The sequence below is a fragment of the Pinus tabuliformis genome, chromosome 7, assembly GCF_031772625.1.
Source record: "Pinus tabuliformis cultivar Carrire ecotype Pingquan chromosome 7, CPIR1, whole genome shotgun sequence".
Taxonomy (NCBI): domain Eukaryota; kingdom Viridiplantae; phylum Streptophyta; class Pinopsida; order Pinales; family Pinaceae; genus Pinus; species Pinus tabuliformis.
The window spans coordinates 779,806,605-779,950,783 of record NC_142293.1 but is presented as its reverse complement, the minus strand read 5'-3'; the positions used below and the strand labels follow the sequence as shown (position 1 = coordinate 779,950,783).

At 36.2% G+C, this 144,179-nt stretch overlaps 1 pseudogene; it reads left to right on the top strand.

Moving 5' to 3' along the window:
- Positions 1-21,083: 21,083 nt before the first annotated feature.
- LOC149249899 (glucose-1-phosphate adenylyltransferase large subunit, chloroplastic/amyloplastic pseudogene) lies at positions 21,084-22,071 on the top strand (annotated as a pseudogene).
- The last annotated feature ends 122,108 nt before the right edge of the window (positions 22,072-144,179 follow it).

The window sequence follows — 144,179 nt, the reverse complement described above, 5'->3', positions numbered from 1 at the left end:
GAAACTGACTCTTAGCTTGTCCAAATACAACAAAAAGAAGAAGCACAGAAAGCCCTAAGGATGGGTGATAAGATTAAGGTCCTAGAGAAGGATCTAACATTGCAAAAGCCACTAGGACATACTAAGGAGATGCTCTGGGCCAATATCATTGACTCTGTCATTGATATTTGGCAATCAATTCAAGTAATATTTGAGTAAACGAAACTGGTGAAAGTGTCCACCAAAGCAATACAAAAGGTAAAGGAAGACCTAGGGGACTAGCCTGAGGAATCTAATCAACACATCCATTTCTTGAATAGAAATAACATGCATGAGCTAAATGAGCTTGGTGTGGAGGACAGAACAAAAACCATTATTAAAATAAAAAAGGTTCTCTCTAAAAGAAACCTTATCCTTAACTTTGAGAAAAAATGCCATGACTTGTAGGTTGGTATTGATAGATTCATGGCAAAGCTTCAAATTTTGATAAGTAAAGACCTTCCCAATCCCATGGTAATCAATGAAAAACTTATGACCCAATTGGACTATGTCGATAGATTATAGAAATTTTCCAGGGAATAGGCAAGCACTTCAGGAGTCAAAGCATTGCCGACAGGGAATGTATTATATGATACTTTAGAAAATCTATTCTTCCTAGATCATGAGGTGAAGCATCTATTTGTCACCAAGCCAAATTTTGCCAAATACGCTGAGGTAGACAAGATATATAGAAGGATTCTCAAGGTAAAGTTGCCTAAAAAAGAATGGTGGGTAACAATGACAGATTCCCTATAAGTTACCATAGTAAATCTGAAAGCAGGTGAAAGGACAGATAAATGGGGTCAAAGAGTAATAGGTTAAAGAGTATCAGTAAAAGATTAAAGACAAAGGTGATTCCAGCATACAAATATGAGCCAGCTTAAAGAACTCAAATTCAAACTGCAAATAGCCAGCACAACCACAATAAAAGGGACAACTTGATGCAGTTTTCCATCTGTCTCTATCTTCATGCTTGAAGATATTTTGATTTCCTAGATTAATTATCATATTGTTTAAAGATATTTTGTAATTTTTTTTTGTATAAATACTTCACCTTTCGAAGTAATTAGTGTGGATTCAAACACATTTCTATAGACATTATCCTCTCAAGTTAAAGTGCTATTGTATCAAGACTGGATTGGCTTGCTAGATCAGGGAATAAAGAAAAAACATTTCATAGGATTCTTGTGTAAAGAAGAAATCAAATAAGTATTCTATCTCTCATGTGTATTATCATTTTTCTTTACGTTTATTAATAATTGTATGTGTTTCTATGAAATTTGAATGGTAAACTAGGAATGATATTTCAAAACTAGCTTTAATGCTCTCTGTCTTGACTGTTTACATTCTTAATGTTTTCTGCTAAACTATCTTAGTTAGGGAATTCTTAACTACTCCCTTAATTCCATAGTTTGCCCCTTGGTCTATAGTAAAGGATTCTTAGTTGCCCTTTGCTCGTGACCACCTCCTACTCTTCACCTTGATCCTGGTCTAAGGATTCTTCATTACCCTCCCTTTCACCCTGGTTAGGACTACCTCATCCATATGAACTTGAATATTTGCCTTTTGCTTTTCTAGCCTACCCTGTGAACTCTCCCTTTAGTGATTGATCTGATCTAGTTAAGCCATTCCTTGATTGACTCCATAGCCCAATGGCTTGAAGGCCTTGTTCTATCCATCTGTTCCCAGAATTCCACCACCCAACCAAAATAAAAACCTTATGAGAACTAAGAACTACCCTAAAATCCCAACAAAAAAAAAGTTAAATTATAAAGAGAGAGCCCTCTCTGGACATAGGTTGGCTAAAACCCGAGTCTAAAATATTAGGTTTGTGGTTAGCTTGGATTATTCCTTCTTTTGATAACTTCTAGGGAAGACTTTTGAGTGATAACATAGTGGTGACCATACTGGGGAACTCAAATCCTCAGTCTTAATAAACCTTTGAGAAATTTCAAAATTTTATTTCGATCCTCTTGAACGATTTATTAGAAGTTGTTTATAAGAATCTCACAAAAAAAAAATATTTAGAAAAAGCTTGAAATCTGGCTTCTAGGAGAACTCACTATACTACGGCCAACCCTGATCCAAACCCTCCCCAAGTATTTAATAATCCTAATCTGATTTCAAGAATATCTAGAAGAGAAGAGATTTTAGTCTATCATACGCCTTCAATTAAAGCAGATTCCTACCTGGATGAGTGGTTGTTTTTGGAAGACCTACCCTTTGACGAGTATTTTAACCTTTCCCTATTTAGAACCAGGTCTGAAAGTGCACTTGATGACCTAGTTCTAGATCCAGAATTTACGGCTGAACTCGAAGTCCAAAGGGAAAACTTGTCAATTCTTTAGTACATTCTAAATTCCCCTCAGTCATCCCTTACTACTGTTAGGATCCCTGAGCTTTCTAAAATAGATTTAGCTTCCTTTAGTTCACCATTATTCCCTTCCATCTCTGAAGCTCATTCCTCACCTCCATTTATACCTTCACTTCCCCACCAACCTACCATTACACATCAGTCACCCATTACTCCCAGTTCCTCATTACCCCTTGTATCATCCTCGGGAACCCAAACTCCCCTTCTTAGTCCTGCCCAACTTAGAGCCATGGCAAACATATATTCTCCTCTTGTGTTGCCTACTCCACTAGGTGCCATGCCACAAGACTACCAAAAAAAATCATCCAATTTGATGGCATAGGACACTATACAACACAACAACACACAAAAAATATGATAGATCATTTCAAATTACATGAAATTGATATTGAAGATGTCCAAATGAGACTGTTTGCTTAGACTTTAGCTGGTGATGTAAGAACATGGTTTAGATATTTACATGCTAACATCATAAACACTTTAGAAGTATTTTATAGGAATTTTTTAAATAGATGGGAAAAGAAAAAGAACCCTCTGCATATCCTTTCAGAACATGAAAACATCATGAAAGGACCAAATGAAATAGTCCAGGATTACCAGCAATAACAGTTGACCTTAAACCCCCACTTGGATTAGCTTTGATAAAGTTTCCTGATAGGTTTGACACTGATATGGCATTCCAACTTAGAGAGAGAAACCCTCTAGCTCTAGAAGATATGCAGAGTGTAGCAGTTAGTGTAGAAGCTGATTTGCTGGCAAAAAGAACTACGGTTAGGAATGAAAGGAGAGCTCCCTTGAAAGATGAAGCCTCACCCTTTGACCTTAAAATGGATGCCATAGCCAAAGGAATGGAAAATTGATGGATAGGATGGAGAACATTGAAAGCAAACCTCACTGGGATAATCAACAGGCACCTCCAATGAGAAATCCAAAATTTAGAGAGAATCAAAATCAGAATATTGGAAAAAAATGGACCTGATCAGAATATTAGGCCTCCTTTTCAAGAAAAATACACTGAAACTTCCCATTCAAAAGTCCCTGAACAAGACACACAAATTAACTTAATGGGGTTAGATGATGATGAAACCGTCTTTTTGACTCAAGATGATCAGGAATTACACATGTTTCAACAGTTCCAGACCCAATCTGGAGAATCATTCGAATACAAGCAAGGGTATGATTCTATTATCTTCGAAGTGCATAAACAATACAATTTGAGGAGTAAAAAGAACACTGATGCTCCAGACCAAAACAAGAAAGTAGTACCAAATCAACCTAAGAAAATTAAAGCAGTTCCAGTTACAAAAGCTCTCCAAATCCTCTCTAGACCAAATCAGAACCCTCCTAGTCCCACCATTGTAGATGTAACCAATGACAAACCTTCTAATAAGCAACCCACTACTTCAGTTCCCTCCAAGGAAACAGTGGAATAGTCTCCAAAAGTTATATTAGAAAATCCACTAAAAAAGACTTTGAACACTGAAAAAGAAGAACAAGCTACTCCAAACCCTACTGTTAAAATTCCAAACATTCAAATAGAGAAATCCCCTTTGCCTTTCAATTTTGGGGCAGAGGTAGTGAAATTGAAAATCTCAGTTCCCTTAACAGAGCTTATTAAACATGAAACTTATAAATCTCAAATAAGCAAATCCTTAAACTTCGTTGAGAATGAAGACTCTGTTAACCTATTTGATGATCAGCCTGAGCTTATTTTTGGTCCTGATGTTAATGGAAAACTAGTAGAAGGAGGGATACCACCCTTTTACATTAGCCTTAACATTCACGATAAAATCCTACCCAACGTTATGCTAGACTCTGGGGTTTCACACAATCTAATGCCTAAATCTGTTATGGAGAAATTGAACTTGGATATAACTAGGCCTTACAAGGACCTGTTTTCATTTTATTCAAGTCATGTTAAGTGCCTAGGACTAATTAAAGACCTGTGTGTTTCCCTAGTACAATACCTTGCTAAGACCATTCTTATGGACATAGTTGTTGCTGATATACCACCTAAATATGGCATGCTGTTGTCTAGATCATGGGGGGCCAAACTCCAAGGATATTTACAACTTGACATGTCATAAGCCACAATTTTAGTCTTTGGACATCCTAAAAAACTGTATAGGGAGACCCTAATCAAATATGTAGTGAGTAGCTAGGCTAGGCCTCAAAAATTTCCTATATATTCCATGCATTCTGATATCGATTCTTTTATTATATACAATTCTGAAACAAACCAAGAAAATACTTCAAACAACATTATTTTAGAACCAAAAGAAAATGTAGTTACAGTTGAAAATCAAATTGTCCAAATTCAAGATCTTTTAAATGAAAAATATGATCAAGATACCTTAGTCAAAGAAGATTTAGTTCCCCCAGACAATAATAATTTTGAACATGAAATAATATGTCATCTTGAATTCGATGGGTCAATGAACAAACTAGGTGCAGGAGTAGGAGTGTGGATTTACAATTTAGAGAATTATAACTTAGAGGATCATGCCCACAGGTTAAACCTCAAATGCACTAACAATAAGGCCGACTACGAAGCAATTCTTTTAGGCCTCAAATTGGTTAAAAGGTTAGAAGCCATAAGAGTCTCTATTATGGGAGATTATAAGTTGGTTATAAAACAAATCAACGCTATTTATATGACTAGAGATCCTAGGTTAGGTTTTTATAGATGAACAATTGTAGAAATATTAAATACTTTTTTAGAAGCTAAGCTTGCAGTCATCCCAGTAGAACACAATATGCAAGCTCATAGTTTAGATATGTTTTCCAGCACTTGTAAGTTACCATTTCAACCTAACCATCAGTACACTATTGAGGTTAAGCACAAGCCTGCTATCCCTAACATCTTGAAAAACTGGCAAGTATTCACTAATGACCAACAAATAAAGAATTTTCTAACTTTAGATGAAGAATTTGTAAATAGCAACATAGATATTGACATAACATTAGATCTTGATTTTACAGATAAAATAGAAATTAACAAATTAGAAGAGGAAGATATAGATAGATTCCATCCCACAAAGTTTACAAAATCAGATATTTGAAACCTAAAGCAAATTGAAATTGATGAGATAATTGATGAAGACTCTGAAATCATCAATCTCAAAGAAATTTTTTACCCAAAGGATTAACTTCTTTGGAGGATTTGTTTGATTCAAACGATGTCCCTAGAAAGCCAAAAATGGAACCCTTAAAATCAGACATAGAGGAATGTAACATAAGCTCTGAGAAAGATCCTAAATTGATAAAACTTTCAAAGTCTTCACCTCCTAATGAAAAAGGGAAATACATAGAACTGTTAAAAGAATTCCAAGATGTTTTTGCTTGGAGTTATGAGGACCTCAAGTCTTATGACACCAGCATAATACAACACACTATCCCCCTAAAATAAAACCAAAAACCTTTTAAACAGAATCTTAGAAGGACTAATCCTGTTCTATTGCCTTCTATTGAAAAGGAAATCAAAAGAATGTACGAATCCAAGATCATAGCACCAATTAGATTCTCTAATTGGGTTTCTAATTTGGTACCCACAAGAAAGAAAACTGGTAAACTTAGGCTGTGTGTTGACCTTAGGAATCTCAATTAAGTTTCACTCAAGGATAACTTCCCTCTTCCCAAAATGGATCACATATTACAGAGGGTAGTAGGTTCAACCAACATCTCATTGTTAGATGGGTTTTCTGGTTATAACCAGATTTTAGTCCACCTAGACGATCAAGGAAAAACTGCATTTACCACTCGTTGGGGAACTTTCATGTATGTGAAGATGCCTTTTGTGTTAAAGAATGCAGGGGCCACCTTTCAAAGAGCTATGGATATAGCTTTTTCTAAGGAAATCCACGACTTCCTTGTAATATACTTAGATGATATCACAGTATTCTCTAAATCTGATGAACCACACCTAGATCATCTAAGGCAGGTCTTCACCAAGTGTAGGAAGTATGGAATTTCTTCGAATCCTAAAAATTATTTATTTGGGTTGGAAGAGGGAAAATTGTTAGGCCACATAATCTCTAAATATGGTATCCGAATAGATCCTACAAGAATTGAAGCCATCTTACAGATGCCACATCCTAGGAGCATAAGGGAACTACAAGCCTTTTTAGGTAAAATAAACTTTCTTAGAAGATTTATTTCTAACTTAGCAGAACTAGTTAGATTATTAAATAACATGCTGAAGAAATATTTGACTATTAAATGGACACTTGAGGCTAAGAGGTCTTTTGAAGATATTAAGCTAGCCTTGACACAAACACTAGTTCTAATCAGTCCAATGTTTGATAGGGATTTTGTTATATTTTCTTTCGCCTCAAAACACACAATTGTTGTAGTCCTACTGTAGAAGAATGATCAGGGTTTTGAACAACCCATTGCCTTCTTTATCAAAGCCCTGAGGGATGCACCTTTAAATTACAATATAATGGAAAAGCAAGTTTTTTCTCTAGTCAAAGCCATCAAAGATTTCAAAGTTTACATCCTATATTCTCATGTAATAGCTTATGTTCCCAATGCTGTAGTCAAAGGCATCCTAACATAGGATGGGCCACATGGGAAGAGAGGGAAATGGATAGCTACTATATTAGAATATGACTTAGAAATTAAACCTACAAAATTGATCAAAGGCCAAGGTTTAGCCAAGCTCATGGCTGAATCGAACTGTGAGGCCCTAGACATAAATTTTATTGCAGAATTGGATAAGGAAGAGGAGATGGCAACTCCACCGATCAACTAGGCATTTACTGACTCACCATGGTATGTTAACATTATATACATTGTACAAAATTTACAAGCTCCTCTTGAATTATCCAAGACTAAAAGTACGTTCTTAAAAATAAAAACTTTGAAGTTTTGCATATTTGACAATGCTTTATTTTGGAAAAATCACAAATGCATCCTTCTTAACTGTTTATTAAAAGAAAAAACTAACAAAATATTGTAGGAGTTTCATGCAGGTGACTGTGGGGGACATATTTACTGGAAAACCACAGCTAACAAGATCCTAAGAGCCGGTTTTTATTGGCCCTCTCTATTTTCTGATGTAAACAAATTTGTAACCTCATGTCATAAATGTAAGATTTTTGAAGGAAAGAAAAAACTTTTACCATTACCCTTGAAGCCAATATCTACTGAAGCACCATTTCAACAGTGGGGTCTTTACTTAATTGGTGAAATCCATCCACCTTCCTCTGCTTAGCATAAATGGATTCTCATTGCTACAGATTACTTTACCGAATGGATAGAAGCCATACGCTCAAGACAAGCCACTGATACTGTCATAATAAACATCCTTGAAGCCAACATTCTATCCAGATTCAAATGCCGAACCAAAATCATCACTGACAATGCAACAACTTTCAAATCTAAGAGAATGATTGATTTCTGTAACAAATATCATATAACCTTGGGTCACTCGACAACCTACTATCCCCAAGGAAATGGACTAGCAGAATCTTCCAACAAGAGCTTAGTGAATATCATCAAAAAATTGTTGGAGGATAACAAGAAAACCTGGAACAAGAAGCTAGCAAATGCCTTCTGGGCAGATAGGCTGACCACAAAGAAATCCATTGACGCTAGTCCTTATCACTTATTTTGTGGAATGGAGGTTGTTTTCCCATCTTCCTTGGGGACATCGGTGATGAAATCACTCCAAGAGGTTCAAGTTGAGCCAAATGATATTCAAAGGAGAATCAACCAGATAATTCACTTACAACAGACCAGGGAAGAAGTGTATATCAGATCCCAAGTTGTGCAGGAAAGGATCAAGACGTCTTTGGACAAAAGGACTAAGGCATAAGATTTTTACCTAGGAGATAAAGTTTTCAAATGGGACTCAAGAAGGGAGGATAAAGGTAAACATGGGAAGTTTGACTTCCTCTGGAAATTCCCTTATATCATTTATGCTTTTAGGGGCAATAATTCTTTTATCCTCAAAGAATTGGATGGCACAAAAGTAGAAGGAGGACTAGTTAATGATTGAATGCTTAAGCACTACATAGATCCTAGTTACTAATTTCACTAATCACTTGTACATATTCTATTTTTCAAAAAGTTTAGGGTTGATTTGATGGTAATTTTTGGAATTGAAGCCCGAACAGAAGGCCATAAGCTTCAAAAGTTTCACTATCATAAATCGCAATAATGTAGAAAAATGAAAAGGAAAAAGTTGCAGAGTAAGATCATAGTAATTTAGAATGCCATTGATCTACTAGTTCTTGACATTTCACCAGGAAATGCCATTCCCAAGTGGAGCCACTATTAGGTTCCTATACCAATAGGAGTCATAATTTTTGAATGGATAAGATTAGACCTATAATATGTACATACCTTTGCTTTTCGCAAATGTTTTCCATATTCAAAAAATTAGAAAATGTAAAGAGGGTATGTCCTAAAAGAAAAATCAAAGGACAAAAAGAATAAAAAAGGTAAAAAAAGATGAAAAAATGAACCCCAAGAAAAGAAAAGACCATGAAAGTGTGTAAGTCAAAATGCCACTCCTAGTTACTTTTGATGCAGAGTAAATGATTGTGTGTATCTTGTTACCTTTGCCACAATCCATGATAGTCAAAATGTTTAAACTTGACTATTTCATGCTTTCAATTTTATGCTTATAGATAGAGAATAAAATCTGACCAAACAGTTTAATCTTAGCAGATAATTAGATTAGGTAGAGTGAATAAAATGAGCTCAACTATTTAATCTAAGCCCTTGTATGTAATAAGGTTAGACTTAGTTAGATTACTATTGTAAAAGAAAAGAAAATGTTTTGATAATGGTTTGCCAACTTAAGTGCACCCAAATAAAGAGAAGTAAAAATGGTAGGATGAGTAGGTGGGTAAGTAGAAGAACGGTTGCATGATTGTGATGATTGTTAGATAAAGTCATATTATTCACCTTCATCATGAAATTTCTAAGTATGGATGAAAATTGGACATGCATCAAGTCCACAAAGTCAAATTGATTAACTTCCCTCACTCATTACACCTTTCACTTAACTAATTTCCAATAAAAAGTCTTAAGTACCCAAAATCTTAAGTCAAAGGGACTTAGAGCATTTCTCTGACTTCTGGAGGGACTGAACCCTTGGCCTAATGATTTATAGGTCCTAAGTACTCAAAACCACCCCTTAAATATCCACCCCCTTCAATTCACTCATATTCCCAAACAAATCCCTTTTGCTAAGAAAGAACATCATTTTCCTAAGGAAAAGTCATTTTCCCCTAATAAACCCCTTTTCCTAAGGATAAAACCTTGTTATCCTAGGAAAAGTGATCACCCCCATGAAAAGGACCCCTTTTCTCAAAAAGACCCAAAAATACTTTAAGCCTAAGTATAATGTGTTTATGACAATGGCAAATGAATGAAATACATTACACTTTAGCGCTTTTTCATTCTCACATTAACTTTTAACTATATATATATATATTAATTCCCTAAAGAAATAATCCTTCCTGTATAGTTATATAACAAATCCCTATGTATTAATACCTCACCCCCAAAAAAGTTTGAAACATAAACTTTATAAACACCCTAACCAGATAAACGAATTAATTAATCGACCAACAATTAATTAATAATCAAACCCTACTAATAAAAACACCCCCGACACCTAAATCCCACTATAATCCATTGATAATCAAATCTTGCCACTCTTAAACCTTCGCCGGACCCCTCCATTACCCTTCGTATGAACCCCCCACCCCGATCATCGAGCGATCGCTTCTCCTTTAATCTAATGACTGTTAAGCATATCGGGTGGCCTCTAACACCCGACCTTTACCGGCCTGATACGGGTTGTTTTCCTTTGGGCCCCGATGTTACGTGGCACCTTATGAGTGGGATCAGGTGGTATCCCCTCGAAACCACCCAGCACAAAAGTGGTGCGAGCAAACCTGCTTACCGCCTCCTGCTAAACGACAAAGCCATCACATTCCCTGCTAAAAGCCAAAAGTACTTTTACCATGTGCCCACCAAATCATTAACTTTGTGAATAAAACCAAAAAACCTCATTATTTTGTTTCATTGTGGGAAAGAATGCTCCAGACCTCCATGCACACGACTAACTACATTCAACTGCCAACCCTCCAACCGCCAACCTGCAGAAGCCACTAAACTTCCAGTCCACCCTCTAGTTTACTAAGGCTTCCAAACATGCATAGTCACCCGTCAACCAATTCAGAGCTGAAATTCCTTGAAATTCCAAGTATTTATCCAAATTCACCGTAAACCCTGTCTCATTCTTGAACCTGTTACTTTATTTCTTGGAAATTATTAAGGAATTAAGTAAAAAAACTGCCCTGCAACCACGAAACTACTCTGTGTTTGAACCAAATTTCCCCAATTTGACTGAAAAGCATTTTCCCCATTCTTAAATCCATGAGAACTAAGAATTGCCACTCCAGTTGCTATGGATGTTCGACTAGTTTCAACTCCCCATCTGGATTTAAACCATCTCCCTTTGGCAGACAAAGAATTCCAAATCAAGGACACCTCTGTCCATGAATCCCCACTGAAATTATGTTGCCAGTATAGAGGACAATACTTTAACCATACAGAAAAAATTGTTCTTTGGGAGTCTAATTTACCCAAGTGCCAATTCCCTCCAGTACATATCTTTCTTGAAATTGTCCATTATTGCCATACAAACTATAGTCCCAGCCAAAGAGAAGTGATGTCCCTTGACCATACTATACTTTTTACTATCACGATTGGTGTTAGGCCCCTATACTACTAGTGTAACCCCTTATTTTTATTAGTACAACCCACTTATTATATTGATGTACCCATGTAGTGCCCATATTGTTACAATTGTGCCCCATAGAAGCCCACTATTGTTATTATTGTGCCCTTACATTATTATTGTTATGTCGGCTCTGATTATGTTATGATAGCTTAGGCTCCTATATATAGAAAGGAGGTATTTTCATTTGTATCATCCAAGAATTGTTAATATATGTAATGTAAAGGAGGTTGCCCCCTCGAAGAGGCTGAATTCTAAGGCGTTGATCTATCTTTTCTATCTTTTCTTGATCTGGTTTCATAACAATTGAACCCATCAATGAAATGTTGCAGTTACAACTAGGACAAAATCTGAGCCCCATTTCAATTGGAGACCTGCTAGAAAAATTCCCCAAGATTATCCCTACCAGACTTGCTGAAATATTCCAAACCTTTATTGTGGAAGAGAAACATATTGCAAAGGATCCTCCCCATACATGTGGACCATATTTTCTAAACTTGGCCAGGACATTGTGTCAATGATATCTAGTGTCTTAGGCTATACTACCAGTGAGTAGCCTTCAAGTCCATCTTCACTCTAGGACAACCCGCTGCCATCATATATGATTATGCCAAATTCATAGCAGATTGTTTGGTCTAAACTGCAGATGCAAATTACAGTTTCATTTACTATCAACCCGGGTAAGTAAACTTCAAGGAACATCCAATATATATGGATTTAGAGACAAACTAAACTAATCTAGGTGAAGAAATGCCAAAGCTCCCTTACAGGAGGTCTTTCATTGGGATTTCCAACACCTATTTAGTCATTTAATCATAATGAAATCTAAATACATTGTGACAAGTGTAATAATTATTAAAGCTCCCTTACAGGAGACTGTCCATTAATATTTCTAACATCTTAATCAATTAACTAAGAAATAAAAGCATTTAAACATAATTCAAATTGATTAAAGGAAATATTAAAGCTCTCTTACAAGAGACTATTCATTTATATTTCTAGCATCAAGATATTTAAACTAATGAAATTAAAAACATAAATGAAAGAAATCTTACTATACCAAAACAAGTATGCAAGTGAGGCAATGGGGGCCCTCCATAGCTCCACAAGCACGCTTAGAAATAAGTCAAGTAGAACAAAATTGAATCCACTTTATTTACCCTCAATTGCAAATTGTAATTACAAGCTCCAAGTTCTACATTCCAAGAGGTCCTAAGCTCTACATTACAATGATTCTAAAATCTAAAATTACAAATGAAGGACTAAGTTTCTAAATTCTAAAAGTTAAGATTACAAATGAAGGAGATAACACTCCTATTTATACAACAAGATGGGATAACAAACTCATAATGATGATCCACTATTCCCTCTTCAAATCCACATATCTCTCAACCAATGGTGACACATAACCCTATCCTCCATGATCTTCTCCATGAGGTCCATGATCTTATCCATGAAGTCCATGATCTCCTCAAATTCGAATTTGAACATAGAGTGCCACATAAAGATGCCTTGGAAGCTTCCTTTGTACCTACACATGTCAAAAAACTCATTCTAATTATTAGGTATAAATATAAGCGTATTATTTTCTAAAGTTTAACCATAAATCCACTTAAAAATGTTAAGATTTAATAAACATTGGAAAAACATAGTTATAACCCAATGATGAGGTAAATGTAATGATGTGGAGGTGGAATGGAGGTGACATGAAGGTAATATGGAAGTAATGTGAAGGTATTGGTGAATAATGCAGTGATAATAGGGACTATTTTGAGGTCGAACATACCCCCAAACTGAAGGTATTGCATGTCTTCATGCAATCTATTACATTACTTTTTGATACTTGAGCTTTGGCTTAAACTCTACATGATATCATCTACTTAACTTTTGCTAATTGTTTTTGATGAACTACAACTCGGTTGGTTCTTGTGTTTCAACCATATTTTGTTTGTTGCAATCAATTTTAATGTATGGTCTTTGCCTATTGATAATGTGATTTTTATTGCAGAGTATTTTTTTTGGACTGCATCATGGTTGGTTCTTGTGTAACAACCATGATTGTACTGACATCCAACTAACTTTTAAATACTTTTGACAAAGCCATTTATATGCTCATGTAATAGTGAATATATTTTGAAGGTATGTGGGTTTCAAAATGTGATATATGAATATGGATGTTATATGAATGTGGAAACATATGAATGTGAATGTATTTCCCCCTTCAACTGATGGTTTTGGCAATTTGAAAAATATGACGAAAGGAAGTGAAGTTTTTCCAAAAATTATTATTCTAACTTTTCAAGGAATTAAATGGTTAAAAGTTATAAAATATCATACCTTAACTTACCCTTTCAAAAATGGATGAGAGTTGTGCACGTGTGGCTACAAAACTCGGTTCATAGTCTTCTTTACTTGGTTGTAAAAATGGTGGATGAAATCGAAAAAGTGAATATTTTATTGTTGCTACATCTGTTGCTAAATCTACTGTTGGATCTTCTACTGAATGTTCAGAATCTACTACTAAATGTGGATGAAAATGTATAAGGCTTGGAAGATATACAAAATTCAGAATTTACACTTCCCCCCCAGGTTTATTTATTGACTTGTCCTCAAGTCATCTACATCGAAAAAAATTGAAAAACAATGAAAGGAAATCTGCTTCATCTATTACAAAATATGGGTCTTCAAGTGTTCAATGTTCGATGGCACAAATCTTACTATGTGAATAAATGTTTTGGTGTTGAACATAGCAAGAAATTGTTAACTTAGTGGCCATTAATGAATGCCACTAGCCGACATGAGAGCTCCCACCATTAATTGCAATGGGAGTCAAGATGCCTAACACATCTTTGTAGGTACGAATAAATTTGTTGTGGTCGAGTCACCTACAATATCCAATGAACAAGGAATATTAATGTACTTCCATTGTTCATTAGCAAGAGCACTTGCCATTAAGGCATGCAAGTCTCTAGGTGTTTTCTTTTTTAAGATTACTAGACTCTAGGACTTTGACTCAATGATATGTAGAAGCAGGGTTTTATTGGTGGAAAATGAAAAATGGTAGGTAAAAGAAAATGGAAATGGAAAATGGCAAGAAGTTTGTAAGTAAACTTCTTTGCTTTTATTGGTGGGTTAGGAATGGATGAAAGGAAGTGCATGTTGAATGAATAAGAATTGTTGTTGTGAAAAATGGATATGTATTCAAAATCTTTTCCAGAAAGGGAGGTGCAAGGTAGTGGTTGTGGACATGGATTTGACTTTAGAAATTTTCATGTATTTATTCTTTAGAAGACCAATTTCCCTCACAATGTAATCTCCTTAATGATCACTTGATTATCCTGTAACCTGTAAAAAAACATGGCAGAAAGAAAACATAAGTGTGCTCAAGAAGAAATGGTCGGTTCCTTCATGATTCTTACGAAAAAATTTTGTACCAAATAAAACAAATTAAGGACAATCAAAGTGTTGAAATTGACTCAATCATGATATTAATATCAATCCATTCTTAAAGAAATAACCATGAAAAGTAAATTTACTCCCTGTTTGTGCATGGCAAAGAGCTCGACATTATAGATTTTTATGTCTTGCAGATTAGTATGTTATAAAGCATACAACAATATGAAGTTGCCATATAATTACCATTGAACTAAATAAATTGCATTTGCTCTACGTGAATTTTGTGCAATTTTTTTTTTTTTTTTTGCACCTGTACCAACTCTTGTAGTCTTAACCAATTCCTATAATTCTCATGATTCTCTCACTTTGCATACCACCAAAGTTTTGTTTTATAAAAAATGCCAGTATCCTTCACATGCCAATGTTCACCTTTTAAATCACAAAACACATAACAATTTATTTTTATTTTTATTATATATCTTTTTTCAAAATGATAACAATCATAACATAACAATAACAATCATAACCTAACATTATAAAACAATATATTAACATATTAATACAATCATATATTAATATATATCCTAACAACATAACAAACATTAAATAACAATTAAATAACATAACAAACATATACAACATATTACAATTAAAAATATAACAATTAATAACAAATTAAAATTATATTAATATAGTTATAACAACATAGCAAACATTAACTATAATAAGAAATTAGAACTAAAAGTATATAACTAAATCAAAACAAATTAAAACTAAATATATAACAAAAATAAAAATAAATACAAATCAAAATACATGCAAAACAAACACAAAAACAAACACAAAACAAAATACAAAACTTGTGAAATAGCAGGATTGAAGGCATATGGAGGGTTTTTGGGTGAGGCAGGATAGGAACGGCAATGCTGCAAGAAGGACCAGCCCTGTCGACGACCAGATTGCAGTGCAGAATATGCCAATCAGATTTGCTAGTCACCGATAGGTTCACGGAGGCAGGGATTACGTCTTGATTGCAGCAACTGAACACTTCCAGATCCAATGAATGAGATCGCAATCTCTTCATTCCCGAGCTTGATCCAACATTGTGGCATGGAATTGCGTGCAACAATTGTATGCTCACTGGAATTGGCCTCAACAATATGAATCTTTCTAGAGAGATTTAGCTAGGAATTTTATGTAATCTTAAAATGATTCAAAATATAAATCTCTTTAATAATTCTCTTACAGGGAAGTTGTCTGCAGAGTGGGGAACATTATCGTGTATTCATTATAATCATCTCTCAGACAATCTATTTCTTGGGACCGTTTCAGTGCAAATTTGCAGTATGCAATGTGCTCAGAATTTGTCATTTGCAGGTAACAAACTTACTGGAGTAATTCCTGATTCAATTGGTGGAATGAGCTCTCTTCAGAAGCTAGATTTGAGCTGAAATTTGTTTTCTAGACGGATGCCAAGTACTTTGAAAAATAAGGTAACGCTGCATCGAGGCAACTCAAAAATAGAAAAATTGAGTTTAAAGTGCACAACAGTGAGATGTTCATGGAGGTTTTGTGATGACACAGGTGTGATTTGAGAAACAAGTGAATGATGTCACATCAATATGCAAAACATTTTTCATCATAGAAGTTTGCCAGAAACACGTAGCAATCTTGACACATCATTTTAAAACTCAATCTAGACAAATAAAAACTAATTTCTAAAAAAATAAAATGTGGGTTTTTCTCAGAATAGGGGTAGCTGTAAAACCTAGAATGATTTGCTCCAATTCATAATCGATTGGGAGATATGCAGGGTTCTATGGAGCCTTATTTGGCAAGCTGCGTGAGAAAAAAATGGCTTTTAATGGAGAGGCAATTGCAGCCATTCAGTTTTCTCTTGCAAACAATCTGCCAAGAATTCATTCTCCCTAATCTATCGATCCAACTATGCCCCAAAATCTGCATGCTAAAATTGCTAAAATCGCTTAAATTGTGGCTGTCGGTTAGATGGATTAATGCCACTGGTGAACTTGTGCCACAAGCTGAGGAGGATAGAGATTCCTGATGAACAAAATGGCATCCAGTATGTCCAACCAGAACAACGAGAGGAAGGATCCCTCTATAGCAGGCCCAACATTTTCATCATTGGTTCCCCCAGTGTTGGCAAGCGTGCCATTCTCACAAGGTTGGTTTCTTTGGACGCAAAAGACAATAGTTTCTCATCATCTGAGATTACATGCCATGGTTGGACTATCGACACAAAGTATTATACAGCTGATGTTTGTGTTTGGATGGCACATCTTTGTAAAAAAAACTTCTGAGCATGCTCATTCACTATCTAAACATTGTGATGCACTTGTGATGGTATTTGATCTGAGCAATCCATCATCATTTGAGGTTCTCCAAGACTGGGTTTCTAAAGTGATCCTCACCCAGAGTTTTGGAATTATGGTATTGATCGAAGTGAAGGTTGTGGCTTGTTGAATGATGATGAAGAGACTTTGCAGGAGATACAGAGGTCTTGTCTTGAATGGTGCAATCAAAATAACATTGAATATATTGAAGCATGCACAATCAATGATGGCTTTGATGTGCCCGTATCCATCGGTCCATAGATTTAAATCAAGAGGCCAAAACTAGAGAATGTGAAAAAAGAAATAAAAAAATCTCAAAATCAAACAATCATATGTGCATTAATAATGCAAGTGATTTATTTTAATATGCTGTGAATCTAGTTTGAATAGAAAATTAAATTGTTGCAGCAGAACAATATTGGAATCTTGCAAATTTATTTTAATTGATAGAATGTGCAACTCAATTTTCCAATGAGAGTATTTTTATTTGAAATAAATCGATAGATTTTCTGACCTACCTGATCGCATGAAGCATAGAGTGGATGAAGTGGATCTAAATTTATTTATGAGAAATGTGGATGATTTATTTATTTATTTATTTTATCTTTTGAAAACAAAACTAAAAGAAAACTCTATGAGATCTCATTTTGTTTTTATTTTTTTTTAATCTAGTCTACCTTTAACTTGAAAGTTTTTTTCTATTTCCTAGGTAAAAGAATGCTTCCAGTGAAGCCACCTACAGACTAAGAATTCAAAAATGCTCACATCAAGATTTAAAATTTTTACCTTATGCTTTGCGAACATGTGAGTAACCTATATTTTTCTTGGAGTTGGCGCAAGGTTCTTTTGAAACTAATCTACAATATTGTTCTTGCTTTCCAAGAAGTACCTGTTTGACATCTTCAAATTCTCATCCGTAGATTGATTAGTAAGAAATGGGGGGTTTAAAATGACTAAATTTCAAACTAACTAAGTACGAAAATTAAAAAAAATGATCAAACTTGAACTCCGTTATGAAGATCTTGTTGTCACCAGGTTTCACAAGTTTAGTTCATCAAAGTAAATTGCAATAAAAATAACTTCCGAAGTCTATCTCTAAATCATTCTCCCTAGCAATGGCACCAAAATGTATGGTCTAAAATGCGGATGCAAATTAGAGTTTCATTTGCTATCAACCCAGGTAAGTGAACTTCAAGGATCATCCAATATATATGGACTTATAGACAAAATAAACTAATCTAAGTGAAGGAATTCCGAAGCTCCCTTACAGGAGGTCTTTCATTGGGATTTCCAACACCTATTTAGTCATTTAATCAGAATTAAATCTAAAGACATTGTGACAAGTGTAAGAAATATTAAAGCTCCCTTACAAGAGATTGTCCATTAATATTTCTAACATCTTAATCAATTAACTAAGAAATGAAGGCATTTAAACATAATTTAAATTGATAACAGGAAATATTAAAGCTCTCTTACAAGAGACTATTCATTTATATTTCCAGCATCAAGATATTTAAACTATTGAAATTAAAAACATAAATGAAAGAAATCTTACTATACCAAAACAAGTATGCAAGTGAGGCAATGGGGGCCCTCCATAGCTCCACAAGCACGCTTAGAAAGAAGTCAAATGTAGAAGAAAATCCAATCCACTTTATTTATCCTCAATTGAAAATTGCAATTACAAGCTCCAATTTCTACATTCCAAGAGGTCCTAAGCTCTACATTACAATGATTCTAAAATCTAAAATTACAAATGAAGGACTAAGTTTTTAAATTCTAAAATTTAATATTACAAATGAAGGAGATAACACTCCTATGTATACAATAAGATGGGATAACAAACTCATAATGATGATCCACTATTCCCTCTTCAAATCCACATATCTCTCAACCATAACCCTATCCTCCATGATCTTCTCCATGAGGTCCATGATCTTATCCATGAAGTCCATGATCTCCTCAAATTCGAATTTGAACATAGAGTGCCACATAAATATGCCTTGGAAGCTTCCTTTGTACCTACACATGTCAAGAAACTCATTCTAATTATTAGGTATAAGTATAAGCATATTATTTTCTAAAGTTTAACCATAAATCCACTTAAAAATGTTAAGAATTAATAAACTTTGGAAAAGCATAGTTATAACCCAATGATGAGGTAAATGTAATGATGTGGAGGTGGAATGGAGGTGACATGAGGGTTTATGGAAGTAATGTGAAGGTATTGCTGAATAATGGAGTGGGAATAGGGATTATTTTGAGGCCCAACATAGATAAAATGCATGATCAATTCTTAAGAATGAACAATGAAAGAGTATTCAAGTATTCCTCAGTTTTGTACCACCTTTTCCTATATTATAAAGCTGATAAATTCCCATTTACTCTTCAAAACTTGATACAAGAGGAAACCCTAGGTCAGTAGTCTTATGGACTCCTCTGATCCACAAATTTGAATCACCATATCCATACACATACTTCATAGATCATTTTATACATCCTGTAGTGACCATGCTACTAGGAAGTCCTCCTCCAAGAATCAGTTCAAATATCAGGAGGATCCTACGGCTTTCAAAACAACACAAAGTTGGAGATTGGTACTTGTACCAAAATCACAATGAAATTAGGATCTATGGCTGTGAGTTAGCACCATATAAGTTACCCAGATACCTCCTAATGAGGTTATTTTCTCTGGAGTACTACAAACAAATAATCAACTCAGATGAGATACATTTTGTGAAAGCCAGAAAGAAGGATCAACTCAGAATCAAAGATCAACTAGGCCCCTTTGTGTGCAATAGTTGTGTTATCACTCAAGAAAAAATATTTTAAATTCTGAACATCAATTTTTTAAATTTGTCAAGGGGTTGGTGTCAGTTTTGGGTCTAGTCTTTTCATCTTGTTTTAGAGTCTTGTTAAGAATCTTGTTAGTATGTCAATTGGGGTCAATTTTCTGTTTTAGTCTATCATTGGTCTCATATCTCACATGAATATCATATTTCGAAACTCATTTCAAAGTTCATATGTGCTACGAAACTGTCTAGGTGTTTTCGTAGTGCAGAAACCCAGTCTAGGTGATTTCGTAGCGCAAAACACCAATTTTGCACTGACTGCGTTACGAAATCAGGGATTCGTGTTGATCCATAACAAATCTCACCCAGTTGTCATATTTATCAGAATTCGCTGTGTTTACATCAACAGTTGTCAGCTTATAGACTTCGTCTATCATATCCAACCGCTTATCTTCATTATTAGGTCGTTAAGTGTCTTGGTACTGGCACATGTTTGCAGTTGTTACTTAGAAAGAGACAAAGGGTTTTGTTTAGAATCTGAATGCATTTAATGGAAAGTTGCTTGCTGGAATCAATCAAAAGATTCAGTTATACAAATGGGAGCTCCGTGATGATGGTTCAAGAGAGTTGTAGTCTGAATGTGGCCATCATGGTCATATTCTTGCACTATATGTTCAATATCGTGGAGATTTCATTGTAGTTGGTGATGAAATCAATCTCCTTATTCATATATGGCACTGGAATGGATTGTTTTAGGGTACACTGCAGTAGTAGAGGCCATAATATTATTAATGTTAACAATGCCCGGATTGGACCGCCTGGGAAAGGGCCCCAATGTGGTGGCCCGGAGCGCGTTGAAGCCATTGTTGACTGTGGTGCCCTTCTGCCTATTTCTGTTGATGGATATCTACTGGAAATTCAAGGTACGCCCTGTTTGTGATGGCCCCCTTTGCAATCCCACAGAACATCTTCGACACTAGAAATCAGTGATAAAAAACAAGAGGAATGCTCCGCTTATAGTCATGTCTCTGGTTCTCTATTGGCTTTTGTACCATGTTACAATTTTGCGCCTTCAGCTTCAGCGGATGGACGAGCAACTCCAGAGGCTTTCCGAAATGGTATCAGAGCAATCGGGGAAATAATAGATAAATGCCAGGTACTGGATTCAATAGTTTCACATGGATGTTTTCTTCAGAAATGCAATATAGAGCATTCCATTGTTGGAATTCATTCACGTCTGGAATCTGGAGTTGAATTAAAGGATACCATGATGATTGGCGCCGACTATTATGAAACAGAGGCTGAGATTGCAGCACTCCTAGCAGAAGGGAAAGTACCTATTGGAATTGGAAAGAACACAAAAATAAGGAATTGTATCATTGACAAAAATGCAAGGATTGGAAAGAATGTTACGATTTCAAACACTGGCAATGCCTGAGAAGCCTTCTGCAGACCCTAAAACAGTACTTGCTATCATACTAGGCGGTGGAGCAGGAACACGGCTTTTTCCTCTTACAGGAAGAAGAGCCAAACCGGCAGTACCAGTTGGAGGCGCATACAGACTCATTGATGCACCAATGAGCAATTGCATGAACAGTGGGATCAATAAGATATTCATCTTAACACAGTTTAATTCTCAGTCTCTAAATCGTCACATTTCCAAGGCATATGGTTTTGGAAATGGTGTGAACTTCGGTGATGGCTTTGTGGAGGTTCTAGCAGCCACTCAGACTCCAGGTGAAGATGGGATGAATTGGTTTCAGGGCACAGCAGATGCCGTGAGGCAATTTATGTGGTTTTTTTTTGGGGATCCGAGGAATAGGCATATAGAACATGTTATTATTTTGTCGGGTGACCATCTCTACCGTATGAACTATATGGACTTTGTACAGAAACACATTGATAAGGAGGCTGATATCACAATTTCATGTGTCTCGATGGATGACAGCCGTGCTTCTGATTTTGGTCTCATGAAAATTGATGATAGAGGTCGTGTGCTTTATTTTAGTGAGAAGCCAAAGGGGGCTGATCTAAAAGCTATGAAAGTGGACACAACAGTGCTTGGTTTGTCACCCAATGAGGCTGACAAAAAACCATACATTGCATCAATGGGTGTGTATGTCTTCAAGATAGACATTCTTCTCAAGCTTCTCAGGTTTAGATACCCAACTGCCAATGATTTTGGATCAGAAATTATTCCTACATCAACAAAAGAATGCAATGTACAGGCATATCTTTTTAATGATTACTGGGAGGACATAGGAACAATCAAATCATTTTTTGGCGCAAATTTGGCTCTTGGAGCTCAGGTTCCAAAGTTCTGTTTTTATGATGCCAAGAAGCCAATCTTCACATAACCCCGTTTTCTGCCACCAACTACAAATTTCTCGAAGTCTTGTTGCTTTGACATATCTCAACATAAAGTCATGTTGTATAACTGATGTTGAATGCTAAAAGCTTGAAGGACTTTTGAATTTAAAAACTGCTGAAGATGATGCCTAATGCACAACAGTTTTGTAGCACGCTAAGAAACTGCTGTAGCTGCATAATTAAAACTCAGTTGACAAATTTTGAGGGACCGAGGGGAAATTTTTTGAAAGGAAGTCTGAGAAAAAGATCATTTACAATGTGCAAGAAATCGACAAGGGCAAAAACAGTTGGAGGAAACATATATTTGAACTCTAAACTTTTTGTTATAAATTGATCATAGTTACTACAGTTCATGATATGTCAGGCAGCTTGAAGGAGGTCTTGTCTTCACACATGGGAAAGGTCGACAACACATAAAGAACGTGGCACTCTAACACATTGTGGGGTAATTAAAGAAGATCAACATTGTTAATTGGTTCCGAATGTCTTTGAAGAAACCAAAAGCATAAAAACAGGGGTAGTTTCCTACTTCTCGGCAGCAGTAAAGGATATGAGACATTAAGGGCCATCAAGGATTTTTAAAACATCCACCAAGCTAAACTGAAGGAGACCACTTGTTAGAGAACGAGTGTTGATTGTAATAAATGATATTACCAACGTGATGTGGAGTTAAACTCCTAATTGTCTTAGGTTTCTAGAGCTTTCAATTAGCAGTAAGTTGCTTTTAATAGTTAGTTAATGTTTGAATAGGTGTCAGAGGAAGTAGAATTCAAGTTCCCCTAATGCTAGAGGAGGAATCTCAGCCTTGTAAAGAATTCTATATATAGGAGAGAGGGCAATGTACCAGGGGTTGGAAAATTTCAGAGAAATTGGAACTATTGTGCTATGTATATGACTCCGTTTTAGTAATACAAGACTTGGCTTTACTTCTTAGGAATCAGAAGAAGTTTACTGTTCAGAATGTTGTGTATCATCCTCTCTTTAGTATTTGCAGTGGTATAGATGTGTGATTACTTAGAGAATACTATTTGTGCTCTAATTTCCTTCACATATTTATAAATTGTTTTGTCTTGTATGTTTCTGGTGTATTCTGAATGGTTAAATTACGTATGCCCTAACTTCTATGTAAGGTTGATATCATTTTTATACTGAAATGAATTTGACTCCATAAGCCCAATGGATACTTTCTGGTTATGTTTCCACTAGTCATATTTTTACATTCGTTTCACAAGAGTTAGCCATCTTAATCATAATCAAAAACATTAATCCTTTGAGAGAGCCCTCTTTGGTTGGGGAGGCTAAGCCTCAGGCTAAAGTAGGTTTGAAATAGTTACTTAAGGTCTTCCTGGTCAATAGCCTTCCAGGGTCTGATTTTGAGATAACAAGTTGAAAAGCTGGAAGAGAAGCAGAAGAAATCCTTCAAAGGCTCAAACTGAAACAAAGCTTCATATGGACATATGACCCCTTTGATTTCATCTACAATAGAAGACCGAAAAACAAGTTGCCTCCCTATATCCACCACAGAATCCCTGAGATAGAAAAACATCCAAATCAGTTGGAATGGGTGGAGAATACTCTAGTAGACAGAGATAGCACTGAAGTTTTTGTTGAAAATGCATTAATTGATCTAGACAGGAGGCTTGATGAAGGTTCTTTCGCACAAGTGCTAGGAGAATCTCAAGCACAAAGGGAATCATAGGCACACAGTGAACAAAAAGCAGAAGAAAGGCACCAGGTGCAAGAAGAGTGAGAACATCTAGACTTATCAGAAGAATTGACTCAAACAAGACTACCAGAGCTCGTCATGAGTACTCCCCCTATCATGCAGACTCCTCTCAATGAGGAGAGAAACCTCAAAAGAGACAAGGAGGAGGCCACTCCTTTAGGCAAAGCCATTTCACAAACATATGTCAAAAGGAAAAGGTTAAATACTTTCTCTGAGAAAGAATTCACAAAAGAAATAGTTGGAGCCACAAGCACAGAAACAGAAGGAAGTAGGCATGCTACTCCCTTTGGAGGAACACATGAACCTTCCACATCACATGCTCAGATGTTGGAAAAACATCAAAGTGTGGATGTGTCCTCATTAAGGATTCCAGCTGACCAAGATCGGTATATTAGAGGAAAGTACAAGGAAATAAAGGCCATGAATGAAAGGTTAAAAGACCAAAGCTATGCGCAGTACCTCAAAATGGCTCCCACCAACCAAACAACACTTATGTCAGCCTTTGATGTGAAATAAGGAAAAATGAAGATGACCTTCTTGAAGCCCACCACTCAGCAACCCAGATCAATAGCTAACTACCAGAAGATAGATTTTGAAGTGCTAGCAAAGGACATACATCATATTGACAAGATTGAATTGCATAAATAGAGAGGAGAGATGGTATATTCCACGTTGACAAGCAAAGCCATTGCAGCCCACCAGTTACAGAATTCGCTGAATAATATATCAACATAATTTCAACTAGAAAAGGCCTCCTCATAGGCCAAGGATACCAAAATCAAGTCCTTGGAGGACTTAATCATAGAGTTGGGACATGATCCCAAAGATGTGAAAGCTGCAGAAAGGTTAATTAAAAAGAATAATGATGACATAGCTGCTTTGAAAAAGCACCTCAAAATTCCACATATTAATCATCGATAAACATTAGAAGTCTTAAAAACCCAGAAGGAACAATAAGAGCTTATGGACTTGGTCCTTAAGCTAAATGATTAGCTGAAATAAACAAAGAAAGAATTGGACATAATGATTCAGTCCAAATAGAACGAATTTCCCACTACCTCCATAGTTTCCATTCCCACAGTAACAATTGGAGCCCCTTCATCATTGGCTGCCTCTTTAGCACCAACAAATCCACCTGCTACAACACTTCCAGTCACAACAGAGTTTACAACTATAGGTACTTCAACAAAGAAAACAATAGAGCTAGTGAAAGCCATGGAGGAAACGTCCATCCAAGCAACAGAGCTTAAGGGACTTAAGGAAAAAGTAGCAAGCTTAGAAACTGACTGTCATCTTGCCCAAATACAACAGAAAGAAGAACCATAGAAAGCCCTAAGGATGGGTGATAAGATTAAGGTCCTAGAGAAGGATCTAACCTTACAAAAGCCACTAGGACAAACTAAGGAGATGCTCTAGGCCAATATCATTGACTCTATCAATGATATTTGGCCATCAACTCATGTAATATTCGAGAAAATAGAACTAGTGAAAGTGGCCACGAAAGCAATACAAAAGGTAAAGGAAGACCTAGGGGACTAGCCTGAGGAAGCTAATCAACTCATCCATTTCTTGAACAATAAGAACAAACATGTACTAGATGAGATTGGTGTGGAGGACAGAACAAAAACCATCATTAAAATAAAAAAGGTTCTCTCTAAAAGAAACCTTATGCTTAACTTAGAGAAAAAATGTCATGACTTGCAGGTTGCTATTGATAGATTCATGGCAAAGCTTCAAATTTTGATAAGTAAAGTCCTTCCCAATCCCATGGTAATCAATGATAAGCTTATTACCCAATCAAACTATGTTGACAGGTTGGAGAAATTGTCCAAGCAACAATCAAGCACTTGAGAAGTCAAAGCATCGCCAACAGGGAAAGTATTATACGATACTTTAGAAAATATATTCTTCTTAGAGCATGAGGTGAAGCATCTATTTGTCACCAAGCTAAATTTTTCCAAATACACTAAGGCAGACAAGATATATAGAAGGATGCTCAAGGTAAAGTTGCCTGAAAGTGAATGGTGGGTAACAATGACAGATTTACTATAAGTTACCATAGTAAATCTCAATGTAGGTGAAAGGACAGATAAACAGGGTCAAAGAGTAACAAGTTAAAGACTATGAGTAAAAGATTAAAGACAAATGTGATTCCAACATACAAATATCGACCAACTTAAAGAACTAAAATTCGAACTACAAATAGCCAGCACAACCACAATAAAAGGGACAACATGATGTAGTTTTCCATCTGTCTCTAACTTCATGCTTGAAGATATTTGGATTTCCTAGATTAATTCTCATATTGCTTTAAGATATTTTGTAAATATTTTTTTTATAATATACTTCACCTTTAGAAGCATTTAGTGTGGATTCAAAGACATTTATATATACATTTTCATCTCAAGTTAAAGTGCTATTGTATCAAGACTAGATTGGCTTGCTGGATCAAGGAATAAAGTAAAGACATTTCAAAGAATTATTGTGTAAAGCGGCAATCAGATAAGTATTCTATCTCTCATCTGCATTATCATTTTTCTTTACGTTTATTAATAATCATTTGTGTTCTATGAAATCTGAATGGTAAACTAGGAATGATATTTTTAGAACTGGCTTTAATGCTCTCTGTCTTGACTATTTACGTTCTTAATGTTTTTTGCTAAATTATCTTAGTTAGGGAGTTTTTAACTACTCCCTTACTTTCGTAGTTTCCCCCTAGATCTATAGTAAAGGATTCTTAGTTGCCCTTTGCTCATGATCACCTCTTGCTCTTCATCTTGATCCCAGTCTAAGGATTCTTCATTCGCCTTTCACCCTGGTTAGGACTACCTCATCCATTTGAACTTGAAGAATTGTATTTTGCTTTGCTAGCCTACCTTGTGAACTCTCCCTTTAGTGATTGATCTGATCCAGTTAAGCCATCCTTTGATTGACTCCATAGCCCAATGGGCGGAAGGCATTGTTTTGTCCATATATTCCTAGAATTCCACCACCCAACCAAAATAAAAACTGTATGAGCACTAAGAACTAGCCTAAAATCCAACCCAAAACAAAGTTAAATTATAAAGAGAGAGCCCTCTCAAGACTTAGGTTGGTTAGAACCCGAGTCTAAAATATTATGTGTGTGGTTACCTCAGATTATTCCTTCTTTTGATAACTTATTCCTTCTTTTGATAACTTCTAAGAAAGACTTCTGAGTGATAACACAGGGGATCCAAGTTTTCTAAGTTTATATCTTCATGTTAATGAGTTGTTCGAGCCATTGAAATGGAGCTACGATAATTTTCCCAATCCTACATTGAAGAACTATTTTCTTTATCGTGCCATGTTTCCCAAAGATGCTGAAATCCATCTGTAGCTTCTTAATTTCAGCCTGTAGTACTTAAGTTAGAAGCTTCTTTGATTATCACTCTGCCTCAATTTCTTTTAATTATCGTTCCAGTTTATATCCATAAAAAAAAGAATAAATATGCAAATCTAAGCTAATTAAATTTACAAAAAAATATCTGAAGCAAACTAATTATTTTGCATAAGCGAATTTGGGCAGAAAAACCTCGATGTTCATCTCTTCTATCAGTGATTCATTTTCAAGCTCATTGTTGCATTGCATTATTTTTTGGCCTACCCCTAGTAAGTATTTTCCTCGAGTATGAAGAAAAAATGTCAAAACACATTAAATCCAATTTAAAATCTAGTGCTAGGATCTCATAACATACAATATCCATCTCACTTGTAGCACCCGAAATTGGTGAGAGCGCCAAATAACTTGATGGTATGGTGGCGATTGGGCCTAAAAGTGTCCTTTTGAGAGAAATCATGGACTCCCATAGCCTACATCAGCTTTTGAAATAGAATTAACATTGCCCACAGATTCTCTATGTGGCTCCTCATTTTGCAGCACCTCCAAATCACAGAAGACTAGTAATTTTGTCTTGTTCCTACATGTAGATTTGAAAAAATAAACCCTAACCTCTACAACATGCTCTCATTTTCATGAATTCAAGTCCAAATAGGTAGATGCATACATCCATAGAAGTTGTGTGCCTCGGTCATGTATTGAGTGAATCAATGGTAGATATGGGAGATCGTATCAGGGTTTTATTGCAGAAGCTAGTTGTGCATAATGAGTCAGACCAAAACTCTATTGAACTACCCACAACGTCTTTGAAATGAGTAAGAAGCCAAACCTCTCTGGCTTTCTTCTTTGTAGACTTTGAATCAATGGTCTGATAGAGAAGTCATGTTTTAAACTTGAAACCACTTTGTTTCCCACCCTTACTGATTGTGCACGGAGGTAATGCATGGTGAGGTAATTCTTTTCAAATGTTTTGTTTCCCGTTCTTGACGATTGTGCCTTGGTAACACATGGTTAGATAATGGTGGTGAAATTTTGTAAATAGGGGTAGAGTCAAGCAGTAAATCATTTTGACTTCTAATTTTTATCCTTATTTTTGGAGGGATAAAATTCTAATTTTTTAATTTTTTTTTGGAGGGGTAAATTATTTCTATATGATTAGTTATATATGATAATTTATTTCATTTTAAAATTTGTTTGGTGTAATTAATAATATGTGCGGATAAATTTAAGGATTTAATTTAAATCAAATTAGAATAATAATATATTTATATTGAGAATAATAAATGTTTATTTATTATTGTTTATAAAAGGTGTGTATTACATTATATATTAGAGTTTTCACAATTAATTTATCTCATTGTGTTTATGTCATCTTTACACTATTGCATATATCTCCCCCCAATGAGAATCTATTGAGCTCTCATACAAATGAGACTTGTAACATTGTATCCTAATGCCAAATATTGCCACAAGCATTGATTATCTTTCCTGTGATCAAAATATGGCCCTATAATGACAAGGAGTTTTGCTTATTCTCCACCAAGTTCCTATGTTTTTCCTTCAGCAATAGTCTTCCAACAAATTAGGTTGGGCCTTGTGTGACATAAATGATTGTGTCAATGGGGTGAAACCACAAGGAGAGCACCCACTTTATGTGTGGCCTTCTTTTATATATATATATATATATATATATATATATATATATATATATATATATATATATATATATATATGCATGGGAAAATTCCATAGACTTCACCATCTTTGATGGATGGTAATTTAGGTAGACCATCACTGCCCAACTTCCAAGCATCTTGCCCCTAGAGGACCAAGAGAATTGAACATCTAACCTCACCAAAATGGGGAGACAGATCTCACATCTTACTCATGGCTACTTAAACTAACCCTCAAGTCTACAAGATGCTTAGCCCATATTTGGAGAATAATCAATGGAATGGTAAATTAGTGATATTGGATTGATCCGCACTCACATCTAATATGGATTATGTCTAACCCTTTGCATTAGAGGCACCCAAGGGTGCTAATTACTTTCCCTCCCTCATGAAACTTAGCATGTGACCCTCATCCATGCATTTGATGAGCTTTGTAAACATAATCATTCTCAATGAAAGGGAAGCTCCTCACTCCAAGGTGTTCTTCTCAATGCCTATGTGGTTCATTTGTTGTTCAACCCTACTTATGTCCTCTCTCCTTTACTTTGTGTGATTTCCCTCACAAATTTTTTTTATTACATAAACATTCAAGATAAATGCAACATCTGCCCACTTGAGTTCCATTTGGCATTTCAAGCCTCCATGCATTCAACATGGCTCTCCATCCCAAACTTATTTTATATCATAAACACTAGGTTTTATCATTGTTTTATTAGATTGATGTTGGTGGAAAAAGAAATAAATGGGATTCGAGGATGTTCTTTTGAACTAGAGAATGTGGCTTATTGGCCAAGATACTACCCAAAGGCCACACTTTCTCACTATTATATTTCAAGAACTTGGAATTCATCTAAGACTAGTTGATTTCTACTTGGGATACTTCCTTCATCACACCACTCAGTTATTTTTCAAAGGAAACAATTAGAAATAGTTGCAATTGTCATTTTGAGGTCTTGGATTTCATTATCATGGGTTACCATTCATCAGGCCTAATTTTCCTTTCTTCACCTTTTTCTTATATCTAGGACTTAGGGAATGAGTTTTTCATTAGTTTGGAACAACTCATAGATATAAAATTTACATGCATTTGCACCTCAACCTTCGAGTTTAGACTTAGATACATCGTATTAATGATCTTTAATTATTTTGGCTTTCATTTTTTCTTTTCTTTCATCACAAATGACAAAAGGGGAAATAATTTGCCACAAATCGATGAATGCTTAATCATAAAGGTCTCACCCAAGGAAAATGAATGAATATCCTATAGAATGACATGGGATAAAATTTGACTAAGGGAAATAAGGGGTACAATAATATTGATGTGTAGCACCTACTCAAATCACCAAGTATATTCCCAAACCACCAATATGACACACTTATTTGAGTAAAATTATCAAACACCATGGGACAATCCAACTTAGAATTTATAGGCAAAGCATTAAGAGTTAGAATAGATTTCTTAAGTGATCACAATAAAAATAATACGCATTCAAGATAGCGTATACACATGGATCATACATATCAAGCTAAATGTGGTAGCTAAAGCATCCTCTTCCTACACCTAGGGTCCTAAATGGCCAAGGAAAGGTGTGATTGAGCTGATGATAAATCCATGAGTTACGTATATATGCATATACCTCAGCTAGAAAATGATCAATGTGAAAATAATTCTAGAGGCTAAGATGACAATGAAAATTTATAAATTTCCTCTAAAAACCCATATATAAATGGGGGTAATAGGTCCTATGACATCCAACCTACAATTTACAATGGGAAATCCTCATAAGTCTCTTTGAATAAATATGTCCCATTAAGGCCAGGATGAGGTATGAGGCCTCACCAATTTGATATTTGAAGAAGTTTTAATCTTGGTTTGTCAAGTTTGGCCCTAAGTAGGCAAGGCAAGATGGAAGGAGATTACCCCCTTAAAAGAGTTCAAATGGGGAAGGTCACATAAGGAATTATATAAATATCTAAATCCAAGAACCTCCCTCATAAAAAGAGCTAGACATGTATTGAAAGAATGTAGACAATGAACCATCCAAATCTTGATAGAGACAATATAATGTCCCTTGGATCACATAATAAATGAGGCTTCTACATATGAGGTGAACCTCTAACTCTATGTCATGTATATAGAAAAGCTAGAAGATTTTATTTAGAAGAGGAAGATCATGATGATTAGTTTCAACTTAATGCTAATGTAAGCCCACTTCGAACACAAGGGGAATCTAAGAGCAACATTGAATTCTTTGGTGCATATGTGGGTTAAACACTAGCACCCCATCTCATTTGCATGAAGTGTACCTAGTACAAATCCATCTTAGAGTCAAGGAAATGAAAAGATGAATTCCAAGTACAAATATATTATGTATAAATAACCTCTCTAATAACTTGACATAAGCATATAATAATGACATTTACATTGTAGGTGTATATCACTTGAACTGTGTTACAACTTTAATCGCTCCCCCACAAAAATGTGTCATGCTCCCTTGTGATGATGCATCAATCTTACTCGAGAAAAACCTCACGACGTAAAAGGAAATTAAACATGATGTAATTTTAATAGTTTCACACATTCACCCCTGGACTCACCACTCATGGCTAATGTGAGGTTATTTAAAGCATTTATGTGGATAAAGACAATAGAACATCCCTTAAATATCATTATAAATGGGGCATCTATAAATGAGGTGATAAACACATCCTGTCTTACGCTATTACAGAAATAAATGGATCTTGTTTGTTTTGATACGTGCCATTTAGTGTCATTGTGCAATATTTCATATAAGGTCTTGAAAAAAACAATTAGAAACCATTTGAAAGTTCACTCAAGAAAAATTAACATAGAAGAGAAAAGGGGGTTTTGTAAAGGGAAGTATAATACTATAAATCATTGTAATGGTCCAAGAATATAATCACAGTATCCTAACATGAGTTATATTCAGTTCTTAAGTGAACAAGTCATTGTCTACTTGTATTAGTCGTAACTTGGTCAAGTTGTTGTAGTCGAGGTAAGACTTGATTTGGTTCCCAAGTCCCAAAAAAAGTAAGGGTAGTTGTAAGCGAATGATAGCTAAGGAGTGTCAAGGCATGCGAAGGAATGAAAAGGAATTCTAATGCATGTGAGACAATGTTAATGCATGTTGAGGAGTGTTAGGGAGTGCCATAACATCACAAGGGATTATTAGGTCGAAATGCATGGAAATGAATGAATAAGAGTGTGTGCCAAGGAGTCTCAACAAATTCCAAGTGTCTCAAGGATAAAGTGTGTTAGGATAAGGTCAGAGTAATACTTGTAGGAGGAAGCCTATGGTTACAATAAGGGCCTAGAGAAGGAAGTTTTAGACAAACAAAGACTTTGGGTTGGGCACAACATTGTTTTTCCAATTACTTGGTTGGTTCCCAAGTCACAAGAGAAGTAAGGTTATCTATGAGGGCATGATAGCTAGGGAGTACCAAGGTGTTCCAGGGAAAGCTAGAAAGTACTAACACATGCCAGACAGTTCCAAGGCATGATAAGCATGCCAAGACAAGTCAAGTTCTAAGGCATGCCAAGATGTGTTAGGTGCTAGGGTGCGACGTGAATGCATGATAGGGGGTGTGAGGGCCAAGTATCAGGGAAACACAAGGGAGCACTAGTTTCAAATGCATGGAAATGAAGTGTCAACAAGTTCCATGTGTGCTAAGGAGGGAGTGAAAAGGTATGTTAGGTAGTGTCAAGGCATGCTAGAGTGATAGGGAATCATACCAAGATGTGCCAAGTGCTAGGGTGTGCCAATGTGTGCTAAGGAGTGTTAGGGAGTGTCAAGGAAACACAAGGGAGAACTAGGTCAAAATGCATGGAAATTAATGAATAAGAGTGTGTGATAGGGAGTGTTAGTGAGTTCCATGTGTGCTAAGGAGGGAGTGACATGGTATGCTAGGCAATGCTAAGTCATGCTAGAGTGTCAGGGTGGCATGCATCCAAGGTGTTCCAACATGTGCTAGGAAGTGTTAGTGGGTGATAGGGAAACACAAGGGAGCACTAGGTAAAAATGCATGGAAATCAATGAATAAGAGTGTGTGAGAGGGAGTTTTTAGTGAGTTCCAGGTGTGCTAAAGAGTGAGTGACATGGTATTTTAGGCATCGCTAAGTCATGCTAGAGTGGCAGGGTGACATACACCCAAGATGTGCTAGGTGCCAGAGTGTGCCAACATGTGCTAGGAAGTGTTAGGGAGTGCCAATGAAACACAAGAGAACACTAGGTCAAATTATTGCATGCAAATGAATGAATAAGAGTTTGTGATAGGAAGTTTGAATGAGGTCGAAGTGTGCTAAAAAGGGAGTGACAAGGTCTGTTAGGTAGTGTTAAGGCATGTTAGAGGTGAAATAAACATGCCAAGATGTGTTAGGTGATAGGGCATGTTAATGCATGCCAGGGAGTATTATGGAGTGCCAGGAAACATAAGGGAGCATTAGTTTCAAATGCATGGAAATGAATCAATAAGAGTGTGTGACAGGGAGTGTCAGTGAGTTCTAGGTGTGCTATGGAGGGAGTGACAAGGTATGTTAGAATTCCAAGGTGACATGCCAAGATGTTCTAGGTTCCATGGTGTTCCAATGCATGCCAGGGAGTCTTAGGGAGTGCTATGGAAAAATAAGAGAGAATTAGTTCAAAATGAATGGAAATGAACATATGAGAGTGTGTTACAGGGAGTGTTAGTGAGTTCCAAGTGTGTTAAGGAGGGAGTGACAAGGTCATATCCTAGGAAGTTCCAAGGCTTGGTAGAGTTCCAAGTCATGTCAAGGAGTGGTAGAGTGTGCTAGGATGTGCAAGATAATTCCAAGGAATGTATGGGATGCTAACATGTGCCACATATTTCCAAGGGATTTCTAGATGTACAAGGTTCTATGGCATGTCAAAACGTAAACTATGTTGCTTAGTTGTTTTATGGCCACGGTTGGACGTGAGCCTTGACATGGTAACTTGCTAAGTGTGGTGAGTCGAGATTGGACATGAGTAGCTTGAGATGAGTTATAGGTACTTCTTAGGTGAACATGACATAGTATAGTTGTAGTAATTGTAACTTGGTAAAGTTTTTGTAGTCGAGGCAGGACTTGGTTGGGTTCCCAAGTCTAAAATAAATTAAGGGTAGTGTGAGGGCATGATAGGTAGAGAGGGTCAGGACATGCCAAGGAATGAAAATGCATACTAACACATGTTGGAAAATGTCAATTCAAGTTGAGGAGTGTTAGGCAGTTCCAAGAGAACACAAGGGAGAACTAGGTAAAAATGCTTGGAAATGAACAAATAAGAGTGTGTGTCAAGGACTGTTAACGAATTCTAGGTTTACCAAGGATGAAGTGTTTTAGGAGAAGTTTGGAATAGGACTTGAAGGAGGCAAGCCTATGGTTGTGATAAGGTGTGGAAAAACAAATTACAGAGAAAGGGAGACTTTGGCCTGGGCACAACATTGCTTTTCTAATGATTTTGTTGGGTCCCAAGTCGCAAAAAAATGTAAGTCTATCTATGAGGACATGACAACTAGGTAGTGCCAAGGTGTTCTAGGGAATTCCATGAAGTACTAACACATGCTAAATAGTTCCAAGGAATGTTTTTCATGCCAATACATGCTAAGTTCTAAGGCATGCAAAGTTGTGTCAGGCATCAAGGTGTGGCGCCAACACATTCTAGCATTTGTTAGGGCCAAGTGTGAGGGAAACATAAGGGAGCACTAGTTTCAAATGCATGGAAATGAATGAATAAGAGTGTGATGGGGAGTGTCAGTGAGTTCTAGGTGTGATAGGTGTCAGGGAGTGCTAGGATGTGCTAGGGAGTGCCAAAGCATGTTGAGGAATGCAGGGAATGATACCATGTGTCACATAGTGCTAAGGGATTGCTAAACGTGCTAACATGTCAAAATGTAAACTATGTTGCTTAGTTGTTTTATGACCATGGTTGGATGTGAGTCTTGTCTTCATAACTTGTTAAGTTTTATGATTTTACATTCGACATTAGTATCGTAAGAGGAGTTATAGGAAGTTCTTAGGTGAACAAATAATAGTCTAGTTGTAGTAACTGTAACTTGGTCAAGTTGTTGTAGTTGAGGTAGGATTTGTTTGGGTTCTCAAGTTGCGAAATAAAGTAAAGTGTAGTTATGAGGGCATGATAGCTAAGGAGTGTTAGGGCATGCCAAAAAATGAAAAGGTGCGCTAAAAAATTCCAGAGAAAGCCAATGCATTTCGAGGAGTGTTGGGGTGTGGCAGGGAATCACAAGGGAGAACTAGGTAAAAATGCATGTAAATGAAAAAATAAGACTGTGTTCCAGTGAGTGTCGATGAATTCCAGGTATCCCAAGGACTAAGTGTGCTAGGAGAATTTTATAATAGGACTTGCAGGAGGTAATCCTACAATTGCGATAAGGGGCTGGACAAAGTAGTTTCATATAAAGGGAGACTTTGGACTAGAAAAAATAATATTTTTCAATGACTTGGTTGGGTTCCCTAGTCATAAACAAAGAAAGGCTATCTATAATGGCATGAAAACTAGGGAGTGACAAGGTATGCCAAGGAATGCAAAGAAATGCTAAGGCATGCTAGACAATTCCAAGGAATGTTAGGCATGCCAATACATGCCAATACATCCCAAGTGTTAAGGCATTCCAATATGTGTCAAGTGTTAGGGTGTGGCGTCAACACATGCTGGGGAGTGTTAGAGAGTACCAAGGAAACACAAGGGAGCAGCAGTTTCAATTGCATTGAAATGAATGAATAAGAGTGTGTGATAGGGAGTGTTAGCGAGTTCCAATTGTGCTAAGGATGGAGTGGCAAGATATGTTATGTAGTTCCAAGGCATGCTAGAGTACTAGGGAAACATGCCAAGATGTATGAAGTTCCAAGGTGTGCGTATGTGTGGTAAGGAGTGCTAGTGATTACTATGGAAACTCAATCGAGCACCAGGTCAAAATTCATGAAAACAAATGAATAAGAGTGAGTGACAGGGCGTGTCAGCGAGGTCAAGGTGTGGTAAGGATGAAGTGACATGGTATGCTAGGCAGTCCTAAGGCATGATAGAGTGTTCGGGTAGCATGTGTCCAATATGTGGTAGGTGTCAGGGTGTGCCAATATGTGCTAGGAAGTGTTAGGGAGTTCTCGGGAAACACAAGGGAGAACTAGGTCAAATTAATGCATGGAAATGAATGAATAAGATTTTGTGATAGGAAATGTCAATGCGTTTAGGGTGTGGTAAGGAGGGAGTGACAAGGTATGTTAGGTAGTGCTAAGGATTGCTAGAGTCTAGGGAAGCATGCCATGATGTGCCAGGTGCCAAGGTGTGCCAATGCATGCCAAAAAGTGTTTAGGAGTGTGAAGGAAACACAAGGGAGAACTAGTTTCAAATGCACAAAAAGCAATGAATAAGAGTGTGTGATAGTGACCAAGGGTTATTTCTTTCACACTCCTAGGCCTGTCCAAGCTTGTCTTGCTTGAGTTGTGGGTTTTTCAATTAGATATCTCCCTTCTAAATATTTGTGGGTCCCCCTCATTTTCAACCCCCTCCACATTTCCCCTTAGAAAGACCTCTGCAATAATCTCTCCAAAAAGTATCGACCTGGACCTTCCATGTTCTCAACCTGACAGGGAGGGCCACCCTGGTGAAATATGCTCTGCAAGCTAAGTCCTTATATCAACTATCTACCCTCCTGGCCCCTAAGAGCATCTATGTCATGTTGGCTATTGTGTTTAGAAGATTCCTTTGTCGTGGGCCAACCATGGAACGAAAGTGGCCATTAGTAGCCTCGCATAAACTTTATCTCCCAAAGACCATGGGAGGGCTTGGTTTACGTGATCTAGATGTCTTGAGTGACACCCTAAGAGCAAAGCCCTTGTGGTAGTGGATACAAGGATGGAATGAACTTTGGAAGACGATCGAGTCTCGAAAATATGGACAAGGAAAATTGCAGGAAGCCTGCCCTCACGAACCTTTTACAAGCACTGGATCTGCAATATGGAATCATGCTAATAATAACAATGATATAATTCGAGACTACTTCTTCTAGGAAGTAAGGAATTTGAAATCCTCCCCCTTCTGGAAGGACTCCTAGAAGCATCTCCCCAGACTTTCTCATGATTAATCACTTTCTAACCTGATACACCCCTTCCACTCAATCTCGGCCCTCTGCATATTGGATTACTAGATCGAATATGTGGAACACCACAGATGACGAAGATGGAAATACGGTGTTAATTGGCCAAGAGTGATCTCACGGGAGGTCATTGCATGCTTGGGGACTTATCTCTCTCAATGTTAGGTCCATATATCCCAGGAGATGGACAAACTAAGATGGGGTTGTTCTATGGCAAGAACCTTTTAAGTGAAAGAAGCCTATCTCATCTAGGTTGATGGTTAGGCTCAATCGAATCACCTCTTCTGGCAACACATCTAGAGAAGCAACCTATGGCCCAAGGTTGCTCACTTCCTCTAGCTAGTGGGCCACAAGTAGATTCTTACTTGGGATCGCCTCCAAAAAAGGGGTTTTGTTGGCCCATCAATATGTATCCTATGCAAGCAGGTGGAAGAATCCCTTTCCCATCTCTTTGGAGACTGCCTCATAACATGTGAAGTTTGGAATTATACCTCTGACCTATTTGGCCCAATAGATACCCACCTAGATGACATCCACAATCTCCTTGAGAACTGGCAAACTAACTAATTCTCCAATCTAGTGGTGAACTGGGCCTTGTGGTTAACCTTAGGTCTAATTCTGTGGAACACTTGGAAAAAAAGGAACTGGGTCCTGTTCAATGGACAAACTCTGTCTAGCATGCACATATGGAGCTTGATGATGTTGAATATTTGTGAATCCATCCTTTCTGAATCATGGTCCCCTGATGACTAGAACCCTGACCCATCGGAAGCCCAGATTATTGCCCATCTAAACCTCTTGTTTTCTTTGATCTACCCGAGCACGCCTATCTCACAACTTCCCTTGCCTGCTCCCCCTCTTCATTCCTCCCCCCATGATAGCTGCCTCTAGATTAATTTCAATGGGGCTTCCAAGGGTAATCCCAGACTGACAAGTTTCAGCGACATCATTCGTGACTCAGTAGGCTCCCCAAGGGCAGCTTACTCTGGCTTCTGTGGTATAACAACGAATAACATGGCTGAGCTGATAGGATTGGAAGTGGGTCTGAGCCTGGCCTCCAACCTTCAATATCGAAGAATCAAAATAGTGGGGGACTCACACCTCATCATAGATATGGTAAAAAGGATTATCAATAGATCTCCCCCCAGAAGGTGGCAAGGAGATGGAGACTGGAATCTCAACTTTCTCGCATCTATCAAGCCTTGACAAACTTCTAATACATCAGTACCAGTTATGTACTCCATGAAGGCAATAAATACGCTACTTGTTGGCCAAATGCACGGAGAACCCACCACATAAAAACTTTAGGGCAGCTTGGTCAAAGCTGCACACCAAAGCGGACCTAGACCCTCGGCAAATGTAAAGTATTCAGAAACTGATACATAAGGATCTAAAAGTCCCTGATGGGGGTGTCTAATCAAGGAGACAGGTGGCTACAGGTTAGAGCATGGAGCCAGTTGGTCCTCCATGTGCAGCATGCCCAACTTAATCGCTATTGGTAGTCTGGCTCTCCCACGAGTGTTACTTAATGTATGAAGGAGACAGTAGGGTGGTCATTTCCAGATGGTGGGTGATGAGGAGGGAGTGCTGGGTGAGGTAGAGAAGCGAGGTATTGGCATCTTGGCTCAAGAAGAGGCTTGGGACGATGGTGCAGGATGGGTTTGGGAGTGAAGGGTATGTGGGGGACTGGAACTCCCAAGCTCTTTGGCCGTGGGATCCAAGAGAGCACAAAACAAAATAAAACAATGAGAATTGTAGTCCTGGGGCTAATGTGAGTGGCTAGTGGGCTATTGTTGTCCCTACCTCACTCAGTTCTTCTTTTGGCAAGGAATTTCTCCTCTAGAGAGGCAGTTAGGCGAAGAACGCAGGGTGTGGCTCTTCCCTGGGAGTGGTTGGTCTACCTTCATGACCTGCAATACACCACCTAGCTCGCCGGTAGATAGTGGGGAGGTGCATGGGAATTGCACAGGGAAATATGAGAACTTCGATGCAGGGGAGGTAAGCCATGTTTTTCTATGTTTAGTTCATATTCGATTGTTGTGGTGGGTTGCTCTCGGCAGCCAGGTTCATGTAACGAGTGGAGGAGTAGTCAGCGGTATGTCGCGGTAGAAAGGTTGTGCCCGTAGTGGAGGAGTGAGTCACCATATGGAGAATCGTCCACCACAGGACATACCTAGCTTGGGCTCAGTGTCAATCGAGAGCCACCACTCTAATGCAAAGACATCCATATCTCTAGATCACTCCCAGGGCCACATAGAGGCCCCGACTACCTTGGACTCCATAGAGGCTCAACTGAACAATTGGGAATTCTTACTGAGGAGATCCCCTTGACATGCTGGTGGGTCCAGAACTATCAACGGATCCTCAAATGATCAGTTTTTTCCCTAAACTATAGGTTCCTTGTCCCTACACCTCTCTTTGCAGCTAATACACCATTTCCATCCATCACAAAACCTTATCCCCTCATTTTCTATCGTTTTCCTCTAAACCCTAATCTACCGTATCTCTTTCTACGATAGACCTGTGTTTTGGCATTTTCCACCCCCCCTCACTCATTTCCCAAAATTCATTTTCCCTTACTAACTGACATCGTCCCTTACCCTCCTAAATTTCCTTACAAATTTAGGCAACTCCTAAGTCCACCATACCACCTCATTCCCTCACAGTGGCAAATTTCATTGTTTTTTCTTGCCTTTCACATAGGGTTTGAAGTATGGAGCCTGAATCATCACCATCAAAGAAAAGGAAGTACAGCAAGGGGGGAAAGATACTGAGGTTTCAGCCCTCTAGTTGCAATGAAATCACCTACTCCCCATCTATCATGAAATGCTTTAAAGATGTCAATTGTTTAGGGTTTTGTCAAAGAGTGCAGGAAGTAAGCTACCATGAGCATCTCATAGGTATATTTTCCTTGACCTTGAACGAAGACAAGATCACCATTGTAGGGAATGATTTCATGTTTTCAGTGGATGCAATCTCTCAAGCTACATGCATACCAAACCATGGTGAAAACATGTTCAAAGGCATGAACCTAGACCTAGACAAGTACAAAACCTACTTGAAATCACAACACAAAGGAGCTCACTCATATGTTTTCTCATTTAGATACTTGTTGGAGAGATATGCACCATTGATGAAGGCTGTCATGAAGTCCTTCACATGTGAGGGCATATTTTCTAGGCTATATCAATACCACATAAGACTGCTCATGCACTTTACAATTGCCACTCCAAATTTGTCCAGCTACTTGTATAGGAGCCTAACCAAAATGTCTGAAAGGGAGAAATTTAAAGGCAAAGGGCATTATCCCAGCCTCTTTCACCATAGCCTGATAAAGGTTATAGTACTCTATTATTTGACATGGGACACCTTCATTGAGGTAGCCTTGAAAACACATATAACCACTTAACCAAGTTAGCACCAAACCATGTCAGTACAACCCCTGGAGGTGGGGTCATCAAGAAAAAATTATGAGGTTTCCAAGGCACCTAGGCCTGAGGTGACCAAGAAATATCATAGAGGAAGAAGCCCTATGTTTGTTCCTCAAATTGAGGAAGGGGCCAAACCTACTACATCAGCAGAACATGGATCACCATCACATCATGAGGCTTCTTTGCATGATGAGGATCCCACTGAGCATAACTTTGACCTACTTGAATTGGAGGAACATGATGAGAATTGAAACCTAAAACAAGTCATCAAAGAGAAGGATTTTTAGATCATGGAGCTCAAGGACAATTTGGAAAGGGCCAAATTCATCATTTCATTCCTTAAGCAAGAAAATAGTCAACTTAATGCAAAACAACTATTCATGGAGAAAGATCAATTCAAAGCCAAGAAACAAAAGATGAAAGGAAAGGTAGTGGTGTACCATGAGGACATGAGTAGCATGAAGGACATGTGGTGAGGAAGAGACCAAGGACAATGGGTCCTAGGAAGGCACTCTAGCGGGAAAGAGAACAAAATCCACCAATGGAAGAATTGACCTTTGAATAGAGGATTGCCATGGCAACAAATGAGGATAGGGAGCTTTGGCTTGAAAAAGTAAATTGCCACCATTAGAATTTCCTTGAGAAGGCAAACATGGGTAACAAGTTTCAAAAGAAAAATTCCATCCATTATTACACAAGGAATCAGGTTGCCAAGGTCAAAATCAAGTAGTTGAACGAAAATCTCAAGGAAACCCTAATCAGCCAAGAGGACAAGGGTAAATTATATTTTATTGCTGATGCATCCATTATTGCATAACATACCTCATCAGGAATCTCTAGATGAATTTTCGGAGGATTTGGAGAAAATTAAGCATTTTGGTCAAAACTCATACAGACTTGCAATTTTTTGGCAATTTTATGTCTAGGAGCGCAACGAGCTCATGTTGTGTTTCTTCCTTGGGGCTCCAAATGATGGAAAATAAAAATTTTCGGAAATATTATGACCCCCTCTAAAAATCCATTTTTCCACTTTCCTGGTCTGGGGCTCAGTTTTTGAGAAAATTGTAAAAAAGAGGCCAAAAATCACCTTTCTGCCCCTCTTTTTCCATTTCGTTGCGCACCTAGAGACACCTTGGGAGAATGGCCATATATTAGCCCAAAACGGGTCATTTTGAGTGAGAAAATACTATAAAGACATATAAAATCTTCCATATTTACATAAAAGGATTCATATCTGGATTTGAACTTTAGAAAGGCACTAAAAAATGGCCTCCAAAAACTTCCTACACACCTGGAAATTCCTGAGATTTCTGTAAAATTTTCACTGTGTAATTTTTTGTAATTCCTAGTTTGACTTTGGTAAAATTCAAAAGGGTGAAGTAGATGAATGTGAGGGGTAAAAGTAATTTTAAGTAATGGGTTGTTAGTATTTTTAAGTGGTTTTTATGTAAATTTGACCTCATTTATGAGAGAGGTTGGAGTCAAAGTCAATTGTAGAAGTTGTTTTTAACTTCCTTAGACATTAGGGTTTGCTTAGAAAACCCCATGGACTAGTTCCTATGGTCATAGATTCGACCCCTGAGAGCGGGGAGATTTTGTTTTGGTATTTATGTATCAATTTCTCGGTGATAAAACGGGTTGGACTTCAGAGGAGAGAACTATTGTAGCTTGTACTTCAACATTTTCTAGAAATCAAAGGACATAGTTCACCACTACTATCTAGGAATTCATGTGCAGTAAGTTTGTGATGTTATTTTTTCTTTATTATAGCTTTATATGAAATATATTCATATTCTCTTTCCATTCATCAAGTATTCAATGGTTTTCCTTACAGTTTATAAGCAAAACTCTTTGCATAAAGCTATGTTTTGATGGAAAACTCATTATGTGTTACTTTCTTTCTTGCTTACTGAATTCATGTTCCATGCTTATTAAGACCTCTTGCTTCTTATAAACACTACACTACACCAAAAATCCCTAATATCCATCACAAAAGTAATTCTACCTTTCTCTGTCATATCTTTTTTGTTGTAACCCTTTGATCCTCTGACCTAGCTACCTGGTTTTTCTCCCTTATCTAGCAACAAAACCCTAAATTTTCCAATACCCACCTGAGCCTAGCTATCTAGCCTAAAATCCTTTCCATTCCAATCATCTATTAGCTTTGAATTCATAGAGAGAGCCCTCTCTGGTTTGGCAAGGCTAGCTACCAAACTAAAATCTTGGTTTGTAGTTACCTCCGTTGATCTCCTCATCAGCCTGGGACATTATGCAGGATAACAGAGAGCATGACAACTAGGGAGTGCCAAGGTATTCTAGTTAATGTAATATTCCCATGTCATGGAAAAATGTAATGCTAGTTGTGAGGTCATGACTGCCAAGGTGTGTTAGGGAATGCTAGAGCATGCTAACATGTGTCAGATAATACGAATACATGTCAAACAAGATAAAATGTGACAAGTGCTAAGGCATGCCAAGATTTACAAGGGTGTGATAATGCATGCCAGGGACTATCAAAGGAAGAAAAAGGGAGGAATAAGTTAAACTACAAGGAAATGAGCACATAAAGGGTTAATAAGTCTTCCATTTACCTTTTCCATGAGGGGCATGCTAGGCACACCAACACTAGGTGCCAAGTGCCAAGTGTCAATGCATTCTAAGTGCCAAATATTCCTCCATTTCTTCTCATATAGTAGTTCCAATAAATGATCTCAAATAACTTTAATATCAAACCTTTCCAAAGCATACCAAGTCATCTCAACGCATCCCAAACATGGTAAGACTTTCCAAGTTCCAACACGTGCCAAGTGCCAATGTGCGTCAAGGAGTGTGATCCATGCTATGAAGTGGCAAAGCATATTGAGTGTGCTAGAGAGTGCCAATGCATGTTGAGGAGTGTTAGGGAGTACTAGGAAAACACAAGGGATCACTAGGTCAAAATGCATGGAAGTGAATGAATATGAGGGTGTGTTAGGGAGCGTCAATGAGTGCTAGTTGTCATGAAAATGAGGGAGTGACAATATATGCTAAGCATGAGTAAGTCATGCCAAGGAATATCAAGGAATGTCAAGAAGTGCTAGAGTTTTCTAGGTAGTTCCGGGGTGTGCTAACATGTGCCAAATAGTTCCAAGGCATGTTACGTGCTAAGACATGTTAGGATGTGCATAGTGCTAGAGTATGCCAATATGCATCAAGGAGTTTCAAGGAAACAAAAGGAAGAACCAAGCTAAAATGCAAGGAAATGAACACATAAGAGGGTTAATAAGTCGGGACTTTATCCTTTTCAAAAGGGGCATGCTAGGCACACTAATAATATTTTCCAATACATGCCAAGTGGCAATGTGTGCCAAATACTAATGTTTATCAATGCAATATTATGCCAAGGTGTTGCAGGGAATGTTAGGAACTATAGGGCATGCCAACACATGATAGGGGAGTTCTATGCTATGCTAGGGCATTCCAACATATGCTTGGGCATCCTACTCATGGCAAGATGTTCTAGGTACAAATATGTTCCAGGTACAAAGATGTTCCAAGACATGCAAGGTACCAAGGAATGTTAGTGTACTGTTCCAAAGCATGTTAAGGTGTGCCATGAGTGTTGAGGAGTGCTAGGTCTCTCTCATTAATAGAATTGACAGAGCTTGATTATGTATTAAATAATATAGTTCCTACACACACTAGTGGAACTTTATTTAAGTGAAATTTGCTAGATAATAAACCTAATTGAGATGAATCATGTGTTGACTCATACGAAAAGTATATTATTATGACTTGAGGGAAATGATACACACTAATTACTTCTTAGCAAACTGACTGACTATTATAACCACTATGACCTTGGACACATAATGAAAAAGACTCTACAACAATGGTCTTAAATCATTATCTTTTGACAAAAAATATAGTAACAGGTACATAGTGTCATCATAAACTCATTGGAATGATCAATGATGATGAACATTTTTTTATCGCCACCAAAAGTAACCAAAAAGAGCATTAGTGAGGTTCAATGAAAGATCATCACTAAAAGTGTCACCAAAAAGAGAATTAGTGATGGGCCTTTAACGACCCTCACTAAAAGTGTCACAAAAGAGAGAATTAGCAACAGAGCTTTAATGACCCTCACCAAAAGTGTAATTGAAAATGGCTTTGGTGACAAACCTTAAAGGACCATCACTATATACACTTACAAAAAGGATTTTTTAAAGACTGTCACCATATGCGACATTGGGGATAGACATTAAAGGTCTGTCACAGGCATGAAGTGTCATCAAAAACTCATTGGAATGATCAATGATGACAAACATTTATTGACCATCACCAAAAGTAACCAAAAATATCATTGGTGAAGGCCAATAAAATATTGTCACTAGAAGTGTCACCAAAGAGAGAATTAGTGATGGCCCTCTAACGACCCTCACCAAACGTGTCACCAAAGAGAGAATTAGTGATGGGCCTTTAACGACCCTCGCCAAAAGTATCATTGAAAATGGCTTTGGTGACAAACCTTAAAGTACCATCACTATATACACTTACAACAACACTTTTTTAAAGATCGTCACCATATGCGACATTGGTGATGGACCTTAAACGTCCATCATAGGCATGACCCTCACTAATGATCTTTTCTCTTGTAGTGATCCTTAATGAATCGTCATAACTGTTGTTGTATGCAAACTCTACCAAGGGGAGATACTCTTCCCACTTCCGCTACTGATGCATCACATACATCCTCAACATGTCCTTTAATATCCATTTGACCCTCTCTATCTATCCATCTGTCTGTGGATGATAAGCTATGTTGAAGACAAACTTTGTGCCCAAACCAATAAATAACTCCTTCTAAAACTTGGAACTGAAATTTGCATCCATGTCTAACACAATATTCTTTGGAATACCATTCAATCCAACCACATCTATGATGAATACATGTGCCACATTGCTAGCTGAGAATGTAGACTTCATTGGAATGAAGTGTGAAACCTTCATCAACCTGTCCCCAAAAACCATGATGGAATCATGTTGTGTCACTATCTTAGGAAATTCTACAATGAAATCCATGGAAATGACCTCTGATTTACACTTTGGAAATGCAATTGGATGTAGAAATCTACCTAGATGTTTGCACTCTTCCTTCAATCATTGACAATCAAAACACCTACCCACAAACTCTTCTACATCCTTCCTCAGATTCAACCAATAATAATATCTATTCAGTGAAGTTAATGTCTTTTAATAACTTGGGTGACCTCAATAAGATTTTTCATGAAACTCCCTCAAGATCACCTTTTTGAGCTCACTGCTATTTGACCCATATATCCTATCTATGAATCTGATCGATCCATCCACTATAATCCATACCCTATGCACCTACACCTATACCTGTGCATGTACCTGCACTACCACATGTACCTGTACATGTAATTTCACCTGTACTACCACATGTACCTGAACCTACACCTATACCTATAGTACCATCTGTACCTATACCAGTACCCTTCTACAACCTCTACACAATCTCCATATACTTGACATCCTGCTAACCTACTTGCAAGATCCTATCTTGTATATCTATTCCATAGGCTATCATAAATGCCAAGTGATTTACCTGTACCTGTCTAATGAGAGCATCTGCCACCCCATTCTCTTTACCTTTGATGTACTTGATCTCGAAATCAAACTCATTGATCATGTCCAACCATCTAACCCGCCTTGCCTTCAGATTCATCTAATCAAACAAATATCTCAACCCAATATGATCAGTCATAAGTGCAAGATTCCCATTAAGAATATAGTGTCTCCACATCTTAAATGCATGTATGATCACCACTAACTCAAGATCATGTGTCGGGTAATTCTACTTGTGCTCATCTATTTTCCATGACTCATAGCATAACACCTTTCCATCCTACATAAGAACTCCACCAAGTCCTCTCTTGCAAGCATCTGTGCACACTACAAACTCTTTCTCTAGATATGCAATATGTAGCACCCGTGCATGTGCCAACAACTACTTAAGCTACTTAAAGGTATCCTCACACTCCTCTGTCCATTCAAACTTCTTACCTTTCCTCTGCAATGATGTAATAGGATAAGAAATCTATGATAAGTTCTTGATGAACCTCTGATAATAGCCTACCATGATAAATTTTATAGAGAAGGAATTGGAGTCACCCACTCCATGATAGATCTTATCTTCTCCTGATCTACTACAATTCCTTCCTTGGAGACCACATGTCCCAAGATGTACCTTAGTATGAAAGAAAATACACTTGTTGAGCTTGGCATACAATTGATGCTCCCTCAACAACCTCAACACTGCTGCCAAATGCTCGACATGTTCTTCCTCATTTTTAGAATATACTAGTATATCATCAATGAACATAATAACAAACTTATCCAAATGCAGATCAACACACTATTCATCAAGCACATAAACATAGTTGGAGCATTAGTTAAGGCAAATGGAGCTACAACAAAATCATAATGCTCATACCTGGTCTTGAATGCAGTCTTGTAATTGTCCTACTCTTTTATGCCTACCTGATGGTATCCCGTTCTTGGAGAAAACTATTGCTCTCTTTAGCTGATCGAACAAGTCATAAATCCTCAGCAACAAGTACCTGTTCTTGACGGTCACATTCTTCAGCCACCTGTAGTCAATGCATAATCTGAGAGTTCTGCCTTTCTTCTTCACAAACAAGTCTTGTGCACCCTAAGGTGATACACTTGGCCTAATGTATCCCTTGTCCAACATTTCCGTCAACTACAACTTTAACTCAACCAACTCAAGTGTGCTCATATTGTAAGGTGATTTTGATGCTAGAGCTTCCCCTAGCACTAACTCAATGGAAAATTCTACCTCACTGTGAGGTGGAAACTCTATAATTTCCTTAGGAAATACATCCTGAAGCTGCTACAAAATTGAGTACCTGCTCAACACATTTGCATCCTCAACCTCCTTTCCTTTATCACTAGAAATGTGCAGTGTGAATAACATGCACCTTTTCCTATGGCTATGCTTTCCTTGCATAACTCTCCCAATCCTAACTGATGTGGATTTCTTCTTACCTTTCAAGACGCTTGATTCTCCATTGTCATCAACAAACTTAATGATTTTTCATAACAATCTACCGTGGTTGTATGAAGATACAACCAATCCATGCCCACAAGGGCTTCACTAAGTGAGAAATACCATACCACGAGGGTTCATATTGGGGGATATATATTGAGGAAAAAATGGCACAATATATTGGGGGATATATAGGGGGTAAAGGGTTTTTATATTGGTAGGTATAAAAAATGGACCTCAAAGTTAATGAAAAAATATAAAGGGGTATAAAAAATGTTTATAAAAAAATGGATACGTACAATATCTAGTGTAAATAGGGGTTTTTTAAATTGGGAAGGTGTATTGGGTTTGTATTGGTAGGGGGTTAAATAATGTGATTTTTAGGGGTATTTTCTAGTATGTAGTGAAATAAGGGTATTGTTTAATATGCCATGAATGCATGTGAGAGGTCAGAGGTTCATTGAGTAAAGCCCTCATGTCCATGCCCAACAACATATTTTATGATCCCATTAGTAATACCTTCAAATGTGTTGTAGTAGGCATACCATTTAAATCAAATGTACAAGCTCTTAACAAATGATGAACTCGCTTCTTTGTACCTATACCGAACTACACTAACCAAGACCCTACATGTAATTCCTTACTCAAAACACACTTGTCCACCAAGTTAGGACTAACATAGCTATAGTTGGATCTAAGGTCAATCAAAATAGAAATAAATTGATCACAAAGCTTACCATCCATCTCAATGATAGATGTATGGTGTTATTCCTTCCCGTTGTCCACTGCTACATAGATATGAGGAATGGGCTGCCAAATATACCCAACAGTCTATGCCTCCTGTGCACTATATTTTTGAGGCCTACCACCCTGAGTCTATGGAAAATCTCTCTTAAGGTGTTCCTTGCCACATGTCCAACACTCCAAACAAACTAGTACCAACACCTCTACATTGCTAATGCGACTCATGCCTCTTTCTAGATGCATTAAATATATTTTGTAGTGCCACATTCTCTTTCTCATCTGCATGCTAAGGCCTTGTCCACTTAAGCTACCATTTATCATTAACTTCATCTTTTCCCTTCCATCCTTGCTGAGATTCATTCTTATGCTTTGATTTTTCATAGAAATGCTTCAAATTCCCAATAACTTCCTCAAGTCACCAAGGCTTATCATACTCAATCCAATCTCTAAATGCTAATTGAAAACCATTGACAAATTGTTGAACTTTATCCTTCTCATCAGTAAGATATGGTACATACCTCAACAGCTATATAAAATTGGTCATGTAATCTTCATATGTTATTGATCCCATCTTTACCTCATAGGATTATTTGTCCTTACTGTCATAGTACCTTTATGACAAGTACTTCTTCCTGGAAACCCCATTGATCTCCTGCCAAATCAAATAATCTATCTTCATGTCTCTCACCCACTTAACATCTTCCCACTGAATATCTGCTTTACCTTTCAAGATGAAGATCATTAATCTGGCCTTCACGCTATCTGTGTACTCATGCAATTCAAATAATTTGTTCATTCCAAGTATCCAGGCCTCTTCATCTTCTGACTTCTTCACATCTCCATCAAAATTAGGTGGATTTCCTTTCTTAAAATCATATGGTAAGTATCCCTTATCATTCCTCCTCTAAGGATTATAGTGATGATGAGCATGATGTCTATCAGAACAAGAACTAGAATAGTACCAGTGCTTATTTCCCCTCCTATACGGAGTGTTAAACAACTTGCCATCTCTCACCATATCAAATCTATCTGACATGTGTCTACTAGGAGACCTACTTCCATATGCCACATTAGTTCTATGATCATGTTCATCGATGATCCAAAGTGGTCCTTGTTGTTGAAATTCTGACAAGATCTAAAGAAGTATAGCATTAACCTCTACTTCTTTCTCTTGTGCCTGTATGATCCGATCATTATCTGCCTTACAACTCCTTATCTCTTCCTTCAAGCTTTTCAATGTATCTTCTGAACCAGAAGAGTACCCCACACCACACTACTCATCTGATTCATAGGGGGATTCTATGTTGTCTACCACCTTACTAGCCATTTGATCTCTTTCCTGCAATGCATAATACATCAGTTAAACAAAACCACAATAAATAAATGTACCTTAGCATGATTTGGGGAGGATAATGCATCTACAAGATCATCAAATCAACATGATACATGTATAACATAATCATAACAGCATATAGACATATAACAAGTAAGTGCATCAACGCATAAAAAACATTCCAGCTAGGGTCTAGTCATCAATGCAAGGCCATAACAATAATGCATGTTATGACCTCATGCATGAAAACAACCATTACTCCATTTTACACATTTCCACATGCAACCATCAACATGCATAAGCAATGCCAAATCAACTACACATATGTGTAGATGCATCTAGTTGAGCATAAGTGATCAATTCTTGTAATTAACCTACAAGACTCATACATGTAATCAAACCTACAAGAATGTAGCCTAACATACAAGGATGTAAGTGACATGTAACAGTATGCATCTAGTCATATACTCATGATGATGCACTCAAAATCAACATCAAATTATCCATGACAACCTTACATCAACCATAATAAATCATCAAGAAAATGCAACAAGCACATGGGATGCAAGTGTAAAGGACACACATGCAACTGACATGAATGCATGAACAACACATAGCCCATCCAGTCCAAGGGGTGAATCATGCTCTGATACCACTTTGTAACACTGTCCTCCCATATATACCCATGTAAACATGCCAACTGGGTAAACATGTGACGGGAGGCTACTATGATTGGATTTGACCTCCCATGTGACCTTAAGGAAGTGGAATCGATAGAACACATCAACCAACCTATCCACATCAGTGAAAAAACCCTCAAGAGACATGTCATCCACTTAAGCATCCTTTCCCTAGGTCCCACTGATGTTTTGGACATCTTAAGCCTTAGTTTCTCCCATGCTATAAGCGAGAGAGTATCTAGAAACTCAAATTTTCTCTCACAGGCTTTCTTGCCAGTGACCAAAGACTAAATTTGTCAGTGCTATGCTAGCACCCCAGGGATTTGAGCCACTTTTCAGGCTGAGAAGCCAGGTCACTGACCAGAATGGAATGATAACTCATGAACAATAAAAGAACAGGGAAACAATGATGCAAACATAATAAGTTGAACAAGACTGTAATCAGACCCCTACTAGCCATGTGAGGCATTTCATCAAACATATCATCAACATGTAACCTAGAAGTGTCAACAATAGAATTAAGTGTATGGATCTCATACTTATCTGAGAATTTCTATGAACCATTGTTCCCTCATGTCATTTCTTGCATTATCATCTATTAGGCCATAGATACATTATCCATTCATTTACTAGTAAAAACATGGCGCGAACCATACATAGATCTTGTCATAAAACATACATACAACCAGCATAATAGGGACAAAAATATCATAATCATATCAGCCATAAAGTTCACATATAAATTAGTCCATTTACACATGAAAATAAAGGGAATGAATTTCTCATTAATGAATGCAATAAACCAACTGGAGATGGGACTACCATGTTCCACCCAACCATAGAATGGCTGAGCCAAATATCTCTTCAACCATTCACTGTTGTGCCATATTCCAAGCATGAATGTGGGACTCAAACCAAAAGAACCAACCTAGGCATACTGAGGCTAAACCACCTCACCCACATTAATAGAGACCAGGCTTTACCGTAATCCATCACGGATGACTAGGACAACACAATGAACACATCATAACAAACTTTATCATGATCTCCACCTTATCAATAGGCCAAACAATCATGGATGGCACTGGATTTCTCCACCTATATTGTGAGGAAATTTCTTGTCTCCTAGTCTCTCAGGCTTTATTGCAATCCAAAACTAGATCACTACGCCCTAAGCTGAGACCCACCCTCTAGGATTTATTGCATATCCCAAAACTAGGTCTACTAGGCCCAACAAAGAGAAAACCACCTCTTAGCTTTACTATATATCCTGCTGTTATTGGGAAAACTAGTGTCCATTCAAAGGTGCTAGTCCTACTAAGACGGGTAGATATCTTAGAAACAAAAAAGCTAAAGTTACTTGTGTTTTCCTTTATGAGAGATAGATGAGAGAGAAGCAAAGAGTACCAATGTCAGTCTTTCGCTAGTCTCCTTGCTTGTTTCCTCTCTTCCTTGATAGAGCTTTTGCCACTCCTTTCTCACTTGTCTCGCTTCCAAGAACACCTATAGATTCAAGGAAAAAAAATACCGTCAAAGCATAGAGATCTATAACCATAAACAATATAGGATAAGATGTATATTAGCCATACAAATGCATATACAAATACAAGCTTAAGAGATATACAAATATATGGGGGAAAACTAAAATAGCTTTATTGATATAAGTAGTAGAAGAGAGGATTACAACCAAGCTGTCTGATCCAACATCATCCTCCCAGCATGAAATCCCTCTTCACCTCATACAAAGCAGATCACCCAACAATACAATGTCTTCAAAGAGAAACCAACAACACTTCCTTACAAATTACAAAATTCCAGCCCCTTGGATCTCTACGATGAGGGATCCATATATAGATGTTTGTAGGAGAGTGAGTCAGCTTCTAGGATTTTGATTAGTGTCATTTCACTGATAGTTCTTAGTTCCACTTGGAGATTTCATGATCTCTTACTCATCCTTGGGCGAATTCAGAGAGGCAAGTGTCATATGAGCAACTTCTAGAATATTCTTTGAGTTTCCACCTAGCAAACTGCCCCTGCCATTTGTCTACTCTCACTCATCACACCCTACAGAAGGGATTTTTAGTATGCATCACACCCCCCATGTGTAATAGGTGAGATGCATCACACCCTTAGCATGGAGCAGTCTGTATGGTCCAGTTTTGACCAGTCCTGAGTAGTCTTTCATGGAGAACTTTTGGGAAATGATGTAATCAATTGACCTTGTTCCTTTAGTGTATGAAACAACACTCTTAGGGGTTTAGAAGCCCATGGTTTATGGACATATGTGATTGGGGTTGCAGTGCCCAAATATGTCTATAACACCTACCATTCACTAGCAAGGATTCCTAGGCCCACCAAGGCAACACAATCCTGATTTTACCACAATCCATAGTCTGGTTCAGGGGTCACTAGGCTAGTGGCTTTACCATGACCCATAGTCCAATTCAGGGACCACTAGGCCATGTGATCTATCATTCAGAGATCCACCCCACTCAACCTCAAATCCATTCGTGAATCAATCTCAACCAAAACATGATAACCCTATCACACCATGGCTATCCAGAAATGACAAGGCTAGGCTGAAAAAGTTGTTACATCTAGCCAAAAACCATGCCATAACAACAAAGGAATCACATGCAATACCATGTATGCCAAATCTAGAAAGGAAAATACACATGCAAGTTGATACCAACAATGAAGCCTATTGTAGCTTCTTGATCATGCCTTTCCCTGCTTTATCTTTGCTTCCCCTTGCCTTCTTGTGTCTAGGCAGTGGTCTTGTAAGCAATCCAAGGTTGTCTTTGGAAGCAATAATATCTTCTAGCACCATTGTGGGGAAACATATTGAAGGATTTTTCCCCTGGGATACGACAAGTTGACAACTCTTTGTGTAGGTGAGCAAAGACAGTTTTGATTACATCCACATCACCTTCGTGACTCCATAAACTCCATTATCATTCATCATCTTGGATTTTAAAAAGCCACACACTCTTTAAGATACCTCTCAGCAGAAAGCCCCATTGGTATCTGACCTAGAGAAGCTAATTTTTAGGAAAGTTTGGAAGGAGAAAACTCCTACTACCCACACTACATCCCATTAGTCTTTAAAGCTTCCTCATCCATTTCTCAACACGTTGTCACTCACTACTTAGGATTTACTCCTAAAATGCTTACATACCCTGCTTTCAATCTAGCCACTCCTACCATTGTGTCTTTGGCCCAAGTTCCTCAGGAAAATATTAATCTCCCTCCATTAATTTAAATGGTTGTTTCAGGTCTTTTGTTGAACAAATATGCCCCTCTTGATTTACCTCAACCCTTAGGTGCTATGCCCCAGGAATACCTAAAGCTTCTCCCTAGGTTCAATAGGGAGGATGAAAACACTACATAGAGACACATTGAAACCTCCTGTGCTTTTGCTAAGAATATAAACATATAACAAAAAGATGTGGTCTTGAGGCTTGTTTTTACAATCCCTTGATGGAGAAGCCAAAAAATGGTTTAAATCCTTACCCAATCCCTCCATCACTACCTTGGAGGAACTGAAAAAATCTTTCACACAAAAATGGGGTGAAAAGAGAAATAATGAGTACCTCCTCATAGAGTTTAATGGTATAAGGAAGAAGAAAAAATAGGATATCTCATAATTTATAAAAAGGTTCAATAAGCAGTATAATAACCTGCTGGGTGAGATAAAGCCAACTCTAGCTGCTGCTCGAGTAGATTATTTTTGAGCTTTCGAATTTGACTTTGGTTTTACTCTAAGGGAAAGGAAGCCTCTCACTCTAGATTAACTCCAAATCAATGTACTTGAGGTGGAAGCAAATTTAACCTCAGCAGGGAAGTCAAGATGAAATAAGTAACCTACTGAGAATAAAATAGGGAAATAAGAAGCAACCTCCTCTGGTTAAGAAAAATAATCACCAGACTTGAAGTGGGATGAACTCGATAAACTCACCAAGGGTTTATCACATAAGGTTGGAAAGCTTTAACTTTAGAACAAGAGTCTCTCCAAATAGAATTCTCAAGGCAACAACAGGTGTTATAACCATGGGAGATTCACTAAGTGAACCTCTGCTATACCATGTGCATTTGTGGAATATTAAACAATACCCTTAATTTGACTAGATATTGGAAAAACCCTCTAAAAATCATATTATTTAACCCCCTACCAATATGAACCTGATACAACTTCCCAATTTAAAAAACCCCTACTTTCCCTAGATATTGTAGGTATCTATTTTTTCATTAACATTTCTTAGACCCCTTTATATTTTTCATTAACTTTAAGCTGCAATTTTTATATTGTCCAATATAAAAACCCTTTACCTGCTATATATCCCCCAATATATTATGTCATTTTTTCCTCAATATATATCCACCAATATGAACCCACGTGGTATGATATTTCCACTCTACTGAAGCCCCTGTGGTTATAACCCACAGTATAGAAGGCCTCCATTGTAGATACTTTCAAGGGAAAGAAAGGAACAACTTGATCAGATCCCTCATCCTCTTTATTTAGAAGATGATCCCAATGAAAAATGTCAGATACACATGAGATTAAGGGAAACTTGTATTCTACTTTCTCTAAAGAAGAACATGGAAATATGGCTTACCAGGAGACCAGTCATGATAGATAAGTAGCAACAAATGAGGAGGATATAGATTATTATTGAAAATAATTTATGGATTCCATGCAGGAAAAAATACACGAAAAGTATGATCTAAGATTGTCAAGAAAGTGGTCAAGGAAACTAGAACAACAAGAGGAAATTTCTCCCCAAGTTATTCCCCCAGTACCAGATAGAGGGAAAGGTAAGTTGAATCCTAACTCTTCCAAGATAAAAGTCTCCTCAAATAAGGAAAGCAATAGTTCTGAGGGACACACTGAAAATGAGGCACCTGTTATGCTGAAGTCTGCCAGTGATAAGGAAGGAGAAGTAGAGCCAAGAGGTATAGAAAAAGTCCAACCTACATTCAATCTTCAGAAGGAACTTGAAAAGGTAATGATTAATTTTCCTCTAGTTGAGCTTCTAAAACAACCTACGTATAAAACTCAAGTTTCTCAATTCATGCTTCCATCCACCTCTTCACCCACCCATGACCTTTTATTGCATAATTACATGTTCGACTCTGGAGCCTCACACTACCTCATGCCATTAGTAGTGATGGAATAGGTGGGCTTGTAGATCACCAGGTCCTACAAGTACCTATACTCCTTTGACTCTAATAGGGTAAAATGCTTGGGAATGATAATGGATCTGGTGGAAAACATGGCTCAGTTCCCTATGAAGAGTGTGGTAATGGACATAGTAGTGGTAGACATTCCCCTTGGGTTCAACAAGCTCTTATCTAGATCTTAGGGTTACAAGGTGGGGGGCTCCATCAAGTTAGAACTAACTTATGCCACTATTTCGACTTTTGGAGGCACAAAGGAGGTTGTACAGAGAGTGCAGGTTTGTAAATACGGTGACCCCAGCTAAAGGCTCAAAAAAATCCCCATGCATGTGAAAGAAAGCGACTTATCCTGCTTGTTCCTAAAAGAAAATGAGACCATATTAGAGGAAACATCAGTACACCTAACAAGGAAGTTAGAACAACATCATGAAAATTAAAATAAAGCATGGAAATTATACTTTGACGGAGCAAATTACAAAGAGGGAAATGGAGCAAGAGTATTGTTGGTATCTCCTTAGGGCAGGTTGATACCCCTCTCATTCAAGATGGAGTTTGAGGCAACCCACAACATGTCAGAGTATGAAGAATTTCTCCTCAGCTTACAAATTACAAAGAATATGAATATTGAATTCCTAATAGTCTATGGAGACTCTGAGCTAGTCGTAAGACAGATTAGAAATCAGTTCAAGGCCAAACACCCTAGACTGAGGACTTACCAGAATGAAGTGTGGGATCTAATTGATAACTTCTTCCTCACCTTTAATATCCAATTTCTACCTAGAGAAGGAAACAAAATTGTTGAATCCCTTTTTGTAGCGGCAAGTAGTTTCAGCCCCCCTCAAAATCCGCTCCTTAGGTATGAGGTAGAAGTTAGATATGAACCCTATATAACTAATAATGTCAAGCACTAGCAGGTATTTGACGATGACGAGCACGCGAAACGATTCATATAATTAATTGGGGAGTTTGCTAACTCCACCATCAATCAATAAGAAGAAGAAGAAGACCAAGAAACTACCTTTTGGGAAGATAGAGTGGTTGGGCACAAAATTATGCAACTGAAAGGGAATACCATCCCTCACGGACTAGTCCCACTAGAAATAATTTTTAATAAGGATGAAATAGCCTCCAAACCAATGGCTTTAAAGATGGATGATCAATTAGAAGATTGCAATATCGACTCAGAGGAGGAACCCTAGATGATCAAGCTATCAAAAGGAATCCCCTTGCAATAGAAAAAAGGTATTTAAATCTAGTCAAAATCTACAACGATGTTTTTGCTTGGTCTTATGAGGATCTAAAAGAATTTTATACTAACATGATACAACATAAGGTTCCTTTAAAGGGTGGAATAAAACCATGCAAGTAGAAACTCGAGAAGGTAAATCCACTCTTACTCCCCTCCATTGAAAAATAAGTGAGGAAGTTGCTACAAGGAAAGTTCATAGTGCCTTTAAGGTACTTCGAGTGGGTGGCCAACTTAGTCCCTATCCGAAAAAAGAATAGAGAAATATGGCTATGTGTAGATTTTGAAAATCTAAATAGGATGTTGCTAAAAGACAACTACTCACTACATAAGATGGATTATATATTGTAGAAGGTGGTCGTCTCAGTCAAAATGTCCATCGTGGATAGGTTCTTTGGTTACAACCAACTGGTAGTCCACCCTGATGATCAGGAGAAGATTGCTTTCACTACCCTGTGGGGAACATTCATGTACAATCACATGCCTTTTGATCTTATTAATGCAGGGGTCACATTTCAGAAGGTTATGGACATAGCTTTCATATGGGAGCAAGACAAACTCATGGTGGTTTATTTAGACAATATCACAGTATTTTCTAAGACTAATGAAGAGCACATCCTCCACTTGAAGCTCACCTTGAGAAATGCAGGAGGTATGGCCTTTCTTTAAATCCTAAGAAATATCAGTTCTTCCTGAGTGAGGGGAAGCTTCTAGCACACATAGTAGCATAGGAAGGTGTGAAGATCGATCCTAAATGAGTGCAAAGACATTAATCATATTCCTCTACCCAGGAATAAGAAAGAGGTCCAAGCCTCTTTGGGGAGAATAAATTTATTGAGGAGGTTCATACCCAACTATGCAGAAATAGTCAAGGGTATTATAGACATGCTTAAGAAGGAAAGTGAAGTCAAGTGGAGCCTTGCCCCCCAAGATTATTTCATTAGAATTAAAGAATATTTGGCTAAAGCCCCAGTACTAGTCAGCCTTGACTATTCAGTGCCTTTCTATATCTTCTCTTTTTCTTATCCTCATACTATTCCTGCAGTTCTGTTATAGAAGAATAAATATGGTTATGAATAATCCATCGCCTTCTTCAACCAAGTCCTCAGAAATGCAGAGCTGAAATATAATATCTTGGAGAAACAAGCCTATGCCCTAGTCAAGGCTTTGAAGGAATTTCATATGTATGTGCTACAATCGTAAATCACAACATTCATCCCAAAGGTCAAGGACATCTTGATGTAAGGAGACAACGAAGGAAAAATGGATAGGTGGATAGCAAAGATACAAGAATATGAGCTAGACATAAAGCTTACTAATCTCATAAAAGGCCAAGGGTTGGCCAAGGTTTTATCTGAATCTAACTTCCAAGCTTAAGAGATAAACCTAATTACATAGGAAGGAATACCTGAGGGTCATCATAATGAGATTAAAGCATTCGAGCAGAAAATCTATGGTAAATATGAGGGATCACCCTAGTATAAGAACATCATTCATTATCTCTTATGCCCAAGGTGCCCGCTCGGGCTATATAAATCCAAATATTAAACTCTGAGATTTCAAGCATAAAAATATATCATATCCAATGGTCTACTCTACTGGAGGGACCTAGTCAGAACATTGGTGTTATGATTGGTAGTGGGCGAAAGCCATAAAGTGATTGAGGATTTTCATGGAGGAGTTTGTGGAGGTCACTACAACTGGAAGTACACATCACATAACATCCTCAAGGTAGGATTCTATCAGCCTACGCTATTTGGAAATATTTATTCCGAGGTCAGGTCATGCCAGAAGTGCCAAGTATTTGTTGAGAGGCAAAATATTTCTCCTCTCCCCTTGATTCCAGTACATGTGGAAGAACCTTTCAGACAATGGGGTCTAGATTCCATAGGAGAAATAAACCTATCATCCAGTGGCCAACACAAGTGGATATTGATGGCCATAGATTATTTCACCAAGTGGGTAGAGGTCATCCCAGCCAAAAATGCTACAGACTCAATGGTAATCAAGTTTATGGAGGAGAAGATATTATCTCGCTTTGGTTGTCCTATCAAAATTATCACTGAAAATGCTCAGGTATTCAAATCTACCAAATTCGTCACCTTCTACTAGAATTTGAATATCATCATTGGGCACTCCACTGCCTACTATTCTTAAGGTAATGGCTTTGTAGAGTCCTCAAAATAAATAGTGGTGAGGGTGTTGAAGAAGACCATCGTCAAGAATCAAAGGAACTGGGACTGCAAACTGAAGTTTTCCCTATGGGCCAACCAAGTATCTCCTAAATGATCCACGGGGAAATCAGCTTTTGAGCTAGCGTATGGGAAGGCTGCAGTCTTCCTAATCCAATTAGCGATGCCGATGGAGTTACGAGAAGAAGTTGAGGAAGAGCCAAGTGACTTGACACAAAGGATAAATTAGTTAGTTAAGCTTCCTGAAAATAGAGAATAGGTGGGGGCCAAAATGTCAAATTACCAATAGAAGACGAAATCCTTGTTTGAATAGAGGGCCAATGATCGACCTCCTCAACTAGGAGATTTAGTTCCCCGACGGGACGTCCAATGGGAAGACAAAGGCAAACATGAAAAATTCCATCTGCTATGGTTCAGCCCTTTCAAGATTGCAGAAGAGAGAGTAAATACCACGTACATGCTCGAAAATATGGGTAGTGAATCATTGGAATCACCAATAAATGGTCAATTCCTCAAACTCTATTTCTAAAACTAGAGGTACCCATCATGCAGTCATTGTAAATATCAGTGTGTCTATAGTAATTGTTATATGAAATTTCGAGTTTATGTTGAAAATTCCACTTTCAAAAAATTATTATTTGTTTAGAAAAGACTCCATGCCCAAAGGAGAAGTTCACATTTGCAGGTTCTCAGCACCTTTATAGCGAGGCACTGTCCCTAGGCGGAGCTAATGTTGTCACTCACTGCATTATGAGTTTTCAGTTGTCCCAAGTGACAAATCGTAGTGAAGTTTGAAACCATTTATCAAGCCACAGAAGCTCTAAAATAAGCTCTAAGAATAAGTGTTCCAATGGTAGGTGGAAGTCCAAAAATGAACTACTGGACCAAAAGTTAGAGTAGATTGAAGATACCCTCTCAAAGCCATAAAATAAAGGAAAAATGGCTAAGGGTCGGGCTCACTGTAAATCAAAATCAGGGCTTTACAAAAGTAGTGGTAAGAAAAGGCAGCAAAATCTATGATCAGCTAATTGCCAATATCGCAAATCACAAATTGGTGGTCCCAAGGCATGACGCATCGATATTGAAGGGCCCCAGGCACAGTCTATTGACATATTCATGGTTCACGATGCAAAGCAATGATATCACATGTCAACGACCGTAGGTGAAAAAGGGTACACACAAACACAGGGTCAAGAACATTGCTAAATGTTGATATCATGAAAATCACTGAAGATTGGGCTTTTAGTGTAAAGTCACTAGGAAGGGTTGATGGTGATTTACAAAGGAAATTATTTGCAAAACCAGAGGCAGGAAGGCATTTTCTGTCTCCTCCAGGGGCCCACGTAGTGGAATATCATTAGTCCCAATGAATACACATGGAAGCTCACATCAACGTGACGTGGCAGTATGGAGGACACGTGGCACTCAAATTTGGCATTTTCAGGAGTCCTATGGTGGCATATGTGGGTGACATGTGTCACCATTGAGGAAGTACCATGTGGCACTCATGACATTGTCAATCCTGTAGATCGGCAATTAGCAATCACACAAACCAAAGGTTCCTCGTCTGCCGAAGTCCCTCCTTGCTTGTGATTGCGATATGTGGGAACTTTCCCAGATGTCATATTTTATACAATACATTTGAAGGGTTTTTGGGTCTATCCCTTTTCAAAGGCCGCATATTAATTCAACACCCCCATCTCTGGATGACCTATATTGACTTCACCTAGATCGAAGACTCGCAGGCCGTTTCACCGCCCCCTCGGCCATGTTTCTCTTTATCGCCAAGGGGGGGTCCGAAAAAGAGGTTTCCCTGCCGCTATGTGTCCCTCTCATATTATTTCACACCCCCCTCTCCCACCACTTACCACTTACCACTCATGCCCACTTCCAAAAATCACTCATCCTCACACTCTCTCCCACAGTCTGATTGTGATATCCTAGGTGGGCGCAATCCCGCAGATTGGCGATTACAAGTGTCGTGGAGAGATAGCAAAGGTAAAGTGTTATAAATCCTTGGTATGTAGTATTCTAAGTAACAAAGGAAAAGTACCCCTGGAGGGAAGTCCAATGGCCCTAACACCCAAGGACTAAGAACCTAGTCATAGCCCCCGGTCACATGAAGTAAAAGGGACTAAAGTGGATCTGGAGGCCCTGTCCTGTAAAGGATTTTCAGTGAGAAATCCTGATATGAGAACTCCAAGACTAGGCAGTGTGGTACTTTAAAGGCGAGGTGGGTCATTAGTTGTGGCATTTAATAAGGAAGATGGAGCATTCAAACCCGACATGGGCTGATCCAAAAAGGCCCTTTGGGACATGGAACCAGGGTCGACGTTGACATAAGTAAACAAGGACTTAGTAGCTCCAGAGGACTTGATTATCCAACATGGTGCCCCCATATAGAGGGAAGATTAAGTACCGCTCAGGGGTCCTTTGCCTCAGTACTGCAACACGAAACTGGTGTTGCCCACTCCCACCTTTGAAGGATGAATGGTTCAAGTAGTAAATGAAGAAGCAAAAGGAGTCAGTTGCGTAACACAAGAGGCAAGACTATGAGAAAAAAATCATCCTGAAGAAGTAGAAATCAGAGGGATGGGAAATGAGATATTTTGTTAACATTCTTATCTGACTCTTGACATGTTTTGTCACCCTTTTATGTGTCGCCATTAAATGAGGCAATTAATATTTTGTAATTTTTTGGGCCACAGATCCATCCCTGGCCGAGACATCTAGTCGACCTGATAGCTAAGACTCGACCAAAGATATTTTGTTGTAATGAATGTTCAACGCTCCCCTCTATGGATAAATAAGGGAAATAAACACTTTACAAAGGTTTAGAAATCATAAAGAAAACAATACATGTTATTTTTAGACTGTATGACTTTATAATACAGACCTTTTAGAATATCAAGTAAATGGTGGTGATTCCCCTTTACGATATTACAATATGTTATCCCTGTGTTAAAACCCATTATGTTCATGTTTCTTCTCTAAACTCATCTAATCATAGTTTCTAGAAATATTTCATACCTCCTCACATATTCATTTGTATTGACTTATTAATGCATGTGCCTGTATGTATTATTGATATTATATCTTTAAAATTGTGCTACATGAATCATACCATTGAGTCTCTCTTTTGTCCACTATATCTAGCCGTAACTCAAATAAGTGTAGAAATTCTTAATGCTTCAAGCTCTATGTGTTAAGTGTATAATTCTTGATGCTATAAGCTTTATGTGATGAGTTTCTCTTTCTTCTCATCCTCTCTCTTTACTCTATAAAATCTTTTGAAACTATAAGTCCTTGAACTACTCAGCCTCCATCATTTTATGAACATATTTCTGTGAACTACATATGTGAATAAGTACCAGAAATGCATGACTTATACCTTTCGATGAATGAACCAACCAATGACTTTTAATATATATATATATATATATATATATATATATATATATATATATATATATATATATATATATATATATATATATATATATATATATATATATATATATATATGTTGTCTCCATTTTCCTCAGAATCACTTGAAACACAAAATCTGGATGTACCCAGGCACTGGTCATTTAAGAAATCCAAGGTTGTCTATGGGAGCAAAAAAACCTACAAGAATGATACATGTAACCAAGCATGCAATAATGTAACCAACCAAATGAGAATGTAATCAAGCATACAAACTGACACATGTAAGCGACCTATAACAACATGTAACCAATCATACACTCATAAAACATGCTTCACATAATGACATCCTTATCCACATGGAGACATCACTACAACCATGACCAACACCATGCATATGCAACAAGCACATAGGCCACAAGGATGAATGGGACATGTATAACTAACATGAATGCATGGAAAACACATTCACCCAAGGAGATCATAACCACGCTCTGATACTAATATGTAACCACACCTCCCACATCTACCCAAGTAACCATCCAACTAGGATAAACATGCAATGAGAGATGCCACTATGAAGGGATTCAACCTCCTTGGTGACCGTAAGGAAATGGAATTGACGAAACACAACTAGAACTTACACATCAGTAAGAACACCCCTAAGAGGCATCTCAAAAACTCAGACATCTTATCCTTAGGTCCCTCTGATATTTTAAGCCTCTTAACCTCTAAATGCTCTCATGTTATAGGAATTCCAATGTCTAGGGACCTTTGGATGCTCTCACAAGGTTGCAAGCTAGCATCCAGGGACCTTTCACTACAAACTTGTTCCAATGTCCGCAAAATTCAAGGCAATTTTCTAGCCCAAAATTTTGGCCACTTCCTAGAACTTGTTATAAATTTCAAAATCCATTAGCGATATGATGAAAAGACTAATAAACCAAAATTCAACATTAGGACTAGGGTTGACCATCCCCAACTAGGACATACATTCTATCAAACACTTGACATCAATGCATCCTAGAGGTCTAGGATACAAGGCAAAGAATGAATGATTGAAAAATCTTAAGAAACATGACAAGAAGGATCACAAAATTCTCCCTTGAACTTTCATAACATAAATTAGGTCTTGCATCCATCATTTTAACAGTTACAAATAAACACGTGAAATAACCATGACATGAACAAGTCAATTAACCATGCTTATAAGCATCATAAAATGACGTAAATAACAGAGGTATAAAAACCATTAAATCCACATATAAACAAGTGAAAAAGAAATAGAACATAGATTTCATTAATCATAGGAAAATCCAATGAGGTTCGGGACTTCCACATACCACTCGACCGTAGAGATGGCTGAACCAAACCTTTCTTTCAGTAAGTCAAATGTGTGCCATATTCCAAGAATCAATGTAGGATATCATGGATAAACCAATCCAAAAAAAGCCAAGGGAATCCAAAGGTTAAACCACCTCCACCCTCACCAAACTGTGATCAAACCAAAACCGATGCTCTAGTCACAAAACCAAACCAAACATGGAATTCCATTCGAAATCCATCACTATCCTTAAGGAATTTTTTGTCTCCTTCTCTCTCAGGATTTACCATAATCCAATCCCAGATCACTAGGCCCTAAAATTAGACCAGTCTCTCAGGCTTTACCTCTATCCAAACCTGAATCACTAGGCCCTAAATCGAGACTCCTCCCTGAGGCTTTGCTGTGTATCCCGCCAAAATCAGTAAAGGGATTCCTAGGCCTTTGGGGATGAACCTTGAGACCACCTCTGCCCCAAAGTTTGAAATCCATTCAGAAAACCAAAGCTTAAAACTGATATAAACATTGCAATATACCATGGCATCCAAAGAAAGGCAAGGCTAGGATGAAAACCACTATCATAACCCAACAACAACATTCTACCAACAACGAGATAACCATACACCAAGATACATAACCATGCATGTCAAAACCAGTTAGGAAATCAAACATGTAATATGTTACCTGTAAGTATTCCTGCTGAAGTTGTCTGATCCTGCTCTTCCTTCCTTGATCCTCGCTTTCCTTCCTTTCCCTTTTCTTGATTTTCCTTCCTTGATTCAATGATAGATTACTCCAAGAAAACTCTAAGTGACCAAAAGTGAGAGAGAGAGAGAGAATAATGAGACAACTCCAAAACTTGAACTGAAAAAGGTTACGAATTTATCCTCAAAATCCCTTTTATTAATGCGGCCTCTATTTTCATCATTTTCCATTATTTTCCTTCATTTTCCTTCTCACATGTGACATGTGACCTTTCACCTTAATTTTCTCCTAATTTACTTTATTTTCATAAATAAATATGCCAAAAATGCATTTTTTTCCTTTTAATGCATTTGCCTTAGCCTTTTCCAATTTCCTTTAGCCATAAACACGTCCAGTGATTCCCACTAGGATATGTTTGCCTAGTATTCAGCTTCAAATAAGTGTCTCTGAATCATGGTCTTATTTTTCCATTATTAAATTTTATTACATGAACTTTTTACTAGGGTTGTTACAATTTTAACCATAGTGCAAGAATTGTTATATCTAGGGTTTCATTATTAGGCCCTAAAATTATAAATCTCGACTAGGATTCTGTCATAAGCCCTAGACACAAACATCAAAATTTTAATGTTAGATATACAACAACTCAACCAAGATATGTTTTTAATCAAATAGAAGCATATTCACCTAAGGTTTCACTCCTTAGATTTTACATCATTAGGGGATTTTTTAGTTCTAAAATGGACCTCCTAACGAAATTGTAAAATAATAGTGGAAATAGTAAAATAAGATTAGATTACATTATCAAATTTTAGAGGGAAAAAAAATATATATTTTTTCAACTCATATTTTCAGCTTATCTCCCTATGGGTTTACTCAAATTTCCAGAGGAAACACTTGTTGGATGCAAAATTTGTTTCCTCATCCAAGGAGTACCCATTTTTCATACTTTTGATGGACCCTACTACATGAGAAATGAGCAATACATGAAAATCGTGATGGCAATCACATGTTTTAATGTATTTCTCATTTTTCGTGTACTAAGGTTCATCGAAAGTATGCAACATGGGTACTCCTGGGATGAAGAATCAAAATTTTCATCCAACAAGTACTCCAACTCGAAATTTGAGTAAAACCTTAGGGAGATAAGTTACAAATATGAGTTGAAAAAGTAGTTTTATTATTCTATTATTTTTTAATATTTTTACATTTTTACTCCAAAGTGGTGAATCGTCCCCCATGGTTGACATCATCATCTTGAATCCTATTATTTCTTATAAATTTTATTTTCCCTGTACATTTTTCTTAGGAGGCCCATTTTAAACCTCAAAAGGCCCCTAATGTGACTATTTCAAAGGTTTTGTCATAGACCGTAATTCATCAAACTCTTAAAGTCTAGGGTTTCATCGTATATCCTAGATATCAACAGCAAACCCTAAGAGGCTAGGATTTCATCATAACATCAATAAACCTTAAACATGAAAAGGATTAAGGTTTTTATAATGAACCCTAAAGGTTAGGGTTTTACAAAAGTGAATCAAAAGATAGACAATATTGCAAGGGTGGATTTAATCTAGAGTTTAATCACCCTAAATAATAATCTTGATGATTCAAAACCCTAGACATGAGAGAGTTAGTAATATAATGGAAATTTTAAAGGAAAAATCATTGTACCTTTTTATATGAGGAATAAAAAAACTTGTAATCTTAAACATACCTTGAGCTCTTCCTTTAACAAGTCTTGCAGTGTTTACTATTGAAGGGTTTGCTCTTATCATGAAAACATCTTCATGGTGTGTTTCCATACAAATTAACTTTTATTAGTGTGTCCAAGGATCCATCTTGATTTACCAAGTCATCATTCCTTAAGATCAACATGTCTACCATATTTTGCTTCCCTTAATATATACCTACAATATTCATTGACAAGCACAACCAAAATATACAAGTATAATAGCATGATGATTATCTAAGGTTTCCATTACCTTTTAGATAATGAATTCCTAGGGATTTTAAGTACAAACTCTTATAGGATCTAGGACATTATGTCAAAGCCTAGACATCAATTAATTATATTTTCACAAAGAATTTTCATATACCTGCAAACCCTAGATATCATGAGTTATATTTTTTTAGAGGGAACAAGATGACTAGGATAAGGGTTTCCATATGTTATATCTAGGATTTTACAATCCAAATATTTACTGTAATAGAAAATTTCCAACCATACAATCATTTAAGTAACTAAACCCTGCTAGACTCTTAACAAATGAATATTCTATACATACCTCAAGATTACATACCTTTGTTTTTTATGATTGAAATATTGATGGCTTATTTCTCTCCTTGCAAACTGAAGACATATTGTTAGGTGATTGATACATAAGGACAAAAATAATTCTTACTTGACTTTGACGATATATTCAAGGATTATTTTTTCCTTCTTTTTTTTCACGTGTCGGTACAAGAAATTCTAAACAAATTCTTTTCATTATTATAGACTACTTCCTTCCTTGAGATAGAGATACTAATATTTCTTAACAAGGCATTCCTTTCATTAATGATAGAATATGCACCATTATAGTAGAATCATGCTCAATATAGGTCTAAAATGCCATTCATAACAAAGATTATTTTGTCGGCTTCTGTGCCACTTATAGGTCTCAACCTCCCTATATATATGTATGAACATGTCCCTTCACATCTTAGACCTCAGATGGCGCTATACCCTTCTCTATAAATGTACACATGTTTCCATTTGGTGATGATTGTATTCTTTATGGTGATTGTCACCTCTAATTAAGCCTTCCAATGGGCTTAAGAATACCTTTATAAAGTTCGTTTCTTAGCCCTTTCAACAAGTGAAATTTTTCTAGCTATAAAAAATACTTCCGATCTTGTGATTTGGTCGTCCTTATAAATTATTCACAAATATTTACAATTCAGATCCTTGTGGTAAATTTAGACCCTAATTTTTATACACAGGACTTTGGTTTTCCATACAATATGTTTGGTCTTGTCTATGCTATATGGCTAGATTCTGGACTCTTCAATATGATGCTTATAGGATCCTTCGTTTATCCTCATTTTTAGCTTTAGTTATGTGGTATTAGACCCAGAAATAAGGTATTTTGTATTTCATAATTCCTTCTAACTGGCTCGGCCTAATCAATCCTTATTCGACCCTTTTTTATACATGATAGTCATATTATAGCTACATTTATACCACTTTACATAGCTCTTATACCATGCTAAGAAATCCTTAAGGCAACATATCTAGGGGCTTTATTAATTTTATCCCTTTCTTTGAAAATTTCTGGTGATGTTACTTATTAGTTGTTATTTTCAATTATTATATTCTTATCATCAATACAAATGCCAAACAATGAAGAACAAAAACACAATAGAGAACACAAGATGGAGGAACTGAGTTAGGGAAAACCCCCTCTCGTAGGGGAAAACCCAAAAAATATTCCTCTCTTGCTTAGAATCAAATAAAACGAGACAACATAGACCCTTTGACCAAGACATGAAATTACTCCATCCACCAAGTCATCTCTCAACACAAAATTTTTCAAATAAACTCATTTAGAATATCAACCTCTTCCCTTCAACTTTTAAAATTCAACATGCACCTCTTGCCCCTACAACTAGCCTTAGATCTCTCACATGTGTGGAAAAAAATGCAGAAACTTAGATTCTTATACTTCAAAAAAGTATTCTCTTTCCATGCTTTATTTGTCTCTTATTTCCTTATCATTTGCATCCTTTTCTTGACATCTTAAATTATAGATCGAGTTTCTTGCTTGATGATAGTCTCAATAGGTTGAACGCTCATTTTATTTATATCCTTTACATGGTGGAAAAATCCCTTCATTGGGCTGACTAGAGAGTTGATGGAGTTGACTTGTTGGAGGAGGGATAAGACTTATTTTTATTACAAAAATAATTTTCTTTCTTAACAGAATGAGCCCAAGAAGGGTCTAGAATGTAATGACAATGATAGTGACATAAGACACAAACCTAAAAGAATTCAATGGAGGCTTCACCTAGAAATATAAAGCATGAAACCCATGTTCATAGAAAATACTATTTTCTTTTATAATAATTTTTCTTTTCTTCCTTTTAACAAATACATTGCATCATGGCTCAAATAAAACTACGAAGGCAAATAGTAGTTACATTTCTCAACAAAATTTACATCTACAATTTTCTTTCTTCATGTTTTACACTCTAAAATATATTTTCTCCATAAAATATTTAACTTATAAAAATTTCCTAAACTCAATATTAAAATGAATATAAAATAATTTTAATCTACTTTGAAATAAATTTTTGCTATTATTATTTTTGGAATATTAATACTTATTTTTGCATTTTATTATATACTATATATTAATCATATCGCTTATATTATAATATAAATAACAATGATCACCACTAACTAACAAACAAACACCTCCTCCAAAAAAACAAAATAATAGAATAACACCAACGAAATTTGTAAATAGAAACCATCTTCAACTTTTCAACTTTTGATTGAGTGATGTGAAATGCCTTCCATGTATAAAAGAAGAAATCCAAAAAAATATAATTTTAAACAAGGGTAATAGCTGAAACGCAACATAATCCTTGCCTCTATCACTAATTAATTAATTAAGTCCATTCCTTTTTCTATGAGGCCTCCATTTTCTCTTTATTTGAGAATTCTTGCATTCTTGCAATTTGTTGTTATTTTTGAATGCAGAGGTAGAGTTGAAGCTTTTATTGGGAGAAGTGCTTCTTCTTACTCCCTTATCTTTGCACATACTCATCCTCCACACAAAATACATAATTTAAAAGCCACTTTCACATATTTGGAACCCCCATAAGCTTTGGCATTAGTCGACAAAGTAGTAGCAATCTCAAGCATAATAGTGTCAACACACTCATTGAAAAAATCACCAATTACAAAATTAGCCTCTTTTTCCATGCCTTGACTCTACATCCTAAATTAGCTTTATACACACTATGGAGGAAAAAAAATTACTTAATATATTCCATGTTCCTTAATTGACTCATCCGCACCCAATTTCCACAATTTTTTCACACTTCTCGTACACCCTTTTTCCACACAATAAAATAGTAGTACTTATCCCCCTCGTCCCCACCCTTAGTTATGGCATCATTGGCCAAATTAATGTCCCAGAAATAATCGATACTCAAAGGAATTGGACTTGAAGGTGTAAAAATAAATAAATAATTGGTTGTTGTAAAGCTTTCGGATTTTATTTCCTACAAAAACATTAGAATTTCCACAACTTATTTTGACTTATAGGTTATTTACATACGTTTTTGTCTCACTTTTCTAATTTCATATATGAATTTATATATTTTTTAATCCTCAAATATCGAATTGAACTTCTCCCTTTGTAATAATCCCACACAAAGAGGTAGGTAAAATGATAGTAGAATGAGCTTTCATTATCTGGAGTGTCGAGATTTCCTTATACACTTTGTACTATACCTCTTACATAGCATGTCAATCCCACACAACAAAATCCACCTTCACATAAATTTCCTCAATATTTCCATATTCATATCACATAACGAAAGGCATCGTCGCAAGCTTTGTATAGACTTGCACACTCCACAATGAAAGCTTGATCTGTATCTTTGTATTATGAATGTTATCATTTATGTCAACTAGAAAAACAAAAATTTAGTAGAGCACATATAAAATAACTTTGGAATAAAATATTTGTAACAAGCCCCCTTGAAAACTAATTGAGTGTGTATTTATAATGTACATGTTAAAAAATTCATAATGAACACCTAGAAAATGCAATTACCAAAACGCTACTTGTTAGAATTTCATTAGCTTCTCAACTGTAATTTGTATTTATATTCATGAAAGCTTCATAAAACTAATATTTCTTTAAGCATTTGTGAATTGAAACTTTATTTTCCAACTTTAAATGAAATGCGTTTTTAAGTGTTTTTAATTTGTTTTTTGTGTAGGAGAAAAAGTGTGTGTAATAACAAACACAAGTGTCCATGATTTTCCGCACTTCTACATGCCTTCTCCCTCCACACAGTTCTCCCACATACCTTCCTGTTGCACAAATAGGTAGTTAAAACTATAGTGGAATAGGATTTAATTGTGTGAAGTGTGTATATGTTCATATAGACATGGTACTCTAGCTCTTTCATAGCACCTCAATCCCACACAATAATACCCACCTTTCTCCACAGTCAAAGCTTGATCTGTACCTCTATATGCATTCTTCCTCCACATAATTCTTCATTCTGATTTTTTTTGCTACAATGTTCCATAATTCCACATGAATTCTCCCTCCATAGAGTTCTCCCACACACATTTCTTCTACACAATACTAGCCTTTAGCCTTTAAACAATTGAAGCCACTAAATTGCATCTCAATTCAAAACGCATTAGAACATCTCTCAAAGTGAAGATTATTGAGACAAAGAACACCAATATTGCGTGAATGAAGCTTCCTCTACACTCTGCATTTGTATTTTCTCTTTATTAATTGAAGAATTAGTTCCAATGCTTATCTAATCAACACACATCAAGTATATTAGAGAATCCAAATTAAACCATAGCATCCATATCATTTGTACATGTCAAACCATATATTGATAGAACCAAGAAATACTAGTAAGCGTTAGTGTTTATAACATATTATATTATGTAATCATTCTAATGATAACATGTAGCATACAAACTATTGAAATAATTTTGTACAAGAGCATGCGAGAAAGGACAAGTGTACATGGCATCCATATATGGAAAACTTCAAACATAAATGTTTGCGAAGATGCAGGAACCTACAGTGATGTATATTTATTACGCTGTAAACAAGTCTCCACATAGACTTGAATAATTTATTAATGCTTAGCAATACTATTAATATATATTCCACAAATCGATAGGCAAATCGATACAACATCCCTTAAGTGCTTAAGATAATTTACTATGATGCATTATGTAATTATTACTAGCTTCAAATATATCAATAAAATTGCATCTATCGATATTATAAAATTCACTTTTAGACATTTATTTGCTGAATCGATGCATAAGCAACACATCATTTAAGTGCTTAATAGTATTTATTGTTTGTAAACAATTAAATCATATGCACAAGTCTTTGCAGCCAATATGTCTCGTAAAAAATTCAAACAATGTGTGGATCTCTTTCGAACACTTCTATTTGCATTCTTATTTTTCGCAATGGAAGATTCCTTCACATATTACCACTCCACAAATGTATAATGATTACTCGTTTCAAAAATATCAAGAATAACATATTTATCGATATTATAAAATAACATTTTCATCATCTATTCAGTGAATCGACATGCAATCAACACACTTGTTAACAAGTATTTGTTATAGCAGATAGAAACAATATGCTTTGCACACTTCTTACACACATTTACTTGTTTGTCATCAACATTTTGGCAATTATAGGATATAAAATAATAATTGATATGTAATTAGGACATCATAAAAACCTAATTAAGGCTTAATTATAGGATTAATAGATATCTTTTTAGAGATAATAGCAGGTAGTATTGATGTCATAAGCATTTGTATCAAGTAATGGTAAAATCATTATATATTTATAGCTTTTGCACATTCAATTCTATTGAATTTTGCTAATGGTATTTGTTTCTTGATTCTTGTTTATTCATGCTACGTAATTGTCACATTCTTGCATTGTTTAAAGTAAGAAGAAATTGTAACACATACCTCTAGTTAGGTTATTTACATATAAAACCAGCTTTCTGAAACAATGTAACCACATGTAGATATCTATTCACTATACCAGTTACATAGAAAAGTTCACATTGAATATAATAAAGAATCAACTATTATTTTTCCAAATTGCGTAAATTATTGACTTTGTTCTGATTGCATGTAATCTACTTATCACTTAAAATTTTTCTATTAATGACAACACAAGAAACACATTGCTTAATTCAATTAATCCCACGTCTCTGCACTCTAAAAATTTCAATGTGATGCATAACCATTTTATTATTAGCATTAATTAAGTTTTTAATGTTTAGTAATCTGCACTCCAAAAATTTTGTATGTTTTGTTGGGTAACGTATGCTAAAGTCTAAAAAGGAAGGAATGAAGGTTCTATTGCATATATCTATTTTCACAAATCCTTCTAGTCTTCTAGAATGGAAATTGGTTGTGGGGCAATGCTCATGCACGAATTCATGAATAAATGCCAAAAATACTTTTTTATAATATCTATTGATTTGTTAAAAAATAATAATCATTATACAATGCATTAGACTAAGTGTTATTAAGCATTGAAATTTTCTCCTTAATATGTGTATGTTTACTGAATAAATGCTTATGTTAACCAGAAAGGGAACTAGACAATTGTGAAAGTTAAGTTAGGGAAATATATTTTGGTTTGAAAAAAAATTGGAAAATAAGAGTTTGCACCCAAAGCATAGCAACGCCTAAATCCGTAGCAATCTACATTGACGTAGCATATAACCAATGAATTAAAAAGAGGCGTATATATAAATGTCACCCATAGAAATTAAACATTGCTTATTTGGAAATTTGATTATATGTTATTCCGTTGTTTTGAAATTCGATAAGGAACTAAGGTATAACACTTGTATGCTTGAGTTTCAGTATTTTGTGTTATTATTAGCTACTACTCTATAAATTTTCTTTTACAGTTTGTGACTATTTATTTAAACAATTTATTTTAGGACTAGGTCCTGAACTAAGGTATAACACTTGTATGCTTGAGTTTCAGTATTTTGTGTTATTATTAGCTACTACTCTATAAATTTTCTTTTACAGTTTGTGACTATTTATTTAAACAATTTATTTTAGGACTAGGTCCTGGTTCATTGCAATGCAAGTCTAAGTGGCTTGTTCTTATTATTAGCTAACTCATTGTTTTATTTTAAGTAAAAAATTTCGTTAGTTTAACATTTCCATAACATTATTTTATTCGATTTTTTGTTTTGTTTTGTAGTGAAATACAAGATGCCACATGAATGAGGCAAAGTGATCTGTGGAGTTGGTGGATGAGAAAATTTAAGTCAATCTCACATGGAGAGCATTGGTTAGGGGGAAGCTATAGATCCTAACCCTTTCAAGAGACCTAATTTTAATGACTCCCTATTCGATCAATGTAACTTTGGTAATGTGCTTGCATATCTAAAAATGTTTCTGTAACAACTCGTAAGAAATGGAAATGATGAATAGAATATTATCATCTCATTCATGAATGATTTACAACCCAACAAGTGGCATATCCAGGACAAATTAGCAAATTTGCAGAAGGGTTAAAAGAATTTATAGCAAAAGCTAAATCACTTTGAAGACAGATTGGTTCATATGGCGAAACATGTACACTGTGAGTATTATCTTGCACATTTAGTGGGTTTAGAGAGAAAAATATTGTTCCATAACTACCACTCAAAGTTAATATATTTTTGGTATGTACTAATCCTATTTTTTTTGGATCTATGCTTATTTTTCTTCTTTGGTATTGAAAAAACTTTTTTTCAAGTTTTTATTGACATTGTAATCCTTTTTTTGGCATAAATTAATACTTAGTTTCATTTACAAATGCTTCTAACATTATTGATTGTTCAAGAATTCCCTTGTCCTACTATGGAATCCACATATTTATTTTCATTATTTTCAATTAATTTTATTTAAAATTTAATGAGATGATCATTTTTTTATTGCGACATTGTATCCAATCCCTATGTGCTTGAAATCATTTTTAGTCTTTAATATGTTATGATTCACGCTTTATTGATCTTTAGAAATTTCTTCAATGCATTGAATGTTTTTTTATTTAACATAGCATATCACTGTGATTAAATATTTAAAATAGAAAAAAAAAATTAAATGAAAGCTTTTTCCACATCTCTACCACAAATGTAAGAAATCAAAAGCAGATAAACATAAAAATATAGGAATACCCCTATAGGATGGGTACTATTGTTAGGTGTGACATTTTACCTATTTTCTGCACCCTCTTTCTTGAGTTTTGATCCTCTTATCCTACAAGCCCATGAACTTTACATGATTAATCACCCTTTTTCTCACTTTTATAACCTATTCTACTGTCATGTTATTTTTCCATATTTTACTGAATAATACGATACTTTATTCCTTTTTGTGGCTAACTGGGGTGAGCATTGGAGGATTATTTTGGAAGCTCTTCTCCATTTTAGGTGTTGCTTGCAGGAACAAGGGTATGGAGTAAACAGGCATCACTGATCAATTACAAAGAAGGGCAAAATAGTTCGTTGTTACACCCTGTATGATGTTACAGGTTGATGTTCCACATTGAATATTATTACAAGATGTTTTACACTACGCGCTGATACAAAATTCTATTGTTACACCAAGGGTGTTGTCACCAATGATTTTCGTAACATCCCGAACCACTATTCACTCATAGGATGTTGTTGCATCGGAGCTGGAAAGTGTGGGCACTATTTCACATAACAAATGTTGGCATTAGGAATTTTTTATTTTGGAAGCAATAGATCCAAGCAAGCGCAATCCTAACTAATGTATATTTGCATTTAGAAATAGGTTGTAACTACTTTTATTTTGATTAGCATGAGAATCATGAGATTCTCATGATTAATTTGTTACTAATTTTGGGTATGTAATAACTATAAAAGAAACTCGATTTCCTATGTACAAGGACGACATACAGAATATTATTGTTACTGTGCTTCTGTAACTCTACATTATTTCTAATATTAATAATTACGGTGATGTTGTTACTGCTCTTCAGCTGATTCATTAATTACTTTCTTGTTATTCCTGCACCCGTGATAAGGAGGAAGGGCCCTTCTCTTTGGCAGGGATAACAGTGGTAGAGGTAGTGTACATTCTAGTTTCACTAATTGTTATATGGTTTCTTTCTATTATTGTACAAATTGTGAATTATAGTTGCTACTGTTCTAATTTATATTATGATGTTACACTGAATTAATCAATATAATGGCAGTAATCGACTAGACAAGATATTAGTCACTCTATGGCCCGCCTTTACTTTGGTAGTTATGAAATGTGATTTTAATTCTGTAGAGTGTTTTTATTTCTACATGAATGATTTGATTCAGCAATTTGATTCAGCGACATATTTTAATGTTCTTTCCATATTCTCATTCTTGGTTGTAGTGTATCGGCACAAACATTGCGAACTCCATTGAAATGGAAAGACCTAACCTAGGTTGACAATTAAATGTTGTAGTCCCGATCAATTAGGATTGATTAAAAAAACATTGCATTTTGGTGCCGTTTCCAGGGATGGCAGTTGACAATACAACTAACCATGTTGTTTGTTTGATGATAGAGTGTTCCTAGTCCACAATTGCTAGGCGGTAAGATGAGAGGTAAGAACTTGTGCATCGCTCTAACATACTTGGGCGACCTCGCCATTGTGACCACTAGGGCACTTAGGGAATGGAATTTTGGTGTTTATTTTAGCATGTCTTCATCTCTTTAGCCACTAGGTGGTAAGATGAGAGGTAAGAACCTGCGCATCGCTCTAACATACCTGGGTGGGCTCACCACTGTCGAATACTGAGACACTTAGGGTGTGAATTAATACACATAGGGTCCATGTGTGAAAATGTAGGAATTGCAAAGATACCAAAAATACCCCCACTCTAATTAGTCACAAGAAAAATGGGTCATAAAAATTAAAGGAAGAGTGTAGATTTGGGAAGGAAAATATTTATCCAGGAACTAATCTCTAAGGCAGAAAAAGAACAATCCCTCTCTCAAAGGGATGCAAGGAAAACAGGGCTGCAAAAAGCTATTACTCCCATAAGAAGGGTAGAAGCATTTGATTCCTCTATATGGGGACCATATCATTCTGAAGCTAGCACCTGCACTCCCAAGATCAAGACTCCGATCTAGGAGTAGGAGGGGGAAGCTAGTAGCCATAACTTAAGGACCTAAAGACAAGGGGAAATTGAGGGGGAACATCAAACACTTGAGATGGAAGAGCACCTGTTGGTTTACAATATCGAGATACAGGTAGTGCGGTGAAACATCTAGCCCTGAGGATATATGAGCCATCAATCACACCTGCAAGACCATCACAAGAGCAGTTTGAAGGATGTCTATTACAACAAGAGTTATAAGGATTAGTCATGGGGGACAATAATGAAAAAAATGCTAAAATAGATGCTACCATCACCACCATTGAGTTCCAAGTCATTAATATCAGAGGTGAAGCTCCTACAAAAAATATTCCTCTATCATCCTTACCATACTTCCAAGGGACGACTATGGAAGATTGACACAACTTTTTATTTGAATTTGATGTCTTATGTAGAAGTTATGATTACACCTTAGATGCTCATAAATTGAAATTATATCCTGCTACTTTAAAAGGGGAAGTCTTGAGATGGTTCATGGGACTGGGCCCTATTTCTAGTCGAACGTGGAATGATATGAAGGAGATGTTCTTATCAAAGTACCAAGACTATTGCAAAACAAGGGACCTAAGGGAGGAGGTATTTAGAATGGCACAGAAGGAGGATGAGAGCCTGGAAGACTATGTAGAATAGTTCCACTATAATCTGCAGAGGTCTAAACACATCGATTTAGACCATGAAATCTTGAAGACTATATTTATAAGAGGAATGAGGGATGACTGCCTTGACAGGCCATGGAAACCGTGACGTCCAGGTATCTGTCAAGTTTTTTCCTCTTTCAATTCGTGGAATAATGCATATAACACTCAACAATATCCATGGAAATATCATTCTCCTTCTTCAACACAGTTTCCTTCACCTTGGAACCAATGGTCTCCATCAACCTCTATCCAATATCCTCAATCTCAACTGTATCCTTGGAATCAGAACTAGAGAGGAAATTCCCAAAATACAGCTTTCCCTGGATTACCCATGCAACAATAACTGCAGTTACCTCCTTTACAAAATCCTCCTCCTTCACTGCCTATGAGACCCTAACTACCTGTGCAACCTAACCCAAACCCAAACAATAAATCAGCTCAAGGCATAGGGGCTCTGACTACCTTCTTGACCTACCTTATTACCCCTGTGGGGCTTAATGAAATTCAATTGCAATCAGGAAAGGTAATTAAACCAAGTCACTCCCCTATCATTATAGATGAGGAATGTGAACAATCCAGAAGAGATATTGAAGGCTCTGAGGCAGTTGTTATGCTTATAATAGCTGATATAAAGGAATTTATTATGTCTATGATAGCCAACCCATGAAGAACTGTTACAGCTTTAACAACCAACTAGGGAAAGGATGATACACCTGTAACAACTAACTCGATTTCGGTAACTCAGGACCCTTTGTATCCTCAGAGATTGGTTGAACTTGGAATGACTTCATAGCCTGAATATGATTTTCTTAGGGAGCTGAAAAATATGCATGTACGAATTCCTCTACTACGAGCCCTTAAAGAAGTACCTATTTATGCTAAAACAGTGAGATATTTGTGCATCAAGAAACCTAGGAGGAAGCCTAAAGACCCTGTGACCCTACGTGTAATCGGAAAATTATCTAAATTAATGTCTTCTCAACCTCTTCTAACTAAGTATAATGATCTAGGAAATCCTACGATTATTGTATACATTAATGATCAGCCCATAGCTAACACATTGATTGATCTTGGGGCTACCATTAATGTAATGAAAAAGGACCTATTTACCACTCTTGGTCTATAGGGACTTAGACATACTCCTACTATACTTGATTTAGTAGATGGGTCCTGTGTTAAACCCGAGGGGGTGTTAGAGGATATAGTGATTACAATAGCTTCCTTAAGGTATCCGACTGACTTTCTTATCTTACAACCAAAATCCAATTTGGGGGGATATCCTTTGTTATTAGGGAGACTTTGGCTAGTCACCGCGGATGCATTTATAGGCTAAAATCTGGATCTATGGTGATCTCAAATGGCCAGCTGACAAAGAACTTTAATCTTTACCCCCAAAAACCAAAAGTGGATGTATACAACCCTTGGTGGGATGAGTTTGAGCCTGAGTCAGATCTTTCCCTACCACTCCTCACTCTAGGGAAAGCCCAGTATTTCAAAGATGAGACAAAAGATGATGTCATTAATGGTTTTATTAGTAACTTGCTTTCAGGTGCTTCCGCTAAAATGAGAATGAGAAAGAAGAGTTGGAAGACATAGATTTTGAACAAAAGAGAACCACTCCGAATATTGAAAGCAATGCGATTGAAATATAACCATGAAAGTTTTGTAATATTAACCCCAACCTGGAAAAATCAACTGCTATTATGATGTTACACTGAATTAATCAATATAATGGCAGTAATCGACTGGAGTAGATATTAGTCGCTCTATGGCCCGCCTTTACTTTGGTAGTTATGAAGTGTGATTTCAATTCTGTAGAGTGTTTTTATTTCTACATGAATGATTTGATTCAGCAATTTGGTTCAGCGACATATTTTAATTTTCTTTCCATATTCTCATTCTTGGTTGTAGTGTATCGGCACAAACATTGCGAACTCCATTGAAATGGAAATACCTAACTTGGGTTGAAAATTAAATGTTGTAGTCCCGATCAATTAGGATTGATTAAAACAACACTGCATTTTGGTGCCGTTTCCAGGGATGGCAGTTGACAATACAACTAGCCATGTTGTTTGTTTGATGATAGAGTGTTCCTAGTCCGCAATCGCTAGGCGGTAAGATGAGAGGTAAGAACTTGTGCATCGCTCTAACATACTTGGGCAACCTCACCATTGTGACCACTAGGGCACTTAGGGAATGGAATTTGGTGTTTCTTTTAGCATGTCTTCAGCTCTTTAGCCGCTGGGTGGTAAGATGAGAGGTAAGAACCTGCGCATCGCTCTAACATACCTGGGTGGGCTCACCACTGTCGAATATTGAGACACTTAGGGTGTGAATTAATACTCATAGAGTCCATGTGTGAAAATGTAGGAATTACAAAGATACGAAAAGTACCCCCACTCTAATTAGTCACAAGAAAAATGGGTCATAAAAAGTAAAGGAAGAGTGTTGATTTGGGAAGGAAAATATTTATCTAGGAACTAATCTCTAAGGACGAAAAAGAACAGTCCCTCTCTCAAAGGGATGGAAGGAAAACAGGGCTGCAAAAAGCTATTACTCCCATAAGAAGGGTAGAAACCTTTGATTCCTCTATATGGGGACCATATCATTCTGAAGATAGCACCTGCACTCCCAAGATCAAGACTCCAATCTAGGAGCAAGAGGGGGAAGCTAGTAGCCATAACTTAAGGACCTAAAGACAAGGGGAAATTGAGGAGGAACATCAAACACTTGAGATGGAAAAGCACCTGTTGGTTTACAATATCGAGATACAAGTAGTGCGGTGAAACATCTAGTCGTGAGGATATATGAGCCATCAATCACACCTGCAAGACCATCACAAGAGCAGTTTGAAGGATGTCTATTACAACAAGGGTTATAAGGATTAGTCATGGGGGACAATAATGAAAAAAGAGCTAAAATAGATGCTACCATCACCACCTTGGAGTTCCAAGTCAAGAATATCAGAGGTGAAGCTCCTACGAAAAATATTCCTCTATCGTCCTTACCATACTTCCAAGGGACGACTATGGAAGATTGACACAACTTTTTATTTCAATTTGATGTCTTATGTAGAAGTTATGATTATACCTTAGATGCTCATAAATTGAAATTATATCCTGCTACTTTAAAAGGGGCAGTCTCGAGATGATTCATGGGACTGGGCCCTATTTCTATTCGAGCATGGAATGATATGAAGGAGATGTTCTTATCAAAGTACCAAGACTATTGCAGAACAAGGGACCTAAGGGAGGAGGTATTTAGAATGGCACAGAAAGAGGATGAGGCCTGGAAGACTATGTAGAACAGTTCCACTATAATCTGCAGAGGTCTAAACACATCGATTTAGACCATGAAATCTTGAAGACTATATTTATAAGAGGAATGAGGGATGACTGCCTTGACAGGCCATGGAAACCGTGACCTTCAGGTATCTGTCAAGTTTTTTCCTCTTTCAATTCGTGGAACAATGCATATAACACTCAACAATATCCATGGAAATATCCTTCTCCTTCTTCAAAGAAGTTTCCTTCACCTTGGAACCAACGGTCTCCGTAACCTCTATCCAATATCCTCAATCTCAACTGTATTCTTGGAATCAGAACTGGAGAGGAAATGCCCAAAATATAGCTTTCCCTGGATTACACATGCAACAACAACTGCAGTTACCTCCTTTCCAAACTCCTCCTCCTTCACCACCTATGTGAACCCAACTACTTGTGCAACCTAACCCAAACCCAAACAATAAATTAGCTCAAGGCATAGAGGCTCCAACTACCTTCTAGACCTACCTTATTATCCCCGTGGGGCTTAATGAAATTCAATTGCAATCAGGGAAGGTAATTAAACCAAGTCACTCCCCTATCATTATAGATGACGAATGTGAACCATCCAGAAGAGATACTGGAGGCTCTGAGGCAGCTTTTGTGCTTATAATAGTTGATATAGAGGAATTTATTATGTCTATGATAGCCAACCCGTGAAGAACTGTTACTGCTGTAACAACCAACTAGGGAAAGGATGATACACCTGTAACAACTGAATTGATTTCCACAACTCAGAACCCTATGTATCCTCAGAGATTGGTTGAACTTGGAATGACTTCATAGCCTGAATATGATTTTCTTATGGAGCTCAAAAATATGCATGTATGAATTCCTCTACTACAAGCCCTTAAAGAAGTACCTATTTATGCTAAAACAGTGAGATATTTGTCCATCAAGAAACCTAGGAGGAAGCCTAAAGACCCTGTGGCCCTACGTGTAATCGGAAAATTATCTGAATTAATGTCTTCTCAACCTCTTCTAACTAAGTATAATGATCTAGGAAATCCTACGATTGTTGTATACATTAATGATCAGCCCATAGCTAACACATTGATCAATCTTGGGGCTACCATTAATGTAATGAAAAAGGACCTATTTACCACTCTTGGTCTATAGTGACTTAGACATACTCCTATTGTACTTGATTTAGTAGACGGGTCTTGTGTTAAACCCGAGGGGGTGTTAGAGGATATAGTGATTACAATAGCTTCCTTGAGGTATCCGACTGACTTTCTTATCTTAAAACCAAAATCCAATTTGGGGGGATATCCTTTGATATTAGGGATACTTTGGCTAGTCACTGCGGATGCATTTATAGGCTACAAATCTGCAGCTATGGTGATCTCAAATGGCCAGCCGAAAAAGAACCTTAATATTTACCCCCCAAAGCCAAATGTGGATGTATACAACCCTTGGTGGGATGAGTTTGAGCTTGAGTCAGATCTTTCCCTGACACTCCTCAATCTGGGGAAAGCCCAGTATTTCAAAGATGAGACAAAAGATGATGTCATTAATGGTTTTATTAGTAACTTGCTTTCAGGTGCTTCCACTAAAAATGAGAATGAGAAAGAAGAGTTGGAAGACATAGATTTTGAACAAAAGAGAACCACTCCGAATATTGAAAGCAGTGCGATTGAAATAGAACCATGAAAGTTTTTTAATATTAACCCCAACCTGATGGCTGAGCAAAATCAACTGCTATTATAGCTGTTACAGAAATACAAAAAGGAATTTTCATGGGACTATACAGATATGAAAGGGATCCATCCTAACCTATCCACTCATGTATTTATTTGAAGGATGACTACAAACCATTCAGACAATCACAACGTGACATGAACCCCACACTAAAGGAGGTGGTGAAGGAGGAATTACAAAAACTCCAGAGTGGTAATTTTATTTTTATGATATCTGACAGTCAGTGGGTGTCGCCGCTTATCATCATTCCTAAGAAGAATGGAAAGTGGAGAGTATATGTGGATTACAGAGAACTCAATAAGGCCACTCAAAAGGACCATTTTCCTTTACCATTTATAGATCAGGTCCTTGATACCCTTTCCAGAATGAAATTCTCTTCATTTTTAGATGGATTGAGTGGCTACAATCAGATACAGATTTCCTTGGATGATCAGGATAAAAAAACCTTTACTTTCCCTTAGGGAACCTTTACATACAAAGTACTCCCTTTTGGACTCTGTAATGGCCAGAAACCTTTCAAGGGGAAATACTGGGGATTTTTTCTGACTTGTTGAATGACTGCCTTGAAATATTCATGGACAATTTTACACCTTATGAAGATGCTTTTGAAACAGCTTTAGTTAATCTAGAAAAATTGTTGGAATGATGTGTACAGACTAATGTTGCTTTGAGCACTGAAAAATGTCACTTAATGATGACTAAAGGGATCGTGCTCAAAAACTACATTTCTGCTGAAGGAATCAAGGTAGACCCTACAAAAACAAAGGTAATTATGAAAATTCCAACCCCCAAGATGCAAAAATAGCTACGTAGTTTCTTGGGGCATGCTAGGTATTATAGGAGATTTATAGGATTCTTTCCAAAAATTGCATCACCATTATTTTCCTTGCTTATGAAGGATGTTAACTTTTTGTGGACAAGAAAGTGTGAGCAGGTCTTTTTAAAGCTAAAATGTTGTGTATTAGCAACTCTAGTCTTACGAGGACCTTATTGGTAACTGTCATTTCACATAGATACAGATGCATATGATATTGTTGTAGGTGTTTTTTTGGGCCAATTGGAGGATAAGAAACCTTATTCTATTTACTACATAAGCAAAAATCGAACCCCAAATAAGCTCAACTACACAGTGACTGAGAAGGAGTTCTTAGCAATCATGCACACCATCAATAAATTTAGACATTATATCATCGAGTATCAAGTATTTGTACACATTGACCATTCTTCCATTCATTTTTTAATGAATAAGCCAATTACCAATGGTAGAATCACACACTGGTTATTGTTGTTACAAGAATTTGATATCACAATTGTCGATAAACTTGGAAAAGGTAAGGTAGTAGCTGATTTTATTTATAGGTTAACTATTGATGACAATTGCATTCCTACTGAGGATTCTTTCCCTGATGAATATCTCTTTTCTATGTTTACTTACTCACGTTGGTATGCAAATATAGCCAATTATCTTGCTGCAAGGAAGTTTCCATAGTATTTTTCCTCCAAGGAGTAAAGAAAGATTATACAACAAAGTTCTACTTAGATGTGGATAGATGGGAATCTCTATCAAATTGGACCAGATTTCTAGATCAGATGTTGTGTTAGAGAATATGAGATCTTTGACATCCTTAAATCTTATCATGAGGAACCTTGTGTTGGGCACTTCGCAATAAACATATAGGATACAAAGTCCTTTTTACAAGGTATTATTGGCCAACAATATTTCAAGATGCCAAGAAGTTTGAGAAGGGATGTGATAGTTGCCAAAGGATTGGCCAACCATTGCAATCAGATGAGATTTTGTTAGAATGACATATCGTCTTAGAACCTTTTGAGAAATGGGCCCTAGATTTTGCGTGACCAATTAATCCTTAATCTAGATGGAAATCTAACATCTTGGTCTGAAATGACTATATCACAAAATGGGTTGAGGCAAAGACATTAACTAGAGCCACAAAGTAGGTTGTTTCAGAATTTCTGTTTGAAGACATCTTTGACTGATTTGGCATACCTAGGGAGATAGTCATAGATGGAGGGCCCGAGTTTACATCTCATATGATCTAGAAGTTGGTTGAAAAATATAAAATTCATCATAGAATCACAACACCTTATTATCTAGAAGAAAATGGCCAAGTTGAAAGCATTAAAAAAGTCATTGAGGTGATGCTTACTAAGATTGTGGTGAGTAACCGAAGGAATTGGATCGACAAACTTCCATAAGTGTTGTGGGCATACAGGACTACATGGAGGAATACCATAGATTCTCACCATATGAACTTGTGTATGGAAAAAAATCCTTTATTCCCCATTGAGTTCAAAATCAAGACACTAAGAACAACATTGCAGGTAAATTTGGATCTGGCTACATCACAAAAGTAGAGATTGAGCCAACTCAATGAATTGGAGGAGAAATGGTTAGCTGCTATCCAGCAAACAAATATTATCCAGTAGCAGAGAGCTAAGTGGCATGACAGATTCATCAAGAAGAAGGACATCCAGAAAGGAGATTGGGCTCTCCTATATGACCAAAGATTCAAAGACTTCAAGGGTAAGCTCTGCACCAGATGGCTAGGTCCCTATGAGGTAGATGAAGTCTTTGAAAATGGGACTGTAAATTTGGTGACCATTGATAGTGCAAGGACACCATTGTTTGCAAATGGGCATCATCTTCGGTTATATCACAAAACTTCTTCAAGGGATTCATTAGTCAAAATTTTCACAAATTCGGATCTTCATTACAATAACAGAGGAAAGCCCCCCTGTGCTACAAAAATTATCATTTTACAATAAGTGTAACAAATGAAAATTAACTATGGTTGGCGGTTGTTATGTAGACAAACAATTTATGTAGCAGTTGAAAACCACCTTGTGGTGGCTGTTACACACTCTGTAACAACATTTGTTATTTCAAAGAATACCTTACGATAGTGTTGTTACATGATCTTTTCTTCTCTATTTTTATAAAAATTAATAATACATAATAGTTGTCTTGGCTGTTACACTTGTAATAGCCGACGACTTTTAGAAATAAGTGGAATAAGATATTTTATTACAATAAATAGTAGGCATCATCGTGGTCCTTGTCCTCAGAGTTAAGCTCACGCGTCTCGCCATTGAAGCTAGGTTTGCATGTCTCGCCACCCATGACTTCTCCCCATGTCACCCAGGTACGTCATACAAAGGTAATATTGTTATTCACTTTATTTGATAATTATGGCAACTTAACATGACTTTTGATGGCTGAGGATGACTGTCACATATGGGGGGGGAGTGAATCATATTGCGACATGACCTTTGCATGACCTGTGATTATTCAAAAAACCCGCAATTAAGGCATGGTGACCTGGTAATTATTGTTACTTAATGCCCAATCATACAAAAAAGGGGAAGTGTACCTTTGACGAGACCTCCCATAACCCAACATTAATAAGAAAATATTATTGTGCAGTATGAACCATGATTGAAAAATCCTAATTTGAAATCCTCACCTGCACGACCCTACCATTTACCCTTCCTAGAGCATTGCATCCCCATTCAAAGTGCTCAAAGAGGTGGGAAAGAATAGTTGTAGGATTAAATAGCTAAGTAGTGTGTCTACCACCCTAGGACTTCTGAAGGAAAGGAAAAGGAAGAAAAACAACATTGAATTTGCCTAGCAATGGGTAGAGCAACAAATCGACATGAGTGAGGGTCCACAAAAGCCTTCAAGAATTGCCCTAAAGCATAAAAAATTTTCAAGGACATAGGATGATTTGATTTCTTGCAGAGGTTGGAGGGATCAGACAGAGAAGCTTCCATGGAATTTGCAAAGAGTTTAGAGAGAAGCTAGATGGAGGTTAGGGGGTTGAAGCTGGAGGTTACAGAAGAGGTGATTTCTTGAGTGACAAGATTACCAGTTGAAGGGAAGAGCTGGTTTAATAGGAAGGTTAATGACCCCTCCATGAAGGGGTATTTCTTCCAAGAGAAAGATTTGATGGTGAAGAAAGGGAGGGGGATCGACAGGTTGTCACTTCCCCAGCCATGGGATGATGTTTCCCTCTACCTCCTTAATTACATTACTTGTGAGGGAAGGGAACCAATTGTGTTCAATTAGCACTTTCCATTGTTAAATCACCTTTGGCATTGGCAGCTGATCAATCTTCCCTACTTCTTGCTTAGAAACATTAATCATATGGATGCAGATGTGAAAATAGTTGCGCATATAGAAACATACATCACCAACCATGGCCTCATCAAGCTCATTGTGCTAGATGCCTTAAGCTGCTAGGGCAGGAATTGGGAAGAATTCATGAGGAGGAAGGCCAAGACCACCTGCAGGAGGCAAAGCGGGACATCTGAGGAAGCTCCAGCAATGACAAAGGAGTAGCCCCAGCCTTCAAAAATAAGGGTTGGTAAGAGGCCAGTTGAAAAAACAATTAGTGATATGTGGCCAAAGTAGAGGATAAGGGTTAGCAGGCACCTAGAGTCCCCATCCATGTCAATGAATAACAAAGAGGCAGTAAAGAAGAAGGACGAGGAGCAGGCTCAGCAGGAGGAACCTTATCCTTGTTGTTGAAAATTGGAAATTTAGAAAAATAAAATAGAGGGATAAGGGAATAAATAGTAGAGGGAAAGGAAGATGCAAGAGCATTGGGGTTAGACTCTTTGGCTGAGGCCATGGACAGGGCAAAGGAGGAAGATGTCCCAGGCACTACGTGCATGGCTTGTGCTGAGAAGCTAGTGACAGTGGCGTGAAGAGTCTATGTAGAAGACACCATCTGGAGGGAAACAGAAACTGAAATCTGGGAGGTTGACACACAAAAACCCATTGAGGACATTGTTGTTACACAAGAATGAACCAGTGAGATGGCACAATCCACAAAAAGTAATCTCGTAGTGGATACACAGGATCCCTTTGCTGACATTGTTGTTACACAAGAACGAGTAGTGGAGATAGAAGTCAGCCAAGGAAAGGAAGGAGAAGCTGGCATCCACGAACCTTTGGTTGACACTGGTGTTACATAAGAACCAATAGTGGAGACAGAAGCCTATTTGGGGAAAATGATATACAAAATTCTATGTATGACACTGCTGTTACACAAGAACCACTAGTGGAGATGGAAGCTGATCAAGGAGATAAGGAAACTGTAACAAATTCCATTGACGAAGCTGTTGTTACATAAGAGCCAACAACTAAAGTGGATCAGTTTCACCCTCGGCACGCTGTTACACCCTCAATTAATAGTGCATGTGGGTGAACATCGGGTCTTGACAAGGGATGGTGTTGTGAAAAGATGTTGTTGTTACCAGAGCTACAGAAGTGGAAGCAACAAGTGCTCTCCCTACAAGTGGGGGTGATCTCACTCAAGGCACACAAAAGTATGATGGATTCCCTTAGGGAGATGTGGTTAAAGGAAGAATGGGAGAGAGAACAGGGAGCAAGGAGGCACAAGGAAGCCATGAAGAAGAAGGATGAACAAATGGATCAATTATAGTGATAGGTCTCAGACCTGATGAATGACAAGACCAAGCTCTGTGATCTCGCCCTAAACCTGCTAGCGTGTAGGCTGCCACCCCTGTCGTATCTAGTGTTCCTTTGGGAATGATATTATTTATTTCAATTGAAAGCAGTTTTTGAAGAATATGTCTTATTTGAGTTCAACTCAAACTTTTCTTAAGACTTTTCACTTCTACGATTTTGATGAACAGAGCTTGCTTTGTGAGAATTTTTTCACAATATCATGTGTGAGTATGTTAGCATGAAAATGGTAGCAAGTGTCTTCTTCTATATGGAATATTTGCAGTTACAGACCATTCTTTCATTTATGAGGAACTAGATTGAGTGGCATCTAGCCATGAAATCAACAGAATTTAACAAAGAAATGACAACATTGTGGGTCATAGTAGAACAATGGATGGTTTATGAAGTCAAGAATGAGTTTAAGTTGTTCCTGAGCACTCCAGAGATTAGGGAACAGTCAGCCGCCTATAGGAAAAGCATTATGAGGCTCTGCCTCAATCTGCATGCACATATGAAAAGTCGAGCGCTAGCAGGATATCTTAAACGCACCAATTCCTGTAGCACTAAGTTGCAAGAAGGGGATCCTTTTGAATGCAAAAACATTGTGGCTAGTATTACAGAGGTGCTTGAGTATGCTCAGATTGTTCAAACATTGGGGGCATTCTAGATTGGGCTCAGATTTAAATTTCCTTTGATTTGGTTTCTAGTAGAAGAGTATCAGCCAGACTACCACCTATGTGATTATGAAGAAGAATATTTTCCACGTCGATTGATGACCATTCAAAGGTACAGAGATCCGATTGAAGACACTATTGGTGCTTACCATTTTACAGACTTGCATCAGGGGTATAACAGGAGAAGCTGAGATTCTGCATGGGAACATGAAGTTGCTTTAGTCAGGGGGAGATGTTGGGTGTGACCTTTTACCTCCTTTTAGCACCTTCTTTCCCCATTTTTGATCCTTTTATCCTCTAGCCCCATGAACTTTGCATGATTAATCACCCTTTTTCTCACTTTTATAACCTATTCTAATGTCATGTTATTTTTCCATATTTCACTAAATAATACAACACTTAATTCCTTTTTGTGGCTGACTTGGGTGAGCATTGGAGGAGTATTTTGGAAGCTCTTCTCCTTTTCAGGTGTTTCTTGTGGGAAAAAGGCTATCGAGTAAACATGCAGTGTTGATCAATTACAGAGTAGGGTAGAAAAGTTCGTTGTTACACCCTGTATGCTGTTATAGGTTATTGTTACACATTAAATGTTGTTACAGGATGCTGTTACACAACACATTGATACAAAGGTATGTTGTTACACCAAGGGTGATGTCACCAGTGCTTATCGTAACATCTCAAACCGCTATTCACTCACAGGATGTTGTTGCACCGAAGATGGAAAGTATGGGTACTATTCCACATCACAGTTGTCGGTATTAGGAATTGTTTATTTTGGAAGCAACAGAACCAAGCGGTTGCAATCCTAACAAATGTATATTTGTATTTAGAAATAGGTTTTAAGTACTTTTATTTTGGATCAACATGAGAATCGTGTTATTCTCATGACTGATCTGTTTCTAATTTCGAGTACATAGTAACTATAAAAGAAACTCGATTTCTTATATACAAGGACAACATATAGAAGAGTAATATTACTCTTCTTTTGTAACTCTGAATTATTTTTAATATTAATCATTACGGTGATTCTGTTACTCCTCTTCAGCTATTTCGTTAATTACTTTCATGTTATTCCTACACCCCTGCTAAGGAGGAAGGTGTAGGTTTTAACCCTCTACAGAAATTACCTGCATACAAATTCTAAAACATAGAAAATAAACAATGCAAGAGGATAACACATAAAACACATATACACAGAGATTTCCCCTGGATCCCAAAACTGGGACTACCAGCTTGATTTTTTCATTGTGTTCCTATCAATGTTACAATATATATTTATACATGCCTAAGCATCCAATACCATGGACTGAAAACCATCGTGTCCAAAACCATGGACCGTAAACCATCGCGTCAAAAACCATGTGCGAAAATCATGCACAAAACCATAGGTAGTTCTGCCAAACCTAACATAGTGTCCAAAACCAAAATTGTCCTGGTCGCTGCCCCAAACCCTATAGAGTAGGGTTACCTACACCCCTCAAATCTGCCGTGACTCCCCCCACTACGCAATCGGCACAACGAAGGGGTGGCTCTACCCCCCTTCTAACCCCCTGGTTAACTATGTGGGCTAGTCGTGGAAAGAATATAACACAACCCAACAGAAGGGCCCTCCTCTTTGGGAGGGATTGCAGTAGTAGAGGTAGTGTAAATTCTGGTTTGGCTAATTTTTATATGTTTTCTTGCTTTTTCTATACAAATTGTGAATTACATTCGTTTTTGTTCCAATTTATATTATGTTGTTACACTGAGTTAATCAAGAGAATGGTAGTAACCAACTGGAGTACATATTGGTCACTATGTGGTGCGCCTTTACTTTGGTAGTTGCGATGTGTGATTTCAATTTTGTGGAGTGTTTTTATTTCTCCATGGATAATTTGATTCAACAATTTCATTCAACGACATTTTTTACTGTTCTTTCCATTTTCTCATTCTTGGCTATAGTATATTTTCACAAATAGTGCGATCTCCATTGAAAGAGCAAGACCTACCATAGGTTGACAATTAAATGTTGCAGTCTCGGTCAATTAGGATTGATTAAAATATCACTACAACTATAGCACTATATAATATTAGGGACCAGTATCAATTTTAGGCATAACAATGTCAAAGAACCCACTAACAAAATAACAATTCACAAAATTGGCTTAGCTTTATGTGCACTATGGAGGAAGAAAGCATGACTTGATATAGTCCCTTCTCCTTAACAAACTCCCCTAGAACCAATTTCTCTACAAACCCTTTCATCCACACTTCCCCCATAGCCTTTCTCCTTTCTCCAAAAATTAATTACAAATTCTAATTTATCATTAACTATTGCAAAATGAAATATGGAGTTTTCCACCATGCTTTGAAAAATAAAACCCATATTAGGTTAATGTATTATGAGATACTATTTTCAACATCAGAAAAATAATTTATTGTATCAAGATTCCCTGGATAGAATTTATTACTAAATAAATACTAGTCATAAAGTTAAAATTTAAATTGGATATGTTCATAGTCAATGTTTCATTCTGAGGAGTGACTTAGGTTCAATGAAAAATCAGTGCATTTTAGTCAATTGAAATAAATTCTAAAATGCATGATTGAATAGATAAATAGTTTTAAAAACATGTATAATTGGATATCTTAAATCAATTTATTTATTTAGAGAAATAAAAATTTTGATGAATTATATTATTAAATTTTGTGAAAATGCAAAATATCTAAACTATATATAGAGAGTGGACATGAAGTTGGTATTCTTCATTCTCTGAATTGTCACGCGTCTGCATTGTGCAAGTTACAATTTCAAGTATAACCATTTCATTATTAAAATAATGTAAGAACAATTACAAAAGAAATATGTGAAGATAAAGTAATTGCTAGTTTTAGTTTACAAATAAAAACATTATTGTCGAATGAGAAAATATGTGAATCAAATAATGTAAAAGTTGATAATTTTCAGTTTGAAAAAAGAAATGTATGGAAGAGGAATTTGATTTTAAATATCTTTATTATGTTTTTTGGAACATTTGATCTATTTTTTGGAGCTGAGTGGCCAAATATCTATCATGCAAACATTTTCTAGTTGTATGATCTTCCACACATCTGCAATTTCTTTGTATGAAGACTCATGCTTGAATATTGGTAGAAAATATTACATAATTATATTTAGTTAAACTGTACCGAGTATCAACACAAATGAACTAAGTATTTACATAACTTAAACAGACACCTAATTAATTGATTAATATGTAATATGCATAAATGCATACGGAAATATGGGATATTGTGAGGTAAACTTATTGTTCCTTTCTCCACATAATCATTTTCCCATATAATTATTTCAGCATTCAAAGAAAAATTGTGTGGGGATAGTCATAGGAACCATGTGTCGGAGTGCACCAGAAAGTGTGCATGGAGAGTGCATGTGCAAAGAAAGGAACAAAAATAGCACAACAGACACTACGCTTGCGTATGTTGGTAAACACATGTCAATTATGATGTAAATTATAGTTGTAATGTTCAATTTCATAAATGTAACATATCTTGCCTTGAAAGTAAAAACTGTTCAATTGCTTACATAATAATTTTTTTTGAATGAAGCAATCCAAGCAATGAGTTATATCTTCCCTATTTTTTTTTCCTAAAGAACTTACAAGAATAAACTCGGTTTACTAAAAAAATTGCATCCATAGAGCTTGTACATTTATCCATTGGAAAATAATTTAATCAATTCATATATACCCTTCCATGGTAAACACTATCTTTATCCTCATTCAATCCGTTGGGTTTACTTTCATATAGAAAAAAGTATTATGACCCTTTATTATTAATGTAGTACTTTTTCATAGAACTTTCTAAGGCTAAGTTGAGTTTTGGTTCCACTATGCAAATCTAAGACCATTTATATCCACACACACACACATAATATAACCCTTTATTTTATGTTTTAGTCCTTCACATTATTTCACTTCACTCACACATAGACACAAAAATATATATTGGCACTTTTACTCCTTTAAATTCTTTCAAATGCATCATGTTTAACTCCTTTGGTCCTTGTTAACCAAGGTATTTTCATAGTCTTATCTTCTCTTTCGCTTATAAAAACATTTACAAATTCTAGGGTTGTATTTTGACTCCATACACAATGCAAAGAATATGCATTGGATGGAACGCATGGATTTTTTACATGTCATGTTGGTATAATATGTGATTAAGTTCTTGGCTAGGTGGTATCTTAGTTTTCATCAATGATCGTGATTCATTCTTAGAGATGGAAAATGAGAATCACATCGAGTAAGGGTTTGGTAACTACCCGAACCAATCCCTATATCACATTTTAATTTTGACTTTTTCTCTTATAGGGAGAGGTGTTCTACCCTCAACTCCAAATCCCAATGTCATTAATCAACGAACTTGAGTACTTTCCTGCAAAATTCACCTTTGTTTATAATTCATCTAGTCTTTCATGTAAAGGGCATATGCCTTCGAGGCATCTTACAAGTAAAGGTGGAGTTTTCAGTGGAAACACTTACACCCCAATTTATTTGTCTTTCATTTGTTACAATTTATAAATAATAATGTTTTCCTCCAATGACCATTGTTCTTATTTGGTTGGCATAGTAGGTCTTTATGTCTCTTAGAAATGATAAGGGTTTTCTCCCTTGCACGAGTTAAATTTTTCTTAAGGAATTTAAGCTCCAGTCACTCTAAAAGAAGACTGTGGTTCCAACTCCATCAACTGATTTTCATGGCTCCCATTATATATAAAATCTCTAATTAAGGGTTCTTGGTTATTCTACTGAGTTTTTTCACAAATTTTTCTCTCTATCGAATATATGGCCAATTCACCCAAATCTTCTTGTGTTTATTTCGAATTCGATCATAGAAAGGGTCGCATCCTCTCACCTCTCCTTAGGTATTTACGACCCTCATATAAAATCTTAGGACTTTATACTTTCTTCTTTTGTGTATCTTTCAAAGTGATTCTAACTTTGTTTATTTTGTCTCCTAGGTAATCATATCTCTCTCCTTCATCAAGAGCTCAAACTTGTGGGTTACTTCACAAGGATTCTAGGTTTTAAATAACATTAAGTTATTCCCTTACCAGGTCATGGCTTTGAAACTTCTAGTTCTTCTACTTATTGCAAATTTTAAATTTTGCATGGTCAAACCATGTTTTGACCAAGGGGTTATACCTAGGTTATTGAAGAGGACATGCCTAGAAAATTTGAGGGACAAGGTTTTATTTTATTTTCTTGAATTGTCTATGGGTTTTTGAGTTCTACTAGAACTCATGAATTTTATCCTAAAGTCTATATTGTAGAGCAATTTATGTAATGTAGAAACATACAGGTCTTCAAATCCAAACCCAACCTAGGTCCTATTTAACATTTACATTTTTCAATGTGTGTGTGTGTGTCTATATATATATATATATATATATATATATATATATATATATATATATATATATATATATATATATATATATATATATATATATATATATATATATATATATATATATATATATATATATATATATATATATATATATATATATATTGCAGTATTCTACTTCACATACAATGATTTAACCTTTAATATATATTTAGGGTTTAAAATCCATCATGCAACATGTATGGAAGAAGAAAATGGCTGAAATCAAGGTTTGTCTATATTATATATTAAGTATTAATTTAAAATTGGAAATATTTCATGGATGGCTACAAAACTGTGTTTTAATGGTTATGTGATGTTCTTTATGGAATAATCTAGTTTCCTATTTTTAATAATTACCATCTTTTTGTCTCTTTACATGCTCAGTAATTTTTCTATTACTCTGCACACTCAAAATCTATACAAATATTTTCTAGTCTTTCTTTCTCATATGGATAGTAATACTTCTCCTTTAATAAAATATACTGAGTATTGGTAACTATAGAAATTATAATTACTATATTTTTGGTGCTTGACATGCTTAATAATTTTTCTCTTTCTCTGCACAGACAAAATATATACAAATATTTTTTAGTCTTTCCTTCATATGGATAATAATACTTCTTCCTTAATAAAATATGCTCAGTATTGGTAACTATACGAATTATATATATATATATATATATATATATATATATATATATATATATATATATATATATATATATATATATATATATATATATATATATATATATATATATATATATATATACATATACATATATATATATAATGCATGTGTATTTGTTTATTTAGTCCAAAGACTTAATGGTTACCTATGATGGGAAACCATTATTAGTTCTTTGTGACCTAGCCTCCTAATGCTTAGGATTGATACTGTAAGGTCTTGAAAGGCTTACTTTACTCTCTAGACTTCTTGTCTCTGACTTGAACATATAACCTAAACTTGATCTTCACTATCGTATTAATTGTAAGAATATCATATCACTCCTTCTACACTTAATGGGAAACATTGTTTTTTTCCAATATGCAATTCTTTTATACAAAATAATCGAGGATGTGTTTTTCGGAATTTATTCTCTTTTTTATTTTATTTTCTTTATTTATTTATCATTATTAACACATATATTTTCTCTATATTCATAGACTTTTTCCTTTCTAGTTTCACATACAAGAACAAGTATCCTACACTAAATTCTATTCACATACATTGTTTACCTACAACACAAAGTTAGTCAAACAAAATAATCCTCTTATATACTTCAATTTAGCACTTCTATTCAATTTCTTATTTACCATTATATGATTAACACCATAACTTATATTGGCTACTTCAAAGACTAAATACTTATATGAGTTTCCCCTAAGAAATAATTCAGATGTTTCCAAGTTCCTCCTAGCCTTCAACATACTTGTTTAGTCAATTCCCCCCGAGCTCCCCCTCTAACTATCATGAAAAAATAGGAAGAAAAAAACTTTAAACTCTTTACCTCCAGAAATTTTGCAGTGTCTTACTAACCCTTTTATAGGTTCACCAACCTTTCTCTCTTGTTGGTATGGTTTCCATGTGCTATACTATTCAAGAACCCCCCATTGTATTGATTTAGTAGTTAATATTGTACTGATAAATGGGGACCCTTTATAAAAATTCTCTAAAAAAAATAGCACTTAAGCACTTCCTTTTTGAATTATTAGAAAAAAATCTCTAAATAAACATAAGGTATTAAGCCAAAGTCCCTTTGTAGCTAGCTATTCCCTCTTATCGCATATCACTGGATTATGTGTGTCATAGGTTAATTAACAATCAGGATCAGTGAATTGCGATAAGAGGGACCATCGTAATACACTTATGTTATCATTAAACTTCTGTTTAAAACTAAGGCTTAAAAATAAAGTACCTATCGCAATCGCATAGTGGCATTCGCGAAAGCACAAACAAGCAAAACCTTTAGAATGCGTGATTTGTGATATTGTGATATAACAAACCTAACACTCATCACATCGCAACACTTACACAAAGGCCAATCTTGTGAACATGAAACGTTTTGAAATTTGATATGACCCGGGCCCAATGGAAGTATGTGATAATCTTTATAGCTTTGGTTAAGTCCGGCGCATAGTAAAATGTCACTTTATGCAATAGGTATTCACTCATGAAAAGTGAGCTTAAAATGATAAAAGGTACGCCACTTACATTGCATCTCGCAAAATTCTAAATAGCTTTGATATAATTCATAACCGAAAGTGTGATGTTGCGATTTTTGATATTGCAATAATCTTTATCACAATTGCATAATTGACATCTCCCACTTCAAACTGATCAACTTAATGGTTTTCCTTACACGTTTGCGATGTCATGGCATAAATGAATAATAAAGGCCATAATAAAAGATCTTAGTGTGTATTTAATAAATTTTAATGGAATTTATGTTTAAAACAACTCAACTTGATTTGATATCTTTCTTCTTCATTTTCGAATAAAATATTCTTCCTTGTCACCTTTCGGAATTAATTTTATCATTTCATTTTCACTATGATTTTCGTTCTGTGTGTTTATCGAATAATATCCATTACTCAATTTCAGGGAATCTCTTAAGGAAACAATGTTTGGAAAGATGGCAAAGAATGGAAAAGCTACTGCATCTGAGAGATCAGACATGACACCACTCTTCTCCAATACCACCTGCAACAAAGATGAAGGAACAACATCATGGGAAGCTATGTATAACCTAGTGGAAGAAGAGAAACGTAGGCCATTGGAAACGAAGGCAACAATCGATGCCGAAGAATCATCTGACACTTCCTACTTTGAGGCAACATGTTCATTTTTACACAGAATAGCTGCAAGACCTAAGATATTACCATACATAGATATGGTAAAATGGGTGATTGATAATGTGAATATCTAAGGCAGAGCTTTCAGGAATGGGAGACATGAGGTCATGGGGTCTTTCACACCAGATGACTTACACCTGATGTACCATCTACCAAATCCCCAAAAGCTCTATGAAAAAAGATTTCCTGGATCATTTTTCCAAAGAGAACAAGGACCCATTGGATGTTACATAGACCTAGAGGTCAGGCTTAGGAAAAGTCAAATGGGAGAAATCTGGTATGTATCCAATTGCATCCCTCTTGGCCCCACATAATTTCATAGCTGCGATGATGTGTAGGTTATTTGGTAAAGCTAATAGTACCAAATTTTCTATAGAATGGATTCCATTAATTGATGCAGTAGTTAACGCAATGATTACGAACGAAAGTCAGATTTTATTAGATAATTTAGTTATAGATATTAGGGAATATAGGAAAAAGAAAAGTGTTTCCTCAAGAATTATCCCCCCTTTTTATTTGAGAATTTATGTAGTGGATGTCATTCGTTTTTTCCCTCAATTTCCAAACATGGGTTGGAAGTGGACTGTGAAAAACCCTCTCCCTTTCCATGTATACTATAAAATCTTTTCGGAATCCCAATTCAATTCCCATTTTTACAAAATCTGTCAAGGTATTATGCTGCCTATTTATAAAGCCATTTTTTATAAAACTACCCCCAGGCTTTCCAAAGAAGCCAAGATAGACATCTTGCAAGTCACGAGATGGTTTGGTGAAGAAACATTCACTTATATCAGAGTTTTTGGGAACATTGCAGCTCCACATGTCCTCCCATATTTTGTTCTAGGTAAGCTATTGGCTAGAGTGATATCTTACCAAGAAGCAGGGGACGGTTTAACCAAAGCCTTGAGGGAACAGAAGAAAGCCATTTGGTTAGCCTTCCCATTACAATGTGGCACTTTCACACTACATTACTATGGGCACGTAGTAAAAGAAATAGAGATTATTGCATCTCTAAAATTGGCCACCGTTCCATGGTGATAGTATGACACAAATCAAGTTTCTAAAGACTTTACCACCATGGTTAAAGTCAAATAGTTTACTTAGGAAGAGGATCCATTTCATGACCTCTTTCAAGGATATGAAACATTTGCACAAGTCCTTCATTCAGCATCATTACAGTTAAGCCCATATGGTATTAATTCTTCTCATGTATATAGGAATCAAAGATTGTTAAAGGTCCCATTGGAACTACTGCAAATTGAACCAATAATAGAAATGACTCCTAGCGTGAGCCTAGAGGGAATTTCAAAGGAAAAGTTTTGATGAGGAAACACAAGATAAATCAACTCACAAGTGGAAACAGTCAGAGCAAAAATCTCATAATGGAGAAGGGAGTCCTAAAAATGATTTTGAGAAAGATATAGAAGCAAATACTGAGGAAAGAACCAAATAGGCCTTGGTTAAGAAACAGACAGAGGTCAGCTCCACTTCAGCTCAAACAGGGAAGATTCTAGTCATTGACCTGGATAAGGAATGGGAGAAATTGAATACGAAGCTCCAAACATGTACAAATCTTGAGGAAAGATCTGAATTTCAGACCCCCAAATAGACTCAGTGCAAAACAAATCCAGACACAATAGAGCAAGAGGCTACACACACTCACGATATTCAGGTTATTCCGGCTTTTTCCACTTGTGAAATTGTCTTGAAAATTGAAGAGATACCTCCACTTGAAATATTTTACAGCCCTACACATAATGTTGTAGTTAAAAGATAAAGAAAGAAGAGGAATTTAGACACCACGACTGTTGCAATTCTTGAAAATGAATCAATGGAATTTGTATGGAAAGACACTCATGTTGACCCATCAAAAAACCTTACGAAGTTGTCACAGTTTGCAGGTGCCTATGCCAGAACGACTATTGATAAAACAATGGAAGTTCGATTGCTGCTAAAAGAAAAGGAACAGAGAATTATTCTACTTGAACAACAATTATAAAAAGAGAAAACCAATTAGGAAGCAGAACAATACGTAGCTCAGCTTCAGAGGGAATTCAAGCAAATGAGGTTACAACTCTAGGCAAGCATATCAGAAAAGGACTTGTATATTTGCCAAATTTAGGCTATTTTTGATATATTTAAAGATAACCCTCAAACAGATGAATTCATCAAAGAAGAAATTAAGCTAAATTCCCTATTAATACATCAAGAAGATATGTTCTTCCATAAAATATCACATATCAATCCTTACTATGAGACAAGTGATAAATTGACAAACCAAGTGAGTGATATGAGGTTTGAATATGAATAAATCCATAAAACAATTTCGAGATTTATTACCTAGCAAGAAACAGATGAGGGAAGAAATGATGAGCTACCAAAAATAGAGAATCCCACAAAGACATTCTATTTACAAACTGGGATACACGGTTAAAGCAGGCAGAAAGGGAGGCATCGAGAATAGTAGGTGCAACAAGCAGTATAATTGAAGCCATTAATGAAAGCCTCCATAGTGCCAACCTTGTCAAAGAGTGTGTTGGGTCCCTATAATACTAGTGATTACCCCATTACTATTGTAGTTATACCCCCTATTTATATTGTTGTGCCCCTGTTACCCCCATATTGTTATTTCTGTGCCCCATAGAATCCCTCTATTGTTATTTTTGTGGCTTTATATTATTATTGTTAGGTCGGCTGAATTATATTGTGACTCCTTAGACTCCTATATATAGAAAGGAGGTTTTGTCATCATCCAAGAATTGTTCATTTATGTAATGTAAAGGAGGTTTCCCCCTCGAAGAGGCTGAATTCTAAGGCGTTGATCTTTCTTTTCTATCTTTTCTTGAGCTGGCTTCATAACATTTGGTATCAGAGCTATGGATTCTAGGGTTTCGCTGCTCCAAATAGGTCATCGTGGCATTTTTGCTATACCTTTTTTCTGTGACGTTTCAGAAGTCGCAAAAAAAACCCATTTGAGAAGAAATCGCGTTGAACCTTGGGTCCGAATTTCAGAGCTTTTTGCACTATATTTGCAGAGATATGATCTGAGGAAGTTGGTATTTTTGCAGACTCTTGAATTACATTCAAAACAGGTGACCTGGGGAAAATCATCATAACTTTCTCTCTGGGGATCGGATTGAAATTTCGTAAGAAGGTACAGAAAGAGGACAGACTGTAGTTTCTTTTATGTGTGTTTCAGATTCAAAGGTTGAAACATGTTAGATGATCCAAAAATACTTTATTATCATAGGTTATAAAATTGAAATAAAATAATTATTAATTTAAAAAATTAAATTAATAATTATTCTAGAATGATTAATTATTTTAGAGACAATTAGAATTAGTATATTGTTGTAACAATATATGACTCTCCAAATGTGTCGTATCTTAGGCTCTATTATAGGAGATTAGTTAGCTAGTTGGTTTGAATAGCATTTATTGTAAATGGACACTTGTTATTTAGTAAGTGCTCCATAATTAGAGGTAGTTAGGACATGGAGCTTATAAATAGCTCATTGCAAGAGTGTTTGGTTGTTCGGGTGTAAACTCTTGCAAAATCAATTATGTAATTGTTTCTTTCTGATTAATAAAATTACGTGTCTGAGGACACTTCTGCCATTATTGTGGTATCAGAGCTCCAGTAATGCTGCAGTTGATTTGAGGAGGAGATTCCAGCTCTATCAGATAGTGGGAAACTCAACTCTATTGAATTGCTCAGCAAAAGATTGGTATGAAATTTGCAAATTTTTTTATTGATTTTAGATCTGCAAATTCTAAAATCATTTTTTTTTTAAAAGCAGCAAATGCAAATCTATGTGACTTTTTCAAATTGGTTGAGTGAATAAAAATATAAAAAAAGGACAGCGCTGTATATTTGAATTGTTTTTAAAATCTTTTCCAAACATTCAATCGATTCTGCATTTTTTATGAGAATGGTTGACATCTATTTATGGTCAAATACCCTGCGTTGAGCATTCCGGCATCAATTCAGCGTTGTGGTCTGGCATTTGAACCAGCGTCCTCGAGAGATAAGACTCGACATTTTATTCCTGCGTTTTTATTGGTATTCACTTATGAATTTTGTTGAAGCGTTTGTAATTGAGCGTAAATTACTGCCCTCAAATTATTGCTGATGATGGACAGAAGGGAGTGAGCAGGCTGTATTCCTTGAAAATGACACATAATTAGAGAGTGCCACCGGATTGCGTTTGTAAGGATCCATACAGCGGCATTGCTCTATGGAATCCCGCGGAGAACTTGTCATCTTGGTCTCTGATTGGCCGTGATTCACTGGAAGTGGGAGTACGCATTGAAAGAACCCAGATTCTTTTAGCTGGGAAGTGCTTGAGGTGTGTTCTTTATATGGATCATGATTCTCCAAAAATAGAATGATGGTAAAAGGGTGAAAGACAAATGTTAAGATCTGTTGGTCGTAACAGAAGTGTTGAGTAATTGCATCGTTGATTTTCGTATTCACCGTTTAGAAAGAGCTAGATAAGTCAAAGCTTATAGATCCTCAGTAACGCTAGTCATAAGTTGCTCCATATGTATCTTTGCAGTACATCATAATAACATAAAATCTGTTTTGCCCTCTGTTTCATCCTATGTGAGGTGTGCCGACGGTAATGTACACATTCATATGTTCTGTCTTTGTAAAAACTGGTTGTGTGATGTACAAATACCCAAAACTTGATACTGAGCGAAGCACTCAGCGTAAAGCCAGAGTGAAGCACCAAAACGTAGCCAGCCTGCCAGCATGAGCCAGCCTATCAGCAACAAGTCAGCAGTTTGTTTTTTTTGTGTGAAACCTACCAGTGTGAGCCAACCTGCAGCGACAAGCCAGAGTGCCAGTAATAAGAATTTTTTTATTTTGTAATGTTATTGGAGTAATAAGGGTCTTGTAACATTTTTTAAGGTGATTGTAATTTTTTTTTTTGGAGCAATAAAGAGTTTTTTTGAAATTTTTGAAGAAGATAAATGTAACTCAAAGTAATTTTACTTTGGGGGGGGTAAATTTTTTTTACCAGATTGTGCAAAAGCATCGTTGTAAAAATTCAAATTTTGAAAGTTGCCCTGTAAAAATTTGAGAAATTGACTAGAGCCAAGTGCAAAGCTCAGTCAATATTCTCCTGTTTTGACAACTATTCGAGGGTCAAGGCCAAGCCCTGATAGATCGTGTTTTTTGCGTGGTGTATTGTGTTGACTATCTTGTCCTTTCTGTTCTGCTTCTTGGTGTGTCTCTTCATCACTAAAATGTCTAAGTTGATTAACTTATTTTCTGATTCCGACAAACTTGAGGGCACCAAATCTTATAAAACGTGGCATCGTCTTATTGAAAGCACACTCATTTACAATGAATTATGGCATGGAATATGTGATGGAGATGTAAAGCCGAATAAGCCCACAGATGCAGATCCACTGGCAAAATGGGAAATCAAGAATGCTAAAGCCTTAGCTCTTATTAAATCGTCTGTGAATGATGAAATGTATGTACATATAGAGAATGCCACAGATGCATGGACTGCCTTGAAAACTTTTAAAGACCTCTTTGATACTCAGCCAGAATCAAAGAAGGTTGATCTACAGTTAAAATTGTTGCAACAAAAATTAACTGAAGATGGTGATATTCTTGAATATCTCTCCAGACTTAAGAATATTAAGCAGGAAATTATTAATGCTGGTTTTCCCGCAATTGATGATAGCTTTATGGTCACAATTGTAATTGCTGGGCTTCCTTCTTCCTATACGCATTTTTTAGAAACTTTACAAGTAACTGGGAAATTAGAAAAACTAAATTTTGATGAACTTTGTGAAATGTTAAGTCAGCATGATAAAACTTTTGGGAAGAAAAAGAAAGTTGGTGAAGATGTTTTTCTCACAGAAGCCAGCACAAGTAAGTCTTCAGCAGATAGTTCTCAAGGAAGAGGCCGATGGAATCAGAATCAAGCAACACATAATCGAGGTCGAAGCCAAAATAGAGGCAACAATTTTAACAGAGGAGGAAGAAATAATTTTCAAGGTAGAGGAAACAACCAAGGAAGAGGCAATTTTCAAGGACAAGGATATAATAGTCAAGGTAGAGGACAATCTCCAAATCGAGGTCAAAGCAGAGGCAGAGGACAATCTTCAGGACGAGGAAGAGACTTAAGTCAAATTGTATGTCGAAGATGTAACAAAGTTGGCCATTATGCTGAAGATTGTCGAACTTCACTTAGTAGAATTCCCAAGTTTCAGCAGCATTCAGCACAATTTGCAAATGATCAAGATGAAGACAGCTCAGAATATGTTTTTACTTCCTCACCAGCATCACAAATTTCATCTCATCTTAGAAGTGACTATGAAGATGCCTGGATCTTGGATTCCGGGGCAACTCAGCACATGACTTGTCGACGTGATTTTTTCTGGAATTTTCAAGAATGCCATCTTAATTCAATTTTTCTTGCTGATGATACAAAACATACTCCTTATGGAAAATGATTCGTAAAAGTTTTTCTCCCTGACATTGGAGAAAAATTGATTTCCAATGTATGGTATGTACCTAGTTTCAAGAAAACTTTGCTCTCTTTAGTCACGATTCGACAAGCAGGACATGAGGTGATTATGGAAGATGGTTTAGTGAAGATTAATTCAGTGAAACAGAACTTGAAAATAGTTATGACAGGTTATGAAGATGGAAAACTGTTACGGATGAAAGGGACAGTTATTCCAAGGCATTCTGATTTTGCAGGGGCAGTGACTACAGGTATTTCACCTATCAGACTATGGCATGTAAGATATGGACATTTGAATTTTGAGAGTCTTTCTCAATTGTAGAAACAAGGAATGGTTAAAGGACTTCCCACATTCAAAAGGGAAAATGCAAAATGTGAGGCTTGCATTTATGGCAAACAAAACCGAGAAAGTTTTCCAACAAGTTCATGGCGAGCAAACAGGCGGCTACAACTAATTCACAGTGATGTTTGTGGTCCACTACAAACCTCATTTGGTGGTTGCAAGTATTTCTTACTATTCATTGATGATTTCAGCAGAATGAGTTGGGTTTACTTCTTGAAGAACAAGTCAGAAGCATTTGATAAGTTTAAACTTTTTCGCCAACTTGTTGAAAATGAAGTCAAAGAAAAGATAGGTACTCTCAGGACGGATAATGGAGGAGAATTCACTTCAAATGAATTCAAAACTTATTGCAGTGAAAATGGCATAAGACGACATCTCACTAATGTTTACACTCCACAGCAAAATGGAGTAGTCGAAAGAATGAATCGCAATTTGTTAGGAATGGCGAGATCCATGTTAACCTTTAAGAGGTTAAGTCCAACATATTGGGTGGAAGCCATACATACAGTTGTCTACTTAAGAAACAGATCTCCAACTGCTTCTTTAGACAGAATCACATCTTATGAAGCTTGGTTTGGTTTCAAACCTCGAGTTAAACATCTTAGAGTTTTTGGGTCAGTATGTTATGCCTTAGTTCCGAAAGAAAAATGAACTAAGCTTGACTCAAGAAGTTTAAAATGCACAATGATAGGCTATTCTGATGAGAAGAAAGGGTATCGTCTTTTGACCAATGGAAAATTCATTGTGAGCAGGGATGTCATTTTTGATGAAACAGAGAGTAAGAGTGCTGAAGAAATTGAAAATGTTCTTCACAAATTAGAAACTAAGGGAAGTAAAAGAAATGGAAAAATGCAAATTCAACCAACTTCACCAAATTGGTATGAACTTGATTTTCCTTCCTCTGAAGATGAGTCATCCAGTCCATCTACATCAACAACATCATCCGGGTCTTCTAGCAGTTCATCCGCATCTCCAAGCAGCAGTAGTTCTTCAGACAGTGAGTCTCCACATTCTTCACCTGAACGACGAACATCAGTTTATATTAATCCTCTTTACAATGATGGGGACTTTACAGAAGCACAAACAAGTGAGCACCAACTTCCGAAATGGGCAGTTCAACTTTTGAAAGATGTAAAGCATGATGAACAGAATAAAAATGGCACTAGAAGGGCACATAGAGGTGAAGGCAATTTTGCCTTGATAGCAAATGATTTTACTGAACCTTCCACATACAAAGAAGCAGTAAAACATAAAGAATGGCAACGGGCTATGGTTGAAGAATATAAAGCAGTAATTGAAAACAACACTTGGAAACTTGTTGAATGTCCAGCAAATGTTAAACCCATCGGATGTAAATGGGTTTACAGAATTAAGTATAATCAGAAGGGTGAACTTGACAAGTATAAAGCACGACTTGTCGCAAAAGGTTTTGCGCAGCAGGAAGGCATTGATTATGAAGAAACCTTTGCTCCAACAGCTAAATGGAACACCATCCGATTAACACTTGCATTGGCCGCTCAAAAAGGATGGAAAGTTCATCAAATGGATGTGAAAAGTGCTTTTCTCAATGGGGATTTACAGGAGGACGTGTATATGACCCAACCACTAGGTTTTGAAGTGGAAGGACAAGAACATAAAGTCTGCAAATTGATTAAGGCTTTATATGGGTTAAAACAAGCTCCCCGAGCCTGGTATGCAAAGATGGATGATTACCTTAAGAAAGTTGGTTTTCATCGCAGTGAATCTGATGATACTTTGTATGTGCGACAACAGGGAAAATATTTGGTAATTCTTTTTATGTATGTAGATGATTTTATCATCACTGGAAATCATGATGATCATATTGCACAGGTCAAAAAGGAGTTACATGCAGGTTTTAAGATGACAGATTTGGGATTACTTCACTACTATCTTGGAGTTGAAGTCTTCCAACGTCCACATCATATTTTCATTTCTGAGAGTAAGTATGCCGCAGAGGTTCTTCAGCAATTTGGCATGCAAGATTACAAGCCCGTTCTCACCCCCATGGAGCAAAACTTGAAACTTTCAAAATTTGAAGGGGGGGAAAAGGTGGACAGTACAACTTACAGACAGTTGATTGGCAGCTTGATTTATTTGACAAATACTCGTCCTGATCTATCTTATGCAGTCCGTATTCTTTCCCGTTTTATGAAGGAACCACGAGACAGCCACTGGAATGCAGCCAAAAGAGTTCTTCGATATATCCAAGGAACAAAAGATTTTGGTCTTCTTTACACAAAGACTAAAAATTTTGTACTTGGTGGATATTCTGATGCCGACTTTGCTGGGAGTATTGATGATCGAGAATCAACATCAGGTTATTTAATGAATATGGGGTCAATAACAGTATCTTGGAGTTGTAAAAAACAAGCTACAGTGGCCACTTCTTCAGCAGAGGCAGAGTACATTTCAGCATGGGAAGCAGCATGTGAAATTGTTTGGTTGCGCCGAATTTTGCAGGACTTGGGCATTTCTCAGGGAGAAGCTACATCATTGTTCATTGACAGCCAGTCAGGCATCAAACTTGCCAAGAACCCAGTTTTTCATTCAAAGACAAAGCATGTGGACACCAAGTATCATCATATCAGGTCTCTCATTGCCAAAGATGTCCTCAAACCAGTTTATTGTCCTTCCGAAGATCAGATCTCCGACATTTTCACCAAACCGCTTGGCAGAATAAAATTTACTAAGTTCAAGGATGAACTTGGTATCTGTTGTAATGTATCTTTGGATCATAGGGAGGAATGTTAGATGATCCAAAAATACTTTATTATCATAGGTTATAAAATTGAAATAAAATAATTATTAATTTAAGAAATTAAATTAATAATTATTCTAGAATGATTAATTATTTTAGAGACAATTAGAATTAGTATATTGTTGTAACAAGATATGACTCTCCAAATGTGTCGTATCTTAGGCTCTATTATAGGAGATTAGTTAGCTAGTTGGTTTGAATAGCATTTATTGTAAATGGAAACTTGTTATTTAATAAGTGCTCCATAATTAGAGGTAGTTAGGACATGGAGCTTATAAATAGCTCATTGCAAGAGTGTTTGGTTGTTTGGGTGTAAACTCTTGCAAAATCAATTATGTAATTGTTTTTTCTGATTAATAAAATTACGTGTCTGAGGGCACTTCTGCCATTAAAACAGGGACTCGTGGCATGTCGTACAAGTTCGCTCTACCGAACCAGTCTAAAAGCAAGTCACTGTGGGAGATTTCACATAACTCTTCCTTGGAGAATCCAATTTGGCTCAGACTTGTGGCATTGGAAAGAGGACGCAGAAGGCTACTACAGGTAGCAATTTCAGAATTGGATGATTTGAAATTACAGAGATACATCAGATTCAATATCAGGCTTCTATAAAGTGAAAAAAGGTGTGTAGTTTTTTTTTTAATTTTTGTGTAAGCTTGGTTTAACGGAATTCAAAGGGCATAGTAAAGCATTATTATCGGTAACTGATGCCCCGAGGAAAAAAAATGCAAACACCTAGTAAGGAACCTGAAAGCTCTAGCATGACTCATGAAGAAGAGGAAGAAATGCTACATGATATATCAAAATTACAAGAACAAGTGCAACAAATTTCACGCTCACAAAAGCTAACAGAAGCTAAGGTAAATGGCGTGGGATCTAAGATAAAGGGCATGGAAGCTAAGATGGAGGATTCGATGGCAAATTTGAAGATAGATTTGAAGACAGACATGGAAGAATTGAAGAAGTTGCTACAAGAAAGGGTCACTAATGGTGAAAAGGTAGTAAAGGAAACTCATGATGAGAACAAAAGAGATGTTAATCATGATTCCATAGACTCTAATGTTGGATCAAAGACTCAGCATGTTCCAAAAATCGATATGAGGAAGTTTGATGGCAAGGATCCCGCCACATGGATATTACAAATGGAGCAATTCTTCGATCTCAATAATGTGCAAAACACACAAAAGGTACGTATGGCAACTTTATATTTGGAACCAAATCAGTTTGTATGGTATCAATGGCTTTGTTCTCGTAAACAATTTATCACTTGGGCAATTTTTACGGAAGAATTGATAGCACATTATGAGGATACAAAAAGCAACACTTTTTTTAGCCAATTGATAAGCCTCAAACAAAAGGGTTCAATAATGGAGCACATTGAGGAGTTCCAAAAATTGAACATAAGGGTAAAAGATATTCCAGAGGAGCATAGGATTGATGTGTTCATAGGGTCTTTAAAGGATAACATCCAACATGATGTGCGCCTTTGGGAACCTGATTCATTAGAGAAGGCATTCAGGTTAGCAAGAAAAATGGAAAGCAAAATTATGGCAACTAGGAAGCATACCATTCACAACTATAAAGACGGAAGTGTTGTTGCCCATATTCTTCCACAACCTACAAGGTTGACACCACAACAATTGGAAGAAAAAAGAGCAAAAGGGCTTTGTTACAATTGTGATAGCAAATACACAAAAGGTCATAAGTGTGCTGAGAAGAAATTATTCTACATAGATTGTGAAGAGGAAGAAGAAAAGGAGCAAGAAAGGTCAAAAGCAGAGGATATATTCCAGGAACAAAGCCTAGAGAAGAACAAATAAATCCGACCATATCTTGTAATGCATTGGCGGGAATTACCACTCCTCAAACCATCAAGATAGAAGGACAAATCAAGAAGAAAAAGGTAATAGTGTTGATTGATTCAGGAAGCACCCACAATTTTATTCATTGTAGGGTAGCAAAAGAATTGAATTGCTTCCTATATCCAGCACCAGAGTGTCAAGTGATGATTGCAAATGGAGGAACAATAAATTGTTCTGGAAAGTGCCATAATATCAAGCTATCCATGGGAGAATATGTATTGACTAGCCCAATGCTTTCCATTCCAATGGGAGGTGCTGATGTTGTACTAGGAGTCCAATGGCTACAATCCTTGGGTACAATAGCTTTTAATTTTCAATAACTTTCCATGAAATTTTCTGTGGAAGGAAAGGAAGTTGAATTAAGGGGTATTGCAGGGAAACCATGAAAGATAATCAGCTCTAATGGCATGACAAAGCTTCTAAAAAAGGAGCAAAGAGGTGTAATTGCACAATTATGTTCTCTAGATGTTTCCACATTGGAATCGTCTATTTCTCCAGATCTCCAAAAAGTCTTGGACAATCATTCCAAGGTATTTGAGACTCCCAAAGGTCTCCCACCTATGCGTGATCATGATCATGCTATTCATCTGATTCCAAGAAGTGTTCCTCCAAACATTAGGCTGTACAGATATCCATATGTCCAAAAAAGTGAAATTGAACGTATGGTTGTAGAAATGCTAGAGGCTGGTATAATTCAACCGAGTCAAAGTTCTTTCTCAGCTCCAGTAGTATTGGTGCATAAGAAGGATGGATCATGGCGCATGTGTCCAGATTATAGGGAGCTCAACAAGCTCACTATTAAAGATAAGTTCCCCATTCCTGTTATTGATGAATTACTAGATGAATTGCATGGATCAATTTACTTCACCAAGTTGGATCTTCGTTCGGGATATCATCAAATTAGAATGAAGATTGAAGACATTCCGAAAACGGCATTTAGAACTCATGAGGGTCATTATGAATTTTTGGTCATTCCTTTTGGCCTTATCCATGCACCTTCAACATTTCAAGGTTTGATGAATTCAATTTTCAAACCATTCCTTAGAAAATTTGTGTTAGTATTTTTTGATGATATACTAATCTACAGCATGTCTTGGAAGGATCATGTTGAACATGTTGACAGGGTGTTACAACTATTGGAGGAGAAACAATTATATGCAAAAAGATCCAAATGTTTCTTTGGAGTCCAGGAGGTGGAATATTTGGGTCATATTGTATCTCATGAAGGAGTTAAGGTAGACCCTAGCAAAATTAAAGCCATTAAGGAATGGAAAATCCCCACATCCATAAAGCATCTGCGAGGATTTCTTGGGTTGACAGGGTATTATCGCAAGTTTGTTAAGAATTATGGGAGAATAGCAGCACCTCTAACAACATTATTGAAGAAAGATTCATTTTCATGGACTTCGGAAGCAACAAAGGCCTTTGAACATCTTAAAGAGGCAATGTGCCAATCACCGGTCTTAGCTACGCCGGACTTCACAAAAACTTTATTGTGGAATGTGATGCTTCAGGAAATGGAATTGGTGTTGTTCTAATGCAAGATGAAAGACCCATTGCTTTTGAAAGTCGTCCAATCAAGGGAAAGTTTTTAAGCAAAGCTATTTATGAGAAGGAAATGTTGGCAATACTCCATGCACTTAAGAAATGGAGACCCTACCTAATGGGAAGACACTTCAAGGTAAAAACGGATCATGATAGCCTTAAATACTTTTTAGAACAAAGATTATCCTCTGAAGAGCAACAAAAGTGGGTCACAAAGATGTTGGGTTATGACTTTGAAATCATCTACAAAAAAGGGAAGCAAAATGTGGTGGCAGATGCACTCTCAAGAAAGGATGAGGATGTGGAAGCATTGTTGTGTGCCATTTCTATTATCCAACCAGATTGGATAAACGAAGCAAGGGAGGAATGGAAGAACGACGAAGAAGTGTGGGCACTTATTCAAAAGCTACAACAAGATTCCAGTGCTTCTGATACATTTAGCTGGAAAAATGATTCGTTATGGTACAAAGATCGCTTATACCTCTGTAAGAATTCCCAGCTAAAACAAAAGATTCTTATGGAATTGCACACTTCTCCCTTAGGAGGGCACTCAGGATTTTTAAAAACTTACCACAGGGTTAAGAAGGAATTTTTTTGGGATGGCCTTAAATCAGATATTCAAAAGTTTGTGGCGGAATGTTTGGTTTGCCAGCAAAATAAATTTGAAACAATTAAGACACCAGGTCTATTACAACCTTTATCCATTCCAAGCCAACGTTGGGAGGAGGTTTCAATGGATTTTATCATAGGTTTACCCAAGTCTGAGGGAAAGAGTGTCATCATGGTGGTATTTGACAGATTTACCAAGTATGCACACTTTTGTGCATTATCACATCCATTTAAAGCCAGTACAGTTTCTGCTGCATTTATGGAAACAGTTCAAAAGCTACATGGAAACCCAAAGATTATTGTAAGTGACAGAGATCCCATTTTCACTGGAAATTTTTGGACAGAATTATTTTCTTGTCTTGGTACTCAGTTAGCTCATAGCTCATCTTATCATCCTCAATCTGATGGGCAAACTAAGATAGTAAACAAATGTTTGGAAGGATATCTTCGTTGCTTTGTATCTGATAAACAGACACAATGGGTGAAATGGTTCCCTCTGGCTGAATGGTGGTATAACACTTCCTTCCATACAGCAACAAAAATGACCCCATTTATGGCACTTTATGGGTATCAACCACCGTCCATCACATCATATTTAAGAGAAAATTCTAAGGTTCAGGTAGTGGAACATCACATCGAACATCAACATCAAGTCCTCCAACTCTTAAAGGATAACCTCGTGTTGGCACAAAATAGAATGAAACAACAGGCAGATCAACATCGCAGTGAAAGAAGTTTTGATGTATGTGATTGGGTATTCCTACGGCTACAACCATATAAGCAAATGTCCCTAAAGCAAGCTAAGAAGGATAATAAATTATCACCAAAGTATTATGGTCCGTACAAGGTGTTGGAAAAGATTGGTACTATGGCATACAAATTGGAGCTTCCTGCAGCTTCTCGATTGCACCCAGTTTTCCGTGTTTCATGTTTAAAGAAGGTTATAGGTGACAAGCTCCCAATTCAAACAATATTGCCAGAACTTGACGAGGAAGGAAAAATTATATTGGAACCAGAAGCAATCACAGAAACAAGAACTCAACAACTACGAAATCGATCAATTTCAGAGTATCTTATCAAGTGGAAGAACTTATCCGCTGAAGATTCCACATGGGAGGATGAAAATTTTATGCAAAAGTATCCAGAACTGCTCAAGCATTGAGGACAACACTTTTTTGAAGGAGAGGGGCATGTTGGGTCCCTATAATACTAGTGATTACCCCATTACTATTTTAGTTATACCCGCTATTTATATTGTTGTGCCCCTATTACCCCCATATTGTTATTTCTGTGCCCCATAGAATCCCTCTATTGTTATTTTTGTGGCTTTATATTATTATTGTTAGGTCGGCTGGATTATATTGTGACTCCTTAGACTCCTATATATAGAAAGGAGGTTTTGTCATCATCCAATAATTGTTCATTTATGTAATGTAAAGGAGGTTGCCCCCTCGAAGAGGCTGAATTCTAAGGCGTTGATCTTTCTTTTCTATCTTTTCTTGAGCTGGTTTCATAACAGAGTGCATACCAGGGTCTCTCCTAGACATCAGACAACTGGAGCAACAATGGAAACAGGCAGCTCAGACCAAGGAAGAAGCAACCAAACAACTGACCAAACTAGATTAGGAGACATACTGGCAATATTTGGTAGAACCACATAGCTAGTGGATGAATCTGTGATATTTAACTACCTCTGCCCAAAAAATGGTGCTATCACTATCAGATTCCATATTTGCAGGACAATTAAAATACACAATCGGCCAGACACCTTAGCTCAAACCAATGATCGAGATATACAATCTCAAAGATCAAGCTAGCCGACCAAGATAGTGCAAGTTAATATAAGCTTGTCATTAGTTTAATTCTATTTCTAGTTTTAGTTTTTCTTACTCTAATGAAGGTTGTTTGAACCTCCTCAATTTTTTTTGTAATAATCTATTTTTGAGGCATGTATTATAGTATTCAAACCCCTCTCATGCATTTAGAGAGGGGTCTAGAATTTTATCAAAAACACTTTTCAAGACATTAGACTTCTATATTTTTGGGAAGGTTTTGATGAAATTATTGCAACAAGATCCATTTTTATTTGAATATCGAAGCATCCTTTTTTGAAATTACACTTCTTTACTCTTAGAGTGTATTTTATTGGTTGAAAGTGGATCAATATTTCTGAGAACATGAACAAGACCTTTCATATATGGTACTTTTATCGTATGATCGTGTTTTATTTATGCATTAGCAATACTCTTTATTTGATTGTCGTATCTATGAGAATATGAGTTATAGTTCTACATTATTACACTTTTGTATAATTTTTGAGCTCTAATTCTATATTGAATATGTGAACAATTAGTATATGTGATATAGTTTTCTAAATTGTTTTGTCTAACTATTTATCCAAAACAATTATCATTAACGATTTAATTTCTTTTGGCAGTTGAATGATACTTATTACCAATTTCTTTGATAAATATCTGTAGATCACATATCTTAGTTTATTCCCAGGTATATTTATAGTTAGATAATGTTAGATTAAGTTAGATATGCATGTGTTTATTATTTGGAATAGATTATAATTAGTTAATCATTCTCCATTATATCTTATACCATCCCAAAAAGATTATCAAATCAGTCCTCTTTGGGAAAATGCTCCCATTATCCCCAGTTGAAGCCACTATACCAAACGGAAAAGGAGTTGCTTTAAGGTCTAGACTGGGTGGTTATCACCCATGTTGTCGCAGCGAAATTTGAGGCTTTAACATTTTGGCACTAGAAGGAGGGCCATGACTGTGAATGGAAAGAAAATCTAAATAAAAAATCCATTCTAAGAGAAAAACTCGCTCACCATCACCTATGACTTCTCAGTCACATTCCAAATCCCCAAATCCTAAACATGAAGTTGTGAAGAAATTTTTACAGTCCACTAGTGTTTCTCCAAGGAAATCTGGTCAACCTTCTTTTGCAAAAATTCCTAAAGTTTAGTCTCTAATTCATAAGTAAGAAGGGATTTCTGTATCTCAAGGAGAATCTGAATTATCTCAAGCCAGTGTTTCCTCTCATTTTCCTTCCTCTCGAAGATTAACTAGATCATAGAGTGAAAAATTTTGAATTCCTCCATTTGAATTTCCTTTATCTTCTCCTTGAAGGAAAACTAAGAAATCACACTCTGAAACTCATAGTTATATTCTTTCATCATAACCACAAACACCCTCATTCATTTCATCATATTCATCACAAACTCAGTCATCCACCTCACCATCTCAGATTGTGATTTACACAGGTTCAAGGGTAGAGTCTTCCTCTACCCAATCACCTTCAACCATTGGTATGTATTCTTCCACATAGATACCCATAATGGCTCAAATACCATGGAAAAATCCAGGATCTGTTCAAATGGCAGGACCATTGCGTCCAATACCTGCTCATCCATTGAAATGGTTTCCAAAATTCAATCTTTATTATGGTCTTCCTACTAAAGAACACATAAACAACCTCATGTTGTCCATAAATCTAAATGGAGTTGTAGAAGAAGATGCAGTTGTACAATTATTTCCTTGTAATTTACAAGGATCAGTAGCATCCTGGAACTTTGAATTGCCATTTGGTTCTACTGATAGTTGGAATGAATTTCAAGAACAATTCCTAACCAAGTTTGGAGATGACCACTCAACGACTACTCTTCTCAATGATCTCTCCAACTTGAAAGTTGAATCTAAAGATCTCATTAAGGACTTCAATTCTTGTTTTAACAAACTATTAAACAAAATTCTAGTGGCATCTAGGCCAAGAAATTAAGTTCAAAATGAATGGTACATTTCTACTCTTCCCTCAAATGCAGTTACTTTTGTCGATAGGGATATCAAACCAACTATGGCTGAAAACATGAAAGAAGCCATAGCTTTGGAAAAATGTATTTTAGCTTTAGAAAAGAAGAACGCATCAGATTAAAGAAAATCAAAGAAGGTCACATCTAAGGATGAATCCAAGAAGAGTGCACCTAAAGATCCTTTCGATCTTGAAGGTCTATAGAAGGTACTTAAATCCATGTCCAACGAAATGGTCGACATTAAAAGGCAGGTAGTTGAGACTTCTTCTAGGAAATCTTTTAGAAGTTACAAAAAAGAGTCCCCCTTTGATCTTAAACCTATAAATACAATATCAAATGCTAAATTATATGTGGAGGAGGATGAAGTGTCAACTGCTGAAGAACAAACTGATAATGAAGAGACAGTTGAAGTACAAGGAATCTGGGATTTCATTCTTCCTTTGTTAGATAATGAAGAATCAGAAGAAGCATTACCTGTTGCTACTAGAAGAAAGAGCACTATTTATTTGCAAAAAATAATCAAAAACAAAAGTCATCAACTCCTGCTCCCAAAGATAAAGAAATAGGTAAGAAATCTTTTCCCAAATCCACTCAAACAACTCCTCCTCAATCCAATTCTTCACCTCCAGCTAAGACCTTTCTAGTATCTAATGAGATGGAATCCATCATCATCGAAGAGATGAAGAAGACTAGAGATATTATCACGTTCCACGAGTTTATCAAGGTAAAACATCAAAAAAAAATATTTCTCAAAGAATTAAAAGCAGTCCCCACTTCCCCTCTTCCTGCTGTTGTAATTTCCTAGGCTGCTCAAGAAATGGGTAGACCTCCGAGTACTTCATAAAAAAAATGAGTTCAATTGATGCTTCTTTAATTAGTGGTAGATCTAAATCCCATAAACCTCCTTTTATTTTAACTTTTGAAGTCTTCAATAATAATTTACACAATTGTTTAGTTGACACTAGAGTTTCATCCAACATTTTTCCAAAAACTGTTTGTGCAAAATTGAATGTCGAACTCCAGAAATATGATGTTCATATTGTACAGTTAGATCAATCTCAAGTCGAAGTCGTAGGAGAAATCAATCAAGTTACCATTAGACTATCATCAAACCCAAAAGTATGTCAAGCGATTGATGTTCTTGTGGCCTATATCCCTAAATTCTATAGTTTGATCCTTAGTAGAGATTGGTCTGAAAATATTCATGGCTATTTCGCAACAGACTAGTCCCATATGTGGCTTCCTTATAATGGTAAGCCAAATCAAATAAGTGTCAACTGTGAGAAACATTTAAAATATATTTTCACGGAGCTGGAAGGAGAAAACGAACTCGTCATATACAGTAATAATATCATTGGAAATTATTTGGTCAAATAATTTTTAGAAAATTTTAATGCCCATACATCACCCTTCTTTCAAAATTCCGTTACATCACAAATCAAAACTTATTCTCAAATGAATTCTTCTAAATGTATCAATTTTGTAGATAAACCTGTAGTCGATCCTTTATTTAGGAAATTATTTTTTGATGGATCTAAATCTAATCATGGAGATGGGTTAGGTTGCATATTGGTCAGCCCCGAAGGAGAACAAAATATTTTGGCATGCAAACTTTAATTTGAATGCACAAATAATACTGTTGAATATGAAGCATTAGTTCAAGGGTTGTATAAAGCCACTAGCCTTGATGTTAAATACCTTCAAGTATTTGGAGATTTAGAAATTGTAATCAAACAGGTGAGAAATACTATTCATTGTATTTATGGACATTTGGAACATTATCAATGTTATGAAACCAACTCAAGAAAATATAGAAAAGATAGATCAACGCCTTAGAATTCAGCCTCTTCGAGGGTGCAACCTCCTTTACATTACATAAATGAACAATTCTAGGATGATTCAAATGAAAAAACCTCCTTTCTATAACAGTATAACCCAGCTGACCTAACAATAATAATATAAAGCCACAAAAATAACAATAGAGGGATTCTATGGGGCACAGTAATAACAATATGGGGATAATATGGGCACAACAATATTAATAAGGGATGCAACTACAATAGTAATGGGGTAATCACTAGTATTATAGGGACCCAACATGCCCCTCTCCTTCAAAAAAGTGTTGTCCTCAACGCTTGAGTAGTTCTGGATGCTTCTGTATAACATTCTCATCCTCCCATGTGGAATCTTCAGTGGATAAGTTCTTCCACTTGATAAGATACTCCGAAATTGATCGATTTCGTAGCTGTCAAGTTCTTGTTTCTGTGACTACTTCTGGTTCTAATATAATTTTTCCTTCCTCATCAAGTTCTGGCAATATTGTTTGAACTGGGAGCTTGTCGCCTATAACATTCTTTAAACATGAAACATGGAAAACTAGGTGCAATCGAGAAGTTGTAGGAAGCTCCAATTTGTATGCCATAGTACCAATCTTTTGCAACACCTTGTACGGACCATAATACTTTGGTGATAATTTATCATCCTTCTTATCTTGCTTGAGGAAAATTTTCTTATATGGTTGTAGCCGTAGGAATACCCAATCACCTACATCAAAACTTCTTTCACAGCGATGTTGATCTGCCTTTTGTTTCATTCTATTTTGTGACAACACGAGGTTATCCTTTAAGAGTTGGAGGACTTGTTGTTGATGTTTGATGTGATGTTCCACTACTTGAACCTTAGAATTTTCTTTTAAATATGATGTGATGGATGGTGGCTGATATCCATAAAGTGCCATAAATGGGGTCATTTTTGTTGTTGTATGGAAGGAAGTGTTATACCATCATTCAGCCAGAGGCAACCATTTGACCCATTGTGTTTGTTTATCAGATACAAAGCAACGAAGATATCCTTCCAAGAATTTGTTTACTATCTCACTTTGCCCATCAGATTGAGGATGATAAGATGAGCTATGAGCTAACTGAGTACCAAGACAAGAAAATAATTCTGTCTAAAAATTTCCAGTGAAAATGGGATCTCTGTCACTTACAATAATCTTTGGGTTTCCATGTAGCTTTTGAATTGTTTCCATAAATGCAGTAGAAACTGTACTGGCTTTAAATGGATGTGATAATGCACGAAGTGTGCATACTCGGTAAGTCTGTCAACTACCACCATGATCACACTCTTTCCCTCAGACTTGGGTAAACCTATGATAAAATCCATTGAAACCACTTCCTCTTCCTAACATTGGCTTGGAATGGATAAAGGTTGTAATAGACCCGATGTCTTAATTGTTTCAACTTTATTTTGTTGGCAAACCAAACATTCCACCACAAATTTTTGAATATCCAATTTAAGGCCATCCCAAAAAAAATCCTTCTTAACCTTGTGGTGAGTTTTTAAAAATACTGAGCGTCCTCATAAGGGAGAAGTGTGCAATTCCATAAGAAAATTTTGTTTTAGTTGGGAATTTTTATAGAGGTATAAGCAATCTTTGTACCATAAAGAATCATTTTGCCAGCTAAATGTATCAGAAGTACTGGAATCTTGTTGTAATTTTTGAATAAGTGCCCACACTTGTTCATCATTCTGCCATTCCTCCCTTGCTTTGTTTATCCAATCTGCTTGGATAATAGAAATGGCGCACAATAATGCTTCCACATCCTATTCCTTTCTTGAGAGTGCATCCACCACCACATTTTGCTTCCCTTTTTTGTAGATTATTTCAAAGTCATAACCCAACATCTTTGTGACCCACTTTTGTTGCTCTTTAGAGGATAATCTTTGTTCTAAAAAGTATTTAAGGCTATCATGACCCGTTTTTACCTTGAACTGTCTTACCATCAGATAGGGTCGCCATTTCTTAAGAGCATGGAGTATTGCCAACATTTGCTTCTCATAAATAGCTTTGTGTAAAAACTTTCCCTTGATTGGACGACTTTCAAAAGCAATGGGTCTTTCATCTTGCATTAAAACAACAACAATTCCATTTCCTGAAGCATCACATTCCACAATAAAGGCTTTTGTGAAGTCCGATGTAGCTAAGACCGGTGATTGGCACATTACCTCTTTAAGATGTTCGAAGGCCTTTGTTGCTTCTGGAGTCCATGAAAATGAATCTTTCTTCAATAATGTTGTTAGAGGTGCTGCTATTCTCCCATAATTCTTAACAAACTTGTGATAATACCCCGTCAACCTAAGAAATCCTCGCAGATGATTTATGGATGTGGGGATTTTCCATTCCTTAATAGCTTTAATTTTGCTAGGGTCTACCTTAACTCCTTCATGAGGTACAATATGACCCAGATATTGCACATCTTGTACTCCAAAGAAACATTTGGATATTTTTGCATATAATTGTTTCTCCTCCAATAGTTGTAGCGCCTTGTCAACATGTTCAACATGATCCTTCCATGACTCGTTGTAGATTAGTATATCATCAAAAAATACTAACACAAATTTTCTAAGGAATGGTTTGAAAATGGAATTCATCAAACCTTGAAATGTTGAAGGTGCATTAGTAAGGCCAAAAGGCATGACCAAAAATTCATAATGACCCTCATGAGTTCTAAATGTTGTTTTTGGAATGTCTTCAATCTTCATTCTGATTTGATGATATCGTGATCGAAGATCCAACTTGGTGAAGTAAACTAATCCATGCAATTCATCCGGTAATCCATCAATGACGGCAATGGCAAACTTATCTTTAATAGGGAGCTTGTTGAGCTCCCTATAATCTGGACACATGCACCATGATCCATCCTTCCTGTGCATTAATACTACTGGAGTAGAGCAAGAACTTTGACTCGGTTGAATTATACCAGCCTCTAGCATTTCTGCAACCATACATTGAATTTCACTCTTTTGGGCATAGGGATATCTGTACGGCCTGATGTTTGGAGGAAAACTTCCTGGAATCAGATGAATAGCATGATCATGATCACGAATAGGTGTGATACCTTTGGGAGTCTCAAATACCTTGGAATGATTGTCCACGACTTTTTGGAGATCTGGAGAAATAGATGATTGCAATGTGGAAACATCTAGCGAACTTAATTGTACAATTACACCCCTTTGTTCCTTTTTTAGAAGCTTTGTCATACTGTTAGAGCTAATTATCTTTCTTGGTTTCCCTGCAATACCCCTTAATTCAAATTCCTTTCCTTCCACAGAAAATTTCATGAAAAGTTCTTGAAAATTAAAAGCTATTGTACCCAACGATTGTAGCCATTAGACTCCTAGTACAACATCAGCACCTCTCATTAGAATGGAAAGCATTGGGATAGTCAATACATATTCTCCCATCGATAGCTTGATATTATGGCACTTTCCAGAGAAATTTATTGTTCCTCCATTTGCAACCATCAATTGACACTCTAGTGCTGGATATAAGAAGCAATTCAATTCTTTTTGTACCTTACAATGAATAAAATTGTGGGCACTTCCTGAATCAATAAACAATATTACCTTTTTCTTCTTGATTTGTCCTTCTATCTTGATGGTTTGAGGAGTGGTAATTCCCACCAATGCATTACAAGATATGGTCAAATTCATTTCTTCTTTCTTTAGTCTTTGTTCCTAGAGTATATCCTCTTCTTTTGACCTTTCTTGCTCCTTTTCTTCTTCCTCTTCGCAATCTATGTAGAATAATTTCTTCTCAGCACACTTATGACCTTTATTGTATTTGCTATCACAACTGTAACAAAGCCCTTTTTCTCTTTTTTCTTCCAATTTTTGTGGTTTCAATATTATAGGTTATGGAAGATTAGGGGCAACAACAGTTCCATCTTTATAGTTGTGAGTGGTATGCTTCCTGGTTTCCATAATTTTGCTTTCCATTTTTATTGCTAACCTGAATGCCTTCTCTAATGAATCGGTTTCCCAAAGGCTAACATCATGTTGGATATTATCCTTTAAGGTCCCTATGAACACATCAATCCTGTGCTCCTCTGGAATATTTTTTACCCTTCTATTCAATTTTTGGAACTCCTCAATGTGCTCCATTATTGAACCCTTTTGTTTGAGACTTACCAATTGGCTAAAAAATGTGTTGCTTTTTGTATGCTCATAATGTGCTGTCAATTCTTCCATAAAAATTTCCCAAGTGATAATTTGTTTACGAGAGAAAAGCCATTGATACCATACAAACTGATTTGGTTCCAAATATAAAATTGCAATACGTACCTTTTGTGTGTTTTGCACATCACTGAGATTGAAAAATTGCTCCATATGTAATATCCATGTTGCGGGATCCTTGCCATCAAACTTCCTCATATCGATTTTTGGAATATGGTGGGTCTTCAATCCCACATTAGAGTCTAAGAAATCATGAATAACATTTCTTTTGTTCGCATCATGAGTTTCCTTTACTGCCTTTTCACCATTAGTAAGTATTTCTTGTAGAAAATTTGTCAAATCTGTCTTCAAATCTGCCATGTCTTTCTTCAAATCTACCATGTCTTTCTTCAAATCTGTCTTCAAATCTACCATGTCTCTCTTCAAATCTATCTTCAAATCTATCTTCAAATCATCCATCTTAGCTTCCATGCCCTTTATCTTAGATTCCACACGATTTATCTTAGCTTCTGTTAGCTTTTGTAAGAGTGACATTTGTTGCACTTGTTCTTGTAATTTTGATATATCATGTAGCATTTCTTCCTCTTCTTCATGAGTCATGCTAGAGATTTCAGATTGCTTACTAGGTGTTTTCATTTTATTTCCTCGGGGCATCAGTTACTGATAATAATTCTCTACTATTCCCTTTGAATTCCTTCAAAATAAATTTTCAAACCCAGCTTAAGCAAAAATTTAAAAAATCTACACACGTTTTTTCACTTTGTAGGAGCTCGATATTGCCTCTAATGTATCTCTGTACTTTCTGATCATCTAGTTCTAAAATTGAGATCTATAGTGGCCCTCTATGTCCTCTTTCCAATGCCACTAGTTTGACCCAAATTGGATTCTCCAAGGAAGAGTTATGCGAAATCTCCCACAGTGACTTGATTATAGACTAGTTCAGCAGAGCGAACTTGTACGACGTACCATGAGTCACTGTTTCAACCTTTGGCTCTGAAAAATATCTAAAAGAAACTACAGTGTGTCCTCTTTCTGTAACTTCTTATGAAATCTCCATCTGATGCTCAAAGATAAAGTTATGACGATTTTCCCCAGGTCACTTGTTTGGAATGTAATTCAGGAGTCTGCAAAAAGACCAACTTCCTCAGATCATATCTTTGCAAATATAGTGCGAAAAGCTTTGAAATTCAGACCCGAGGTTTAGTGCGATGTCTTCTCAAATGGGTTTTTTTAAGCTTTTGAAATGTCGCAGAAAAAAAGTTATAGAAAAAATGCCACGATGACCTATTTGGAGCAGCAAAACCCTAGAATCCAAAGCTCTAATATCAAATGTTATGAAACCGGCTCAAGAAAAGATAGAAAAGATAGATCAATGCCTTAGAATTCAGCCTCTTCGAGGGGGAAGCCTCGTTTAAATTACATATATGAGTCTAAGGAGTCACAATATAACCCAGCCGACCAAACAATAATAATATAAAGCCACAAAAATAACAATAGAGGGATTCTACAGGGCACATTAATTACAATATGGGGATAATAAGGGCACAACAATATTAATAAGGGATGCAACTACAATAGTAATGGGGTAATCACTAGTATTATAGGGACCCAACAATCAATCATTAGTCCAGGACCTCACCTCACATTTCATAGCATTGAACATTTCCCCAATTGCAAGACTTCAAAATGCAAGTGCTGATTTGTTGCCACACATTGCATCTAAGCTCATACCACTAGGAGATTATAGTCCTAATCGATTTTCTATGGAATTAATTTTTAGGCCTTCTATTCCCGATGATATCGCCAATTAGTAAGTTTTTAATAATGATCCAGATATCATAAATTTTCTAACATCTAAAGGCTCTTACGATGACTAGATAATAGATCAAGATCAACACGACAACCATCTTAAGAAAGAAAAAAGTGTAGATCCTATACCTAAATCTGTGGTTAATCTGGAAGATTTGTATGATCTCAAGGACACATTCAAGAAACCAACTAACTTGAAGATTCAAAGATCAACTTTAAGGTTTGAGATAGTTAATCTTGGAACTGACCTTAGACCTCAAAATATTAATCTGGGTCATGGTCTTACACCCAATGAGAGATTAGCCTTTATTCATTTGTTGATGAGATATAAAAATTCTTTTTCTTAGAATTATGAAGATCTTAAGGCATATGATACTTCCGTCATTCAACATACCATTCCTATGATATCAAATGAAAAGCCTGTACAACAAAAGTTGAGAATGATTCACCCAAACCTAGAAAATCAAATCATATCGGAACTGAATAGACTTCTCAAAGTCAAAATATTTTTCACTGCCAGAAATTCAAGGTGGGGTTCTAACCTAGTTCTAGTCATGAAAAAGAATGGTGATATTCAAATTTGTATAGACTTTCACAATCTCAACAAAGCTTGTTAGAAGGACAACTTTCCATTTCCTCCTCTGGAATAGATACCGCAGTCAGTTGCAGTGTCAAAGTTAATGTCTTTTCTAGATGGGTTTTCATGTTATAATCAAATTCTCGTACATCCATATGATTGAATGAATACCACATTCAAAACCAAATGGGGAAGATATGCTTATCAAAATATGCCATTTGGATTGATCAATGTTGGTGCAACATTTCAGAGAGCCATGGATATAGATTTCAAAGGTTTTTTGAATAAAACAATGGTAACTTATTTAGATGATATAATTGTGTATTTAAAAAAGCATAGTAATCATTTAAAGGACTTAAAAAGAATATTTGAATGTTTTTAGAGATATGGAATTTCTCTAAATACAAAGAAATATTTATTCGCTTTAAGCGAAGGTAAACTCCTTGGATTTATTGTATCCAAAGATTCCATTCACATAAAGCCTGATAGAATAAGAGAAATTTCTGAAATCTCTTTGCCTCACAACAGAAAATCCATGAAATCTTTCTTAGGTCGGATAAATTTTGTCAAAATATTTGTTGCTGACTTTTCACAAATTGTTTTACTGCTCCAATCTATGATGAAGAAAAATTATGTTTTCAAATGGGGACATACTGAACATGAATATTTCAATCTTATCAAATAAGAAATCATAAATTCTCCCTCTTTAGCAACTCCAAATTTTTCTAATCATTTTATTTTACATACCTTTACTTCTGAGACATCATATGCAATTATTCTGACATGGGTCAATGATGAGAAATATGAAGCACTAAATTCTTTCTTTAGCTCAAATTTGCAAGGTGTTGAATTGAATTACTTAGATGTCGAAAAACAAGCTTTCTTCTATTTTCAAACCAATAAAAAAAAATGGATCCTTCCTTCTTAAAACTCACACTAAAGTAATATTTCCATTCTCATCAATGAGAATTTTACTAATGTAAAGATAACTAGTTGAGAAAAGAGAAAATTGGGTAACAACACTGCAAAAATATGACATTGAGATTAGACCAGCTAAAATTGTTAGGGGTCAACGTTTTTGTAGAATGTTAGCTGGAACATCCAACCTACCAGCACAAGAAGATTTAGGTGATAATATAAAAATATGTCATGTAACCCTCAATGATATTGAATCTAGATTAAAAGATAAGAAATATGAAATCATCAATGATGTTTTGTTTAGGAATAGTTATGATTCTATTTTACTTACGTGCCTTGAAAAATCTGCGGTAGAAAAGGTTTTGCAGGAACTCCATGATGGAATAGCTAGTGGACATTTGAGAGGAGACACAACAACACATAAAATCCCGCACGTTGGCTATTATTGGCCAACCTTATTCAAAGATCCACATGAATATGTAAGAAATGCAAAAAAATTTCAAACAACTACTGGAAGATAAAGGAAACTTGCATTACCATTACAATCGGTCACCATTGAACAACCATTTGAGTAATGGGGACTAAACATAATACGTGAGATTATTCCTCACTCTTGAAAGAAGCATAGATATATCCTTACAACAACTGATTACTTCACTAAGAGGGTGGAAGAAATTCCACTCAAGGTAGCCAATTCTGAAAACATCATTAAATTTATTGATCAATTTATTATTACCAGATTTGGCCTACTGACTGCCCTCATGTTTGACAATGCATCCTATTTCATAGGGAATGCTATGACATAATTTTCTCTTAAAAGAGGTTTCAAACTTAAATATTCTGTGAATTATTATCCTCAGGGAAATGGTTTGGCTAAATGAATGAATAAAAATCTCATAAGGATCATCAAATGAATTATTGATCAGAGTCAAGAAAATTGGCATAAATATTTAACATTTTCTCTATGGGCAGATCAAATAACATAGAAGGCCTCAATAAGCACTTCTCCTTTTAATTTTGTCTATGGGAAAGAAGTTGTTGTTCCTACAAATGTAGCTATTCCCTCTCTAGCCCTAGTTCAATTTATCAAAGAAACTCCTTCCTCTTATATGAAATTAAGGAAATCACAAATCCTCAAACTCAAAGAAGAAAGAGATAAAGCCAAGATTATCCATGCACAACATCAATAATTAGTCAAATCTTCCTTTGAGGAAAATTTTGTAAGTCCTAAATCTTTTCAACTTGGAGACCTTGTATTGAAGTGGGATAAAGCACAAGAGGAAAAAGGTAAGAATACCAAATTCTGAATAATTTGGCATGGCCCATTTCAGATTGTGGAACAAACCATCCCATCAACATTTCTTTTGCAAGATTTATCAGGCAAGAGAGATTCTCTCCCATGTCAATGGGTAGATTTTAAAGAAATATTTTTCATAGAATGTAACCTCTTCTATCCCTTGTACACTATTGCCTTTACTTTTTCTCAGAAAATAAAAGTTACATAGTATTTACTTTTGGCCTTTCAATAAAGAATCTCTTTTATAATTTGATTTTTTGCTTATATAAGTAAAGATTGTTAAGGAAATAATTATGACATTTGAAAATAAGCTAAGTTCTATCTCTCTGAAATTTCTTGTTTCGACCAAAATTATTTGTCCTTTGTGAAGCCCCGACTTTATAAAGAAACATTTTTTCTATTTTCAGTCATGAAAACTATCTTTAACAAAGAAAATGCTCTCTATAGATAAGCACCTTTAATCTATAATTGTCATCCAGAAGCTCTTAAGGAGTCAATGGTTCTCCTCATCTAGTAATTTTTTCTCTTTTTAGCGTGTAATTCTAAATTATACTAAAACTTAAAAGAGAAGAAGTCTCTTTAAGAGTCGACTTACTATGTTCATGGGAAAATAATAGACCGACATTACCAATACTGCAAATCAAAATAGGGTAATGGCTCAAGATTATTTTAATCAAAAGACAAGGGGTCTCATCACAAACCAACTTGTTCAATTGAATTACAACCAGTGAATGGCGTTATCATCTTTTTCCACCAAACCAAGACAATGAATTTTAAGTAGAAAAAAGGAAAAATTTTAGAAGAAAAATAAACTATCGAAGAAAAGAAAGAGAAGAGAATAGGTATATGAGTCTACATTTATCTATAAAAATTGCACTCTTATCTAGATTGGGATACTAAACCATTGATGGTTAAAAGGTAATCCTATCGAGGCTATGGACGCTTGCTGGAAATAGTGGCTCTACCTGTGACAGATGAGTACATATAAAAGCTAATCTGTAAGAGCCCCCTGCTTTATCTTTAAAACAACTAAAGACTGATTTAGACAGAAGGAATTTTCATTTTGAAGAGGATATCAAGTGGATGATGATTAGGTGAGTTTTGTTTTCTTATTTAGAGAAATGTTAATTATATTAAATTTCACGTAATTCCCATTTTCTGAACTATCTTTATCTTGGAAGTTTTAGAAATTTCAAAAAACTATCAGAGATAACTGGTTCTTCCAGTGAATCACCAATTCTCGTACTGTTCGAAAATGGCCACCCCACCCCCCCCCCCCCCAATTTTATTGATTTAATAGTTAATATTCTATTGATAAATGGGGACCCTTTATAAAAGTTCTCTTAAAACCTTAGCACTTAAGCACTTCCTTTTTGAATTATTACAAATAAATTTATAAATAAACATAAGGTATCAAGCGAAAGTCCCCTTGTAACTAGCTATTCCCTATTATCGCATATCACTATATCATGTGTGCCACATGTTAATTAACAATCGGGATCTATGAATTGAGATAAGAGGGACCACCGTAATAGACTTATGGTATCATTAAACTTATCATTAAAATTAAGGCTTCAAAATAAAGTACCTATCGCAATCGCATAGTGGTATTCACAAAAGAACAAATAAGCAAAACCTTTAGAATACACAATTTGTGATATTGCAACATAACAAGCCAAACACTCATCGCATCACGGCGCTTACACAAAGGCCAATCTTGTGAACCATGAAAGGTTGTGAAATGCGATATGACCGGACCTGATGGGAGTATGCGATAATTGTTATAACATTGGTTAAGTCTGGCAAATAGTAGAAGGTCACTTTATGCAATAAGAATTCATTCAAGAAAAATGTGCTTAAAACGATGAAAGGTACATTGCTCACATCGCATCTCATAAAATTCTAAATAAATTCGATATGATGCATAACTGAAAGTGCAATGTTGTGATATGCGATATTGCGATAATCTTTATCGCACTCACATAATTGACATCTCGTGCTTCAAACTCATCAACATAAATTTTTTCCTTACACATTTGGAATGTGGTGGCTTAAATGAATAATAAAGGCCATAATAAAGGATCTTAGTGCGTATTTAATAATTTTTAATGGAATTTACGTTTACAATGGCTAAACGTGGTTTGATATCTTTCATCCGCATTTTCAAATAAGAGCGTCTTCCTTGTCACCTTTCGGAATTAATTTTATCATAGCATTTTCACTGTCATTTTCTCTTTGTGTTTTTATCTGATAATCTCCATTGCTTAATTTCAGGGAACCTCTGAAGGAAAAAATGTTTGGAAAGATGGCAAAGAAGGGAAAAGCTACTACATCTGAGAAATCATACATGACACCACTCTTCTCTGATGCCACCTGAAAAAAATACATAGGAACCACATCATGGGAAGCTATGTATAACTTACTAGAAGAAGAGAAACCCAGGGCAATAGAAATGAAGGCAACAGATGATGTCGAAGAATCATCTGACGCATCCTACTTTGAGGCAACATGTTCATTTTTACACAGAATAGTTGCCAGACCTAAGATATTACCATACAAAGATATGGTAAAATTGGTGATTGATAACGTGAATGTCTCAGATAGAAATTTCAGGAATGGGAGACATGAGGTCATGGGGTCTTTCACACAAGATAACTTGCACCAGATGTACCATTTACCAGAGCCCCAAAAGCTCTATGACAAAGATTTCGTGGAGCATTTTTCCAAAGAGAACGATGACCCATTGGACGTTACACAGACTTGGAGGTTAGGTTCAGGAAACTTCAAATGGGAGAAATCCAGTATGTATCTAATTGCATCCCTCTAGGCCCCACATAACTTCACGACTGCGATAATGTGTAGGTTATTTGGTAAAGATGATAGTACTAAATTTTATATATAATTCCTTCCATTCATTAATGCAATGATTAATGCAATGATTATGAACTGGAGTCAGATTTTATCAGACAACTTAGTTATGGCTATTAGGGAATATAGGCAAAAGAGAAGTGTTTTGTCAAGAATTATTCCCCTATTTTATATGAGCGTTTAGGTAATGGATGCCATTTGTTTTCGCTATCAATTTCCAAACATGGGTTGGAAGTGGTCTATACAAAACCCTCTCCCCATCCATGTATACTATAAAATCTTGCGGGAATCCCAATTCAATTCCAATTTTTACAAATTCTACCAGGGTATTATGTTGCCTATTTATAAAACCATTTTTGATAAAACTACCCCCAGGCTTTCTGAAGAAGCCAGGATAGACATCTTTCCAATCACAATATTGTTTAGTGAAGAAACATTCACTTATATCAGAGTTTTTGGGAACATTGTAGCTGCACATGTCCTCCCATATTATGTTCCAGACAAGCTATTGGCCAGAGAGATAGCTTTCCAGACAGTAGGGGAGGGTTTAACCAAAGCCCTGAGGGAACATAAGAAATCCATTTGGTCAGCCTTCCCATTACAGTGTGGCTCTTTCACACTATATGACTATGGGCACATAGTAAAAGAGGTAGAGATTATTGCATCTCTAAAATTGGCCACAGTTCTAGGGCGGAAGTATGACCCAAATCAAGTTGCTGAAGACTTCACCACCATGGTTAATGTCAAATAGTTTACTCATTAAGAGGATCCATTTGATGACCTATTTCAAGGAGTTGAAACATTTGCATAGGTCCTACATTCAGCATCATTACAGTTAAGCCTAGATGATATTAATTCTTTTCATGTATATAGGAATAAAAGATTGTTGAAGGTCCCATTGGACCTACTATAAATTGAACCAATAAGAGAACCGACTCCTAGAGTGAGCTGGGAGAGAAGTTAAAAGGAAAATTCTGATGAGGAAACACAAAAGCAATCAACTCACAAGTCTAAATATTCAAAGAAACAATCTCATAATGGAGAAGGGAGTCCTAAAAAAGATTTTGAGAAAGATACATAAGGAAATACTAAGGAAACGATCGAACATGGCTTGGCCAAGAAATCGACAAAGGTTGGATCCACTTCAGCTCAAACAAGGAAGATTCCAGTCATTAACCTAGACAAGGAATGGGAGCAATTCAATAAGAATCTCCAAACATGCACAAATCTTGAGGAAAGATCTGAATTTTAGACCCCCAAACATACTCAGCACAAAGAAAATCCAGAGACAACAAAGCAAAAGCTATAAACAATCAATCTATTGAGGTTATTTTGGCTTTTCTCACTTCCGAAATTATCTTGAAAATTGAAGAGATACATCCACTCGACATATTTTACAACCCTACATGTAAGGTTGTAGTTAAAAGACAAAGAAAGAAGAGGAAAATATACAACACGACTGTTGCAATTGTAGAAAATGAATCAATGGAAGTTGTGTGGAAAGACACTCCTATTGACCCATCATAAAACCTTACGAAGTTTTCGCAGTTTACAGGTGCCTATGCCCCATTGACCATTGATAAAACAACAAAAGTTCGACTGCTACTAAGATAAAAATAATAGAGAATTCTTCCGCGTGAACAAAAATTAGAAAAAGAGAAAACCAATCACCAAGTAGAACAACGTCTAGCTCAACTTGAGAAGGAATTCAATCAAATTAGGTTACAACACCAAGCAAGAATATCAGAAACTGAGTTTTTTACCTGGAATGAGTCTGATGAGGGAAGAAAGGATGATCTACCTAAAATAGAATAATACCACAAAGACATTCTATTTACATATTGGGATACATGGTTAAAGCAAGCATAAAGGGTGACACTGACAACAACAAGTGCAACAAGAAGTATAATTGAAGTTGTTAACGAAAACGTCCCCAGTGCCAACCTTGTCAAAGAATGCATACCAAGGTCTCCCCTAGATATCAAACAATTGGAACAACAATGGAAACATAAAACTCAAACTAAGGAGGAAGCAATCAAATAGCTGACCAAACTGGATTGCGAGACATACTGGAAGTATTTGGTAAAACCACATAGCTAGTGGATGACTGTACGATGTTTAACTGCCTTTGCACAAAAAATGGTGCCAGCTCTATCAAATTCCATATTTCTAGGACACTTAAAATCCATAATTAGTCAATAGTGTCATCTCAAACCAATGATCGACATTTGCAATCTCAAAGATCGAGTTAGTCGACTAAGATAGTTCAAGTTAAAAGAAGCTTGTCAATAGTTTAATTATATTTATAGTTTTATTTTTTCTTACTTTGAGGAAGGTTGTTTGAAACCTCCTCAACCTTTTTTGTAATAATCTATTTTTGAGGCATGTATTATAGTATTTAAACCCCTCTCATGCATTTAGAGAGGGGTCATGAATTTTATCAAAAACAATTTGAAGACATTACAATTCTATATTTTTGGGAAGGTTTTGATGAAATTATTGGAACAAGAATTATTTTTCTTTGAATATTGAAGCATGCTCTACAGAAATTACACTTACTTACTCTTAGAGTGTATTTGGTTGGATGAAAGTGGATCAATATTGTTGATCCCATGAGCAGGACCTTTCATATATGGTACTTTTATCGTAAAATCATTTTTTATTTATGCATTAGCAATATTCTTCCTTTAATTGTCTTATGTATGAAAATATGAGTTACAATTCTACATTATTGCACTTTTGTATAATGTTTCAACTCTGATTCTGTATTGAATACGTGAACAATTACTATATGTGACATAGTTTTTTCAATTGCTTTGTCTAACTATTTATCCAAAACAATTATCATTACCAATTTCATTTCTTTTGGTAGTTGAATGATCTTTACTACCAATTTATTTGAGACATCTATGTAGATCACATATCTTAGTTTATTTCCAGGTATATTTATAGTTAGAAAATGTTAGATTAATATATATACATGTGTTTATTATTTATAATAGATTATACTTAGCTGAATCATTCCCATTATGTATTATACCATCCCAACAACATTACAAAATCAATCCTCTCTGGAAAACTGGTCCCATTATCCCCAGTCAGAGCCACTATACCAAATGGAAAAAGGATCCACCTTAATGTTTGGATTGAGTGCTTACCCCCCATGATGTCACAGCGAACTTTAACTCTCCAAGACCATGATACTTTATTTATATCCCACATTATCTGTTATATATTCCACTAGAGGGTATTTATCTCCAACCTTGTCCATTTTTGTGGTCTCTAATCTTTGTCTAATCTCTATTTCATTCTTTCAAAAACTCAAGATCAAAAAAATAGGAGGATTCTATTTTATTCCTTCTTTTTTTTCTGCCCCTTTAGGGATAACTAACATCAATTGTTTTCCCCTTATAGTTAGAGGTTAATATATCATGTTATCCTCTAAAATATTGATAAGAGGATTAATTTTATAACATAAATTATCATTCATTATTATTTTCTTTTGCTAGAAAATAAACCAATATTATAGCACATGTATTTTTAATTTCCTATAAATAAATAAAAGTCACAAACTAAGTTATTATATGGGTATTACATCTCCCCTCCCTTTAGAAAGGGGACACTATCCTCATTGTTTAAAAGGCATCATCTTTCATTAAAACCACATAGGATATGTCTCTTTCATCTCATCTTCCATTTTCCAAGCAGCCTCTTCAAGCCCAAATTTCATCCATTGCACTTTAGACTCGGTGATGGATTGATTCCAGATTATAATCTCCATCTGGTATAAAATTTGCATTGCTTTGAAATGAGATTCTCCTTTTTGTTCGACCTATACAACATGTCAGTCAATTACATGAGTTAGGTCATTTACATACTTCTTTAAAATAGATACATGAAACACATTATGAGTTCTAATATTACCTGGTAATGCCAGCTAGTAGGTGACTCACCCATCCTTGGCCAAAATTTCAAATGGCCCACAAAGCGGAGGGAATTTTTTTTTTTAACATCCCATACTCAAGCAAATATTCTTAGGTTGTACTTTGACATAAAAATGCTCCCCTACTTGGAACTCCTTGTGTGTTATTTTTAAGTATGCATAGATATTTTGTCTATCCCAAGCTAGCTTCAAAATATACTTGATCCTCTTAACCAACTCTTAAAGTTTCTACAACTGATCTAATCCCAGCATACATTTATCTTCAGCTCTACACTAGTTTAGTGGAACATGACATTTCCTCTGATATAAAGCTTTAAAGGGGCTCATTTTCTGTGACTTATGGTAACCATTGTTGTAGGAAAACTCCACCATGTATCATTGATCCTCCAACTTGGTATATTGATTCATAACATACAAACACAACATATCTTCCGACACTTGATATACTCATTCCTTTTGTCCATCAGTTTGTGGATGGCACACAGTGCTAAAATTCAACTGCATACCCATTCCAACAAACAAGTCCTTCCAAACATTGAAAGTAAATTTTGTGTCTCTATTTGATATCACTATCTTAGGTATGCCATAAAGTCAGAGGATTTCTTTCATGAAAACCTTTTCCACTTGCATAACCTTGTAAGTAGATTGAACATGAATAAAATTTGCACCTTTACTTAATTTTTCTACCACTACAATGATAGAGTCATGTTTCCTCTTGGTTCTTGGGAGCCTAGTTATAAAATCCAATGATATCATTGTGCATTTCCACTTTGGTGTAGGTAAGGGATTTAACAATCTTGTTGGGTGTTGGTTTTCTTCTTTCACCAATTAGCACTCTTGACATCTTTCCAAATATTCTACAACATCCCTCTTAATTCTAGGCTAGAAAAAATCTATCTTAAGTGAAAAAATATTTTTTTGATATCGAGTATGTGATGCATATGGATTTTTTTCATATTATGCCAAGATTAATATTTTAGTCTCATCTTCATTCAAGACATAAAGTACGTTTTTATATACTAGCATTTCTTCATCATGATTTCATACTTTGATTATTCTTTTTGGTAAGTCCTACTTCTTAAATTGTTACAAATCATATCATAATTATGATCTTTTAATGCTATTGTTTTCACTGATTCTAAAAACATTATCTCACTTATACTCAAATTTATCTCACATAATTGTCTTAAAATTCAACTTAATGCATCTTCCACCTTGTTATTCTTCCCTTTTATGTGTTTAATGTCAAAATCATAGTCACTAATGAACACCGACCACCTATTCAGCCTCACATTCAAGTCCAGTTGGAAGTAAAAGTATTTCATAATCATGTGATTTATTATAAAAGTGAACATTCCAACCAAATAGTGTCTCCACATTCTTAGGAAATGAATAACCACTACTAATTCTAAATCATAAACCACATATCTATTTTCGTGTTCCTTTAAATTTAGGGACTCATAAGTTACTACTTGTCCCTATTGCATTAAAACAATCTCGAGGACTTTTAAACATGCATTTATACATATGGAAATTCTATATCTAGATCAAATATTTTAAGTATCGGTGCTACTTCCATAAGATGTTTTAATCTCTTAAAACTTTCTTGGCATTTTTGTGTCCATAAAAATTTCACACCCTTCTTTTACGGGGGCATTATGGGATGTTCTATCATGGAAAAGACCTCTATAAATATGTAGTATGTAGTAGTACCTAGTAATTCCCTTAAATGATGTTAAATTAGCCACATCTTTCAAAATTGGCTAATCTAAAATGGCCTTCTGCTTCTCAGGGTCTATCATTATACCTTCCTTGGTTGTTACATGCCCAATATATTGTATCTTGTCTAGAAAAAATCACACTTACTAAATTTTGCATACAACTAGGCAGGACAAAAGGTCTACAATATTATTTCCAAGTGTTGTTTATGCTCTTCTCAATTCTTAGAATATATTAATATATGAGTTTATGAATATTAACACAAAAATGTCTAGAAACATACTAAACACATTATTCATCAAACACATGAAGGTAGCAGGTGTGTTAGTTATACCAAAGGGTAACACTGTAAATTTGTAATTTTTGTACCTTGTGCAGAATATGTTTTTTTTATATCTTCCTCTTTAATCCTCAGCTGGTGATAACCTAATATGAGGTCTATTTTTGAAAATATAGTCGCACCTCTTACTTTATTAAATAAATCATTTATCCTCAAAAGATGGTACTTATTTTTAATAGTCAACTTGTTTAATTGATGCTAATAAATACGCATTCTAAATATAGCATCCTTCTTCTTGACGAAAAGAATGGATGCACCTCACAGTGACACACATGTCAGATATATCCTTTATTAATAATTTCTTGCAATTTCAATTTTAATTACTTAAATTCATGTACACTCACTCGATAAGGATATTTTGACATTGAATCTTCCCTTGGTACTAATTTTATGGAGAAATCTCTCTCCTTTTGGGGGTATACCCGACGTTTTTTCTAGAAGCACATTTGGGTAATCTTGAATAACTTCCAACTCATTTACATATTTATCTTTATCATTTTTTTTAAAGAATGATCGTCCACTTGGATGGATAAAAGTTCATTTCCTTTTATTTTAGCCCTTTTCAGTTGAAAGGCTAATATATATTGTATAGATATAGGCTTGGTTATGCCCCTTATAACTTGCTCCTCTCCCTTTCTAGTTGTACAGGTGACAGTTTTATCTAGATAATTTATGATTGCTTGATGCCTTTCCAACCAATAAGTCCCTATCAAAATGTCATATGATCCCAAGGGTAAAATATATAATTTTATGGTAATCTGAATTCCATTTAAATATATTGAAGGTGCCTTTATCCAATTTGTAACTTTTATGTTTGTCCTCATGGGCAGCTGAACTAGCCAAGAATTCATATATATTTTCAAACATATTTTTACACTTTTCTACCAGCTAAGGGCTAATATAACTTAGGCTAGTTCAATGACCTATTATTAAATAGATAATTTGGTAAAAAATAATACCTTAAATTTCCACTAATGTGGATTGATGTTCCACTTCAAATTCTTCAAGCATGTGGTATGCTTCTAGCCACGTCATTGACTGTAAAAGCCTCCTGAAGATGCTGTAAATTTTGCACAGACCAGGTATTGTAATTAATATTTTGCAATAAATAGGGTTCTATGCAACCCAAAAACCTTAGAGTTTCTTTATCCTTACCCTTTCCTCCTTTACTGGCGATCGCTTATATAAACTGAACTTGAGATTGACCTTCAACTTTTGCTGGTTAACTGTTATTTTTATTCCAACTTGGGGTATGGTTTTTTCTTCTGGATGCTTAAAGGACCCTAATTTTCCACCCTTTCCTCCTTGAGCCATCCATTCCCTCTCTTATTGGACCAATATTTTAGGTTTTCTTTCTTCTTATTAGCCTATTGATAACATATTCGAGCCCTTCTTATTACTTCAACGATGGTCTTCGAGTTATCATATTCGATTCTTTCCTTGAATGAAGGTGGACAAGAGATTAAGAATCACTATATCTTAGCCTTTTCATCCTTATGGTATGGTACAAAACATAATATATAAGTAGACATGTTTACTAAATCATCCATTCTCATTTTTCCTGACTTCAATTCATGAATATCCTCGGCCCTGTCATCAAATTAACACTCTGTTAAGTATCTTCCTTAAAATAAGCATTGAAATTCTTCCTAGTCAACCTCCTTTCCTTATAACTTATGGAATGTCCTCATTTATTCCCACCATAGGGAAGATTTTCCATGCAACTGATAGGTAGCCATCACAACCTTCAATTTGGTGGAATAATCATATACTTGAAAGTATTTATCAATGTTAAGAAAATAAGCATTAGTGACCTATTCCATTTCCCCATCGAAGTTTAGAGGTCGAATCTTCCTAAATTCTCCATGTAATTTCACTCTACTTTACTTCTCTAAGTTATTTTTCACTTTTGAATATTTTTGTTCCTCTTCTCCCTCAAACACTTCCTCCTAAATTTCTGCTATATTTTAAATAATTTTTCTCTTAGGGGTCTCACCCAAATTCTCCTCATTCCTCATTGCTTCCACTATCTTGGGGTTTAACTTTTCTATTAAATTCTTAATGCGTTGTTCCTACTTTGTGCTATCCTTTAGTAGTTGTTCATGTCTAGCTCACAATTCGATCAGTTTGGTTTGCAAATTCTTCATCATATCTAAAAGATTTCTAGTGGGTATTTGTGGTTGTTTTCCTAAATGTACATAAATTTATTCTTCCCCAATGAGAGTTCTTTCTTGTGGTTCACCCATTTTGGCTGATCTGACAAGCTTCATTTTTGATCTATTCATCTATGTATATACACCAAAATTACAAAGGTAATAATAACATGATTAACTCATGGTCCCAGTGTTGGAACCCTTTGCTCTAATATAATATGTAACATATCCAACCGTGAAAGTAAAATTTTTTCAATTACTTACATAATTTGATTTTATTCTTTTTGAATAAAGTAATGCATGCAACGAGTTCTAGCTTCCCTATTTCTTTTTTTTTTAATGAAGAACTTACAAGAATAAACTTAGTTTACTTGAAAATTTGTAGCCATAGAACTAGTATAGTTATCGATTTCCAAATCATCTAATCAATTCATATAATCTCTTCCATGGTAAATATTGGTTTTATTCTGATTCAATTCCTTGGGTTTACATGCATTTAGAATATACCATTGCAACCATTTATTATCAATGCATGATTTTTTTATAAACCTCTTTGAAGCCATGTTGAGTTTTGGTTCCACTATGAAAATCTAAGACCTTTGATATCCTTATATCTATATATATATATATAGACACACACACACACACAAGATAAAACTTTATTTTATATCTTGGTTCTTCTTATTATTTCACTTCATACTTTTATGTATGTAATTTTACTCCTATGAATGCTTTCCAATCCATGGTGTTTAATTCATTTGGGCCTTCTTAAGCAAGGAATTTTCAGTCTTATCATATATTCCCCTTATAAAATCCCTTATAAAGTCTAGTGTTGTATCATGAGTCCATACACAACACGAAGAACGTGCATTACTTGGATTGCGTGGATTGTTTACATGTCATGTTGATATAGGACATGATTAAGTTCTTGGCTCGAGTTGGTATATTAGCTTTCATCAACAATAATGGTTCAATATTAAATATTAACAGTGAGGATCAAGCTAAATAAGGGTTTAGTAACTACCTGAACCAAACCCTATATCACATTTTCATTTTAACTTATGTTCTCTTGACTGTGATGGAATCGCCAACATTTAGGGGATCACCATGGTATGAAGTCTCAACTAGAACTCACATTGTTTGGTGTGGGAGTCCCATCTGGTATGATGGCCCAGTTGCCATTATCTTAAAGATTTGCCTCAACTCTTTCTTTTCAACACAGGAGAGTGGTTTACTTTGTCTTCAAGAAGGGATGTTTGCATACCTAGTGATTGTAAGTGTTACTTGTGTCAATGGTTCTTTCACTGTAGAGGGAGAGGGTGAAAGTGAGTACCAAGTCATTTGGGAGTAAGTCCCAACTCTGCTAGGAACACATAACACAACAGGACATGCGTAGCTTTCGGAGGAACAATCCACACGAATGTAGCAGTCACAATACACAAGGGAAGATAACACGTACAACACTTAGCGGATGAGTCCGCACGAGTGCAATGGTTTTTACAGCAAGTTTTATGTGAAAGGTTTGTATGATGTTCGGGAAGGTAGCCACCACGAGTGAGATAGGTTAGCAGCATATACAACACATTTTCATTAATAGGATATGTTTTACAACAACTGAAATAGTTCAACTGTGAAACACATGTTAAAGAAACATGCATCACAAGTGTTTAAGATTAGTCTTACAACAATTACAATACATGTGTGAAAATGTGTGGGGCATATTAGCGGGCTTCTGAATTAAGAGAAAGTTCCAAGACACATCGTTACACCATACATCACTAACCCTGTGAGTATGGCGTTGGAGCCACTACTTACTCCTCAAAGAAAATATTACAGACTCTCTTCGCTATGTCAAAGGAGCTGAGGTGAAAAGTCCTTTGCATGTACAAATGAGGGGGTATTTATAGCCAAGGGTGAAACTAACCCTTGTGGTTGTTCGACTACCATCATGACTGTTTTACTTCCTGGACTCTTCAAATTTACATGACTCTTTGTACAAAAAGTGGGTATTTTGGACTTCCACGTTACATAATATTGATAGAAAATATGGCCCACAGTAGAGATGTGGTTGACATGATACATGACATGACTAGACATGACATTGTTGGTACATTTGTGTTGCTGCTAGTGTGCATGTCGAGTTGTAGCACTGATGGGTGATGGATGTCCTCATGGTGTGTCATAGCTTCACCTCTGCATGGAAAGGTGCATGGCGTCTTCAATGGTTGTTGGCTCCTTTGATGTTGCTTCTGCACATTGCTCCTTGCTCATATGTTGGAAGGCTTGATAGGTTCATACATTCAAAAAAGGTGCATGTTCGTCTGTTCGTCTATCTGTGAGCATATCTTACATGTTGGATCACCCGTCCATCCCCGAACACATCTTTTCATGATCATCCATTTGCGAGAACATATCTTTACATGCATCATTTGTTCATCCATTGGTGAACCTGTCCTTATGCATGTGCTCCCTTCGTTAATACCATTCGTCATCATGCCATGTTTTCTTGTGTACCTGTTCCTACAGTCACTCGTGGCGAGAGGACATCAAATCCAAAAGCCTCCTAGTCTACCATGATACATGATCATTTTGGATGCAGGTGACTGGGAGAGGCAACAAGGTTCTGAGGTTGGATGGAGGCTTTGGACAATACTGATGAAAACTACACAAGGGTCATAAGGTGATGGAGATGGGAAATCCAGATCGATAGTAACTGTCCACAAGGTCTGGCCTAGTTAGAGGACAAAACTAAGTAGTCTTTTAGGGGAATAGTCCAGGCTGCAGGAAGGCTTTGCAGGAAAAATCTGTGTAGTTTCTGGAATGAGCGGGTAGTGGTGCATGGTAGAAAAAATTGCACAAATTTTTGGAGGAAGAGGTTGGGCTACAGGGAGGCTTGGCATACAAAAATTGCATAATTTTTTGGAGGAACAGGCTGGGAGCTTGGTAGCCAAAACTGTGCAATTCCTGGAGGGAACTGGCAACTCGCTGCTGGGTCACTGGCAACAGAAACTACACCTTTCTTGAGGGGAACTAGAAATTCACTGCTACATCTTGGTAGCCAAAATTGTGGAATTCGTGGAGGGAACTGGCAGTTTACTGTCGAGAGATGCTGGTAGAAAAAATGACACTAAGGTTGGGGCTGGCCTACTGATCACCTCTGCACAGTTTCTAAGCTGAGCGGACTACTCAGCAACAAAGAGGTTGCTCATGAAAACTGTGCAATTTTTTGGGTGAGCAGCTGGTCGACTATTGGGAGGGTTGGCTGGAAAAATTGTGCAATTTTTTGAGGGAGACAAGGACAGGAAGTGGGTGTCTATCTGTCCTATCTGTGCTTTTTTCTTAGTTAACAGAGTGGGCAAGGTTTGTAGCCTCTGTGTAATTTTTGAGGGGAGTGAGTCATGAGGTGGCCACTGGATCAAACTCTCTAGTTGACCAACATAAAGGTAGATTCATTTTCTTGTAGGTAGCATAGCTTGAAATGACTTGCTTGGTGCTTTTGCAAAGTTCTGGGAAAAAGTCGATCAATTCAATGTTAGGGTGATGGTCTAACTGTTAGATGGGAGTCTCATCGTCAGAACTTTAGCAAAACATGACTAAGTTTGTGAACGAGTGAAAGTGAAAGATACATATGCGATCCTACGAAAACACAATTACATGACTCGATGATGAGACGACTCAAACCATCCAAACACATATGTTCAACATGACTGACCGACAGTACAACCAACAAGTGCAACACTTGTGATTAATCATTGTTCGATCATGATGATGCTTGCACGACAGTGAATGTGACTCTGTGTCTGAGTGTGGCAGATGTTTTCATAGTGAACTCAACAAGTACACACAAAGCGAAGACTTTGAGTATAACTAGAACATGGTCGCAAGCATGACTTTGACATCAACATGTAAGACTTGGTGAAATGAACAAGCAAGGTGAATGTGAATACTCACACGAGCTCATGGTGTGAACCAGAGTGTGTGTAGTAATCAAGTGAAACTCTCAAGGAAGGCCCCAAATTGGGTGCAGGCCAAAATTTTGAAGGGTGGTTGTAGCCTCTACAACATGTTCTTACGAGGAAAGGAAATTTTCCCTCAACTCCAAACCGTAATGTCATTAATTAATGGCCTTGAGGAATTTTGTGCAAAATTCACATTGTCTTATGAATCCTTTGGTCCACCATACAAAGGGCATAGACCTTTGAGGCAACTTACAGGTAAAGGTGTAGTTTCTAGTGGAAACACTCACACCTTCCTTTGTCTTTCATTTGGTAAAGTTTAGAAATAATCATGTTTTCCTTTGATTACCATTAATCTTATTTGGTTGTCATGGAAGTTTTATATTTCTCGTGGAAATGTTGAACATATTTTCCCTTGCACAAGTGAAATTTTACTTGATGGTTTTAAACTCCGGTCACATTGGAAAAATACCATCATTCCTGCTTCTTCAAGTAATGTTCATAGTTCTCATCGAAGAGAAAAGCTCTAATTGAGGATTCTTGGTCATTTTTCTGACTTGTTCCTCTAGTTTATCCTTCTATTAAATATATGGCCAATTCACCCAAATATTCTTGTGTTTGTTGTAGGTTCACTCGCCAAGAGGGTCACATCCCCTTACCTCTCCTCAACTATTTACAATCCTCAGATAAAATATCATGATTCTAGAATTTCTATTTTTGTGTGTATTTAAAAGTGATTCTAACTTTATTTATTTTGTCTCCTAGCTAAGCAGAACAATCACTAACTTGAGATATCAAAATTCCCTCTCTTTTGGCTCAAGAGTTCAACCTCATGGGTTACCTCGCATGACTTCTAGGTTTTAAATAACACTATTCTTTTCTCTTGCAAAGTCGCGACTTTGAAAATTCTAGTGCTTTAGTTATTGCAACTTTTAAATTTCTCATGGATTAACCATGTTGCATCCAAGGGTTTTCACTTAGGTTATTAAATAGACCATGCCCAAAAACATTGAGCTCTAGGGTGTTAATTTATTTCCTTCACTTATCTAAGGGTTTTTGGGTTCCATTGGAACTCATGACTAGTCTATAATGTACTGCAAATTTTATAATGTTGTTACATACAAGGCTTAAAAGGTGAACCCAACCTAGGGTTTGTTTAACTTTTACATTCTTCAATATATATATATATATATATATATATATATATATATATATATATATATATATATATATATATATATATATATATATATATATATATATATATATGCAGTCCTCTACTATGCATACAATGGCTTCAACCTTTAATATATATTTAGGGTCAAAACCCATCATGCAACCTGTGTGGAAGAATAACATGGTTGAAATCTATGTTTCTCTACATTATATTTCAAATTGTTAATTTAACCTTTGAAATACTTCATGCATGTCCATTACACTAGGTTTTAATGGTTATGTGATGTTCTTTATGGAATAATTTCATGGAAAATTTTAGGGGCTAATGTTCGCCCAGTGGGCTAATTTTCCTTGATTTTTCCAAAAAACGATTCGCCAATTACCAATTTTTATAAAAGATGATTCGCCCAAATTTTAGAATATAAAATTATTTTACCTCAAAAATCGCCAACATTATATAGAGACTATATATAAAATCATTATAGATTTGAATAATTTTACAAATATATCAATACACATTTTATAGTTTGCATATTAGGGATTAGTGAGATTCGCCAATTTTTTAAACTTCAAGAAAATTTTCCATCCTTAAAATTTTCCTTGAATAATTTGCTTTCCTATTTTGTGCAGTTCCTATCACTTAAACTCTTTACTAGCTCAATGATCTTTCTATTTGTCTACATAAAGTAAATTCTATAGAGATATTTTGTAGTCTCTTTCTCATATGGATAATAATGCTTCTTTATTAATAAAATATACTAAGTAGTTGTAAATATATATATATATATATATATATATATATATATATATATATATATATATATATATATATATATATATATATATATATATATAGATATAGATATAGATATGCAAGCATGCATGCACATATAATTTTTATTTAGTCCACAGACTCAATGGTTACCTATTCGTGTGACCTAGCATCCTCATGCTTAGCACTGGCCCTACAAGGTCCTAAAAGGGTTATTTTACTCTCAGGGCTTCATCTTTCCAACATGACCATAAACCCTAAACTTGATCTTCACTAGCATAGTTGTTGGACACCTAATCCTAAATGGGTTAGTGTGGAAGTCGAATGGACAAAAGCAGTCCAAGAGACCTTGGGATCTGAAACCCAAGAGTCACATAATGTACTATAAATGTAAATCTCTTGTTAATAAAAAATGAACTCACATGATTTATCTTTCCTATTCTATGTTTCCCATGTGTGTTTAACATGGTATCAGAGCAGCCGAATTATGTCCCTGCTCATATTTGAGTCACTGTTTGCTTGTGGCCTTTTGTTGTGTTTCTCTCACCTGACCTATGCATTGACCATTAATGTTATGTGGGTCGTGAACTCTTGGTGATATTGTTGGTTGATTAATTTATGTGCTGGTGTTGAATTCGTTATATATATTTGTGTTGGCATATGTACAATTTTCGGTGCGTTTGAATGAATACAACAATGTGTGCATTAAAAGCCCTGGTGTGCTGGCTCTGCCATCCCGACATTCCTGACCTCTGAAATCCGCAGGTATTTATTTTTGGTCTCTGGCTGACCTGTCTGTCCATAAACGTTCACTGTTCATAAACGTCTGCCAGTAGGTGACTGTTCGCTGCTCCTTTTTGCCATATGGTATTTTTAGTATGCTATCCCTATGCATGCGCTGCTCTGTTCTGTTAGATAACAGTTCATGCCTTTGAAACAGTCTATTCGGCTTGGTAATTTCGCAGGAGGATATGCCTTGCAATGTCTAAAGGCTTTCGTAATTTCTGCTTTTGTTAAACCACATTTGTTAATAAAAAAAAAAACTCCATGGCGATGCCCCTCTTTGGAGTCGTGGCTGGAATATTTGGATCGGGAAAATGGCGGAGCAAGTAGCAATCGGGCACCGGATCGAATTCTTAAAGAGGCCTTTTCTTTAAAGAAGTTTTTAGTGTTTGTTTCTTCTTAAAGAAGCTTTTCGGTGCTCGAAACCCTGGCGTGACGATAGAGTTTCGGCTTCCGTTGAAGCGTTCAAAGATTTTGCTTTTCCTCCGAAATTTAGCAGAAGCGTGGATTCGCGGTTGCATTGCCGGTCGCGGATGGATGATTTTGTGAAAATTGAGGAATCTTTGAGGCGGTCGGAAGGTTAAGATTCGTCGCTGTTGGAAGGAGACCTGGTTTAATGAAATGCGGAGGAGGTCGGGGCATTCTTGCTGATTTCCGAGGGCGTGGTTTTGTGTTAGGAGGTGTTGTGATGTGTGCAAGCTTTTTGTGGTCCGGCATTAAAGATTCGGGTGAAGCTTTGTAAATTAGTGTGTTCGTTCTGATTTATTTGCTTGTTTTTCAATCTGATTGCTAAGGAGAAACAAAAATGTGTTCGATATGAAGAAAAGGGAATTTGATTTCTTCCGATTGGGCTTTAAGTTGGGTATAACAGCTATCCTGAAGCTTATTCTCTGAGTATTGTATTGCTGGACAGTGCCATAAAAAAAACACACCAGGTTCCTCTATCCTCCTTAATATTCTCTGTGCATGCTGGTAACAAGTTAGTGAAGGATTGTTGCTGATTAGTGGAGGTCAAACTACCCTATGAAATGCCTATTCGAGCTGCCTCTTAAATCTGGGTTATTTGCTGAAGTCGGGGTCTCTGATATACACATATTTCTTGCTCCAAAAGCTTGCTGCTGATACTATAAAAGAAGGACTTTGAGCCTCTCATTATTCCGGTGGTTAGTAATGGCGACGGCTTAAGCCACGTCCCGAGTTCGAATGGTCCAGCAACCATCGTCACGTTGTATTTTAGTATTCAATATATTACAGTTTGTGGCCGGGCATGTCGTACCTATAGCTCAATCCGGGGAGAAGAATTTAACAGGTCAAGTTGCTCCTAAATCAAAGCTCCATGCTAGAGTGTGCTGGCTTCTCATTTTTATTGATTATTGACTTGATAACTATGCAGGCTGCTCATTACTGCAAGGCGGGCAGCTGACTAAATAATTGTTATTTTTAGATGCCTTATTCTGGGTAAAGTTAAAGAAGCTATCACTGTGCAGGATCGTGGAGAATATGAGATTTATGGTGCATCGTAGTATATCATGAAACTTTTCTTCGTGGCTTGATGCAATAATATGTTGTATATTGCTTGTATTATCGTGTATTTTGTGTGGTTGTTTCAGTTGAGCTGAAGCATAAAGAATGATCTAGCCGCAAGGCTGTAAAGCATAAAGAATGATCTAGCCCCAAGGCTACAAACTTGTATTTTCTTTGGTTGTTTCAGTTGAGAAGCATATCACTGTACCTGTGCTTGAAATCTTAATGAGTATAGACTATTGGAAGTGATGTTTGGTGATGTACCTCTGCTATAGAGGGTCTCAAACTTCCTCATCTCATTGGATGTGTGGCTGTGAATATATTGAAGACACTCCATATTTATTTCTCTATCTTGGAGCTGAATACGTTGCATATATTATCACTGTGGTGTTTTCTCTGTAATGATGGAGCTTCTTTGATGTTATAACACTTATCTACAGCCACTGTTCTTCCTAACATTTGCTGGTATATTCTACTTCAGATCTCTGTT